This window comes from Balaenoptera acutorostrata, chromosome 1, assembly GCF_949987535.1.
Source record: "Balaenoptera acutorostrata chromosome 1, mBalAcu1.1, whole genome shotgun sequence".
Taxonomy (NCBI): domain Eukaryota; kingdom Metazoa; phylum Chordata; class Mammalia; order Artiodactyla; family Balaenopteridae; genus Balaenoptera; species Balaenoptera acutorostrata.
Window position 1 is genome coordinate 10,476,168 of NC_080064.1, and position 144,179 is coordinate 10,620,346.

At 43.9% G+C, this 144,179-nt stretch overlaps 1 protein-coding gene across 6 annotated transcripts; it reads left to right on the forward strand.

The window, feature by feature from the left end:
- The first annotated feature begins 2,740 nt into the window (after window positions 1-2,740).
- PRDM2 (PR/SET domain 2) lies at window positions 2,741-120,628 on the forward strand. 6 transcript variants are annotated; one of them, XM_057544706.1, is made up of 11 exons: window positions 2,741-2,869; window positions 16,681-16,754; window positions 18,716-18,774; window positions 32,554-32,664; window positions 34,325-34,428; window positions 46,356-46,508; window positions 52,558-52,684; window positions 77,365-77,475; window positions 82,035-86,424; window positions 114,870-115,013; window positions 120,502-120,628. In XM_057544706.1, the coding sequence occupies exons 5-10, from the start codon at window positions 34,420-34,422 to the stop codon at window positions 114,988-114,990; spliced, it is 4,911 nt and encodes a 1,636-aa protein (XP_057400689.1). In that variant the 5' UTR covers window positions 2,741-2,869; window positions 16,681-16,754; window positions 18,716-18,774; window positions 32,554-32,664; window positions 34,325-34,419; the 3' UTR covers window positions 114,991-115,013; window positions 120,502-120,628. The 6 variants fall into 6 exon arrangements, with proteins under 6 accessions (XP_057400689.1, XP_057400680.1, XP_057400683.1 ...); XM_057544697.1 differs by lacking the exon at window positions 18,716-18,774 and having other exon boundaries at window positions 32,554-32,668; XM_057544700.1 differs by lacking the exons at window positions 18,716-18,774; window positions 114,870-115,013; window positions 120,502-120,628 and adding an exon at window positions 89,728-91,326 and having other exon boundaries at window positions 32,554-32,668.
- The last annotated feature ends 23,551 nt before the right edge of the window (window positions 120,629-144,179 follow it).

A 144,179-nucleotide genomic window follows, 5' to 3' on the forward strand; every position in this document is an offset into this window, starting at 1 on the left:
CCCAGTTATCTTGGTTGAGGAATAACTAGTTGAGAGCGTGTAGTAGCAGAGTTGCCTGTAGCAGTTCTCAAGCTTTTTCTTGTTGGGGGGGTGTGGCGTGGGGAGTAGAGTTTACTTGTTAAGCCCGCAGTTAACCAGGGAGCTAAATTGTCTAGGTTTAAAACCCGGTTCTGCTGCTAACTAAGCTTTCCTGGCCTCCATTTCCTCATCTGTAAAGTGAGGATAGTGCTTATCACATAGTCTTTGGTCCACACATACTTGCTCAAATCCAGCCACATCAGAAGAGGGAGGGAGAAGACTTTTTTCCCACTAAAAATATCTATGTAGCGTTTGTTACATGCCAGACACTGTTCTGGGTACCGGGATGACGAATGGTGATGATTGTCCGCTGTAATGGTACATTATGCCAAGGTACAAAACTGGCCAGGACCTGTGCTAGATGTATCTGTGTAAAGTGGAGTTTCATCCCCGTTGTAGCTCCAGACAAAGAGTGCATTTTATATTTCCATCCCCCTAATACAGAAATGGCCCATGAGATGTGATGAATTGTCTCAAAATCCTTCCCTCATCCTTTAGCAATATCTTTCACCTTTTCAAAGAGACAAAAGAGTAATATTTAGCATATCAGATAATAAACATTCATGAAATCACATTGTATTATCAATCATTTGTATCTTTTTTGGATTAAGTTGACAAAATATATATAATTATTTATCCTGAGCAGTGGCACAAGTTGAAAAATATAAAATGTTCAAGAAACATATGCAGATGAAAAATAAACGATGGCTGATGAAGGGGGGAATTTAGGAGTGCTGAAGATATACTCAGTGCAGCAGGCTAAATAATGGCCCCTAAAGATATGTTCACGTCCTAGTCCCCTATGGAAAGAGGTTTTTGCAGATGTGATTAAGTGAAGGATCTTGAGATGAGGGGATGATCTTGGATTACCTGGGTGGTAATTGCATCCCAGATGCAATTACATGTTTCCCTAGAAGAGGAGGGTAGAGGGAAATCCAACCACACACAGAGGAGAAGGTGATGTGAAGATGGAGCAGAGAGTTAAAGATGCTGGCCTTGAAGACTGATGCAGCCACAAGCCTAGGAACGCTGGCAGCAACAACTAGCAGCTGGACGAGGCAAGTAAAGATTCTCCCTTAGAGCCTCCAGAGGGAGTGTGGTCCTGCTGATGCCTTGATTTTTGGCCCAGTGACACTGATTTCGGACTTTTGGCCTCTAGAACTGTGAGAGAATATATTGAGTTGGCCAAAAAGTTCATTCGGGTTTTTACGTAAGATGCTATGGAAAAACCCGAACGATCCTTTTGGCCGACCCAATATTTCTGGTGTTTTAAGCCACCCAGTTTGTGGTAATTTGCTGCAAGAGCTACGGAAAACTAAAACACCCAGTCATTTTAGATTAATGACAGGGAGGACAACCACTGACTACTCTGTCAACCATCTCTTGGCATGATGCTATGTAGTACATGTTCTGGTTCACTGTGTCACTTCTAGCTTAATGTTCCTTTATTTTCCTTTGCATTCTATTGAATGCCACGTGGCATACAGCTTTTTTAAAAAGGTTTTTGATTTGTACATTGGTGTTTTGATTGTGGATGGAACGGTCGAGTCTCCCTCACTTTCTTTTTTTTTTTTTCAGATACTCCAAGTAATTTCGATGCATGGATCACGTTGGGAGGCACTGATTTAGGTAAGGGATGGAAAAGTCTGATGTCTGCTCTGATCACAGCAGAGTACACACTTAGTGACATGCATGTAAGTATCTCTTAAATTTAGGGTCTCTTTCCCTTGAATATCAGTGGAAGAAATAAGTAAAAGCTTGAGGTCTGATTTTATTTTTTTCTTAGGCTCTGCGCTGACCCTGTCACTTTTTAAGACCTTGATAAAAATTTATCTGATGAGATTATCTTCATTTGTTCACTATACCTGACTAGGTCGTTGGCATCATCCCTCCACAATAAGATGATAATACGTCTTGACTCACCATGTCGCTCCTTGGATGTCGAGACAGTCATCTCCAACTCAACCCCGTTCATCTCCATGAGAGCAGTCATTCGTTGTCACCCAGGCTGTCTAATGGCTTCCTCGCTTGTAAATCATAAGTTCCGCAAGGACAAGGCCAATGTCATGTTTTGTGCTGTAGCCCCAGCACGTAGCACAGTGCTAGACACATTGCGGGCAGGCAAGAAACACTTGTTTGTAATGAATGAGCAAATAAACCCAGCTGCATCCACCCTCTGGGAGCTGGATCTTTTTGGGGGGAGGCTAGACTGGTCCTTTAGGGAAGAGCGAAAAATGGGGTCTGTGTTTACTCATTTGACAGGGACGTCGCGATGAACCCATTTCCCTTCGCCCTCCGCCTTTTATTAAAGGCTGTGGGTTCTTGCAGTAACTTTCGATCGCGCAGAATCCCAAGCCTTTGGCGCGGACAGACTGGTGGTGGCGAGCCCCGGCGCTGACCGCTGGGGTCCGCGGGGTCCCCGTGAGGATGGCGCGCGTCGCGGCGCGTGCGGCCCAGGTCGTCGAGCCCGCGAGAACAGAGGTCGGGGCCCCGGGGCGAACACGCCTCTGAACCACGGCGGCCCGGGTACGGGCCCTCGGGGTGTGTGCGGCCCGGGTCTGGGCCCTCCGGCAGCGGCGCGTCGGGGTCTGCTCAGCCGGGGTCGCGGCCCTAGGCTACGGCGCGGGTAGAGCGGGTCCCCGAGGCCGTGCGGCCGGCGCCAACCGACGTCACTTCCGACCGGAGCCAAGATGGCGGCGGCACGGCCGCGGGCTCCTGGGCCGGCGGAGGGGCGGCGGCGGCTTGGGCGGCGGCTCTCGGCGCTGTGAGGCGCGGGGCGCGGCGGGCGCAGGTAAGAGGCGGCCGGGGCGGGTGGCTTCCGGGACGGCGGCGGGCTCGGCGCCGGGACTCCCGTTCCTGCCCGCGAGGAGCGAGGCGGCAGGGGCGACACGCCGGGGACCCCGGCGCGCAGGGCCGGGCGGGCCGGCGGGCGCGCCCCTTCCGAGGTTCCGAGGTTCCGGTGTCCCGCGCCCGCGGGGGCCCCGGAACGAGGCGCGTCCCGCCGGCAGCCCGGTGGCGGTCCGGGGTCAGTCCGTCCCGCGACGAGCACCCCGGCCCGGCCTTGGGCCCCGGCGCCGGGAAGTAGTGGGGTCCGCTTTGTCGCTGTTGGTTTGCCGCGCGCCCCGCGGGGAGGACGCGTGTGGGCTGCGGGGCGGCGGCGCCGGGCGGGCGGCTGCGACTCCAGCGGGACCCCGGGCTCCCGCGGGTCCCAGGGCCGTTCCAATTTCAAGTCGTCTTGCTTCTCTTTTTTGTGTTGCAGCCGAACGTGTCTCTCACACTTGCGTTCTGAATTTGTTTTGTGTCTCGCGTCTTTGTGTTTCCTCAATCCACAAAGTGTGGTTTAAGCCTGGGGTGTTCTCCCTCGGTAATCCCATCGTAGACCCACCGGTGTTTTTATTTTTAACAGACGTGCAGTTCTCTCTTACTCATTTTGTTACCAAAGATACCCACGAACCTGTTTTTTGATGGTGGCAAGTGAGACACGAAGTAGACCAAACAGGTCAGCGTCTTTCCCACACCTCCGTGGTTGCTCCCGACCCACACGTGAACCGCTGAACCGGGAATAACCGCACATCGACCTGGGAAGCCCACGTTCCCTCAACTACGCAGCTGTAATTTCCCCAGAGAGGACACGCATGCTGGCCCCTCATCTTCCGTTCATCGTTGCGTTGGGGTTTTGGTTTTATTTCAGAGGTGGAACGCCCTTTGGTGAATCCCAGTTAAGTCTTTAAATCCCTCTAATCAAGACACTAAAATGGTCCTACCCAGAAGGCGATTAAAATGTTTCTTAAAGTTTTTGTTTACTCCAGAAAAGCAACCACCGTGTTTAACAAACGGAACCTTTCAGTGATTCTCTTAAGATGCCAGACTTCGTCTCCGTTTGATCAGTTGTGTGCAAGTATTGGGGAAATGTAGGCCTTTAAACGTTGGTTTTTTTTTTTTTTTAACATGTTATGAAATGTGCTGTACAAATATTAAGGAGGGGGAACTGAGAGACATATCGTATGTTCCTTTTTAGTAGGGTCTTGCTTTTGAGATGGCATGCAGCTTCCCCTTCATTCTCCAGAAGCTAACTTACACTCGTTTGCCCACATTCTTTTACATGTAGAATCTCAGTGTAGCCTTGAGAGGACCTTTAAAGATCGTCCAACTCCCTCATTTCAAGCGATGGAAACTGAGATTGAAATTCATAGTGGGACTAACGTTTGTTCACAGCTTCTGGTATTCCAGGGCTCTTTTTACACATCTTTTTTGGTTTGGTTTAAATAAGTTAATACATTTGAAGTGGTTAGAAAAGTGCCAGGCACGTAATCATAATGCTCAATAGAGGTTTGCTTTTGTTGATTCTGAAGGTGGTTTCTTTCATTGAAAAGTTGGCACATTCACATTGGTTTTTTCTCTTTTTGTGGCCAGTTCCTGAAACAATTCGGTATAAATTTGTAATAATGTATTGATATTCGTTTTGGAAGTACAAAATGTAACAAAAGATTCTCACTGTAGGACAATTTGAGAATGGAGAAAAACACAAAGAAGGAATAGAAATCAGCCATTCCCTTCCCGCTCCTCAGATAACCACTGTGAACATTTTGGGAGACGTCCTCCCCGTCCCTGTCTCTCTTGGTGTGCATGAGTGTATTTCTTTCCTTGTATATATTTATTCACTTCTATATATTTACGTTTTCTACAGTATTGATATCATATATACTGTTTGTCTTCCCTTATGATATTGTGAGCATATATCCAAGCCACTGAATCTTCTTCAATATGATTTTTAATTGCCATGTCATATATGCACTGGCCATAATTTATTTATCAATTCCGTATTGATCAGTAAGGTTTCTATAGCCTGAGATTTTCTTTTCGTTAAGATTTGTTTAAAATGTTTTTCTATTGTGAATTTTAAAGTTCTGTCATCTTTTAAGATACGTGAGAATGTAAATTCTGTTTTTTAGCCTCTAAACACGCATTCTTCCTGCCAATGCAGTTTTAAGAAATAGCACTCCATTTCAGCTCCCTTTTATTCTCCTCCTTCAGCCGGGTCTGTGCAGTTACATCTGCACGAATATTCTTTTGATGATTATTTTACGTTAGATGTTTATTTATTCATGGGACTGTTTCTTTAAGCTGCCCATCTCTTTTCAAGTTCCAGATCTGATTTACAAACCTTTTGAGTCCTGTGAAATCATAGACTTTCCGGGATGGAAAGCACCTAGGTTATTTACTATTTTCATGTCTTCTGACTTGCTTTTCATGCTATTTTTAATCCCCATGCAGAAGAAGAAAAGCCTGTGGGCTGCACTAGAAAACTCCACAGTGGGGACTGAAAAGGGAGTAGGTGGACAGCAGGGGAAAATTGTCAAGCTTGCGTGGCAGTGTGTAGATCCAGGGAGTTTCCAAATGATGGGGATGTTGCCCGACAGAGACTGCTGCTGATGCTGCTGACGTGTGTCCGGGGCTGTGCCCTTTGCCTGGAGCGCCTCAGTTACGCTGTGCTCCTCCCACCACTCGGTGAGAGGTCTGGGGTCCTGTGCCGGCTCTTTACTTTTGAAGTTAGTTGCTTATAGTTAGAGCCGATGAAATCATCTGAAGGCAGTACTTAGGTTCCACTAAAGCGGGGTTTCTTGGCCTCAACATGGTTGGCTTTGGGGTTGGGTAATTTGTGTGGGCTGACCTGTACCTTGTAGGCTGTTTGGCAGCACCCCTAACCTCTACCCCCCCAGATGCCAGTGGCACCTCCGCCAGGTGTGACAGTCGACAGAGTCTCTAGGCATTACCAGATGTCCGTCCCTTGGGGGGGCAAAATCGCCCCAGTTCGCAGCCACTGCATTAAAGGAAGGTCCATCAGACTGGGTGGTTAAATCATTGAAGCGGTTTATGGAATCTCTGTAGTCACAGAACTGGAAGAATATACTGTTCAATGCATGGTTAACCTCAAGTCCCCACTGAAGCCGGGGAATGAACCTACTGTGGAAGTTCTTTCCTGAGTTTGGTTTTATGACTTTGTTGAACGGTCACTTTCAGAAATTTTGCTTTGGCGTCCCTTTCGTGGCAAGAGGTAAAGCAACGTGAGGTAACCTGGAAACTACGGAGGAGTTTTCATGACATAGGATCAGTGTTCCCAGTATGCAGGTTAAATTATTAGGAATTTTAAATAAATTTGCATAGAGTTGATACCTGGTGAATAATTTAAGCTTGTGGTCTGTTATACTGAATAACACGGAAACAAGGGTCTTTTCTCCTAGAAAATGAGACTTAGTGAAGCAACCCCTTAAAAACTGATGATAGAAGTCTAGTTTTTCTAGAATCTTTTTTTTTTTTAAACCACCAGTTCAGGGTTATGCACTGAAAGTGATAAATTTGTCCTGAAGAAATAAAGTTTACTTTTGAAGTGCTTACTAACTTTATTACTTTATAATTTAGAGATAGGTTATTGATCTTTATGGCAAACATGCAACTTCCCTGGGGAAAAAAAGTATAAGTTGTCAAATCTTTGTTTGAATTATTTAAAAGAACAGATAGTATAGACTGAAATTTTATCATGGCATAAGTAATCTTTAATCAGTAGTAATAGTAATAATAATAATAATGAGTAATTTAGAACTTAACAGATAAATAAAGCAGAAAGAAAGAGATGTACTCTTGGACCACATTTGGTAATGGGGTGGTTTTCTGAATTACTGAATGTACAGAATCACATTCATGCACTGGGATGAATGCATGTGTCATTTAAATATTCTTTCTTAAAGAGAATGCCTTTCATTCCCCACCCTGGCTTCCCTGAAGCATGTATTAGAGTTATTGTATGTAATAAATCTGGTTCATTTGGAGTAAATTATACTTATAATATTTTTCTCAGTACTATATAATATTTATTCTTAGGGTCTTGGTTCACGTCATCTACTCTGTTTTCATTTATTAGTCCTTTGGAACATGCAATAAAGGAGGTTTCACTGAATACTTATATATTTGCCAGTCATTTTGGTGAAAAACGTATTTTGTAGCTCTTGCAATAAATCATATGATAGGCTTTGCTTTGGAAGAGCTAAATTACTTCTTGGCACAGTTTGCCTGAAATGTGGAAAGCTAAGTGCAACTGTTAGTTTGATTACGGTGGACAGCCTGTCTGGAAATTGGCGAAACTTACAGATTTTACATGTGCGTATGAGTAGTTCCACTAAGACTTCATTAAACTCTGGTGGGAAAATTCTGTGGCATTTTCAAATAATTTAAATGATGCCATCAATGTTTGAAAAGAATTGTGAGAATCACCAGACCCTTATATACCAGTATGAATTCTGCACATTTCATAAGACCTTATTAAGGCAGTGTAAATTAGGCATAAATTGGAGTATCAGTATAAAAACGAGATTCTAAATGTTTCCCATTCCGTGAGTCTTATTTTAGGGACTTTGCCGTAATTCTGAAAGGCCTAATTTTGAAGTACATCTAAAAGTAGGAATTTTAAAAAGAAGGACTCTTGGGATGAATTTAGATTCTTCATTGTGAAGCTCTGTTACCTCTGTTAGAGGTTATTGAGCAGGTCAGGTCACTTGTTGTGGGAGATAAATATTGTATCAGTGCAATTCCCTGGTAATTTATTTGAGCGCTACCTCGATATACAGGGTAAACCATCTCACGGATCAAGCGCAGGGACTTCGTTGTTTCTGGCAGTGGTAGGGGTAGGACAGTCATCCTCTCTCTCTTCTTCCTGTTTGAAAAGTGTGGACAGTGATTACTTCTGTCCTTTCCTGGGATGTTTTAAGAAGAATAGGTGAATATGTGAGCAATTTGAGATACTTTAGGTTCTTCAGAAACATTAATAGTGTTTTTCTTAGATACCTGTTTAATGTAATAGGTATTGAGGGATAACATGGCACAGTTATTTTCAAGAGAAACATTTCCAAGTTACCTCTGAGTCCTAAAGGTTTTTGGCCTATCCCACCCTCCCCCTGCTGAACGTGGTGGAGGGGCGACTCTTTTTCCTAGTTTTTCCCACGCCTTGCACCAAGCCCAGTCCTTCATCTTCTCTTCTCTCTGGATATTTTTTCTCTTGGCGATTTCCTCTGTCCCTAGGCACCCCCTTGTGGCTGAAGACTTCTCAATCTCTGTCCCCCACCTTGAAGGCAGTCTGTGGTGGGACTTATTTTCCCTGTTTGATGGATGCAGCTTCCCCTGAATGTCTGGCCTCTCCTCAGAGTCTCTAAAACGGAGCTCACCACCTTCCACTTAAATACCATCCCTACTGCTGGCTGCCCTGTCTTTAAAATATACACATTCTTCTTGTCAGTCACATTCCAGATTTTGAACTCATCTTCACCATCTCTTTTTAACTCCTGTTCAGTTAGAAAACACATTCTGTTCATTCTTCCTCTGCAGGGCTAGTCATATTTTTTGTTTCTTTTCAGCTATCATCTGTGTTTCAAACCTTTATCGCTCATCATCCAGATTCTTAACTGGCTTGCCTGGCCCCAGTCTTTCTGGCTGCCCTTTTGTCTCCTGCCTCCTCACTCTTTCCTATCAATTTAACCTTCCTAAACTGTTAGGCATTACTTTGTTTGTGGCCCTTCTCAGTCAGAAACTCCTCTGGGGCACGTTGCCCACCCCAGGTGGCCGAAGCTGCCTTGCTGATGGGCAGTTCTGAAAGCAGGCTCTTTCCCTGGCCGCCTGCCTGCATACGTTCACCGGCTCTGCTTTTAAGTAATCCCTCTTCTGTCTTTCTCTGAAGACCCTCAGGGTCTGTGGAGTGGGTCAGGTGGGAGGCTGGTGGATAATAACTCCTCCCTCACTACCTGGGGAACGTTACCCACAGGCCAAGTTTACTTTTAACCTGGCACTTAAACGCCCCTGGAACTATCCCATGTAGCCTATCACTGCTCTGCACACGCCCTCACTTGAGTGGCACTGGCTGGTTTACTATAGCGGGGGGCACCGAGGGCTTGTCTCTCATCCTCTGTATCGTACATGGGGGGCGGGCATTCCTCTTTACCTTGAAACGAGAACCACGAATAATTTATTCTGAGGAAGCATCCTTCCCTTTAAACAATAAAAATTCATGTGTGTGCAGAGCTTCTTAAACTGTAGAGCAGTACACAGACATTGCTCTGCAAACAGTAGGTGTTGCTGTTATTTTAAAATGCTCTTGAGAACAGGAATAGTTACATATTTAGAGGATAGGCTCCAAACCTCAGTTTTATTTAAAGTAGTAGAGTCACTCCCTACCAAAATAATAATAAACTCTTGGGAGAAGACCCCTAGAATCTTGTGGTGATTGTGAGCCCGGCATCTTAGTGAAATATAGTTTAAGTTGTCACTTTATCTGGTGTAACTTGTGATTTTGCTCTATGTTATTCACTTACGAATTTCGGAAGCCTCCTTGTCATTTATGTGTAGTTTGTGGAGGGTGAGTTTTCCTATGTATTTTATCGTGTAGGAAAAACCAAAAGAGCTCCGAGCAGCCACTTGTAAGGTGACTGTATTAATGCTCAGAAAGTGAGAAAGTGCATACTTGAGAGCCGGGACAAGAGCCTCACGTTACTGAAGCCTTCTTCCCTTTTAAAGGAGATTCAGAAGTATTTTGGGGGTTCTTGAAAATCTCTCAATTTTAAATGTTTAATCACATAAGTAACATCTGCTTTGGCAACTCCAGTAGAAGAAAAATAACTCAAAGGGGTCAGTTGAGAACTCATTTTATTTTGGGAATTGTGAAGTGAACTATCATGGGGCATCTTGCTTTTAGAAAATTTGTGTTTGATTTGGAAGCTTGGCATTTGAGTGTTAGGAAAGAATCGACTTAATTTTCCTTTTATAATAATTTAAAGTTTTTACACATCTAACATAGGGAAAATGTTAGAAAAGTATCATTTCATAGGAACTTCTTTGAGTTTAATGCTGTTTTGTAGATTATACAGTCAACAGTTGGTTCAGCTGTCCTTTTCTGGGGAGAGATGGGAGTTGTGATAATGATCTTGAATCTGTGCAGTTCTCATCAGACAGCAGGGACTGGCTGGAAAGATGGAAAAATGGAAAGCATTTGTAGAATTACTGTAGAAACCCTAAACAAAACCTGAAATTTTTGATGTAATAAATTAAACGTTCAGCGTAATATAATGACATAGATGTATACATTTAGTCAGAAGAATAGGGAGAGCGTATAATAGTAGCCATCCATAAGATCACCAGGTAAATGATAAATAATCAGCAATTACTATACATTTATTGCTAAGCTAGCTCTTTATTAGTGGATGCTTGGAGCAGTGTTTTTTTGAAAAATTTCCTTTTAATTTTTTTTTTTTTCAGGTGAAGGAGAGATATTCTAGGGGAAGAAAAAAACCCTAAAGTGCCATAATCTAAATTTGGATTTACAGTACTCTCCTAGTTTATCTGCTGGTCTCTTATTTAACATTCTGCTGTGGTGTTGTTTAACTTAGATGTTTCAAACAAAAACTCTAATCAACCTCGTCTCACTGGAGCTCTGTGGCTCTGAAGCCATTCAAAACAGCGAACCTTCTGGTTTTCCCCTCAGTTCTGTGGAAACTGTGTTGTCAATATCGAATTCTCTTACCTGGAGTAAATTCTCTAAACTCTGCTTCCTTATTTAGGTTGGTGTCAGGACACTGCTCTATGAATTTGGGGAATCAGGCTCTGGGATGTTTGTCTGTGGTATTCTGGGCCTCATTGAGGAAACCAGTTTATTGAAATGGGAGAAATCACTGGTTTATTTGTGAGCATCCTGTTGTCTCTGTATCTCTTAATATACACTTTAGGTGGGGAAATTCCTCTGTGTGATATGCTTTGTTATACCATTGCCTTTTGCCTTGGGTGGAAATCATTCTAGAGGGTAAGAAACACGAGCCGTTTAAAGCAGTAAGAGTTCATATTCTCTGATTTACCAAAGAATGACCAAATCTTTGCCGTATTCTCAGTCTCTTTACACACACACACACACACACACACACACACACAAACACACAGACTCCTTATGCTGAAAATGATAAACATACCAGTTTTGATTTTTTCCACTTTAGCTTATTTAATTTGGTGATATAGTCTGCTTTTTAAAAGGAAAGTTGGGGGTATATTTTTCAGTGTGAAACTGGATGTTCTGGATGATTATTCTTGTGAAATTTATATATTATTTCAGAAAAGGAAAATGAATGATTTTTTCATTTAGCAAATTCCTAGGCAGATTCAATATTTATGAATTATGTGCTTTTGCTTAATCCAACGAATCGATGCTAAAAGTTTTCATGTTGATAGCTAGAGTTTATAGATTGTAACTTGGTGATTCCATTCTTCTGGTAGGAATTATGAATGGTAGTTTTTTATAGTGAGTACATCAGCTGTGTTTGTTAATAAAAACTGCGTTTGAGAAGTTGGCGTAATTTAGATATTTTGATTATTTTTCTAGAAGTTTCTGGATTGCAAGAATCTTTTGGTTGAGAAAGCTGAGATCAGCATTAAACACTGTAAATCTACCAGTGTTAAGCACTGTAAATCTACTCCGCAAAAAGCTTAATCATCTCTGTGTTTACTACAATGATATTCATTTACCATGAGAGATCTACTTTATGTAGTGATTAGTTTTAGAATAATTTTTCTTCTGTAGGTCATAAACTTTCCAAGACTCCTTTTACAAAGTGATATTTTTAAAACTTTTTTTTGGCATCTAGTTCATTTTTCAGTGTATTTATGATTTTAAAAATTTTGATACAGTCATGCTAGTTCTCTTATTTCTGTTTTACTCTTTGTCCGTAAGCTATGTGTTGCTTCCTGAATCTTAAAAGTTAGTTTCTTCTGAGTCTTGATGTTACAATGTGGGATTTTTTTGTAATCTAAGAGAATAATTATAATATTAGTGACCTCTAAGTGAATGTTGCAAATTTGATTATCTTCCAAATAGCCCAAAAGATCTAAACTGATTCAAAAGAATAATTGTAAAGTAATTATCAGTAACTTATAAGTGAATATGCGAATCAAATAATTATTTTCCTAATTCTTTCCCTTTCCTCCCAGACTTAAACTAATCTTAAAGAATCTGCTATTGCTTTTTCTTTAAAGGCATTTCATATAGTTTTGTAGGCTTCACAAGTCTGCAAAGGACAGATACGACAGGTTGACGTGTTAGACGTATTGCATTAATGTTAGTTTGTGTCTATCTTTTTTTTAATCTGCCTTATCTCAGAGGATGGGTGATAGGGGTATGGCTGGGGCTGCAGAGCCGGTCTGACCCTGGGACTGCATATTTCTGTGGGGTTTCCTGCATATTTCTAGATTTTCTGGTCTCTGGCCTCCATGTCAGATGACAGCAGCTTAACAGTTGCTGAGGTTGTCTTGACTTTCTAAGGGACTGGCATTTGAATAAAGACCCTAATTATTTTATTGTTGCTGTATTCATACTGATCATGTATAATCAAATCATCTTTATGATATTATTAAGCTAAATATTTGTAATGAAGATTTGCCCTAGAAATTGAAAGCAGTATCTTGAAAAGTTAAGTACGTGTATATTATTAAAACCTTGGATCTGTAAAATCAAGATCAAGCTCTTAGTTTTGTAAGAGTGTATGCTGTTAGTAAAGTATAGTTGGTGATAGAAATTCACATGCTCTAAATTTGTATGTCTGTCTAATATACTTTATCTGAAAAACGTCAACAGGTAGAATAGAAGGGAAATGTAGACATACTAAAGAAGATTTGGTCAGGCATAGAAATCCAAAAAAGAAACTAAGACAGAATCCAGGGTCAGAGAAGTCCTAGGGATTTTAAGATTTTCGTTATTTACCATTGGAAAACTGAAGGCACTTAATTATTAACCATTTTTTAAAGTTTGATAGAATTATTAAGTTTTGGTGATAGGTGTGGAAAGATTTCTCTCTGCTTCTACACTGATAGGATTGATACTTCAAGTTCTCACATTTGATAAAACTTATACCTTGAGATATCTGAGTAAGATAAGGGGGTACATAAATCAATGCTATTGAAGTCAACACTGAATATGAAAGGTACGTAGAATTGCCACGCACTTCCACAGGGGTTTTGCAATCCTGGAGGAATCTTAAGGAAGTTATTCCAATGACAGTGTTTAGAATCTATAGTTGCTCTAAAATATATTACCATATTGTAGCTAGTACATGATTACTACAGTTCAGAGGTTCTCCACTGGGAGGGTATCTGGGAATGTGTGTAGGTATTTTTGGTTGTCAAAATGCTCGGAGGGACTGCTGGCATTGATTACACAGGGCAGTGCTGAGTGGCCTTAATGGAAGGGACGGTCCTGCACAAGAGCTCTCCAGCTCAAAATGCAGTGGTCCTCCGTTGAGAGAGACTGCTAAAATCTCAGTTCTTTTCTTGTAACATCCCTTGTTTTTAGTATAGTTTAATAAATCTAATTTAAAATATCATTTGAGAAGTCAGTGTCAGATTTGCATTGTTTTTGATTATTGTAAAATATTTTAGATATATAATTTGACAGTGTTGTGAGTCAAGAGGGAGAAAGAAAAAAAAATGAGGGTCTGGTTTTTAGCAATTAGGATTAGAAGTGATGGAGAGGAGGCTCTAAGCATACAGGCTCATTGTGAACCCTTAAAGGAAGAGGTGTTAAGATCCTCTAGTCTGGAAAGAAATGATGGGTGCATTCCTATTTGGACAGAGAGGGAACAGACAGTGTAGAAAGTCAGAGAGAAGATTATTAATGTCTGAATTATATTGTAACTTTTTTATTAAGAAAAAGATTCATTGAGATAAATGAAAGACTAAGATGTTTCCAGTACTTTAATATTTTAGTTATTCATTTTTAGATGTCACAGTATCTAAGTGGTTTGGTTTGTGCCTGTGAGCCAGCAACTACAAAACGGGAGGAAAAGGAAGGGAAGATGTTTTAAATAAAGAGGGAAAAACAGATGAAAAGCAGATGGAAAGAAGGAGGCAGCATCTCAGAAAATGGCAGCTCCATTCTTCCATGTCCTTAGGATAAAAACCCTGGTGTCATCCTTCACTTCCTTTTTTTCATACATAGTACCGAATCTGGCAGCAAATCCTGGGGACTCTATTTTAAAAATAGATACAGGATCCAATGACTTCTCATATCTCCTCTGCTACCTGGGCCAAGGCACTATCATCTCTTGCCTGTATTGGGGCATTAGCCTCCTAAGAGGTCTGCTTGCTTCCACCCTATCCCCTTACAGTCTCTTTTTAAATCTAAGTCACACTAGGTCACTTCTGCCACCTTAAGCCTCCCAGTGGCTTTCCATCTCTGGTTGGAAAAGCTATAGCCATTCTGGTGAACAGCGCCTACCTTGCAAAGTCTGTGCTTAAATCTGCCTCCCCTGTTCCCCTCTCCGCCCTGTACCATCACCTCCTGCACTAGGCCTCTCGTCTACTGTGTACAGTCTTACTCCCTTATGATGCTCCTCCCGCATCCCTTCCTGACTCTCAGCTCTTGTCCTTCCAGCTTTTAGCAGGTGTCCCTTCTCCGTGAGGCCTTCACTGACCATACTGATGGATTCACAGGCAATGAGATAGAGACAGTTTATAACCCCTGTCTCCCTGTCCTTCCTCTCCATGTGCCTCTCCGTTTTTCTCTAAAGCACTTTCATTATCTGACTTACTGCACATTTTACTTGCTTATTTGTTTCCTGTGGTCTCCTTCCTGAGAGGGCAGGGATCCGTGTGCTCACTGTTCAAAAGCAGAGCCTGGCACATAGTAGGTACAAGGTGAGGCAAGAGTAAGAAACTGGTGAAATATGGTTAAGAAGCCATAGCAGACACCAAAATTATGATACTGTGGCGGAGTTACCTTAAATTCCTTGAGTCTGTGTCGTTAGAGACTAACCTTGTGAAAATTGACAGAGCTGATTTATTTGACGGTAGCACAGTGCCTGCTAGTCTTAGAAGAAGCTTCAGAAATGATACCGATGATTCTTGTGAGAAGGAAAAGACAAACCAAAGGAAATGATAAAGCATCTTTCCAAAGATCTTTTTCATTAAAACATTTGCTTTTTACTGCAGGTTTTTTCTCAAAGCGAACTCTTCGTGGCCAACGTTAGTAAATCCACCTCTGAAAGTTTAGTGAGAGGGCAGATGAAACCCCTGCCATTTCATTCACTTCTGGGGCCCTAAGGTGTCACACAGGGTCCTCCTGGTGGAATTGTACGGCTGTCAGTAGGCATTTGGTAGAGGGGGTCGGGCGTGCATGCCTCAGGGGCCACTAATCTCATCGCTGTTTGACAAATACACATTTTAAACTTTATAATGATTTCAAGTCTCATAGAAAAGGATGGATTATATTCAATAAAGGATGTATATACTAAGGAAGGACATGTTAAAAATATGTGAGAAAGATGCTTAATGTTAAAATTTAAAGGAATGGACTTCATGGGTTAACCACCAGTTTTCTGAAATTGTATTCACTGAGTATTTACTTCATAAAAGTTTATATTTGTATAGCGCTGAGCTCTCTAACAAATTCCAAGTTATCAAATACATTCCCTGTGCCAGTTATGAATAAAAACCAGTTCAGGTGACCAGGCCCTAGCTTAAATCTAGTGCCTTTGTTAAAGGTGATCCAGGTGAGTGTGGTTAAAGAGCTCAAGGAAAAAAACCCAAAACGATCCATATTAATGAAATGGGGTGAAACGTCAAAGCACTATTCTTTAGGATAGTGGGCAGGCTATCTGCCCAGTGGCAGGTATATTCTCGGGCAAATAATGTCCCTGAATTATACTTTCTTTGGTTTATTAGCAGTTAGAACATGAAGTTACAATGTGAGCAGAGTCTTGTGGGTCTAGGAAGGAAACATAAATATAGGTAAATTCGTGAAGAAATAGAATTATGCTTAATGATGTGTAGGTATACATGCTGAAAACAAGAATATTACAGTGGAAGTGCTACTCTCATGATTTTCATATATTATGAATGACATCAAATGACTCCTAAGAGAGAACGTTGCAGAAAGGACCATCTTCATAAGTTATCTAGAGACAGGTACGTCATTTGCATTTCCAAGAAATGATTTTGTCTTCTTGTTACTATACTATGAATAAATTGAAGAAAAATTTTAAAGGAATAAATGTAGGTCTTTACAAACAGCTTTTATTAAAACATTTGCATTTTACTTCAAAGTTTTCATTCTTTTCCTGAAAGAGAACTCTCCATGGAAATGTTAGTAAATCCACCTTTCTACTTCAGGAACTTGAAAATAGGGGTCTAATTGTGTTTGTATTCAACACAGTATTGATATAAGTAAAAGAAGAACATTTACATTGCATAATAAGTTACTCAGCACTGCTTTGTGTTTCTGTTAACAAAGCTAATTTATTTCTTCTTAGGGATGATTCAGTTCCAAAGCAAAAATTTGATGTCATTCTAATGAGTCTGCTCTCAATTGTAGAGTACAATGAAGCCTCAGTAAAGAATAGTAAGACATCTATTTTATTGTAGATAATAAATCTGCAAAGTAAGTTCTCAGCATATATTGAAGTTGATCTGGCATGGAGCTGCTTTATGAATAGCCCTTTGAGCAAACTCTACAGTTCTGTATGTAGTTTTAAATCACTGTAAATTTGTAGGCAGGTACATATCACAATTGTCTGTTTTTCTTTTTAGGGCTCATGTAATCAAAGAAGTTTCTTTGTTGTGTGTATCTTTTCAGAACACAACAGGAATTGAAAATGAATCAGGTGAGTTTAAAAATAAGAATTTATACAAATACATTACCTAGATGTTAGACCAGTTCTTGATTTTTAAAAGATAATAACACACACCTTCATTCCTCCCAGATTTTCCTTTCTGTTTCTTAATACCATTCATTAGTTCATCATTTTCATAGTGTGTGTTTGTTCGTGGAGTGTGCATTGTTTTGGCGTGATTTGGCGTTTCTGTGGAACCCTGAGTAGAGGACTCATTCTTAAGGACCTTAGTTCAGACTTTCTTTTTTTACCTTCCCTGCCACACTCTAGTGTTATTTTTTTGTTTTTGTTTTGAAGCTTATTAAGCTTTCATTTTTAGTACTTTTTATTTTGTAATAACGCATTGGTTGCACAGGGAAAATTGGAAGTTATTTTTAGAGACCAAAACTGAATGGAAAACTTTAAGCATTCTGTCCTTGAAAAACCCGTTTAGAATAAAAACAAGAGAGCAGATATTGAAATGTAAGATGTATTTCTCCTTACAGGAGGGTGTGGGATTATCTGGAGATTAAACAATTCTGCTATGGGTATTTCTGTAGCCTCAAGGGTGTTCTGATGAGTAGAACCAGTTATGTAGATTTTATATGTTCTAAAGTAGGATTCTTATTTTCTGGTCTTAACATCATTTCACTTGCAGTTATAGAAATGTATGGATATCAGAAACATTCTCCTTTGAAATCTTTATAAAACTTTTTTTTTTAAATATGAAGGATAGAACTTAAAAGTGTGAAGTCTGTAATTTTTGGTGTTTAGCTTAAAACTATCAGGCTTGAAAACATTTTGTACTCTCAATCAACTGAAACTTCGGACATCTTTTTTACCATTTACAGGTGCGTCTAACTGTAGCTCACAACTCCAATTTCATTAAGTGACCAGGTTTAATAATTCAGTCCTGTGTTGGGGTTGAGAGGCGTGAAGTTTTTGGAATGGATTCTTTTGATTTCTTTTCATTACTTTCTTTATCAAAAATTCGTTGATTTTAATGCGGAGGACTATACGTCATAAAAAATGAATCTGGCAAACACATGGGGCACATGGTTGCTATTAGTTTAAAGCTTGCAGATTTACTGACATGCTTTTGAAGGCAAATTATTTTTGAAATGGTGAGATGGGGGAGGGAAAAGAGAACAGAATGGATTGTTCATAGCCATTGTCCATCAAAGTTACGTGCAGATATATGTCGTAGAGTTCATTTATTTTCCTTTTTTAAGATTGAGTTTTAACGCTGACCTGGTCTCCCCATGGACCTTGCTTTCCTACTGCCCCGGAGCTGTTGTTAGAGGAGTCTCGATTCTGGATTGGAACGATGGTGAATGCTTCCAAAGTGGAATCCAAATACTGACATCACTTAGGTTGCATCACTCTTCAACAGCCATTTATTTCAGGTGGCTAACGGTGCTAAGCTAATAGTATTTCATTTCGAATGTGTTTAGACCTGTTTGACACCTCACACTTTCGCTTTAATATTCCATTTATATCAAAAGGACTTGTGTTTGAAGAAAGTCCACATGCCATTCAAAAGAGTCATAGTAATAACCATTTCTTGTTTTGGATCTTTTACAATTTGGTTTTGCTCCTGACAAGTTTTAATATCAGATCTACAGAGGACTGCCTTTGATGCCAAATGCCAAGTATCAGTGGAAAAGTGTCCTCTTATGTTTCTAGTGGCTAGCACATTTCTGATTTGGGTGTCATTTAAATGGTCTGGTAGTAGTGAAACTTTTATTTGGATTATAAAAATTGTCCGCTTTTTATGAGTAAAATTTTCAGCATCATTAGTTATATTTTTATTATTTGAGGAGTATTGGTCCCATGATATTGAGGCCTGATTACTATAGCATGACATACAATCTATGAGTGTTTTTCAACAATTGTCCCAGTGATGTTTAAAAATTAAGAATTGTTTCAGGACACTTCATGTTTTTCCCTCTTGTGTTTATTCTTATTTTCAGCCAGTGAAATTGAGCAGTAAGTGCTTGAAAAGCTTCAAAACAACTACACAAAAATTCAGGTATTAAAAAAGTTTTAACTTGAACCATATTGATTTTTAATTAAAATCTTGATGGTGAGATTAGGGTTAGATTTTTCTCTCTAGGGACTGATCAGCATTGGTTTGGTGAATTTTAGCTGTCAGATCTGTCTCTTATGATTGGTGTAGTTTCTAAGACAATAGCACAGAATCTTTCATTCATACATGCCTGACAGCTGAGTTTTAGGAACCAAAGGATCCCAGGAGTGAGCATACCATATTGTTTACAAGTGAGTCCTTTAGAAGAAACAGCAGAGTCCAAAGCCTCCTGACATTTTAAACACTGACTGTTGAAGCAGCAGTTTGAACTGCTGTCTTATCAATATGTTCCAAGTCGTGCCTGGTGTGGCTAGCCGGGCTCTCCCTCCACCCTCAGCCCTGGGCTCCACAGAGCTCCAGACCCACATGCTTTTTGTCCTTCTTTCTCTTTCTGTCTGTTCTCAGCACTTACCCCTTTCTTACTATCTCTTATCTTTCTAATTTAGAATCCAGCCTTTGCAGCCACTGTATCTCCTCCCCTCACTCTTCATTTTCTTTTCTTTCCACTTTCAAATTACAGATATCCTTTACTTGCTTCATTGTCATTCCACACCCATCCCTTTTAACTTTGAGTTGTTCCACTATTCTTCTTATCTTTTCCTAGATTTATCTAGGAGAATCCAGAACTTTATAAATGGCTGTCTCATGGACAAAGAGTTTAGAATGCTTTACTTTATAGAACATCCAAGGTGAGCAAAGTTCCATAATGCAAATATGCTCTTAGTCGCTTAAAGTAGATGTTCTAGGGTTTAATGCCACTTGCTACGTAGTGAGTGCTTAACCAACATGCCAGGCACTGCAATGCGTATTACATATATATTCTTTCAATTCAGTCTTTTGCAACCACTCTATGAAGAGTAGGTATTATAACTATTTTATGGATGAAGACATTAAGGCCAGAGGCCCGTGATCACTCAAACAGTAAGTGATAGAGCTCTGATTCACTCAGATTCAATCTGAATCTGATTCTGATTCAGGCCAGTCAGATTCCAAAGCCCAGGGGTTCTTGGTCACCATGCTATACTGCTGTACCAGTCAGGATAAGCTGTGTTATGCTGCACTTACAGATAGGCAGCTCCAAAATCTCAGGGTCTTACACAGCAACCATTTATTTCTTGTTCTTGCTGCACATCCAGTGTGGATCTGCTATTTTAGTTGCTTAAGAACCAAGGATGATGGAGGCTTTGTCTCAGTACATGTGTCTTCTACTTCTGCTTAATTGGCTAGAGTTACTCCAATGGTTGCATTGAACTTAAAACTCAAGTGGGGAAAGCAGTGCAAACCCATCAGGTGCTTGGGAGGAGAAGAGAACTATAATATTTAGGTACAGCCCCAGTGATTTTTTTTTCCTGTTTTATTGAGATATAATTGACATATAACATTGTGTAAGTTTAAGCCCTAATGGTTTAATACTGCTGTCTTGATTATTAACTTATTGAATCACACTTAGTTTTTTTTAAAGAATCCTTATATAACTCAAATTGTTACTAATATATGAAACTTTCTATCAGTATAGTAGTTTTATGATTGCAGCATCTCTGTATACTGATCAGTCATCTATGTCAGGGGTCCCCAGCCCCTGGGCGGCAGACCGGAATTGGGCCGCACAGCAGGAGGTGAGCGGTGGGCGAGTGAGCGAAGCTTCATCTGCTGCTTCCCATCGCTCACGTTCCCGCCTGGACCGCTCCCCCCACCGCCCCCGTGGAAAAAATTGTCTTCCACGAAACTGGTCCCTGGTGCCAAAAAGGTTGGGGACCGCTGCTCTATGGTATCGCCAGTAATCAGTAGCAAAGCAATTTAGCGTTCCAAACCTGTTTTAAAGTTTTACTTACTAAAATAACAGAAGAAGCTTTTAATCACTGTTGCTGCAGACCCAACCCTGAGAATTGTGATAAGCCATCAGAATAATGGAAAGATCCATATTCCATTACTTCAGCTGTTCTGAATGTTCTCTCATCCCCTCATTCATCCTGCATAGACTGCATCCCAGTGTGTTGTGGATTCTGCCTGCAGGGAACTAGGTAGGCAAGGGCTCAGCTTTGTAACACATACTTTTAGAGGGAGACAGTTAAAAAGCAGGATGACAAACAAGATAATTTCAGATAGTGAAAAGTGCTGTGAGGACAGTGAAATAAGGTAATGTGATAAAGAATGATGAGTGGAGAGGTTCTCTGGATTACATGGTCAGGGAAGGCTGTTCTGAAGAAGTGATTAATAATAGAACAGAGACTCAAGTCATAACCCAGAACCAGATATATGAAGATCTGGGGAAAGAAATTCTAGGCAGAGTGAACAAACAGTGAGTGCAAAGGCTCTGAGGTGAGACTGAGCCTGCTGGTTCAAGGAGCGGAGAGCAGGCCAGGGGCTGGAGCTTGACGAGCATCAGGGACTCTGGACAGGATGAAGTTGGTGTGAGGGATGAGGGCCAGATTTATAGGGCCTTCAGGGCCGTGAGGAGAAGTTTATCTTCTATTCTTCTAAATGCAGTGGGAAGCCACTGGACAGAGACATCATCTGGTTTCCACTTTTTAGAATATCGTTCTTCCTGTGCTGCAGAGACTGGATTGTTAGAGGCAAGAATGTAGTAATATGTTTGTTCACTATTAACACCATATTCGAGGACAGTTTCTTTAGTTGGAAGCTTAATGGACCTGCCAGCTTTTTGAAAGAGGGTACTTTTGAAAGTGTTTTCAGAACTATTTGACTGCTGTTCTTTTGCAGAGATGGTGTATAAGATTTTCTTGTTCTGTGTCCCCATCTGCTTGTTGTTAATTGCAGTCGTACTCATTCCTTAACCAAATACAATTTAATGCTATTTTAGGAAACTGAAGCTTGTTTGCTTTTTTCCTCCATTGTTTGCCCCCAGAATAGTAACTAAGAGTATTGTTTGCGAGTCTAAACAAAGAAGAATTGTTCATGGAATTTGGGTGTTTTAATACTCTCTGATTCTTGGATGTCTTTTGCTGGTGACAACAATTGCTATGGTGATTAGTATTAGTCTGTTGTGGCAGGAATATGTATCTTAGTGTGAATATACAATGTTGCGTTCTTAATACTAAGGGATGTGGAATCTGATCTCTCTTGTCACCCACTGCTGTTGCTCCCCAGTGATGTAAGAAACGAGGTGCTTTAATTAAATAGGTTAAAACTGATGTAGTCATTTATGATCCGTCTTTGGATGAAGTGTATAAAAGGAGTTACTGATATAAATTTAAATGAAATACCAGTAAAGCTTGCTTATTCTTATATTTCTAAAAATAAAGACATTAGGGACTTCCCTGGTGGCACAGTGGTTAAGAATCCGCCTGCCAATGCAGGGGACATGGGTTCAAGCCCTGGTCCAGGAAGATCCCACATGCCGCGGAGCAACTAAGCCCGTGTGCCGCAACTACTGAGCCTGTGCTCTAGAGCCCGCGAGCCACAACTACTGAGCCCACGTGCCACAACTACTGAAGCCCGCGTGCCTAGAGCCTGTGCTCCCCAACACAGAGGAGCCACCACAATGAGAAGCCCGAGCATCACAACGAAGAGTAGCCCCCACTCGCCACAACTAGAGGAAGCCTGCACGCAGCAACAAAGACCCAACGCAGCCAAAAATAAATGAAATAAAATAATTTTTTAAAAAAAGGGACTCTATTTAGCATCTTTAAAAAAAAATAAATAAAGACATTAGTATGTGTTGCCTCTGTAAGATAGTACACGCAGCCTTATGTAATAGCAGTCAGTGCCAGTGTTCTGATACATATTAAACACGGTGACTGTTTATTTGAGAGTGTGAAGAGAGAGGTGTAGGGAGGAAGTGGAGCAGGCTGGTTCCAGAACACACATGCCTGAGCAGAGTGGATGGGGTCAGAGAGGTGTTGGGTCAGGCCTGTGGTCATTGTGAGGACCAGAGTGGACTTTGCTCAGGGAGATGGGACACCTTTGGAGGTTTTTGAGCAAAGGAATGCTTGACTTGGGTTAAAGAAAAATCTTGAAAAAAATTTTTTTCTATGGCATTGGTATTTTTGTTCTTTATTTTCTCAGAGCATTAAAGTCTCATTTTAGCACGATTTAAAGAGGAGAGTATAGGATTCATTTACTTATTTTACTTTAAAAATCAACTTTGAGGTATAATTTATGTGTAATGAAATATACTCATTCGAAGTGTTGAGTTTTGACAAATGTCTACACTCATGTAACCACCATCACTGTCAAGATATAGGACATTTCCATCACCCTTAAAAGTTCCTTCTTGCTGTTCTGGAGTTAGTCCTCCCCCGAGCCCCTACCCCAGGCAACCACTGATCTGCTCTCTGTCCCTATGGTTTGGTTTTTCCCATTCTAGAATTTCAGGTCAATGGAATCATATAGTATGTGCTTCTTTGTGTTTATCTCCTTTTGGTCATCGTATGTTTTTGAGAGTCATCCATTTGTTGTGCATATTAGTGGTTTATTCCTTTTACAGGAAATATTTTATGGGAGACCATCTGACCATCTAGATAAATCTGTTCATAATCATACTTCTAAAGATTTGGTGAAGCTGTGGGATGGCTACTATCTTTCGTTTTAGGTATCTCCCCTGCTTTTTTTCTAATCCTAAAAATATATATGGTGTAAAAAATCAAAACCACTTTTGCTGTTGTAGCATATTATTAATATAGAATTATATTTTTTGTAGGTAACTATAAATACAAATTTGACACTAAAGACATTTTTAAAAAAGCCTTCCAAGTAAGGTGATTCCAGTCTGTTGTTATTACTTAAAACTCAACTAGTGAGTGTATAGTTTAGGAAACTAATGCATTGAATAATGATGGCCCTTAAATCTCATTTTGAATCATGTATTTTACTAGGTAAATTAGCAATTTTTATAAAATCCAGGACATTGTCTTTCCGAATGAAAATATTAGATTATTTCTGAAATTTGAAAAAAGAAATTAGCAACTTGAATAGCATTTCCTTACGTAACTGTGGAAGGAACTGTGGCAGAAGTCTTACATTTTTTGTTGTTCTGATATTAATGCTTTGGTAGAGAAGGTTATAGGGTTGTTTAGCTCTGCCTCACCTTTGGTGTCTTGTGACTCACATTCCCCTCCAGCTGTGTAAACTTGGGCAAGTCACTTGCCTTCTTGGTATTTGTTTCTCACCTGTTAAATAGGGATAATAGCGGTGTCCATTCCATGCGATTGTGGGCAAGAGTAAATGAGTAATAAATGTAAAGCGCTAAGGCTAGTGCCCGGCATATAGGCAACACTGTAAGTATTGTTATTACCATCTTCAGCCAGTAACCAAGTCTTGATTCTGCCCTGTAAAATACCTTCTAATCAATGTTACTGCTTGAGTACAGACTGAGACTGGCACAAGGGTTTGTTTGTTTTTTTTAAGGTTTTTAATGTCTTCCTTGTTTACTAAACCTCCTAATTGATCGTCTCACCAACAGTCTGTCTCTCTTCATGGAATCGTTTTCCACGTGCCTTGAAGTACTATATTTATAGAGCATAAAGCTGACCATACAGGAAGCCAGAAAAGTGGACAATCCTGCATTGTTTGGAATGTCTTCATGGAGGAACTGGGATGTGAACTTGACCCGGAAGGATGCGGAGGATATTGACTGGTCAGAGGAATTGAGGGTCAGAAGGACCAGTGGTCTGGGTCATTGTAGGCTGTGAGAGCCCCAGAGGAGAAAGAGGACCTAGGCTGGTGAGGGCAGGAAGAGCCAGAGGGTTGTGCCTGTAGGGGCCAGGAAGGAACTTTTTTTTCTTTTAAATTTTTTATTTATTTATTTTTATTTATGGCTGTGCTGGGTCTTCGTTTCTGTGCGAGGGCTTTCTCTAGTTGTGGCAAGTGGGGGCCGCTCTTCATCGCGGTGCCCGGGCCTCTCACTGTCGCAGCCTCTCTTGTTGCGGAGCACAGGGTCCAGACGCGCAGGCTCAGTAATTGTGGCTCACGGGCCCAGTTGCTCTGCGGCACGTGGGATCCTCCCAGACCAGGGCTCGAACCCATGTCCCCTGCATTGGCAGGCAGATTCTCAACCACTGCGCCACCAGGGAAGCCCCAGGAAGGAACTTTTAAGAGTAAAATGGGGAGTTTTCTTCCAATAGAATTTTTTTTTTTTTTTTCAATCTGTGGGTATACCAAACAAACTCTCTGACTTGAAAGGCTGTAGGTCCACAGTTTGCTGCTTTGGATGAAGGTAGTTTGAGAAGTTGCAACTCGGTCTTGCCAGTATCAGACTCACTGGGAGGCAACAGAAAGCTCCTTTTCCTGCTCAGCCCCCACTCCATTCCCACCCTGCATCAGAACCTTCTGGACAAGGGGCACGGGTATGTCAGGGTGAGAAAGCTCTCAGGTACCTCATTTTCTTTGCTTCCCTTGAACTGTGAAAGTTTCTAAAAACCAGTAGAGGAACTACAGGATTTTACTTAGAATGTTTTTAAAAGAGTTTTGAACCAGATACTTTATAGGTTGATTAATAGAGAAGGCAGAGGGTTTGGAGAAGTTGATATGGAATAGACTAGAAGCCAGAAGACTTCGTCACATCTTGTCACTCCCCTGCCCCAAACCCTGCAGTGCCCCACCGCTCTCCAAAGGCCGTCTGGTCTCCGCGCCTTGGTCGTGAAGGTTCTGCAGGGTCTGGTGGCAACTGCCTCTGCTTTCTCCCTGGCTCACTCTGACCTGGCCACAGTGGCCTCTTTTTGTTCCTGAACTTGCCAAGCCCTTTGTCTCCTCAGGATGTTTCTTTGGAATGCTCAGTCCTTCACACATGGCTCCTTCTCATCTTTCAAGTCCAAGTCTCTGTGTCATTCTCTGAGATACACTTTCTCCACCCCCAGCTACCCTAACTAAAGCAGAGTCCCCTCCTTATCTCTGTTTATCACACCCTTTCTTTCAGTGGTCCCGGTGGGAACACCCCGCCGGTCTCCCACGTTAGGCTGTGGGCCGCAGGTGGGCAGGACCCCATGTCCTCCTTGTTGCTTTCCTAGGTTCCTAGAGTAGCGCTGTGGTGGCACGTGGGACAGAGACAGGACATTTGTTGGATGGGTGGGGATTGCTGTGCTATTTCAGCTTTAAAGGATGGCGGCGGCGGGCGCTGGAGGAAGGGATCAGATGCAGCAGATTTTGAAGCCTCACCAGCAGCGTTTGACTGTTGACCTCTCTCCCTTCCTTGAACCTTTTCCTGGCCTTTCTGATACCTCACTGCCTCTGGGCTGTCCTCTTCTAGACCTCCTCTGCTGCTTTCACTCTGAGATAGTGGCGTCCGGAGGGCTCGTCCTCACTCTTCTCTTGCTCTCGGCTCTCTAATCTCATCCACTCCCCTGGACTCCGTGACCAGTCGAGCCGTATCCACTTACAGCCGTCTCTGCGCCTGGACCTCTTGGCATTGACTGCCAGACACTTGTTTATTTGACTGTTCACTGCAACCACTGCTCTGAGCTACGCATCCTGTGCCGGGCTCCGGGGGCAGGGCGAGTGAAACAGACCTGCCCTGTGTGTCTGGGACCTCGGCTTTGCCTCTGGTGGAGAGACCATCAAACAGGCCAACCTGTCAGTGCGTCAGAGTGCAGCGTGCAGCGAGAGGCGAGAGCGTGGGAAGCAGGCCTGATGGGGACCCTTGCCCGGTAGGACAGTGGAGACAGGCTTCCTCTGGGTAGGGCAGGGGCCTGGAGCACCGACACACACTGGCTCCCTTAGGAGTCCTCAGGCCTTGATGGGGTCGCAGTCCCACCATCTGGGGCTTAAAGCAAAGGGTAGGAACTCTGTTCTCCTTGTCCATCCTTGCAGGAGCCCTAACAGGGGCATCAACGATAAGTTGTTGCCTTTAGTATTTTGAAGCCACTTAACTCAGTTTGTTCTAGTCTGTTTTACTTGTTCTCCTTTGGTGAGTAGCAATGAAACCTTAAAAAAACCAAACAAACCCTTGTGCCTATAGGGGAGCATGCCCTCCAGTTGTACTCAGGAAGCTTGGCACGGGGGGAGGCGGGGTGGCACAAATATGTAGATCCAGCCTCTTCCCTCGCGCCTCGCATCACCACCCTCTCCTGTTCTCTGCCTCTCAGTCCTGAGATGGGAGGTACCGGAAGGTCAGGGGTGGTCTTCCTTAGTCCAGCCATTCTCAAGCTTTTTGTTTACGTGGATTGTGTATTTGGATATTTACCATGAAATTGAAACAAATTTTAAAACTTTGGGGGGGAAATAATTCTAGATTCACAGGAAATTGCAAAAGTAGTAGAGTCCTGTATGGTCCTCTGCACTCAGCTTCCCCGATGGTAACGTCTTAACTCTAGTACAGTATCAATACCACGGAATCAACTTGGTACAGTGATGTTAGTCAGACTACAGGCCTTATTCACGACTCAGAAAATTTAAAACACAAGATTAAATAATTGCACGTTCCATTAGCCAGTGGAATGATGACATCATCACATGTCAGAGCCTCCAGAAAACTCCCCTGTACACATCTGAGAGTGAAAAAGGCAGATAACATCTTAATATTATTATAAAAATGGCTCTGACCTTGTGGACCCTCGAAAGGGCTTCCCAGGCACCACCGGATTATAGTGCGAGACCCCACTGGTTTAGTAGTTAAAATGTGGACTGCTGTCTGGAATTTACCTTGGCTCCACTACTTTATGTAATTTGAGAAAGTTACTTGACAGGGCTACTCTAAGGCATGGTATTTGGGATTCCTGCTCCTGAAGCGTGACTGTCTGGGTTTGAATCCTACCTCTGCCACTTATTGGCTGTGAGTATAGGCAGGTTTCAGTTTCATCTGTAAAATGGGGTTATAAAAGAACCCACAGCCAGCATGATAGTGTAAAGATTAAATGAGGTGCTGTAGAAAGAGCTTGGAATAGTGTCTGATTAGTATCCTGAATACTCCGTCAGCGTTAGCTCTGACTATGGAGAGGATTCGGCGAGGAGATGTGCAGAAAGTGCTTGTTAGCACAGAGCTTGGCCCAGAGGAAGGAGTGAGAGTCGTGTTCCCTGAGCTCCCCATTATCCAGCATGGGAAGGTCATCCTCGGCCAGAGGAGGAGTATTGCAGGAAAGCGTAGAAGGACCTTTAAGAGGCTCCGCAGCAAGGTCAAAGCTGGAGATTCCAAATACCTGTAAGGTTTCTTGTGTTAGGAAGCAGAATAAGAGTTCCGCTGCCGGTGAACCTCTTGAGAAGGGGGCCTGGGTCAGCTGTATTAACCGTAGTATCTTCACCGCCAGCACATGCCAGCCCGGAGCAGGCATGCGGGAAGTGTTTGTTAGTGATTGAATGGTGGACAACTTGTGGCCATTAGTTGGGGGAGAGAGGGGATATTGACTTTCTTTAACTTTGAGGTAGGAAGTTGGAGACATGGAATTAAGGAGGTCAATTAACAGTTAATAACTAACTTACTAACTTAAACTTACTACGTTAAATTTAATACATACCAATCCAGATCAGTTCACTGATACTTGTTTCATTAAGTAGGGAATTAAAGAGTTCTTATGTTTTCTATCACATAACAGGAAAGTAGAGAAGTCCTCGTAGCTTCCCCCGTGCTTATCACAGTGGTCAGTGTCAGGAACTCTTGAAATGGGAATGTGCCTTTATTCTGGGACGGCAGGGATGGGGTGCTGGGAGGCCGTTGGCCCCTCTGGAAAGAGGAGAGCCAGGATTCCCCCCTGGAGTGTGCAGCCTGGCCTCCGGCTGCTTACCTTCTACCCCTCTCATTCTGTGTGGTTCACGGTTCTCCAATGGCATCATCCCCCCCCCGCCCCCCCCCACACACACAGCACTGGCCGCTCTTCTCTTCCCCGCTCTGCTGTGGACACATTGGTCTCTTTGCCTGTCTGTTCTCTGAACACACCACGCTTATTCCTAACTCAGCAAGGTCCTTTCCTGGCCTGTTTTTCCTGCATATTGTCACACGATTCCCTTCCTACTGCTAGAGAGGTCTTCCTTCAGCCCTCTGTCTAAAATAGCACCCTGGCCCTTCTCCCATCACTGTGTTCCCTTCTTGTGCTTGATTTCTCTTCAGAGCATCGATACGTACCAAGCATTGTATACCTTTGATTTTGTCTGTCTTCTTCACTAGAGTAATAACATTGTTAAGGCATATGTGATGCTTAAAACGTTGCCTGGCCTACAGAAGGGACTCAGAAATCTTTTAATAAATTAACTAGACGTTACAGTTTCTTTTAGACAAAATCAACCTAAGAAGTATTCCCAGGATTGTGATTCTTTTGTGTAAGCACCAAGATGACCCTGTTTAGAGTAGGGTATTACATCTAATACTATCTATCTATCTATCTATCTGTCTGTCTATCTATCTAATACTATAGATATATAGTATTAGATGTGTGTGTGTATATATATATATATATATATATATATATATATATATATATATATAAAAGAGATGTGTGTGTGTGTGTGTATGAAAGAGATCCCAGTTTATGAGTGTGTTGGGAAGAGAAATTTTCTTTTAAATGTTCTTTTGTTCCAAAGGTTTACTTGTAAACTGGTTGCTTGGAATTGAGAGCATATCACATTTTCTAAAAAAAGGATCCTTACATTGACCCAGAAATACCTACCTCAAATTCAAGAAGTTCAGGCACTCGTAGAGAAAATGCTTTCAGATAGGTGACTCTGCTATTTAATTTTTTCCTAGCCTACTTTTTTCTAAAAAAGGTTTAAGTTAACTTGCAAGAATCATTTATTCATTCAAGTACTTAAGTGACAACAAACATTTCAAGTCTGTTGCTGAGCACCGGGAAAGCAACATCGAGTGAGATGGACACAATCTGTCTTCCCTGCAGTCTGACGGGGGAGGTGCATTAAACACATAATTATACAAGTAATTATTTAAAATTGTGGTAAGAGCTAGGAAGGAAAAACAAGGAAGGGGGAGAGGGTGGTCCTGTTTAGGCAAGCCATCCCACCTGCTTCTCCTTCTGATTTCCTAAAGATGTTCCATGCAGTCTGCAGCTACAGCCACTGCAGCGGAGATGCCAACGGCCGGAGCGGTGAGAGGAAGGCCCTGGAGCTGGCCAGTGTCTGGACTGAGGTCCTCCGGTTTTAGCTGAGTCCCTCTGTAGTGTGAAGGATACGGAAATAAACAGGAAAAAAAGGCTTTCCTTTCCTCTACTAACTAAAGGAACCCAAATTAAAAAGAATGGTTTTGCTGAAAGCAAGTAAATACGTGTATGGGAACTTTCCTTATTTCTTTTTTCCTGTGGCACTTCTGCTGAGGTCCTTTATATTCACAGGTGTCTCAGAAATTTTAATATCCATGATCTTCAACTTATCCTCAAGTTACAAATTTCCTGTGGGAATGACCAATCCTGCCTTAGGCGCCATCTCCCGTTGACATTTCTGGGGAAGTTTGGAGGTTTTAGGGCAGAGGTTCTCAGATTATATTCCAGCAGAATCTTTTCTTTTTTGAAATCTTTGCTTTATTGAGGTATAATTGACAAATAAAATTGTAAGATGTCTAAAGTGTGTGTACATCGTGGTGGTTTGATATACCTATACATTGTGAAAGAATTCCTACCATCTAGTTAATTCACATACCCATCACCTTGCATATTTATCTTTTTCTTTTCTTTTTTTTTGGTGAGAACATTTAAGTTCTACTGTCTTAGCAAGTTTCAGTTCTATAATACATGCTGTCAACCATAGTCACCATGTTTTATATTAGGGCCTCATACCCGATCCAGCAGAATTTTAACTGCGAATACCACAGTAGTTATGGGCTCGGGCTCTGGGGATAGACAGACGGAGTCTCAAATCCTGTCCTTGAGCAGCTTGGACCACTTCCCTAAGCCTCGGTTTCCTCATCTGTGTGTGTGGTGAGGGAGAAGGGAGCTGGGAGGGGGCATTGACAGTGCCTGCCTCTTGGGCTTTTTGGAGTAAGCTTGCACACAAGACGGTTAACACAGTGCCTTGCACTGAGGCCCGAGGAAGTTCCCGGTACACATATTAAGTCATTAATATTATTGTAATACTGCCTGGAAGTATCAGTTTGAGTTGGCTAACGCACTGTCTTTTCAAAGCTTCTGGGGAGGTTAAGTGCTGTCAGATCCTTTAAAATCTTCGCCTGGGTCCCGTCTGAGAAAGGGGAAGAAAATTCCCACTGACTGTGCTAACTGGCCATGTGCTAATAGGACTCTTCACTGCGGCGAGTACTTGTTAATATTGTGTAATTTATCCAAGTTAAAAATAATTATTATGTAGCCTAGGGTAGCAACTACCAATTTAATACCTTTTCCCTCTTTGGAAAAATTTATTCACGTTTCCAGAATTCCAGTTTATACGTTAAAATTTTTAAAATGAGGGCACTGTATTTAGAAGTGAGAAATTTGTGTGCTAAATCTGTTCACACTTTAGCTAATGAAAAATACCATAAGACCATTTTCTGGGGCAGTTTTGATATTCCCATGTCTGGGAAGGCGTTGAACTTGTGCTTGGTGATACTGTCAGGACCAAGGCATAAATCAAGCAGGATGGAAGTGTTCGTGCTTCTGGAGTGTATGTACCGTCACCCTTGCCCTGTCCAGGGAATGAACCCTAGTCCCTCGATGCCCACTTCTGCACATTTCAACTCAAAATAGCACAGTAGACCTTCATAATGACATGCTTGTTGCCGCGGGATTTATTCCTCTCGAAGCAGCCTATTGATATGTTTTTTTAAAAATTGAAATGCTAGGAGTACAAAAATTTGGATGATATTCTTTTCTTGGCACAAAACATTCTTAAAAACTACAAGATCTTCGTTGTTCTGGGAAAATTAATCTTTTTAGCCTGGGGTTTGCTTTTTGCCTCTGTTGGTTCTTTGAAAGTCCTTGAGAAATGTTTCCCTTTGCACTGAAATAAAAAACATTCAGACTACAAAACCCATCATTCTTGGCGGGGTCATGATCTGCACATCAGTTCTTCAGGGTATATGTGGTGCCAGTTAATAGCCACTTGATTTTCCTTTGATTTGAAAGTTATTGTTTGACTAACAGTCATGTTCTATGAGTTGGCTCAAATCTCCCCTTTCCGTTACCTTACGTACATATATCTAATGGTAATCTCATTTCTTAAGAATTTTGGCATATACTTAGTAATTTCTAAATTCTCTATTTCTTAGAGACTTTATGATATTGTGGGGACTTTGCTATTTAGTTACTTGGTATACAGTCGTATAGTATTGTTTCCTGGAAAGGTCTCACTTCCATGCAGGGCCCAGAATAAATTGTAGTGTTCTTGCTGGGAATCCTCAAGCCCGTCAAGGGGTTGTTGCTGGAGGGATGAAAGCATGGATGGGATGGGGGCGTCTGATTGGCTGGCATGGCCTTTACAGCATGCGCCAACAGTGTTCATTTAAGTAGGGAGTGCTGGTTTTTATTTTTTTAATGTCCTTAAATGCTGAGGGTAGCCTATGACTTAAAAGTAAGCTTGAGCTGTGTTTTGGTGCCAGATTCTGTGGGAGCTTAAGACAATATGGTGCCAGAGGTTTACATGGTTTTAAAGTGGCCACAGGTGGCTGGAACAAAATAGATTAACACAGACATGCTCGAAGGTTACAGTGGTTTCCTTTGGAGACTCACAGACAAGCATCAAAGCAACTCCTGAAACGCTTGACATCGTCATCTTAGTCTGGCTCGCCAGCTTCGGGTTTCAGTTACATTTTTGCTTATTTGCTTATTGGGCCAGAAAAAAATCAAAACGGAACTGGGTGTTCTTCCTTTTGCTATTATCCTTCTGCTTCTTAACTTGCAGAACGCTGAGCCTGTGGCAGCCGCCGAGACCCTGGCCGAGGTACCCGAACATGTGCTTCGAGGCCTTCCAGAGGAAGTGAGGCTTTTCCCATCTGCTGTTGACAAGACTCGGGTTGGTGAGCACTGGGGTCAGAGAAGGAGAGGGAAGGGAGGGCAGGCTGTGGCGAGGCTTCCTCTGGGGCTTCTCAGGTAGGGAGCTCACTCTAAAAGCCACACATCTGTACTCTGACTCAGAAGATTATGTTTTCCAGTTAAGAATCCAGGGTGGACATAGATTATAAAATTAAACCAGAAACACACATTCACCCATCCACCATCCTTCGTGATTCAGCCTGAGCAGCCCCCTTCCTCCGTGTCTCCCCGGGGCTCTTCTTCCCATAGTGTATTGCTCCCTCCTCTGATTTCACTGTGGTTTGAGTGTGATTATGCTATTATATTTATTTCATTATTTTGTATTTGTTTTCACATCTGTCCCTTTCACTGATTGTGAGTGCCTTCATTTCTTATTTAGCTTATGTCTCCAGTACCTGACGCTCAGTAGATATTTTAGTGAATGGTGACATGAGTGTATTCCAGTGCTTCTGGCTGGAATTTCTTGTTGAATGCAGCCAAGCTTTTTTGTATTTAGTCTTGTTTTTGTGTCCTAATCTTTAGACAGAAGGCTAAGGAAATAAGTTATAAAAATTAGTCAAAGTACAGTCTTGGAATATATCATGTTTTTGTCCTATTTTCTGTTTTTAAAAATGAACTTCTGATATTCCAGTTTATGTGTATATGTGTGTGAATAAATTTTTAATAAATGCTTTTCCTAATTCTCATTGAAAATTATTCAGTGAGTAATTTGAGCATTTATACTGTATTATTCATGAAAGTAGTTGATTTTATATCTCCACTAATTAATTATTAGCTGGGATAACAAATGGGATTCATAGCAGACTTACAGGCAGTGGAATTGGTTCATCGTAGCTGGGCAGGACTGGCTGAGACCGCAGCCTCCGTCTGTAGGTGAGGTACCTGAGGCCGGAAGGTGACGGAACCTGTTCACAGGAAGAGTCACCCTGGCGCTGGTTCCCTTGGCTCCAGGGCATCTCCTGCCACTTTACCCACTGCTTCTGCATCTCGTTTGTTTGCCTTATGGTCAGTTGGAGAAAATAGAAGTACCCCTGAGAATACCACAAAGCAGCATAAATCTTAGTTGCTTGAAACTCTGAAAAGTGAGTTGTTCAAGTTTTCAGGAAACAGAGAGAGGAGAGCATTTTCCACTTTGAGCAAACAAACTTGAAAAATATTCGAAACTATGTTTCTAACCCTTTATAAAAGCAACTTATGTTCATTGGGGACAACTTGAAATCTGTAGAAAAGTAGAAAGAAGAACTTAAAATTTATTTGTAGTTTTACTACATTCCAATATTTTTTTCTCTTTTAATTGTTGTGGTTTTGCTCTTCTCCAAGTGTTTGTGATTATGCTGTCTGGGTAATTTTACATGTAAAAATTAAAAACAAGCAAATATAAAATAATCTCTCCTACTTATAAAACAGTATAGGTTCTTTGCAGGCTATTAGGAAAATGCAGGAGAATATAAAGAAGAAAAATAAATATCCCCATTGAATACTTGATTTAATTTGATTTTGCGTGATCTCGATCAATTTAACATACTCTTGCTTTTAGGCTGTCAAGTCTTTTAAGTATTTTGTGAAACTGAATTGCTTTTAATGCTTTAGTCTTTAAAATAACCACAATACATTATGAAAATATTGGTTTTATTTTCTAGGTGTCTGGGCCACTAAGCCAATTTTAAAAGGCAAAAAGTTTGGGCCATTTGTTGGTGATAAGAAAAAAAGATCTCAGGTTAAGAATAATGTATACATGTGGGAGGTAAGAAATAATTCTGGTCCTTTTTTTATCAGAGTTCTGTACATTTTTTAAGATATCATTCTATTAGGATTTGACGTTCTGAAATTAAAATAATCATCTTAATATGTTCTTTAAAATCAAGAATATTTTTGTTAGAAAATGTGTTTCCTTAGATACAGACTGATTTTACATTTGTATTTTGAAAGTGCTTGGCTGTCCTCAACAGTAAATGTCAAATCGACTCTTTATTTGCCTTGTTCAGGACTTTGCAGCCAGGACTTTGGTCTGCCACTTTACAGGCTTGCAGACAGATACCATAAAAGACACTCCAAGGTGGCCGCCAATAAAGCGTTGTTAGGGTCTTCTCCGTATTTTAGAAACTAATCTCTGTGTTGCTGGAACATTCAGAGTTGGACATATTTAGCACACGGTATATTTATATAGTGCTTTGGACTTTTAGGAAGGCTTTCATTCTGTTCATTTCACGTTCTCACAACAGTCCTAGAAGAGAGGGAGCGTTCGCACACTCCGTACTCAGGGAAGCCATCCAGAGCAGAGAGGGCAACTGCTCCTTGTGGGGCCCACGTGTTGAGAGTGTTGTCAGTGCAGAACCAGAACCCACGTCTCCTGCCTGGCAGGGAGGCAGTTAAAAATGTTTCATTGCCTTGCCTGGGTTCACATCCTGCCTTTATAACTTTGGGCAGGGCACTTAACCTCTGGGCCCTAAAACCCTCAATTTAAAAAGTGGGGAGAATAAAAAATAATCTCATTAAGAAAGCTGTAAAGATAAAATATCTTGTTATTGTTTCCTGGAGAGTTGCATGTGAATTCAGCATTTCTGTTGAATTTAATTCAGATCAGGTGCCCTCGGGAAGCTCCCCATGTTCTTGTAGAACTCAGTGGTGTGACTCCTTTTTAAAGCAAGTGAAATTTTTTGATGGTAAGGAAAAGCATTTCTTTCAGATTGTCTTAGATTGAATCACATCTGTTTCATATGTAAACATATGAAAGTCTAAAAATAAAATACGCCTAGGAAATGTCTGGACACTTTCCATCAAGAAGTTCTGTGGCATTTGTCTGTTGGAGGTATGTTGCTCTTTTTCTCAGTGCTATGAACAATGTTTCTTGCCGTGAAAATTCTGACGGTTTCTCTAAGTAATTTTGAGAGTTTCTTTGAATCCCTTATAATAAATCTAGTGACAGTTAACCCAAGGGGACCTAGGAAATGACCATTTACCAAAGGAGTGATTACTTTGTGTTATTTCACAACTTTTGAGTGAAAAGAGTGCTGTATTTGTAGAAAAACTGCCCAGCCAAAAAAAAATTACTCAAGATAATGCCTGAACGCTTAAAATTGTCTTGACCACAAAATTATGTTCCAAAATAAATGGCATTTTTAACTTTAGAAGTTTCCCAAGTGAAACCAACAAATATGCTCTACCAGGTTAGCGTTAATCCTAGTTAGGATAATGTCAGGGAACCAGGAAATGCTTACTCTAGTTCTGTGTGTATCTAAGGTTGAACAAATGTCATTAATAGTAAACCTAAGTTTATGGTACTTGTTTTACTCGACATAACAATTTGATATTGTTGGGCATATTGTATAAATTATTAACAGTGCCTTTTGTAAATTAAGCTTCATTTGTATTGAAATTCATACAGAGTATGAATTCATAGTAGCTTGGTGAAAATTATAATTTGGTGCCATGATGTATTAGAGATTCAATTTTTCCTATAAACTTGTTAACATCCCACTGTTAATTTAAGATGCTTCTACTTATGTACTGCCACAGTTTGGGAATCCTTATGACACTGCCAGTTCTTGTTAGTCAGGTTTAAACATTTAGTTCTTGTCAAGGCTGGCTTTTCCTCCCTGCAATTAAAAAAAAAAATCTGGCTGTCATTCAGATAGTTTCAACTCTGAGGTATATATTCCATACAGAAACCTTTAAGCCTTTTGCTATGTTAAAATAAAAGTAGATATATATGACATACACATGTGGAGGTATGTATTTGGCAAAGTATAGGAAGTGTAAATGGACATATTTCTTATAAAGAAGAAAATAAAAATCCAGGTAAAATTTAGTGTTTCCCCATTAACTTATTCCAACCTTGGTCTTATCTTCAGAGTTGCAACAGAATGCCCCCAATTAATGTAACAGAAACTGCTTATCATTAAAATCTCATCTTGGCATTTGTTCTTCCCATTAAAGCCCCTTAAGGCCAGTTTATCTTTTAGCAGCCTGGTCTTTTGCCTCAGCTAGAACTCCATTTTAAAGCTAATCTGAGAGAAAGTGTTAAATTGCTTTTCTTGAGCCCTTTATTATCTAACGCAGTCTTAAGTCCTCTAAGTTTTCACTGAAAGCGTTCTATTAAATCAGAAATAACAGGAGAGAAACAGTAGAGTATCTTCAGGGTGAATGCACAAAACAGTCAGGTTCTGGAAAGAGGAGAGCACTCTTTGGTCAGTTCCTGGTGGGGAATTGCTGGCAGGCTAAAGGCTGGACTTCATGTAATACTTCTCTCAACTACCCCCCCCCCCAAAAAAAAAACAAAAACAAAAACGGGCACACACACACTGAGCAATGTGCAGTATTCTAAAGTCACTTCTGGTAAAAGCCTTTCACATTCACTTCCGTGGGGCTAAAATTACTTCTGATGAACAGAACTTTTGAATTGTTTGCATGTTTTTAATAAGTCTTTTTTAAAAAAAAATTAGTCTGTATTTTTTAGAGAGTTTAAGGTTCATAGGAAAATTGAGCAGAAAGTACAAAGAGTTTTGAAATCTCCCCCACGAGCCCTACACACACAACTTCCTCACTATCCACATTTCTACCAGAGTGGGACATTTGTTACAATTGACACACCATTATCACCCAGAGTCCATGGTTTATATTACGGTCCACTCTTGGTGTTGTACCTTCTAATAAGTCCTTTTTAAATTACAAAGGTAATACATGCTCAAGTGCAAAATAATATAAACAATACAGAAAACTATAAACAAGAAAGTAAAAATCACCAGTGAACATTATGGTGTGCATTCTTTTAGTTCTGCTTCTCTGTCCTCTCTGTTTTTTTTTTCTCTCACACACACTGGTACCTATACAAACACCATATATAGACATTTCATACAGTTGAGATCAAACAGTGTATGTATGCAATTTTGTAACGTGCTTTTTTCTCTTAATATGTTATGGATGTGTCCGTGTCAAATGCTTATCTACATCATTATTTCTTATATAGTACCTAGAATTCCATTGTATCCTTCCACTGTTTAACCAGTGGACATTTAAGTAGTTTTAATCTTTTCATGATATTAACAGTTCTTCGGGAGGGAAGGATTGGGAGTTTGGGATTAGCAGATGCTAGTATAGGATGGATAAACAACAAGGTCCTACTGTAAAGCACAGGGAACTATATTCAGTATACTGTGATAAACCATAAGAGAAAAGAATATGAAAAAGAATACATAGATATGTATAACTGAATCACTTTGCTGTACAGCAGAAATTAACACAGCATTGTAAATCAACTATACTTCAATAAAATTTTTAAAAAACCCCAATTCTTCGAAGTATGAAACTCACTGTATATACATTTTTTTGTTCACTTGTCTGGTTATCTTCTTAAGATAAATTCCTAGAAGTATAATTGTTAAGTCAAAAGTTATGTACATTTTAATTTTTGGTAAATTTTTGTAACAGACCTCCAAAAGGATTGTGCTAATTTACATAGCTACCAAGAGTAAATATTCCTTCCTAGTTATTTTTTGTTTTTTGGCCGTGCCAGGCGGCATGTGGGATTTTAGTTCTCCGACCAGGGATTGAACCTGTGCCCCCTGCAGTGGAAGTGTGGAGTCCTAACCACTGGACTACCGGGGAAGTCCCTTCCTAGCTCTTTAAAACCAGTACTGTTAATGTTTTTAATAGTTTCTTCCCCCCATTCTTATAGATGAAAACTGATAGTTCACTGCTTCCATTTGCATGTTATTCATTTAGACAAATTTTGAGTCAGGTGGATGGAGGGAAGAAGTAGAATTGCATTTCAACTAAAATTGATAGAGAAATTATTTCTCTATAATGAGAAGACTTTAATGTAATTTTTTTCAGAAGTGAAAACAAACTTTTTATCATTCAGCACTGTTACAATCAGATATTAACAAGTATATTTCATAAGCTTTGCTATCTCAATTCTTCTAATTTCAGATTATTTCTAATTTAAAAATGGAGGCAAGAAGATATGAGACTAGAGAAGTCAACCAGCTGATTCTACAGAACCTTTTTCAGAAAGTACCACTCAGCTCTTACTGCTTCTTTCCAACCTCTAAACCATGCACAGTATCCTAGCAAAAGACCTAGATCACTAGGGAAATCCAACCTGCCACCTGTTTTTTTACAGTCCGAGAGCTAAGAATGGATTTTACGTTTTTAAGTAGTTTTAAACAAAGATCAAATGTTTTGTGACATATGAAAATTATATGAAATTTAAACTTCAGTTCATTAATAAAGTTTTGTTGGAACACAGAACATTCATTTGTTTACATATTACCTGTGGCTGCTTTTGCCCTGCAGTGGCCAAGTTGAGCAGTTGTGACAGAGACCGTATGGCTTGTAAAACTGAAAATATTTTCTGGCCCTTTACAGAAAGTTTGCTGAGCCCTGGTCTCTGTGTGTGAGAAAGAGAAGCAGTGGGAGTGAGTGTGGTGATGTCTGGGGTCTTAGGTTTACTGTGAAGCTGTGTGGTTAATAGGAGTGCAAAGATTTGGAACTTGGTACTTAAAAGTGGGCTAGCCATAGATTTCGTTGTCATAGAAACTGCTATACCAATCATATTCTCTCAGGAACTTCAGGAGGGTGAGGACGTTGAAGTGCAGAGAATTAAGCAATCTTTTTGAATAAGTTAACTTGTACTTAGATTGGCAGCTTGGTATGGTGCAAGAAAAAAATTCTCTTTGAGAGTTTATTTATTTACTTATTTAACCCCTCTTTGTTAATAAGCTCTTACCATGTGCTGGGCACTGTCCTCAATTCTGGAGCACTGAGCTTGCCATATAACATTTGTGGTATTCTATAGACTACTGACAATACCCCATGGGGATTTTTGTTTGTGGAATAAAAGAATACTAGAAACACCCTAAATTTTCCACAGATGAGAAATCTGAGATGAGTGCAGGTGGCCTGCTGGATGTCTGAAACTGTCAGTTTTGGAGTTAGGTCTAGAGCCCAGGTTGCTCGGTTGCCTATTCAGTGCTCTTCCCACCAACAGAGCCTAGAGATTCTTACTCTTTTTTGTGTTGTGGACCCTTTTGAAAATCTCCCCAGAAAATATACAAATGCACATATATACACAAAATTTTTTATGTGATTTCTAGGGTTATATGGAATTTTTAAACATCCATGATCCAGAGTTAGAATTTCTAATTTAAGAATGAGTTATATTTCATTCATCCTATGGAGGTTGACTGGGGGCCTACTTTGAACCTGTCAACATTTATTGAGCATCTGTTGTTGTGCGGGTTTCCAGAAATATTTGTGTGGTCGTAGGTATGAAACTTACAGTAGTTTCAAATGAGGGTCAGGGGTCAGGCAGTGTGGGGTTTTGGTAATGATGGCTCTGGGACTGGGCTTTGCAGGCTTGAGAGGCCCAGCTGTTTAGTTTTTAAATTTGTTATTTTAGAATCACCTATAGGCTGGCTTATTGTAGTAAAATGTGCTACCACCTATTAGATTTTTTATTTCCCTTATTCTAGAATCTTCAGAATATTTCAGATACAGTGATGCCTTTGAATAGCTCTTAAAAGAAGCCCTGGTTTTCTAAAGCAATCTGAAGAGTGAAGTGGTTGATACCAAAGATCCATTTTTGTCTATAGCTCTTGGAAAGTTACTTCTGTAGGGTGGTGTCTTATGGTCCTTAACAAGCCCTCTGGGTGTCTAATTCTGGAACTCAAAAACAAATGGCATGTGAACAGACCAAGAAGGTGTAGTGTTTTCTAGGTAGCAGTGTTAATACAATTCTTTATAACTTATAAAGACATAATTTTTATTAAATGTTTTCCTTGAAATGCTCTTATTCCAAAAGCAGGTTATCCTTTTTTTTTTTCCTTTATCCTTACTTTTAAATGAGGATAACAAGCTCTTCATAGATTTGTTTGGCTACAAATGAGATCATATATATGAAAATACTTGATATGGATGACTCTGGCTAAGTAAATATTAGTTGAACCTGAACATCAAAGAGAAACTCTTGAATGATCATGTAGAGGATAAAGACACTTTTTAAAAAAAATGGTTGCATATTTAAAGATTACTGATCTTTATTTTTTGCTTAGAATTTCATTCTCTTCTAATGTTAGAGTATGGGCTGTAATTTGAACCAAGAAGTTAGAGTGCTATGTGGGGGGAAGTCCTGGAATTCACTTCTGAATGCACACTGAGTTATTATTTACTTATGGAAGTGCATTGGAGGTAAATGCCATGCAAGTTGGGCTAGTGGAGATGTGAGCCTCCTGTCTCCCCTTTACTCCTTTTGTCAGTCTAAACAATGGAAATATAATTAGATGTTGTCTGTCTTCCAGGGACAGACAGGGAAAGTGGAAAATGATCATAATGTTGGAAATTCAACAAGCTAGATGCCCAGAGAAAAGAGATGAAAAGGGACCTCAGACAATATGACAAACCAGAGCCACTGGAATGGAGCTCGGACCTCCAGGAGAGGTTCTGTGTCCGTCAACAGTGTGTTAGAGCTCTAGGCTACATACAGGTGGAGGGGCAAGTCCAGAGAACAGCCAACGGAAGGCTTTATTTCTGTAGACTCGAACTGTGGCGGGACTGGTTTGGATGAGTAAATGACTTACCTCAGCGTGAGGAGGTGTCTTCACTGCTCTGCCTTAATTCCTGGGAGTGATTTCTGTCGAAGAAGGTTGGTTACTGCAAGTTGAGAGTGGGTAAGGACCTCAGGCAAACAGTTGAGGGTTGGAATGATGATACATTCATGTTAACTGAATGAGGATTTTTTTTTAATTTGCAAATTTGAATTAATACATGTATATTATAACAAGTAAATGATAAGGTAGGCTATCAGTTAAAACCCTCACCCCCAACCCATGAGGTAATAATAACTATGTTTAACAGTTTGGTTCTTTACAGACCTTTCTCTCTCTGTCATGAGGATATAATTTTGAATGTGCTTTTAAATTGGAGTGTGTGCTAAAATGTGAATTTAGATTATTTTTAGGGCTTTTGAAATGATTGGATTAAATTGAATTGAAATTGGGTGGTGTGAAAGTTACATTCTGTTTGACAATGAGTTAATACCTAGTCTTTGTTTAGTGGTAGGGGCAGAAAGGAGGTTAGGCCTGGATGACCTAGGGGAGGTTAAGGATGGGAGGAGGGGGTTGGAAAGAGAAAAAAGTAGAAAGGGAGCAGTAAATGAGGGAACCAGGTTTGAATCCGGGCTCTGACTCTCAGTGACTTCAGAGTTCTAGTAAAGTTATCATCTTTCCCTAGTGTCCTCATGTATAAAAGGGACTTAATAATATTTCATAGGGTTCTTGTAAAGGTTAAATAAAATAACACGTAGAGCGTCTAGCCCAGTGCTTGGCATACAGGTGCTTCCCTTCCTTCAATTCTTTCTTTCCAAATAGGGAATTTCCATTTCAAAGTTAACTTGTAAAAATTATTTTATAATAGTACATAATCAGGTACCCTTGCTTTGTTAAAAGGGACTGTTTATAGAGGAAAAATTATTGATTATATGGAAGTATTTCTCCTTGGGATCAAGTCAGCTGAGTATTTCTTAGTCATTATCAAGATTTGGAAATAGACTTGTTATGTATCATTGTTGAGTTTGAGCTGGGCTGGGAGTTTTACCTATCTTTGCCTTGTCTTTGCCCGAAAGGAAGGGATTCTAATTCTCCCTGTCTTTCCACTGCCCGAGCCTCATGGTGGTACGGTGCATGTGCAGTCTAGTAATTTGTACTTACATTAAGCAAAATTCTGTCACATTTTAAAGGATAGGTTCTGTGTGTCAGTCACTGAAGTTAATTCTGATTGGAAACCTAAGTTTGACCAACTTCGGTTGGTAGGAATTGTATGAAAACACATTTTCATCCCAGTTCCTAATTACAAGGTTTGACTCTCAGTAAAAGTGAGAAAGCTACATATTTTTAAAAAACTGTATGTGTGATGATGGGAAGAGGATGGGGGGTGTGAGCCTAGCACTCAGCAGATCTTGGCTGCCTTCCTTCACACTTGGGTTTTCATTCATTCTCCCCACCCACTTCCCCTTTTTTACTTAGAGATTATACTAAATCAGTGGAGGAAAGGTAGAAAGTTCAGATAAGCAGAAGAAAATAAAAATTATGAATAATCCCACTTCTCCGAGAAAACCGTTATTAACATAGTCACATATTTAAGTTTCAGATTATTTTTCTCTTCATGTATTAATATGTTTAAAACAAAAATGGTATCATCTAACCCATACTTTATATAAATGGCTTTATTCAGTCATCAGTGTATTATGACTTTTATACTGATAAGTATATTTCCACAACTTCTGGTTATCTTTATTTTCTCCTAATTATAGAGATAATGTGTATTTACTGAAAAAATTCTTAAGGAATACAAAGGTAACAGAAAATACAGGTTTCCACGTGAGTCAGTCATTCATACAACAGTATTTTTTAAGGTCTGCTTAGTATTCCACTATATGCCTGGATTGTCATACTGAGCTAATCTGTGGTGGTCTCCATTTAGCAATGAATTAGAAACAGTCTGTAGTAAACCACGCTGCTGTGGACATCTTCGTACATACATCATGGTATGATTGCCCAGTTATCTCATGAGAATAAATTCCTACAAGTGTATATACTGGTTAAAGTGTGTGTACATTTTAAAGTTCTTTGGTCAATATTGCTTAATTCCATCCAGAAAAAATTAAACCAATTTATTCTCTGATTAGCGTTTTGGGGGGATGTCTGCTTTCTAATCCTGTTTTGGTTTTTTTTTCCCTTTAAAAAACAATTTTTACCAGTTTGACAGGTAAAAAAATTACTTAATTTGGAGTTATTTTTGATTATTAGGTAAATTTAATTTTTTTTCTGTGAGGTTTTGGCCATGTGTATTCCTTTGTGAATTACTTGTTTGCATATTGTAAAAAAATGGAATTGTTCATCTTTTTATATAAAACTAAGTATTTTAGTTTAAGCATGACTTAGTAGATGCCTTAGTCTCTTTTGTAACAAAACGAGCTGTACATAAATACTTCACTCAAGTGGAACACCTTGCTCTTTGCCAAGGTCTTCATTGACCTGGGAGCCAGGAAGTTTCGGCACAGCCTTATTATTATTCTCCAGTTGGCCTATAGACTCTCGATGCCTCTCTCCAGCTGCCTTTAATTGTGTGGGATTTTCCAGCACCATCTCTGCATTTGTCTGTAGCTGTGTCAGTATATGTGTGGGGAGTGAGTGGGACTCTGCTGTCTATGGTGATAAATCCAAACAAGACTTTTTATTCCTAAGTTAATAAAAAGTAACTAATATGGACTGACACTGTTCAAAGACCAACTGACTACTCCATTTTCCTTATTTTATCATGCTGGCAAATGGCAAAAATATCTCTTAAACATTTTACTATTTTATTTATTTTGTTTATGGCTGTGTTGGGTCTTCATTTCTGTGCGAGGGCTTTCTCTAGTTGTGGCAAGCGGGGGCCACTCTTCATCGCGGTGCGTGGGCCTCTCACTATCGCGGCCTCTCCCGTTGCAGAGCACAGGCTCCAGACGCGCAGGCTTAGTAGTTGTGGCTCACGGGCCTAGTTGCTCCGCGGCATGTGGGATCTTCCCAGACCAGGGCTCGAACCCGTGTGCCCTGCATTGGCAGGCAGATTCTCAACCACTGCACCACCAGGGAAGCCCTCTTAAACATTTTAATGTAAAGTAGCTTAAGTTATTTTGGTGTGTAAAGTTTAAATTTTGTGTTGTGATTCTGTCTCTTTCTAACATACCATTTGGGGCTGCACTTTCTCTTTGTTTTGAAGGGAGAGGAGCGTGTCTGCGCATGCTCGCATGTGCACAAGCTGAGGGTGAGTGTGACAGTGAGTTTGAAAAGGAGTCAAGTGTGACATGGAGAACCTCTTTTTAGAATGGTGCAGATGAGTGTTTTAGTAAACAACCAGTTTTTGAATAAACTCACTGTGGGTACTTACGGGATAGTGAAAATATTGACACTTCGTGGTGACTAAATAGAGTAACCGCGAAGCACTTTCTAGCATGGCACCTGTCACATAGTAGGTGCTCATTAAATGATGACAGTTATACATTCGTATATCATTTCATTAATTTCATAGTTATTTATTGAGAGCCTACTCTCTGCCAGGCACTGGTCAGGGTCTTGGAGGTACTGCAGTGAATGAAAAGACTGAAACGTCTTCTCATGGAGCTAATACTCTGGTGTGGGGAGACAGTCACTGAATAAGTAAGTAAGTAGATGATCCCACACTTTAAAAGAGCACAAGTACCATGAAGAAAAATAAGTCGGGGAAATGACTGGAGGCGCTGATGGGAAGCGAAGGATTCGCAGCTTTAGCTAGGGTGGTCAAGGAAGGCACTGATAAGTAGAGGTCAAGCAGAGCTGGGATTAAGCCCATCTTTACTACTGATTGAGTGACTTTGGGAAAGGTATTTAATCTTTGATCCTTAATTTCCACGTTACAAAAAGGGATAATAATGAACCTGATGCATAAGGTTAAATGAGATAATACAGAAAGCATGTAGCGTTATGTCAGATATCTAACTCGCAACAGGAAGAAAGTGTTGTTCGTGGCTAGGAAGGTGGGCACTGCCCTGGCAGTCACAGGCTGGGAGACACAGGCATGCCCAGAGGAGCTGAGAGTGGGGGCTTTGTTCCTGCAGGAAAGCTGCAGCAAACAACAGTGTTTAATGTGGGTAGGAGAGAAAAGAAGAAATCAGTGGTGGGAGTCTTGGCTGTGTATGTGTAGGGAAGAAACAGAAGCATCAAGATTCTCTCCTTTCTTCCAAAAGTGAAAGTAAAAGACTCATTCCTTTTGCTTTGTTTTTGACAGGACTGTCACCAATTGATTCTGCAGTTCTATTTCAGTGTCTAATCAAGTGTTTTACAGTAAAGTCTAATTTTGGGGAAGTAAAACCTAGATAAATGTATGTATGTATATACAAAGAAAGTTAAAAATAGCTGCTCAGTAGATTGTCTTTAGGATGAAGGAATGAATGCTGGAAGCATCTGGGAGGAGGAATTGACTGAGAGAGGATGATTGGGGGAAGCTTCTTGCAAGAGTAGAGTTGATCTGACTCCTCAAAGAGGGGTCGGGTTTTTGGTCTTGTTTCGGAAGGACACCGATATTTCCTGCTCTGGATAGAGAAGGTTGTAAGGTCAGCGGAGTCTGCAAACGCATCATACCCTGTCGTCCACATGGAGGTTCACACTGCATGTTCACTTACTGAAGTTCCTGTCAGCCCTGCAGTAAAGGCACCTGCTGAGCTGTGAACCCCAGCAGGACTGGGCCTCCACACTCGACTTGCGGAACAGCCCAGAAAGCTCAGGGCATCCGGGTGCTGTGGGGCACTGCTGCAGGCTCACTCTTCCTCTGTTACCCTGTAGCGAGTAGAGCTGTCACTTGTCTTTGTGTACGTATTTGCGAAGCATTTGGAGATCATCAAGCACGTTTACTTATAGCACTTGAAGTTTAGGAGAAAAAGATTGCGCCCAAATAGAAAAATAACTAATGAGGCTTATACAATTTTGGATCTCAGTTTTCATCTTTATTTTCCTTTTTTCTGTTGCTTATTTATTTTGTTTCCGTGAAATGCTTTATAGAGTATTTGCATATAATGAACAAGAACTGTCTCAGAAGTTGAAAATGGAAACCTTTAACTGATATTTTATTTTAACAAAATGTGTTTTCCCCCCTCCCAAGGTCTACTACCCAAATTTGGGATGGATGTGCATCGATGCCACCGACCCAGAGAAGGGGAACTGGCTGCGCTATGTGAATTGGGCTTGCTCAGGAGAAGAGCAAAATTTATTTCCACTGGAAATCAACAGGGCCATTTACTATAAAACTTTAAAGGTAAGAGTGTTAGAATTAGCCTGCTGGTAGTTACTCTGCATGCACTTCTGCAAACGCTGTCCTCAGTCGTGACTGTCAGGAGTGACTTTGCAGACCTTGAAAGGGTTCTATTTGAAAGTGTTTCATCAACACATTGAAAGGTTTTAAATATACAGTTGTTTTAAATATACAGTTTTATGTATACAGTCTGTGTTTTAAATATACAGTTGCCACTGCTTCGTGTGAGGAAGGGCACTAAAGCAGGAAGATCGTGTTAAGTAATTACATACGGCATCTTTATAGATACTGATGAGTTAAGCATGTGGCAGCTACTTCCCTCCTCTTAAGACACAGATGCATTGGAAACTGTCTGGCCAGTTTATCTAACTATAAGAAACTCTCAATAGCTCTGGCGGTTCTGTATTAACTGAAAACACATTCTTAGTCTTCAGTATAGTGTAGCTTTGGGTTAGCTTTTCTTTTCCCTAAATTTTATTCAGAATGGAAATTACACAGAACATGTTTCTTACTTCTGCCAAATTTTTATTTGGAGACATTAATTGTTGAGGAAAATCAACAATGAATGTAAAGAAGAGGAAAATCATTTTTTAGAGTTTGTGGTGAGGTCAGAGGTCACTTAGTACATTCAGGGAAGTTAGAATTAGGAAGCGTTGTTATATCTGCAACAAGCAAGCCCACATCTGTCTCCCTCGTTTTCATGTTCTCCTGGAAGGTAAATCTGCACACATCCCGCAGGGAAATGTTCTCTAAGGCAGAGTCTTGAGGCTCTACAGATAGGTGATTGTTGCTTTTTGCTTTTTGGAATAGGTATGTTTGCTAAAGTTGCTGTAAGGCAGATTTTTCCTTATTCACTTACTTCCATTAAAAATGTCATAGACTGGGGGACAGTCCATGAAAAAAATTATCTCCATGCAGGTGAAAACTCTTGATGAACAAACATTTAAGATGATGGTCAGCTTTGTAGCATGCTGAGTTTTCCTGTGTGTAGCACTAGGACTTTTGGAAGTTAACTTAACTTATAGCTGTTTAACTTTCCTTTGCTTTCCTTTGTATTTTTCCCTGTCATCTTTAGGCAGTTGGATTGCCCTTTACCTCGTATAAACCCACGTCCTTGCTTTCAATTCCCGTAGGAAATATTTTTTTTTGTGGTACTTCCTCATTTAAAACTTCTGTAACCTTCTTTCTGCTGGATTGTAATAGCATGGTTTTCTAGTAGGCATTACTGTACAATTTTGTTACACTGGAGTTTGGATTCAAAATTTGATTCAAGAATTCATTCTGTTCTCAAATTAATTTAAAGTGAGAGTTACATCTGGTTGAATCAGTGAGGCAGAATTCTGGTGGAGATGAAGTACCAGCGAGGGGATGCATATGAGACAATTGAGGGAGTAGGAATGAGGTTCCAGGGCAGAGGAAGCCCAGGGAGATACTGGGGCACTTGGCAGTTCTTTCATCAGACCTCAAGTTAAGATGTGTTCATCTCTGATAGCAAAGCCAAGAACCATTGAGCAGCAAGAGAGAACAGTGTTTGGGAGTGAACTCTGGAGCCAGACTCCTGGATTAAATCCTGGCTTGCTGTGTGACCCAGGGCAAGTCACTGTGATTTTACTAGCTGTGTAACCTTAGGCAAGTCACTTTCCTGTGCCTCAGTTTCCTTATTTGTAAGATACAGATAATTACAGTGTCGACCTCATATGGTTATCATGGGTGATTGTGGGTAGATTTCTAGCACCTAATAAGTGCTACATAAATGATAGCTGTTATTTTTGGCAAGGCAGTGTAGTGTCATGGTTAGGACTGGGGACTCTGGAGCAGACTGCCTTGTGAGCAAATTTTGGCTTCGAGATGTGTGACCATGAGAAGTTACTTAACACCATCTGTCTTAGTTTTCTCATCTGTAAAAATGGAGGTAATAGTAAAAATTAATAATACAGTCGTGAAAATTAAACAAACCAATATGTGTAAGATTCTGTGAAGAGTTCCTAGTTTAACCTAAGTACTCAAAGTGTTAACTAGCTATACTAGTACTATTATTTTTTACCTTTCTTTGTTGGAAGTAACATAGCTCTGATCTTTGCAGACCTCCCCCAATCCTGACCTTTGATGTTTGCTCAAGTATGCATAAGGCCTTTCAGATTCCTTACTTGTGATTGTATTCTTCTAGATTAAGCTTTCTGTGGGTTAGGTTTTGTAAATAAATTACATATGATGTTCTGTATCACCTTCTCACCTATAATCTAGGTAATCACCTGGTTTTGTTTGTAATATGATTAAGAACTGTTTTAAATTCCTGAAGGTTAATTGTTAGCTTGCTCTCCATTCATTCATCTATTTATGAGTTCAGCAAATACTGAGTGTCTACTATGTACCAGGTATTCGCCTATAGTAGTGAACAGAACAGACAAGGTCTCTGGTCTCATGGAGCTTCCAGTTTATGGGGGAGGTGGCAGATAATAAACAAGTGAACAAGTAAACAAAATAATTTCAGATAGTGATAAGTGCACTGAAGACAATAAAATGTGATAGACTGACTAGGTAGGGGGAGGGCTGCTTTAGCTCTGGTAGGTCAGGGAAGACAAGACATGAGGACACCTCCTCCCTTCCCCCACTGGCATGGGAAGGAGCCAGCCACTCGAAGATCTCTGCTGGAAGAGCAGTTCAGGAAGAGGGGCCCTGGTAGAAGCAAAGGTATTGAAGTGGGAATAAGCTAGATTTTTGGGTCTTTTTGATTTTTTTTTTCTTTTTTTTTAAAGGAATAGAACAAAGGCTGGTTTGGCTAGAGCAAGGAGAGGTGGGGAATGAGGCTGGTGAGGTGGGCAGGGGCCAGATCTGGGGGCCTACTGGCCTGTAGGGAAATGTATGAGTTTTAGTCTTCAGTTCATCCATTTGAGAATTGAAGCTGTCTGACCCGTGACTTTTAAAAGATCATGCTGGGGGATAGATGGTAGGTGGGTAAGCGTGGAATGCTTTGTGTGTTCTCGTAATTCTGGAGTATTTCTCTTAATTTGACCTAGTGTCAGAAATATTTCTGGCAACCCTTGCCTGTACCTAATTGGTCTGGTAAAATTTCAAGTTTATATTTACTGATATTTAGAGAAGAGAGAGTGCTTCATTCTGTAAGCCTGTCAGAACCCAAAGGAAGAGTTTAAAGTCTTCCTGTTGTTGTTTTTTTGTTAAATTTCAAAATATATTTTAAAAAAGGTTGTTTGGACTTTTGACTTTATTTTTTTAGATGTGGGTTTATATTTCCTGTGTTTAAGGACATAAATTTTCTTTTCTTCTGAAATTTGACTTACAAAATCTTAAATGCGCTAAGCAGTGCAGAAGAAAAAACTACAGTACAGAAGCAAGCAATCGTTGATTTTAAAAGATGTATTATTTTCCTCTTCATAAAGCCCTGTTATTTGTGTAGCTGTTATAATAGAAAGTTGGGAAGTACATAGCTCAATAATGTAATGATCATCTCAGTTGCTAACAATTTTGAAGGTTGTTCAGTAGCTAACAAATCAGGTTGCTCTTAATCTAGCTATTCAGTTCATTAACAACCATTTAGAAATTGTATATTAGATTTGAGGTAAAAACAGATACTGGGGTGTTTTGTGTTTTTTGCAACAACAAAATTGTACCCTCCTAAGTAGAGAGTTTGTGCTGATATTTAACTTCACCCAGTTGCTAGTACAGTTAGTCCTCTGCACAAGGTTGGAGTGGAATGAACGTAGACGCTGAGGCTGAGTTGGGGAGGAATCTCGAAGGTGTCCAGTAGGTTCTTCTAGCCAGTGTTCTGGTTATGCTGTTTGGTTTAGGAAGAAATGGGGAATATATTTTCCCTCACTCCTTTCCATGTTCTTTTTTACTTTTGTCCTTTTTTACTTTTATTTAAGACTTTACATATCTCTGCAAACCCTAATCGTTTCAAGTATTATATGATACCACCATTTCATAAATATGTGACTTGTCAGAAAAACATAGAGAAGAAGCATACTATACATTTGGAACTAGAAATAGTTTACTTAAATAAAGAAGCTCATTCCTTTAACAAAAACAGGTTAGCTCATAAGAGTGCCAAAAGGCATCTGTAATGGCTATTTTAACTCATTAAGATTTTATACATTAGATTAAGTTTTTTTGGTTTAGGTGTAACTGATTCAAGAAGGGAAATAATACATTGGTTTAAAGATTAAAAAATGGCAGGTTTTAGCCATCCTTGGAGGAACAAAGGAAACAGTGGCTTGTTCTTTTATCTTAAAGAATTTAGAATATTTTAAAATTTGGACTATATAAACATTGAGTTCTGCAGAGAATGAAACAAAATATTTACTTTCAAAGACTTTATCTAGACTAGAAGGTATGTTGAAGTGAAGAACTATGTTGTTTCTAAACGGACATCTTAGATGGAATTCCTCCTGCCCCTAAAACAAGGGTATCCTCTTCCATAACTATAGTGCAGTGATCAAAATCAAGAAGCTCACACTGGCACAGTGTTTTATTAGCTAATCTATACACTTTATTCAAATTTTGTCAGTTCCAATCATGTCCTTTTAGGCAAAGAAAACTCCGTTGCATTCAGTTGTGATGTCTCATCAGTCTCCTTAGTTTGTATAGCACCTCAGTCTTTGTCTTTTATAACATTTCAGTTTTGAGAGAACTGATCAGTAATTTTTGTAGAATGTCCCACAGTTTGGCCTTCTCTTAAGTTTCATCGTGATTGAATTACATTTATGCATTTTCAGCAGAAGTGACGCTTCACTTCATCTCCAGAAGTGATGCTATGTTCTTTTCTGTGCATCATATCAGGAGGCATATGATGTTGACTTGTCTAATTATAAAGGTACTGTTTTTCTCTTTGTCATTAATAAATGTTTTATGGGGAGATATTTTGAGACCATGCAAATATTTTATTATTTCTCAAACTTTAATCTATTAGTTTTAGCATCCATTGGTGATTCTTGCCTGAATCAATTATTAATCTGTGATGATTGTCCAGTTGTGATTTTCTAATTCCATAACTTCTTTTTCATTGATTAGTTGGGATCTACTATAGGAAGAGCTCTCCTTCTTATTTATTTACTTGTCCGTTCATTCATTCATTTCTTCATTCATTCATATCAGTATGGACTCATGGATTTTTATTTTATTCACTGGGTTTTAGGTGGAATTTTACTTGTGTTCCTAGTCTTGGAACTTTTTGAACAGATGAGTCATTGTGAGAGAAACCAATAAGCCATTTCCTTCAATGTTACTTTAGGAGTGTAATCTTTCCACTCAGTATATTTTTTCTTCACGATCTTGTTCGCTAGGTATAATCAGCATGGTGGTGGGGTACATGACTGTTAAGAATTCATGTTTTAGGAGCATGACACGTGAGGTATTTTTAGGCATTTCTTTCTAAATTTAAAAGTTGTCTTGTAGACTCGAGGTGTGGTACAGAGGGCAAGGCAGGGAATTCTCCAAGGACCGGAGCAGGTTGGCAGCAGCGCAGAGACAATACACTGCCAGTACGCTCTGGTCCTCAGCATCGCCTCTTCTTTTAGCATTTCCGTGATATAATTAGCGGTGCATTATAAATGTGCACTGGCATGTAGGTCTTATCATGCTTAACTTGCTCTTGGACCCTGAAACCTGCGCTGATAATTAGCTTTCATCACGTCTTCCAAACTGCCAGGATGTTTTAAATTATGCTTTAATTTTCTCATCAGCTTAGGTTTAGTGGACATTGTGGTTCCGTGGCTTATTTTTCCTTCTGCGTGTATAGTTGTGAGGCTTCCAACAGTAAGATTCCGGAACATATGGCAGTTTTAAGTTTAAAGCGATCCTATCAGATCCCGACATCCACCGGACGGACTCCGGGGAGGAGGCGGCCGGGAAGTGAGGTCCTCCCTCCAGCAGAGGGTCCCTTCCCGCGTCGCCCGGCCCGCGGCCGCCGAGGCGGAGGAGCTCTTCCTGCCGGGGTGGCCTGCGGCGGCCCGGCTGGGAGCACCGCCCGCCTGCCCCGCCCCGCCAACAACCGTCGCTCTGATTGGCCCGGCGCCTGTCTCTTCTCTCCCCGCAGCCAATCGCGCCGGGCGAGGAGCTCCTGGTCTGGTACAATGGGGAAGACAACCCCGAGATAGCAGCTGCGATTGAGGAAGAGCGAGCCAGCGCCCGGAGCAAGCGGAGCTCCCCGAAAAGCAGGAAAGGTAGGAGCCCGCCGCCGCCCCTGCTCCCCGCGGCTGCCCGGCTCGGGCCGAATCCGGGCTCGGGCGGCACCCGCAGCTCTCAGTGACCTTTTCCGGACCAGGTGCCAACCCCCACCCCCCCACACCCGTGCAGTCCCCCCCCTCCCCCCCGGCGCTGCTGAATCACGGCGCCGGACGCCGCGCTCGAGCTCTATTCTAACTTGGGGTGGAGGACCGGGCGCGGAAAAGTGAGCGGACGCGCACCGCGAGGGGCCCAAGGCCAGTTGTCACTTCCCTTGCCCACAGCGCAGGTCTCTGGACTTGCGGGTGGGAGCGGCGGTCGGTCTCTCCAGAGCCGTACACTGCACGCCCGGTATATTCTTAGCTTTTTGTGCTGTTCGCCAGCAACGCGTCATAAAATGTGTTCCGAGAGTGACATTTCCAGGTCCGCAGATTCGGCGGCCTCGTGTCCATCCGCCCGGACTGTGCGGGAGGGCCGGACGCGGCGCGGCCGATGCACTGGCCTCCCGGGGCAGGGAGAGCCGGCCGGGCCGTACACTGCCTCTCCGCCCGGGCCGGGCCCTGCCGTCCGGCCGCCCCACTCCGCCCCGGGCCGGGCCCTGGGCCACTCCACGCCACGCAAGACTGCGCTGCACACGATTGCAACACTCGCGGCTGGCGAAGGTTTTAGCGCAGATCTTTTTGAAATTAGGCCGTTAACAAAATGGAAGTTGAACGGTGTGCTGTTACTTTTGACTCAACTGCAACAGTTTGATTTTGTTTTATAATGTTTTCAAACAAAAGGTAAAGTGTAGTCACACTTATAGAAGGCAGGGGATAATTTCTGGGAGGAAAATAGTTTGGTTGGATATATCATATTTCCAGCTGGCATTCTCCACGTTGTTTGTTTTGCTTTTTTTCTTTTAATGAAGAATTTTAATATTAATTAGTGAATCTTTCGTAGAGCCCTGTTTGAATATATGCCAAGACGGGGGTATGGTAGTTTCTTACTAATACAAATCTCCTATTTTTTTTTTTTTGGCCCGCCCTAAGTCTTAAATAAATTTTTGTAGCCATCTGAACTTGAGTCCGGCCTTTACTTAGAACACTGCAGAGTGAATTGTGGAAGTCATACTGTAAATAAAATCATAATGTAAACTTGATTTTGGAAAAATGTAAAAGTAACGTTTAAAAATGTAGGCAAGAAGTTAAAAAAGTCTATTCTGATTTTTCCATTACATATTCTTTGTATTTTACGGTATAATCAATAACCCATCCAGGGGAGTTTGTTAGGCCTTTTACTGAATACATGTTCTCTGTTTATCTAACTCGATTTCATCAGTTTCAGGTCATTAAATGCTTTGATCATGAATCAGATGATCAGGGTCTAGAAAATTGCCAGGTGTTTTTTGTTTTTGTTGTTGTTTACTGTTTTGAGATTTTTGTTGCTGTTAGACTTAGCGCATAATTGTTCGCAAACTCGTCACATAATTCAAATTGTTTATTTAGTGTTCACTTTGTATATAACTAATGTCACCAGCCTTTCTAGGTAAGCTGTGATTTGCAGGGGCTGGAGTTTGGAGGGCAGCAGATCTTTACTCTGTTACTAAGCATAACTAACTCATGTATTTAAATATAGTCATAGGTTAATAGGTTAATAGCAACTTCATCCTAATGCTTTTCTCTGTTCAGCGTACTTCGGTGTGCATGTTTAGAACATTTCATAGATTTTTATTTATTCCTTAATTTTTTTTTTTATTTGAATGTGGAGGAAAAAACTGAAAATAAGTTTTATTAGCGTACATGAACTTACACATCTTCATTTTTATACCTGCCCATATTGCTGGGTTTTTGCATTGAGTTAAGTAGTTCATATTTCTTATTATCCTGTTATTTATAACCACTCTGAGCTGTGTATAACCGACTGAATCTTAAGTTTTAGTTAAAATACTTACGTGAGACTCCCTCTTGGAACTTAACAATCTGTTTTGAATAGCTTACTGGTAAGGAGCTGTGTTTGCTGTTTATGACCCAAAGTTTAAATAGTCAAACCTTTTTTGTTTTTAAATTAAATACGCTGTGAAAGCTAATTTATAGCTTACAAAGACCTGAAATGGAGAACTTTTTATGTTAACTAGGTTCTATTTAGGTCTTATGTGTGACCTCAGACACTTAAATATCTTTTCAGGCAGTGATGTCAGAGAATAAATCAACATAAATTTTATTCAGTAGCAATATTAACTTAGTATTTCTGAAAGCCAGATGTTGAAGACATGCAGCTGACAGGTAGATTGACAGTGGACCTAACTTCATTTTGGTTAGGAGGCAGGCAGAGAGAAACAAAGGGCTGAATTCTTCATAGTTCTGGGCCTCTGATCCTTTGCATGACAGCTGCTGTACCTACAGCTGTGCATTGCATGTGGTGCCTTTCAGAATTCATCAGATCGCTGGTGGATCATGCGGCGTGTTCTGGGCAGTGGAAAGCCCTGATTCCTTTGCATACAAAGTGGCCCCTCCTCTTCTCTCTCCCTCTCTGTCTCTATCTCTGTCTCTCTGCCTCTGTCTCTCAGTCATTCATTGCACTAATGTTTGTTAAGCCCCTGCCATGTGCCAGGCGCTCTGCTAGGGCGTGCAGGACAATGGTGAGCAGGAAAGCAGCAGGAACTTCTCTTCTGGCGCCTGTAGTCTAGTGGGGGCAACAAACATCAAATCGGTAAGTTACTGATCAGGGCCTAGATGGTTGGCATGGAACAGGCCCTCAATAAATAATTTGTTGATTGGCAAACAAAGACTCATGCAAACCTGCAATGAAGGAAGAGAACACAGTGCTGTGAGAACACAGTTCATATTGCCTCTGACCAGGGAGCATGCAGTTTTGCCAGTGGCCAAAGGTGTTCATGTGTTAGGCATTTTGAACTAGAATTCTGGATTCTCACCTTTGTAATTCAGCCTAACTTCTTACATGTCTGAGCAGCCCCTGTAATGAGATTGGGCATGAGAAGTTCCTTGGATGGGACAGATTAAACTTTTCAGGTAGAGAGGAAGGGAGGGTTTTCAGTGTTGGGTTTTCAATATTTCACTGAAATATTTGTATTTAATCCACGGGAAGATTGTGATCTGAACGTAGAAAGGCCAAATTTAGAAGTATTTATCGTCTTGATTTCTGTTCCTTGTCTGCTACTGAGAAATGAGGGATTAAATTTGCTTGTTAGCAGTGAATGACTGTTGGCAAATGTTCTTTTAAAATATAGACTGTAATAGAATGTCATTGCCCTGCTCTCTCTTGGCTACATAAGAACCTTACCCAGAGTTCTTTTTACTCTAAAGAAACAGCAGTGTCTTGATGCACATGGGCTTAGTGGAAGGAATGAAAAACATGGGACTCTTGGGCTTTTACCAGGTGTATGGCTGGGCAAATCATGTCACTTTTTCTGGGGGTGCAGTTTCCATAGCTTTGAAAGTACGTGTCATAACGTGGAATGGTCCTTGTGCCACCCAGCCTCACTGGGTTGCTGTCAGGAGGAGAGATAATAAAAAGGACCATCTCTGTGCAGCATGTGGGTCCGTGGTACCTGTAAGTGCCACTGACAGGACGTGGGTGACGGTTAGTCACTTACGTGATTCTTGCAGAGGAACTACTGAGCTTGTGAGTCATTTAATCAGTCAGTATTTATGGAGCAGCTGTATAAGCTCTAAGGAAGCAGTGGGTCCTCCCTCTCCCTTCCCATGGCAGGGCCTCACCGTAGGCTGCTTCACTCTTACTTTAGGCCTACTTCTAACCTGTTGACTTTCCTGTTCATAGCACATTAGAAGGAGGAAATTAGAAGAGGTATTTGTAGCAGCAAGTAGTTTTATAGCTAATAGCCAGACAGTTAAGAAGACAAAGTTTGTAACAAAAACAGTGATGAGCTATAAAGAGCACAGTGCCGTGAGATCGCTTAACAGGTTCACATAATCTTTTCTAAAAGCTGTAAATAGTCCCCGAGATCAACTAGTTTTTAGTTTTTATCTAAGTGACTTTTAGTCACCACAGAACAGTTAAATTATAACCAGCTTAAAAAGGAAATATTTCATCTGTTTCCGTAATTAAAATTGTTCACATAAAAAACCTGGAGATACCCCCCCCCCCATCCCCCCGCCTTGTTATTTGACAAGTGTGTTCTGTGTCAGACACTATGCTAGGTGCTGAAGCTACAGCAGAGAACTAACACAACCCAGGTTCCTGCTTTCATGGAATTTACATTCTGGAGAATGAGGGGACAACCAGCCAACAGATGAACAAGACAAGTGTTACCACGTTAATAAAGTGTGTGTGTGTTGCGGGTGGTTGCGTGTGGTGTGACTGTGGACGGGTAGCCAGGGACGGCCTTTCAGAGGCTGTGACTTGACTGACGCAGGGGTGGGCCCTGTCAAGTTCTCGGGGCTGAGAGCTCCAGGAAGAAGGACCGGACTGGGTGTTCTTTTAGCAGTGTTGGTTATTTATTGCTGGGGTGGTGTATAGGGAGAACCACCGAGAAACCCACATGAGTCTTTTTGTATGAAACTCCGTTGTGCAAATGGACATACTGGCCCCTTTCCCACCAGCACTGCACTTAGTGGCAGGACCGGTAGGGGAGATGAGAGAGATGAGTAAAACATCCAGGGAGGAGTTTATCGTCTGTTTTATTGCAGCTCAGTGTGGGTCAGGTTTACTAGGTGTTCTAGTTGATGTGTGTACAGGCTCTAGAATAGGGAAGGGGTTGGCAGGAGCCCTTTGGGAGAGGAGGTGATGCTGCTTTGTGGTCGGAAAGCAGAGCACAGTGGGGAGGACTCCTGTGAAGAACATTGAGGAGGGGAAGAAAGAAAGATTCGGGGAAAGAAACTCACAGGGACATGAGAGGTCACAGGACGCTGCTGGGCAACAAGTAGAACCAGAGATGCAGCAGGAGGCGCTGATGGAGATGTGGAGCCTCACGGGCTGTGCGGTGCTGCGGCCACGCGGAGCAGGGAGCCCTGGGGAGTGCTGAGCGGTACTGAGCGCTCTCGTGGGTATTCCCGTTTAGCCTCTACTTCTGCGTGGTTTGTACCAGCTCCAGATGAGGAAATGGACACGTAGCAAGGGTGGATAACTTGTCCAAGCCCTTGTCTGCCAGTGAGTGTCGGGAGTCAGAACTTGAGCCCAGGGTTTCCATGCCTTTTCCTCTGCATAATACTCTGCTTTCTGTCTACTTCTGCCCGTGGTGGACAACAGCAGAAGTGATGGCACTGGTTCCATTTAAGGTTAAAATTAGAGAGTACATTTAATAAAAGCGAACAGGTGGGCTTCAGTGGAGTTTGATGTCTTGACCTTCCCCAGCAGCCGACAGCTCTTTTCGAGGTTCCTTGGCCAAAGCTGAAGAGTGGAGGCCTGGCTGAATGACAGCGGCCTAGCCATGGTGCCTGAGGATGATTGCAGACGGGCCCTGAGCTTTCTGGCTGCCTGGTGGGCAGGTCCTGTGCCCACTTACAGGGCGCTCATCCCTAGTTCTTGCTGGCAAGTGTTGGAGCAGGGCGTGGGGCAGTTGCAAGTGGCTGCGATCCTGTGGAGATGGGGCCCCAGCGTTAGATGTTACATGGCTTGTGAGCTTGTCGCCTTGGGCCCAAGTGAGCAGTGTCCTAGTCGGTCCCCAGTGGAGCTCTCGCTGCCTCTAGCTGAGGGATGCCTTTGCTGAACATGGGGTGACCTGTCTCTGACGGTTGCCTGCCCAGTTGATCCTGCTGTTTTTGTGGTCTATTTTTAAAAGCTTAGTACAGCTTTAATGTTTTTTCAACAGTAAGAATCAAGGAATTTTTTTGATTTCTAATTCTACTTCTGCTGCTACTGAATTGCTCTAAATTTAGGTAAATAAGTTGGTTGATGTTTTTGTGCCTTTGATTCTTGCTATGTATAACGTTCATAGGGAAATTTATGGATTAACTAAAATTTTTCAAAGCATTTTGCAGAGTTTCAACTGTATTTTAGTGGATGAATTTGCAAAACTCTTAATTTATACCATAATTGAGTGTGTTAGGAAATATGCTGTGCTCTAAGGTTGTTATCCTGGTTCTTCTGTCCATGTGGAAACTGGAAGGTGAGACTTGCCTCGTACAGAAAAAAGGAATTAATTATGATTAAGTTTTCTAAAAGGTAAAAGGACCCTGAATGTAGGGAGTTCAAAATTGTTGAGTTTTAAAAATCCAATTGTAATTTGAAAGTAAAAAAAAAAAAATTTGCTGTGCTTTGCCTAGATAAGAATACTGGGTTCTTTTTCTACATTATGAATTCATTATTGTTTTTAAAACTTATCGAATATTTCCTTTTCTTAGGCAGTTTTACATTTCTCTTTACAGAGCTGTTACAGTATTGGGTTGGCCAAAAAGTTCGTTGGGTTTTTGCCGTAAGATGGCTCTAGTAAGCACTTAGTTGTCTTTAACTTCATTTGAAACAGTTTTGTTAGATTGCGTTGTGACAGCTGTCATATCAGCGTGCATGTAAAATGAATCTTATCAAAATTGGTGAATTTTTGTGTAGCCATTTTAATAGTGAAGATGGAAGAAAAACGGCAACATTTTTGGCATATTATGCTTTATTATTTCAAGAAAGGTTAAAAAGCAGCCTAAATGCAAAAAAAAAAAAAAAAAAGATTTGTGCAGTGTATGGAGAAGGTGCTGTGACTGATCAAATGTGTCAGAAGTGGTTTGCAAAGTTTTGTGCTGGAGATTTCTCGCTGGACGATGCTCCACAGTCACTAGACCAGTTGAAGTTGATAGCGATCAAATCGAGACATTAATTGAGAAGAATCAACGTTATGCCGCGTGAGAAATAGCCGACATACTCAAAACATCCAAGTCAAGCGCTGAAGGTCATTGGCACCAGCTTGGTTATGTTAATCGCTTTGATGTTTGGGTTCCACATAAGATAAGCGAAAAAACCTTCTTTTTTTTTTTTTTTTTTCCCACACACACACACTGTATTTTTATTTTTACAAGAGATAAATAGACTGACACCAAGCATTGTACATGGATGACCACAAGAAAAGCAACAATGATTGCAATTACCAAACATGAAACACACTCATACTATGTCATAATATTGACATTCAGTCCAGTAATCCTCCACTGTAACAGCTCCTTTACTTTGCAGTGAAAATTGATTTGTATATTCTCTGCCTCTGAGTCCTTGTGGGATTTTGAAAAAACCTTCTTGATTGTATTTCTGCATGTGATTCCCTACTAAAACATAACGAAAACGTTGCATTCTTAAAACAAATTGTGACAGGCGGTGAAAAGTGGATACTGTACAATAATGTGGAACGGAAGAGATTGTAGGGCAAGTGAAATGCACCACCACCAACCGCACCAAAGGCCGGTCTTCATCCAAAGAAGGTTATATAAGGTGTATATGGTGGGATTGGAAGGGAGTCCTCTATTATGAGCTCCTTCCGGAAAACCAAACGGTTAATTCCGGCAAGTACTGCTCCCAGTTAGACCAACTGAAAGCAGCACTTGACAAAAAGCATCCGGAATTAGTCAACAGAAAATGCATAATCTCCCATCAGGATAATGCAAGACTGCATGTTTCTTTGATGCCCAGGCAAAAAAGCTTGGCCTGGGAAGTTCTGATTTCTCTGTCATATTCACCAGACATTGCACCTTCGGATTTCCATTCATTTTGGTCTTTACAAAATTCTCTTAATGGAAAAAATGTTCAATTCCCTAGAAGACTGTAAAAGGCACCTGGAACAGTTCTTTGCTCAAAAAGATAAGAAGTTTTGGGAAGATGGAATTATGAAGTTGCCTGAAAAATGGCAGAGGGTAGTGGAACAGAACAGTGAATACGTTGCTCAAATAAAGTTCTTGGTGAAAATGAAAAATGTGTCGTTTTTTATTTTTACTCAAAAACTGAAGGAATTTTTTGGCCAACCCAATACATGAACTTCCATGTTCACAGTAGAATGACAGAGAGGAGAGTGTATATACTTGTACATTTGAAGTTGCCTCTGAAGAACTGAGGAATTGGATAAATACCCCCAGGATATCCTCAAGCTGGTTAAAAAGTAATAGACGTTTCTTAACAGTTAAAGGTTGTGTGGGGAACTAGGAGTTGCAGCTTCAGACAGGCTCACATGGTGCTCCTGTCGGCATTCACGTTACCTGCTTGTATTCTGCATGCTGCCAAGGACAGTTGCTTTTATTAATGTTAATAACTTGGTCGACATAGTTTAGGAAGTTGAATGACTTGGAGAAGCAGGAGTTATTTGAAAACATTACTATTGTTTCTCAAAGTGAAGAAGATAAATGTTGAAAGCAACCGTTTTTCTTTATTACTGCTCAGATAGAACCAGTGTCAGACGTTACAAGAGTTCTTGGCTGAATTCATTCATTACAGTGTATTTTGATAGGGACACATCTCATGATTTGACACTTAGACGCACATCATGTCATCAAGTGATGAACTGCGTTCTGTCGATGGTGACAGTGACGGCAGCTGCTCGTTTCTTGAGCACGTCTGTCTTGTGCCTAGCACTGCGCTTGGTGCTCTATGTACGTCATGGCGAATCCTCCCAGTAGCCCTGCAAAGAAGGGACTCCTTCTCCTCCTTTGTGGATGAGGACGCTGATGCTTGAGGGCTGCTGTGATTTGCCCAGGTTCGCCCAGCTACTACATTATTTGGCTCCACATTGCCTAAATCTAGTTTTTGTTTGTAATGTTTCTAAGCAGGACACTTATACTGAATAAGTAGCAGTGTTTTATACGGCTTTGCTAATTAGCCAAGATGAATTTTCACTACTCACTTTAGAATTGCCCACTTTAATCCTAAATAATAAGGCAGTGTGATTAAGTGAAATCTTTGGTATTGGAAAGCTAAGTTATGGTGAAAACTAATGCCTTGAGTTATTTTTGCTTTGGGGTTTATGGATTAAACAGATTTATTGTATTCCTTTGAGCACCTCAAATAGTTTTTTTTAAAAAATAACAGATTAGATTTTTATCCCTTTCCAGCTCTTGTCTATTAAGTGTTTTGGTTTTTTTTTAATGACATATTTGTTGGTTTGAGCTTCTTATAAATATTTCATTTCTCTTAAGTTGTGTATTATTTTTGAAATCCGTTTGGAAACCACAGGAACCGAGTGAGACATTGCCTTGGCCTAACTCCCTCGGCAGTGTGGATGGCAGAGGGATTGTGTCTGGGATTGTGGAGTTCTTCCATTTTGTGTTATTGACGATTTCAAGAAGCCGCTGATGTTGTGTCCTCCTCTGCACCAGGGTTCTTTTGTTGAGAATGACTGACTCTTCCACTGAATAAAATATAACTTTAAAAGTTTTTTTAAGCTGAATGTTAATATAGCTCGTGAACATGTTTTAATTAACATACACTCTAAAAATTAAATCTAGAAACTGATTTTAAGTGTAAGTCTGATTTGTTTGTGGTATAATTGAGTTAAATCATGCTTATTAGTTTCCTTCACTCTCATGATGTGACACCAACAAAAGATAGGGATTTTGTTTGTGTTGTCAAAATGTTTATGGGGGCGTGGCTTTTTATTTTTTTTACCTTTTCCTTTAAGAATTCATGAACTGTTTGAAGCAGTAGCTTCTTAAGAGGTTTTGTTTGCTGAGAAAGCTGTTCCTATTCTACCAACTTGACTCATTCTGGAGGAAAAGCAAGAAAGGAAACAAGAATGAGAAAGGAGTTGCCCTAACCTGTTTGTGTGCACTCCTGAATTCTCCTCATGTGGGGCAGGGGTGATTCTTAATTGTGTTTATCCCACAATAGAGTCTTTAGAATATGTGTGCATGTATAAAACTTAAAACTTCTTGGATTTGTAACAAAATGTAATACGGCTTTTTCCACCTGAAACTTTTACTGAGAGTTCTTTATTCAGTTGTTCCTTAAAGGTTTAGTTAAGTCCTTAACACGCTTACCCACACTGTAGGCTGGACGGAACTGCTGCTTAGTAATCTGTGCTTTCATTTTTCAAATTTCTTAAGCATTTTTCTTTCTGTTCTGTTTAAATTTTCTCTGAAAATTAACGGGAAGTAACTTTGTTTAAAAGGTTGAAACTTGGCACATATATTAAGAAAAAGTCCTGAGGGATTATGGGTAAGAGACTAGAAAATCCTCAGTATTCTGAAGCACTTATTGTAGCTATTTATTTCCTCTTCTCATTTTTGTGGTCATGACTCTGAAATTTAAAAATATTTTTTGATAGAAGTTTTCATTATATGATGGTGTAGTTATTTTAATTGTTATATATTAAATTTAATATACTTTAATATTACGAAGACTATTTGAATAGTTTCAGAGGTAAGAGATTTATTCTAATGTTAAAATAATGATATTGTATGTGTGTGTATATAAAAATACCAGTTTCTAAGATAAGATTATGACATCTGAAATCCTTGCTATTTTGATACTTTCAGAACTTTAAATTTTATATGCTCTTATTAGTTTAAATCAGTATCTGAATGACCAAAACCTAATCTCACCCTTAATGAAAGAGCTGTATGTTACCCGTTATGTAGAGCTGCAGAGGATTACCTTTGCTTTGGTTAAAAAGAAAAGCAGTAAATAATACTTAGGCTAAAATTCCTCTTCCCCCTTATTTCTATTAAAGCTACAGTGATAAACAGTCTTTTCCTCTTGTACTTATAATCCTACCTCTTGGTGCAGTCTTTTGTAGGTTTCCTGAGCCACCATATGCCACAAAAATGAGGGCAAACTGGTTTGTTCACCCGTGTTTAGAACCCACAAACAGAATTATGTGTGGTGTTTGAAGTTGTGGGACAGTTTAGAATGGGCAACACTGAAATTTCTGTGCCTTCTGTTATATTTCTACCATTTGGTTTCTTAGGTTCAGTTTTCCTTCTCTTGCCAGTTTGAGGTATAGAATATGCCTTTCTAGTTCTGTTGGCTGTATTTTTGTTTTTAACCTATGAGGTTTTCAGAACCTGTTTTTCTGTGAAGTAAAGCAGAAAGTCTCAGGTCCCTGTGAGGAATGGGAGGTCACTGCGCTCCACCTCCCGCCTTGGTCCCTTCGCCGTGAAGATGTTAGTGCTGGCATCAGTAGAAACCCGTGTTCATTTCGACCAGATTTATGCTGCCGGCAGCACAGTGCTCGTTAGTTGCAGTTTTGATCTTTGTTTGTTTACACATATGGATTGTAATTTTTGTAGGATTAACTCTGGAGTTGAAATTACAGTTTTCCCTCTCACTGTCATCCAAACAGATAAAAAGGAATAATTACCAGTAGTCTCAATCTTGGTTGGATTTTTGAACGAGGGGTTTAAGATTACAGATTTGCTTGCTTTTAGGAGTTTTGTTAGTTGCTAAATATATTATTCATCAAGTATCTTTTCCTTGCTAGGTGTGATCATAGGAGTGTTCGATAACAAGATCAGATTTGAGTGTTAAGCTTAATAACATCTATTTGTGGTTTTTTTTTTTTTTTAAAGAGAAAGGTAATTTTTTAAAATTTATTTATTTATTATTTATTTATTTTTGGCTGTGTCGGGTCTTCGTTTCTGTGCGAGGGCTTTCTCTAGTTGCGGCAAGTGGGGGCCACGCTTCATCGCGATGTGCGGGCCTCTCACTGTCGCGGCCTCTCTTGTTGCGGAGCACAGGCTCCAGGCGCGCAGGCGCAGGCGCAGGCTCAGTAGTTGTGGCTCACGGGCCCAGTTGCTCCGTGGCATGTGGGATCTTCCCAGACCAGGGCTCGAACCCGTGTCCGCTGCATTGGCAGGCGGACTCTCAACCACTGCGCCACCAGGGAAGCCCTATTTGTGGTTTTGATTCCATCAAAATTATAAATTCAGGAATTGGCTGGAAAATAAATTACTGTCTGTATGCTAAAGCAAATTAAATTCATGGTTGAATCAGAGCGTGGAAAGTATTGACTCAAGAAAAAGTGACCCTTAACTAACACTATTTCTGACCCCTTTCAGTTTTAGAGAGGTGGAGTCTTCTAAATCTCATGGGCAATTGTCAAAAAGTACCTGGAATTGGTAAACTTTGTTTTCATAGTAAATGACTGTTAGGTTCCCCTCCAACTTCTTCCTGTGTTAAAGCACATTAAGTATGTTGCTCAGGCTTCACTGTTGCTTCTGTATTAAATACAACTGGATCAGTACCTCGCAAATGATACCTTGTTTAAACGAGCCTGATGTGTGTATGTTGAGGGGAGGAGAGAAGGGAAAAATTGCTGACCCAGCTAAACCTTTGAGTGCTGGGAGATGTGGATTTCATTGTGGCATGCTAGAACATAGCCTTGGAGTTAACAAGGCCAGATCCAAATCCTAGCTCCACCAGTTAACGGCATGTGACTTTGGATGGATTACTCTGCACGTTTTGATCTTCAGTTTACCTGTCTGTAAAATGAGGGTAACCCCTACAGTGTAGGGTTGCCGTGAGCATTAGGCGAGAGCCTCACAGGAGCATGTGTGGCTCACCGACCTTGGTCCACTTCGTTGTAATTGGTGGCCGCCGGCAAAATCAGCTCTGTGGTAACTCTGCCTATTCTTTGGCCTATCGTGGCACTTCTGGATTTAAAAAAAAACAAAGAAATGAACAGTTTCAATATCTTCTTTAAAAAATCCATATATTTTGCTTTGGCAACATGGAATGAATTAAGTATAGATTACAAATTAGGTAAGAGTAAAGAGCCTCTTTGGATCTGTAACTAGATACACATCGGGACACTAGAGAATTCCTCAGTTGCTGGAGATCTGCTTCTATCTTAAAAGCTGTCTTGCTTCACTAGTTACCCCAACTAGGACACCTGTGGTCACACAGGTTGGTGGATTAGAGAACTCTTGGAATTTGATTTATTGCATAGGCGGAAGTAAACGTTTCGCTATTTGCTTGCTGCCCAAATGAAGGGCTTACTATCTTCCGGTTTCTCTGTGTTACCTTTATGTGATCCAAATCACTCGTGACTCTACTGTTACAACGAAATTTTATGCAGGTGAGATTTTGGATGAATTTTGGATACATTTTCTTAGATAGTAAATTATCAGACATCCTTGAAGGTAACTGTGTGGGAGCTATTTCAGTGCTGTTTATGACAGATCAGGAAATCTTGTCATTTTACATCTTTCTGGATATGAATTCAGGGAAAAACTAAAGTGGGAAAGAGCCATTCTCTTAGGAGAAGTTACTATTTAAGTTGACAATGTCAGATTTATTTATTATGTATTATACTTACTAAATGTCCTGATTATCTGTGTAGTATTTTTATTGAGCAGTCTGAGGAGTCGGGGTTCTTTTTCAGGGTCACACAGGAGTACTCCTGTCAAGATGCATATTTACATGAACTCACAACTTGACTTCATAGTAACACAGGTATCCTTGAGCCCCAGATGATGTGTTTACGGCTCTTCGTGACTGTGTGGGGAGAGGAGCCTTAGGTGCTATCTGATTTTCAAAGAGGTCTAAGATTCCTTCCCGAAAAGATTAGGAACCAGTAAGGTGAACTAGTATGCTTAATTTAAAAAATTAAGCACAGAGTGTTCTTTAGAAGCAATAAAATCAGTGCGTTACAGACTTTAAAAATTGACGTATACTCGCAACTTCTGCTGTTAGAGCATTTATATATATTAATAGAGATGTTAGTGAGTGTTTGACATAATTCTCTCTTATCTCAATTAAACGTCTGTCCTCATTGGACTTGTACATTTCTGTAATGATATCTGGGTGGGATCCTGTGAATCGATGTAGAACAAAGGAGTAAAACAAATGGATGAATTCGGATTTGTTAGGGAAGCAGAATGTCATTGTCTTCATAAGAAGGAACATATGCTGACAATTTAGACTTGTAGGCGTGGGATTTCTGTAATTTGTTTAGTAGAATCTACTGTGCATAATCCGTACAGTTGATTCCATTATTGAGTCTGTGTCAGCCACTGTGCAAAGTTAGTTCTTTGTGCACATTATCTCAGGTTCCCTTCCCTAGGACAGTATCAGGTAGTTATCACCAGTGTGTATCATAGTTAGTTCCCCTCTGCTCTGAACCAGGATTACTTCTCCTTAATCATGTCTTGGCCCATGGCTGAGCAATATAATTTCAGTTCTGTGAATTTCCGTTTTGTGGGCTGTTGTCCTTTGGGGACCTATTTTATTCAGAATGCCACCCCAACACCAGGGAGGGAGACGGGGGAGAGCCCAGTCCGAGTCTCACTTTAGTTGGGGTCAGCTCTTTGCAGGGAAGATGTGTGACGTTGGTGACACAGGAACCTTGGGGGCAGGTGAAATGAGTGACTGGATTGAGAGTGAGACCCCTTCTCCCAGCGTGGACACTGGCCTAGGAGGCAGCTGTGTTTCAAATCCTCATCCTTTTGTGAGCTCTTCCTCCTGGACATCTTTGTTGCCTGAGGGCATTATTTTACCTCTACGCTGGCAAAAGAGAGAAGCAGCATCCACTCGGGACCCTGTGGGATAATCCTACGAGAGCGGCACGGAGTAAGATGTAGTGTTTCTAAAAGGCTGTGATCTCAGTGCTGGAGCCTGTTAGCAGAGCTGGAGCCCCGTGGCTGTGTTCCTACCAAGGGAGGGCTGTGGCTTGTAGCTTGGTTCTTAGCAATTCCCTGAGCCTCCTCACTGTACCTGGCTGGATGGTATTTACATCACCCCGCCCCCAATCTCTCTCTCTCTCTGTCTCTCTCCCCCTCTCCCGCTGTCCCCCTCTTCGCACCCCCCCCCACCCTCCCCATCCTTCCTGCCAGCTTCCTCCCTCCTTCATTCCCTTCTATTTTTAATGAAATACACATTTTCTGGAACATTTTTTTCCACTCAAGATTTGCTTCTTGTTGACATTAGTAGGGCCTTTTTTGCAAAGGGGATTGCTTTTCACAAAGTTAGATGTATAACTTCCATTTTAAGTATCTTTGGGGCAGACATCTTTGAGTAATATATATGTGTTCCCTTAGGGCTCTTAACAAAGTGCCTTGTAGGTAATAAGCACCCAAGAAAATGATCAAAAATACTTCTACTTCACTGTTATTTCAGAAACTTCACAAAGTATGTAGCAGAAAAATTTTTTTTATCTAGCAAGAATAATGAGCTTGGGGTAAAGTTTAATAGTAGTCTGACATAGGCTAATACATGTGAGGGTGAGACGAGTTGTTAAGTAGGCTAGTAGGGTTTTGCTTTCAGGTGGAGGTCTGTAAGAGAGAAAATCTGGAATTGAATTTATATGTAACTTGTGATTTTAAAAAGTAATTGCTTTGTGAAGAGAATACATTTTAGTTCCTTCTCTGCTTCTTGAATCTGAAAGACAACCTCGGCAGTTTTGAGTTTGTCAGAGGGGTGAACTTGTGCTACCCCGGGTGCATGCCTAAGCCCTGGAGAGTTCCAGCCTCTTTTCCGATGGGAGCAGAGATGTGTCATTTCGTACGCTCTGATGGAGGCACATCTGCAGGCGTGAAAGGGGCTGGAGGACAGTTGAGGTCTTGAACGGAAGGGAACGAGCTCATTTAGCAATAGTGATGAAGAGTCTTAAAAATTATATTGGAATAAAAGCGTCTCATTTCATGGTAGATCCCAGTGATCTGGTAGTGTAGTAGCTATAAATTCTTCTGTGTTTATAAATGAATTGCTTAAACCTCTACCAAAATGTGTCATATTCAAATGCCATTGCCAAATTTTTACATTTTAGGAGAAGCAAAATAAAAGCTAGTGAGCAAGACTCTCATGATTATCATAGTTGACTGCCAAGACATTGACCCTCAGCTTGTACCTGGGAGGTACTCAGGGTGATTGTTTAAATTAGATTTTTCACTTAAATAATTATGGGTATGATAACCAAATACATTGAAACAAGAAAAAGAATAGGGGGTGTGTGGCTTTTCAAAAGGAGGAGACAAATCAATTTTTTGTTTGAAGTAATGTGGTGCATGGCAAAGAGAATTGAAGGATATATAGCAAAAGGCTCACAGTGGTAATGTGAATGCTTAAGCAGTTAGGGCTATTTAGTAATGTCTGTCATGAATACAGTTGACCCTGAACAACACGGGTTTGAACTACAGGGTTCCACTTATATGCATATTTTTTTCAATAATGAATAGTACAGCACTCAGTGATCTGAGGTTGGTTGAATCCAAGGATGCAGAAACCCAGCTAGGGAGGAACCGTGTATATGGGGGGCTGACTACAAGTTATACACAAATTTTCGACTTCGTAGAGGGTCAGTGTCCTGAACCCCTGCGCTGTTCAAGGGTCAAATGTATTTTAAATCCCAAATGTCACTGTATCTCTGTTGGTGGATTTGGTGTTTCTGGGGAGAGTGCATTCTGGACACTATGCTGTGGTGTACAGGTAGGAGATGGAAAAGAGAAACACTTCAGTACTTTTTGCTGAGGAAAGTTGAGGCCTTTTCCAAATTGTACTGATGTAAAATTGCATACGTTAATCTCAACCAAAAGAAACGTTTTCTCTTGTCTCATTAATTTTGATTTTGTAGGTATTTCTTTAAAAAAAATCGTTTATTTTTTGCAGCATGTAACCAAATGTTCATCTAGAAAAATTAGAAAATACAAACAGATGGAGAAACAGGTATCATACCCTCATCAATAATCTTGTCACCAGGAGCCACCTGCCATCTTAATGCAGGTCCTTTTGGTTTACATCTGTGGATAAATTTTAGCCTGATTTTATTAATTGGTGACATGGCTTGACCATTGTTCCTGTGGGCATTTCTGTATACAAATGTAAAGGATGAATTTTACATGTTGCAATTGTGTTAACTCAGATTTATATCTAGATTTTACTTCCTGAAAGTATTTTTAAACTAAGTTTTGTAATTAATTCATCAGGATGTAGCATTGTAAAACTTATCACGGGCTTTGGGAGGAGAAAATAGACTTTCCTTTTGCTGAGACTGACCAATTCTCGAGGGTGTGGCTCTCCCCTCTGTTTCAGGGTTGCAGGCACTTGTAACACACCACCTCCTTGCACAGCTCCCAGGCCTGATTTGTTTGGCCACAGGGGACTGACACCTGAACTTTGAATTAAGTTCTTTACTTTGCAGTTGCCAATTCACTTTTTATATGTAAGGTTTTCAGACTTTAGATACATTTTTTTTTTCCTGTAAAATAAAGGCTACTGAAAATCCATGAGAAGAACTTGAGAAATTAAAATGATTGTAAAACAGAACAGGCTAGCAGCTTGTTTAAGTTTCAGAGGTATTTAATTAGTCTCTAACATTTTGTTTATGCCACAAGACTTTTTGAGGTTCCCAAGAGTGTAAGGAAATTTAAAGCTTTCTTAATTTGAATTTACTGAAGTTTATTTGGGGAACCATTTCTAGTGTTTGGAATTATTCAGTCAAAGCCACTAAAAGCCTTTTTTTCAAAAAGAAATTAAAAGCTCCCTTCAGATGTGATCTTCCCTGTTCTTCCATCAGCCTGACATTTGGAAGAGGCGGGGAGCCAGAGCCTCCACAGCAGCAAAGACTGTGCCCCGCTCCGCCCCCCCCCCCCAATCCCTCGCTCGGGCTGCAGGCATTCCAGGAATTTATACTGTGATCTGCAGCGCTGAAAAATCCAGAACTTTGTTCCATTGTTTCTGTTGAAGCAAAGCCTAGAGTCCTGTTTTAATACCATGAGCAACTTAAAACCAGAGAGGTTTTATTTTTATAATTTGCCTCCAGGATTGCAGACAGCTCTTGGTGAGGCGTTTAACTACAGAAAAAGATTTGAAATTTTGCCCAAGCAGCGTAACAGAATTTTTTACTACCAGGTCCATTTCAAGGTTATTTTCTGTGTGAAAGAAATCTGTAGAAAATGTATAGCATATCACTTTTGTAAAAACCAACTGTTGCAGCATCTTACTGCTTTAAATTTCTCTCTTTGAAACACAGTGGACTGATGGGGCTAAGGCCACAAGTGGTTTGTTTACCCACTGGTCTCACCTTGGCCAGTTGTAGCGGCCACTTCTGATCATCTGATAAACACGTTCTTGCGTGTGCGGTGACATTGTCAACCTTTACACAGGGAAGCCTTTCTGGTTGCAGTTTCTCACGTCGGGCCTGCTGCCACAGGTTTTCTTCTGATGACTTCCGGGGTAGTAAACTCAGTATCTTTTTTTTTTTTTTTCTTTAAAGAATACGTGAAAGGACTCCCCTGGTGATCCAGTGGTTGAGACTCCGTGCTTCCACTGCAGGGGGCACGGGTTCGATCCCTGGTCGGGGAACTGAGATCCCACGTGCTGCGCGGCACAGCCTAAAAAAAAAAAAATGAAGATTATTGAAATGACCTGTAATTCTTTGTGGAAAACCTAGTTTTGTATATCTGTTTCCAGCTTCTCTTCTCTCTACTCATCACACCCAGTGCAGAATGTTACCACTGCCAGATGTGAAACAGTGCTGAGGTCTAACTCTGACCACCCTCAGGGAGCTCACACAGCATCATTTTGGCCATTCTTTCAGCTAACAGTTTTGCTGTTGTCCATTGGTTCCCCTTTACTACCTGATCTGCTAGAGATCTTGTTTGTTTGTGGGGTTTTTTCTTAATCCTATAAAGAAGTCATTTAACATGAACTTTATGCTTTTTCCCCAGTTAAGCTTTTCATTTTGTTTTGGGCCTGCTGTCATGAAAACCACTCCCTTGCCTTTCAGAAATTGAAAAAGATGCATAATGACTTTGTATGTTCATGATGAATTTCTCAAACTTGCCTGAAATGCAAATGGCACTGTTAATTCTTTTCAAGGGTGAAATTGGAACCCACAAAGTGTCACTAACAAGGCTGTTAGAACACGGTGGATAGAATGGTGAGTTGGATGGGAATAAAAGTCCCAGTTTTACTACAAACTTGCTGTGAGATTTTAGGCAGTTCTTGTAATGAGAGAAAGCTCAGAGAAGTGTGTTTGTGAAGTTTGGTTAAACCATCTTCAAGGCTCTTTCTACTCCAAATCTTAGGGTTCTTCTCTCTCTTAACCTTTTAATACAGCCCATTAATTCCATTATTCTATGTCTGTTCTCATCTCTAAGATCTGTATCCTCTGCTTAGCTGAATACTTTGTTTAAGCCTTTCTTCAACCTTGTGTGAAAGCATGCTTCCAGTCTTCAGATTTCCTATGTGGGGGCCTCTCATTTCAAGATAGAAAGAAGAGAAAGATTTTTGCCACAGAATGGTCACAGAAGGAGGACAGTCTAGATGGTAATGTCATAAGGCTCGGGAGAAGGATTTTAAGATGTGAAGCCCATCAAACTGATCAGACTGTCAAATGCCAAAGAGAGACTTGGGGGCAGATAAAGAAATTTGGGGTTTTGTGATTACAAGATCAGAGGTAACTGTCCGAGTGGAGTTCCGGTAGGGTAAAGAGGATGAAAGTTCCGTTGCAGGGATGAAGGGCTGAGTGAGTGAGGAACTGGAGGCAGCAGGCACACCCACCCTCTGGGGGGGGTCAGCGTTGGTCCCTGTTCAGTTCAGCCCATTTCCTTGATGACCTTTCATGGTGTGATTGTGGGTCTTGCCTGGTTTGGAATCATCTGTGCGTCTGAGTAAGATGGTAAGCTCCCCAGACAAAGATGGGCTGGACCTGCTTCGGTGCACTGATGCTGAATTCTGATTTTAAGCTTCAGAGTTGGGCAGCTCCCCAGTGAGGAGGCAGGCAGTGCACGTAGAGTTACATATGGTTCTAAATTTAATTCATTTCAATCACCAAATGCATGAGCCTTCACTGTTGTGATGAATTTTTAATGTAACTTGAGCAGGCCTTCTAGAATTTTGCATTCTCTCTGATGCCTGAACATTTTTAACTGAAACATTATTCTTTAGAATTTCCTGGTGTCTGTCTAGCTCATCAGAAGAGTAGAAGATAGTCCGGAACTTAAATTATTCATGTGATGCTTTAGGCAGTTTTGGTTTTGCACCTTGCATTGCAGGCACCAGCAGCATAATGCCACATGTTGTCTTTAAAATGTAGTCATTGTGGCTGTCGGATTTCTCTATATGGTAGCTATTTCTCTAGAAAATCCAATTTTATTGATAATATTTAACATATTTGCTCAGATTGGGGTTCCTTGCTGTTGACTGATAACTTGCTTCTGGCATAAGATAAAATTGAACTGGAAAAAATCTCCATTGCAATTTGATCATTCCTTTTCTATAAAGGTGTAGTGTAAGTCTTTATATCACTTTTCTTTCATTTGCTGTTGAAAACAAGTGAAATAATGGATATAAAGTGCTTTGTAAAGAATGTTTATATTATGCATTATTGTTCTTAAGAATTGAATGTCGTAGAGCACTTTTGGTATCGTAGTCCTTGGGTTTTAATTCTGACTCCTCTAGAGATAATTTAGTTGTGTGACCTCTGGCAGATGACTTCATGTCTGTGGTCCTTGGGCGTGTATGTGAAATGAGAGGCATGGATTGGGACTTTCAGGCTGTCTAGCGGAATGGCACCTAAGGGCATCAGTAAGGGCTGATAAGGGCATCAGTTTTACAACATGGGCATGGGATAGGCCTGAGAGTAAGTATACCACATCCGATCCCCAACTAAGAACCAAAGATTATTATTTGGGGGAGGGTGGTGGGGGGAGAACCTTGATGCAGTGGATAACTGCTGTTTTCCTTCTGTTTCATTCAGTTTTCTTTATCTTTATGTGTGTATTTCTTTTCCTTGTATACATGAAGTTTTGTCCTGTCCTGCATTATGTTCTTCGTCATTGTCTGCATTCCACTTTCCTTGTGTTTCATTCCTGTATCTTTCTTGTTTAGACCAACTGGAGCACGCAGCTGGCAGAGCCTCTATGTAGGACCCTTCAGGAACCTGAGGGTAAGTGCACACGTGTACTTACCAGGCTCCCAGCGGCTCTGCCGGACCAGTTCTCCAGGCACCTCCTGCCTCACAGACAGGAACTAACACATCTCCCTCCCTTTGTAAAAGTCCTTACAGGTTGTTTTTGGTTATAAGTTGTTTTTGTTTTTGTTTTCTTTTAATTTGATTGCATATAGAACAAAAACCAAGTATCAGGGGGAGAAACGTATTGATTTAAGGGAATATAGCAGGTGCCACCAGGTGTTATTACAATATTTGGCTTTGTGAGTGACACTAGGCATACCTAAGTGTGAGTCAGGGTACCCGGGTTCAGACTTCTGTCGTAGATTGATTAGTCCCCTTGGGACCCTGGTCTTCAGTTTCTCTCAGAAAAAATAGCAGGTAGGACAGGTGACTTCAGTAGCCCCTTCATCTCTAGTCTACGGTCCTAATGGGAAGTAATTCAGGTATTAGATGATTCTGATAAAGATTGAGAAAATCACTTTATGTATCAGATAATCTCAATTCCATGAATGAGTAATGATTAGATTCATGATAGACTCATTTTCATCGTAAACTAAGTCTATCACTGTTCACCAAAGGCACTCAGGAGGTAAATTTAATTGTTCCATTTCTTAGTTTTTAGAATTGGTTTATTAATGTTACTCGAATACTTAAAAAATTTTTATAAATAACGTAGACTGTGGAGCCCCATGCTGGTTTAGCCCAGTGGTTCTTAATGTAGAGAGACAACCCCTCCCTCCTTTCGGGTGAGACTTGGGCCATGTCTGGAGACTTTTTTGCTTGTCACAGATAGAAGGAGGGGCATGCTATTGGCACCTAGGGGGTGGGGGTCAGTGATGCTTCTGAACGTCCTCTCATGCTTCAGACAGCCCCACAGCAGAGAGTGATCTCCCCAAATGTCAGTCGTGCTGTGGTCGAGACGCTCGTAGCAGCCTGTGGTGGGTACTCGTTTGTCCTCTGAGTAGAATGCACATGTCCCTACCTCAAGTGGTGTCTCTTCCCAGGGCAGATCAGGCTTTCCTGGTCCTGGTTTTTAAAAAGGATACCAGGGGTGGCAAGGGGGTGGGGGGATCTGAGGATGGTGCAGCTTCTCACTGATGAGGTTTGGAGAGTCCAAAAATAAGACATTTGACATTCAGTATCAGCTAGGTGTTCTAATATTCTTTTATGTAGGGAATAAAACTAAAAATAGCACTTTTACCTTTTAGTTATATGATTTCATTCTTAGTACATATTAATGAATGGTACTGTTAAAGTTGTGCTTTGCTTTATGTAAATCTAGAAATTTTACTTATTTAATAGTCTATTTATACATATAGGCCAGTTTACTTTTTTTGTACAACCTGCTACTAGCTTCATATAGCACTTGATAGGTTTCAGGAAATGTTTTGAATTGCTTTTGCAAGGGATTGTATTACAACAAATTGACATCTGTTTTTCTATTATATTTTACAGTGTGACTTAAAAAAAAAATGTATGTAAGGTTTATGCGTAAGAGGTAGGGTTTACACCTCCAGTTTTACTTATTTCGAAAGTTTATACCTGTACAAAGTAGAAGGTAAGAGGTTAGTTAAAAAAAAGAAAAGGGTCACATTCTTTTGCCCTGTTTGGGGTACATGAGGTGGTACTGATATAAAAATTAGGGGGTTTTGATCCAGGGAAAAAACTGTCTGAATATAACTTTTGAATCAGGTGTCTGTGGCACTAGGAGCCCTTCATGTGACCCTCATCAGACATGAACTGCACTTACTAGAGCAATTATGTTAATAGCCAGGTCATCGGGCTTCCCTGGTGGCGCAGTGGTTGAGAATCTGCCTGCCAATGCAGGGGACACGGGTTCGAGCCCTGGTCTGGGAAGATCCCACATGCTGCGGAGCAACTGGGCCCGTGAGCCACAACTACTGAGCCTGCGCGTCTGGAGCCTGTGCTCTGCAACGAGAGGCCGCGATAGTGAGAGGCCCGCGCACCGCGATGAAGAGTGGGTGGCCCCCGCCTGCCGCAACTAGAGAAAGCCCTCGCACAGAAACGAAGACCCAACACAGCCAAAAATAAATTAAATAAAAAAAAAAAATTTAAAAAATAGCCAGGTCATCATTTATATCTGCATCGTTTGCTACCAGTAGTCTGATATGGGCCGGGCATCACAGACAAGGAAGGGCATATATCATAATGAGGATAAGAAAACTGGTTCAATCCAAATTCCCTTAAAACACAGCTGTATTTTTCAAGAGCCTGTGTCATCATCAGATTTAGGCTAAGTGCTATGAAGTTGACAAAGGGAGAAAGACTTGAAAGAGGAGGTTACTTCTTACAATATGAAAAGGTGTATTCGTGTCCTTGCCCCTTGCAGAGGGGATTGGTTTATAACCCTTCCACCTGGAGACTTGAATGGGCCATCTCCAGGCAGACTCTCCGCTTCTGTTTCCACCAGAGTGTGGGTTCCAGTGAAGTATATGCTTGTGTCCTGGGTTCCACTTAAGCTGCCTTTAGAAGTGAACGGATTGGTGTGTTGTTATCAGGAATTTGAGTGAAGGTTTTATATAATTGCAAAGAACAGCTTTGTTTTTTTTTTTTTACAGGCTGAAGAATTAGGGATTTAAAATGGTATTTTAGAATTTGTTTTTTAAGACTAACAAATTAAATGGCTGATTATTAAGTATTTTATACTTCTTTTTTCTTGTTTGCATCTCAAATATTTATCAAAATCTGGGGATGTTTTTTAGGGTTAGTATTTGCTTTGTATTGTAATTGATGTTTCTGTTTTTAATCCTGATCTTTGCAGTGGTGATATTTTGTGTCTCTGACCTCATTTTCATCTGTTGTCTGTATTTTAGTTAATTATTCTCCTCTCTGGTGATTATCTGTTAAGGAGAATACCGTTTTCCAGAAGCTCTGAGTGGTTTCTAGTTTGTCGTTTTACTAGACCAGAGATAAAGGTGTCAGGAGGCTTGTTCTGAAAGGGAAAGGACAGCTCCGGGAGCTATTTGGGGCCTGGCTGGGGAGAGCGTTGCAGAAAGAGAAGGAAGGTTTGGGGAGATGGAAAGGGACTTATTCTGAATCTGAAACTGAAAACCAAAAGCCACCAGGAGTAAGAAACGTAGAATGGAAAAAATGGAACAAGGTCACAGGTTCTGACTAAATCCCAAAGAGACTGAGCTTCCAAACCTCCAGTATTAGCACTTCCACAGAGAAGAATTGTCCTTCCATGTTGGATATCTCGGTGACTTTAGTTCATTGTTCCAGCTCGTCAGATACGTGTTGCATTTCAGTCTCATCTTCCGAACTGTGTTGTCACTTGGAATGCAGTTAGTGTTTCCTGACTTCCATTCTGCGAGTTGTTAATGAAATGCTGAATTGTGCTGGACCTGGGACCCTCAGAGTGCCATGCGGGCTGACAGTGAATTATCCAGAATTACTCTGCATTTGGTATTTGAGCTGTGGTGCATGGGAGTATGCCTTGCCATTCAGCAACGTCTCTGCTTCTGTTGCTTTACTTTGACAAGTCTGGATAATGTCTTAACTAAAAGGGCCCCAAGTTATAACATGTTACTTTTCTCTAATGTGCTTCTTACAAATATCTAGACTTCTGCCAGTTCCTATTATTTGTGTGGCATTGAAATCAGTGCTCTTATCTAATTTTCCTTTTACATCAGTGTTGTTAACTTTTTTAGAGTATATTACATATTAGTTTGGTTATAGCTAGGAGGGGAACTGTTACTCAAGATTCTCAAAAATATAGGATTTATGGGTTTCTTTTCTTTGACATGACTTAAAAGTATTCATATTCTTTCTTCAGGAATCTGAGTTGATAATTGCCTAGAAATATACAGTTTGCTGTGTTTGAATTAGTAATTGTCTCCAAGAATTCAGGATAATAATGAGTGACTGAACGAACAAAACAAATAAATAAATATTGTGTTTCAGGGAAGAAAAAATCCCAAGAAAATAAAAACAAAGCAAGCAAAACTGAAGACATACAGCTGAAGACAAGTGAGCCAGATTCCACCTCTGCAAATATGAGAGATTCTGTGGAAGGTAAGCCTGGGTATTGGACCTGTATGATTCGGGTATACATTGCCACCAGTTACTCTGACTTTGTATCTCCTTGGAATGCCCTTCTGAGAATCATCCAAGAACCATAAACGGTTAAACAGCAAAAAGGTCGCCTGAATTTAATGTGGGAAGTTGAGCCTTACACGTCTAACCTCCCCTTCAAAAAAATCATTGAAAACCTTCCTTGTGAAGAATGAAGTTATTCCCTGGTTAAAATAAAGTGAAACATCCTGTGTGATTGTATTTACTGGCAGGGACAGAAGGGGGGCTTCTGGGGTGCCAGAACTAGTCCGTCGCTGGTTTGGGATGAGCACACCAGTGTATTTACTGTGTAGACGCCTCACCTTGCTATACTTTTCTTTCTGTTTTTTTTTACTTCAATTAAAAACTCACTAAAACATATCAAGCACCTTTGATTTTATATATCAGAATGAAAAGTTTCTGTCTTTGTTCTTAGAATTTAAATTCCTACTTTATCTCTTCATGTTTCTCCCCACAAAATTTTCTTCCTTAGAGCCCCTTCTGAGAATTAATATTCTAGGCCCTCCACGATGTAAGAATTCCCAGAGACGGGGATTGAATGTTACTTGGGAAGGCAGATTGCCCTGTGCCGGTGCCGTTGAGACACCATGTCGAGACTCTTGCCAGTAGAAGTGAAGGGGGCGGTGTGTGTCTTAATTTGTTATGTGGCAAATTCATGCAACAGACCGGGCTTGCTCAAGAGTTCATAGTGACCCAAACAGGCAGATTTCAAAATACAGGCTGTGACTCTTTCAAAAAACATTTGCAGAAAAAAAAAAACCAACAAAATATTGTGGATGCCTTTTATAATCATTTTATTAGCACTGTTTGTGGGGATGACATTCGTAAAGGATTGTAATTTTCTGTGGCATCTTACGAAGCAAGAAATAGACAAATTTATTTCCCAGAGCCCTACCTATAAAAAAAAAAGTTCTGCCTGCTGATAGCAGGTTTGCTAAGACGTTTGTTTGGACAATAGCAAAAATACTAAAGAACCTTACTACCTATTAGTGGCAGAATTAAAAAACAATCCAACAGTCCCGTCTCCCATTCAATAATTCAGAACAGTAATTTTTTCCTGATATAACATCAGGTCCTGTGAAAAAAAGATACTTAATGTTTTGCTTGCTTGTGGTACAGCTGGTCAGTATTTGATTGGTTCTCTACGTTGTGGCTGTCAGCTTCTGCTGCATGTTCCGTTTGGTCCTCAGAAGGTAGTCTCTATACTGAGCAGGCAGTTCAGACTCTTCCTTGTGTTTCCCAAACCATCCTTTATGTTTAAAACTCACCAGACCTCGAGTGTGGACACACTTTGGTTCATAGAGCCGTGCACATTTTGGTTCATATTACTTTGGGCAGTTTTAAATCTGGGATTGTTTACCAATCATAGAAAAAATATTTCCATTAAAAGAAGCCATGGATTTTGGCTAAAAATGAACTGTATAAAGACATTTTTGAGCCCTAGAGATGTTATTTTCATTTCTTTTGTCTCATTTTGATTTTTTTTAGCAATGTGCTGGGTCTTTGTTGAAAATGTATTTGGAAAGGGAGTTAGCTCCTAATTTGAAATACATTACTACCATCAAATGACTGGTTTCCCAGTTTGTGGAAAACTCATGCAATTTAAGAAATATGTCTGGAGGAAAGAAGGCTGGTGTCCATTTAGAGGCAGAAACCTTATTGCTAGTGGATGTAGTGGTAGATGGGGAAAAAGGAAGACCGATATTCCTAGGAAACAGCAGGAGGACTAGGACGGAATCATTGAGCTTATAGTAATACCTTGCATGTGCAGGGTTTGAAAAGGTGGACTTTTAAAACCCTTCCTTGTCCCCTGTATCCAGGCAGTCACCAAGTTTGTTTACAGGACTCTGGTAGCGTATCTCCATGATCTGACCGCTTTTTTTTCTGCCTCTTCTGCTTCTTTCCGTTTCCATCTCTCAGTGTAGGTAGCCAACCTCTCCCTTCTAATGCCACTGCATCAGTATTGGTTTTCTGCCTCTTCCCAACCCCTTAATACACACTGCAGCCAAATCTCCCAACTGGCACTCTCCTGCTGTAAAATATCTTAATGGCTCCCCATTGCCTCCAGCTAAGTCCACACTGATTTACAGTGAGCTGCATGTTTTGATTGCTCCTGCTTGATTTTCCTCTTCTTGTCCTTCAGGTTCTTCCTGCTTAGTACTTTCTCTAAGAAGCCTCCCCTGAACAATTAACCAAGCCACTGGATGTTCCTCCCGTGGGCTTCTGTCCTGTGCCTTGTTAACCGTGTACTTCCATAAGCTTGACCATTAATTCATTGTAGTAGTGTTGCCTGCTTGCCTCGCTCCTGTTAAAGTGGAGCTCTATAAGGATAAGGATCTTGGTGGCCTTATTCACCTAGTACTGATGTACAGTAAATACTTGTCCAGTGAATAGGGGGAGAGCCAGTTAATAGAACCAGGAGAAGTCAGAGTAGCTCTGCTTCTTCTACAGACCCATTCTTAACTCTTCAGGTATCTGCAGTAAAAGGGGTGTAATTCAACAGAGAGTTAGGTGGTCCTGTAGAGAAAGCAGCATCGTGGGCCATCCCCATCAGCATTAAATGCTCTATAACAGCGCCTGTCTCAGAGGCCCTTGCTGTCCCTGTGTTTCCTTCTAGCCGCTACCCCCATTTTTCTGCTTTCCTTTACAGCTGAACTTGAGAGAGTTGCTTATAGTCTCCCTGTCTCTCCTTCCTTGTGTTCTCTTCTGAACTCCTTTAGGCCTTTGCCCCCACTACTCCACCAAAACTGTTGTTGTCACCATTACCACACCTCCACCGTAGCAAATGGAATGTTCAATTCTCATTCCCATCTTACCCAGCCCATTAGCAGTTCTGGACACAGCTGATCACTCCCTCCTTAGTTTAAGGGCTGCCACTCTCTTGGCTCTCCAGATACCTCCCTGGCCATTCCTCTGAACCCTGGGTACTGGAGTCATCTGGGGGATACAGCCATCCCCCCTCTTCTGTCTGCATTCGCTCTCCAAGTGACCTCGTCCAGACCCATGCTCCAAGTGCCATTTCTAGTCTGAGGACTTAGCCATTTCTAGGCTTAGCCTCTTTTCGACCGTGAGTCATATATAACTACTTAATATCTTTACTTGGATATTTATGAGGTACCTGAAACTTCAGCACATCCAGAGTAAACTCTAGTTTCCCCCCAACACACACAAACGCACACAGACCAGACTTGCTTTTCTCTCCGTCTAATACAGTTTAGTGAGCAGGGTAATGGCAATTGCTGTGGAATCCTCCTTGACCCTTCCTCCTCCACCACCACCCACCGTAGTCAGTCAACAAGCACATCTTGTCAGCTTCATCTCCAAAAGAATCCAGAGTCTGACCACTCCCTACGACCTCCCCAAGCCACTCTCGTCTCTTCTCCTGGAAGATACAGTAGGGTTGCCTCCACCCTTGTCCACCTACAGTTTACTGTCTTCCTCGTAGCACCTGGAGTGATTCTCTTGTATTTCATTCGATCATATATTTCTCTGTTAGAACTTTCCGGTAGCTCCCTGTTTTACTCAGAGTAAAGGCCAACAGCCTACAAGTCTCTGCATGAGCTGATCTCATCTCCTGCTCTCCTTTCTCCCCCCGTATGGACCGCCCCTCCTCGCCCTACGGCCTCTACGACTTCTGGCCGTTCCTTGACCACATCTAACATGCTCTTGACTCAGAGCTTATGCATTTACTGTTTCCTCTGTCCAGAGGGCTTCCGTCCCCCAGATGTTTGCATGACTCATTTTCTTTAGGTCTCTGCTCGCCTGTCACCTTGCTGGCTAGTCCACCTGTGCACCAGTCACCTCACGTTGGGCTGGGCTGGATTCCTCCTGGGCGTAGAGACTCAGAAGTGACTTCAGATTTCTTTTTCCTTCTCTGAGGTACTCCTGAGTCCTCCCTAATTTAATCAGCCTTGGAAGAAGTGAGCTCCGAAGTTCCTTTTACATGAAAAATTATGATCGCATGATTTTGGAAAATGTTCTAGCTCTCAGTATATAGTTTTAGTCAGGAAGGAGGGAGAGAATCGTTGCATTCAAGACAGACCAGTAAGAATCTAACCTGGTAATATGTTTAGCAATTTTCTTGTTTCCGTTTGGAATCATGAAAAATTGGAATTCATGACCATCGTATCTTGAATTTCAGTATCAACTACTCCAACACAGTTTTAAGCACTACAGTTGCTGTAAACAAAAATGTGTTTATATGTATGCGACGAAGCACAGAAGAACCTAAGCTCCTTTAGGCATTTATTGTTCACATTGTATCCTCACTGCCCACTGAGCTGCCTGGTGCAGAGCAGGTGCTCTGTAAACATGTGTTGACTGAGCGAAGTGGAATTTCATGCAGTACAACTTTATAACCGAGAAAGTAGAGCTGTGTTTTGTTACTACCTCCCTTACACATTTAGGGGATAAGAGAAATAACGTGAATAATGGAAACTGATGACAAGTGGCTGGTGTGTGCCCTCACTTCCGTGCTTCTGCCTCCCTGTGCTTTCCAGGCCCCAGAGACGCAGACGAGAAGCCTTCCGCGTCCGCCGCCGAGCAGACGGCCGCCCTTCAGGAGGTGGTGAGTCAGGATGTGCCTCCCGAGCTCGCCCTCCCGCCCCCTGCCCAGGACCCCCAGGCGGGACCAGCCGCGGAGCTGGAAGCAGCACGTCGTGAGGCGAACGACATGGAGGAGGAAGAGGAGGAGGAGGAGGAGGGGGAGGAGGAGGAGGAGGAGGAGGAGGAGCTGGACGAAGAGGAGGAGGAAGCAGCTGACGTGCCAGATGAAAGCTCCGCGAAAGAGCCGGAGATACGATGCGACGAGAAGCCAGAGGATTTATTAGAAGAACCAAAAACTGTTCCGAAGGACACTCTTGAAGACTCTCCAGAGGTAGCACCTGCTATCAGAATTCCCAAAGCTAAAGAAGAGGCCAATGGTGACGTGTTTGAAACGTTTCTGTTTCCGTGTCAGCATTGCGAGAGGAAGTTCACGACCAAACAGGGGCTGGAACGGCACATGCACATCCACATATCCACGGTAAACCACGCCTTCAAGTGCAAGTACTGCGGGAAGGCGTTCGGCACGCAGATCAACAGGCGGCGGCACGAGCGGCGGCACGAGGCGGGGCTGAAGCGGAAGCCCAGCCTGACGCTCCGGCCGCCGGAGGCCCCAGCCGATGGCCAGGCGCCCGGGGACGCCGCTCCTGCGAAGGATGACGCGCAGCCCCCCGCTCTTGGGCAAGACTCCCTGACCTTGAATTCAGAGAAGGCTTCCCAAGACACAGTGAATTCTTCTGTTGCAGAAGAGAACGGAGAAGTGAAAGAGCTTCATCCGTGCCAATACTGTAAAAAGGTTTTTGGAACTCACACTAACATGAGGCGGCATCAGCGCAGGGTTCACGAGCGTCACCTGATTCCCAAAGGTGTGCGGCGGAAAGGGGGCCTCCTCGAAGAGCAGCAGCCCCCAGCAGAGCAGGCCGCGCCTGCCCAGAGTGTCTACGTACCCAGCACAGAGCCAGAGGAGGAGGGGGAGGCAGACGACGTGTACATCATGGACATTTCTAGCAATATCTCTGAAAATTTAAATTACTATATTGATGGGAAAATTCAGACCAGCTGCAGCACCAGTAACTGTGACGTTATTGAGATGGAATCCAGTTCGGCAGACTTGTATGGTATCAACTGTCTGCTCGCTCCGGTTACAGTGGAAATAACTCAAAATATAAAGACCACACAGGTCCCTGTAACAGATGATCTTCCTAAAGAGCCTTCCAGCAGCACACACAGCGAGCCCAAGAAACGGAGGACTGCCAGTCCTCCTGTGTTGCCCAGAATTAAAGCTGAGACTGAGTCTGAGCCCGTAGCGCCTTCGTGTTCCTTGAGTCTGCCTCTCAGCATATCAACCACGGAGGCCGTATCGTTCCACAAAGAGAAAAATGTGTATTTGTCATCAAAGCTCAAACAACTTCTTCAAACCCAGGATAAACTGACTCCTCCTGCAGGGATTTCAGCCACTGAAATACCTAAATTAGGTCCCGTCTGTGTGTCCACTCCTGCGTCGATGCTGCCTGTGACCTCGAGCAGGTTTAAGAGGCGGACCAGCTCTCCCCCCAGCTCTCCACAACACAGTCCTGCCCTTCGAGACTTCGGAAAGCCAGGCGATGGGAAAGCCATGTGGACTGAGGCAGTTCTAAGTTCCAAAAAGCCCAAATTAGAAAGTCATAGCAACTCACCAGCATGGAGTTTGTCTGGGAGAGATGAGAGAGAAACTGGGAGCCCTCCAGGCTTTGATGAATATAAAGTATCTAAAGAGTGGGCAGCTAGTTCTACTTTTAGCAATGTATGCAACCAACAGCCACTGGATTTATCCAGTGGGGTAAAACAGAAGGCTGAGGGTACGGGCAAGGCTCCAGTCCAGTGGGAATCTGTGTTAGATCTCAGTGTGCATAAAAAGCCTAGTAGTGACTCTGAAGGCAAGGAATTCAAAGAAAATCATTTGGTGCAGCCAGCCTGCAGTGCTGTAAAGAAAAAGAAACCAACCACCTGCATGCTACAGAAGGTCCTTCTCAATGAATACAATGGCGTCGACTTACCTGTAGAAAATGCTCCAGATGTGACCAGGAGCCCCAGTCCTTGTAAACCCCTAGGTCCTCAGCCGGACCCTGACCTTGGTCCCGACTCTAGCTTATCTGCCCCTCCTGGCGAGTCTTCTCCTTCGTCACCTGCCCTGCAGACATCTTCCCTTTCTTCCGGGCAGCTGCCGCCTCTCTTGACCCCAACCAATCCCTCTTCCCCCCAACCCTGTCCTCCTGTGTTAACTGTTGCCACCCCACCCCCTCCACTGCTTCCTACTGTACCTCTTCCAGCCCCCGCTTCCGGGGCATCCCCTCATCCGTGTCCCTCTCCACTCTCGAATGCCACCGCACAGTCCCCACTTCCAGTTCTTTCCCCAACGGTGTCTCCCTCGCCATCTCCCATTCCTTCCGTGGAGCCCCTTATGTCTGCTGCTTCACCGGGGCCTCCGACACTCTCTTCATCATCCTCCTCATCTTCTTCGCCTTCATTCTCTTCTTCATCCTCCTCCTCTTCTCCTTCGCCACCTCCTCTCTCAGCAGTATCGTCTGTGGTTTCCTCGGGGGATAATCTGGAAGCCTGTCTCCCCATGATATCTTTTAAACAGGAGGAATTAGAGAATGAAGGTCTGAAAGCGAGGGAAGAATCCCAGTCTGCCACTGCGCGGGATATCGTTCAGGAGACATTCAACAAAAATTTTGTCTGCAACGTCTGTGAATCACCTTTTCTTTCCATTAAAGATCTAACCAAACATTTATCCATTCATGCCGAGGAATGGCCCTTCAAATGTGAATTTTGTGTGCAGCTCTTTAAGGCTAAAACTGATTTGTCAGAACATCGCTTTTTGCTTCATGGAGTTGGGAATATCTTTGTGTGTTCGGTTTGTAAAAAAGAATTTGCGTTTTTGTGCAATCTGCAGCAGCACCAGCGAGATCTCCACCCCGATAAAGTGTGCACACACCATGAGTTTGAAAGTGGCACCCTGAGACCCCAGAACTTTACGGATCCCAGCAAGGCCCACGTAGAGCATATGCAGAGTTTGCCAGAAGATCCTTTAGAAACGTCTAAAGAAGAAGAGGAGCTGAACGATTCCTCAGAAGAGCTTTACACGACCATAAAAATAATGGCTTCTGGAATAAAGACGAAAGATCCAGATGTTCGATTGGGTCTCAATCAACATTACCCAAGCTTTAAACCTCCTCCATTTCAGTACCATCACCGCAACCCCCTGGGCATTGGTGTGACGGCCACGAATTTCACTACACACAATATCCCACAGACGTTTACTACCGCCATTCGCTGCACCAAGTGTGGGAAAGGTGTGGACAACATGCCTGAGCTGCACAGACACATCCTGGCGTGTGCTTCCGCTAGTGACAAGAAGAGGTATACCCCGAAGAAAAATCCAGTCCCACTGAAACAGACTGTGCAGCCCAGAAACGGTGTGGTGGTTTTGGACAACTCTGGGAAGAATGCCTTCAGACGCATGGGACAGCCCAAAAGACTGAACTTCAGCGTTGAGCTCAGCAAAATGTCCTCCAATAAGCTCAAGTTAAATGCGTTGAAGAAAAAAAACCAGCTTGTCCAGAAAGCCATCCTTCAAAAAAACAAATCTGCAAAGCAGAAAGCCGACCTAAAAAACGCTCCTGAGTCGTCCTCGCACATCTGCCCGTACTGCAACAGGGAGTTCACGTACATCGGGAGCCTGAACAAGCACGCCGCTTTCAGCTGCCCCAAGAAACCTCTTTCTCCTTCCAAAAAAAAAGTTTCCCATTCATCCAAGAAAGGAGGACACCCGTCACCTGCAGGTAGTGACAAAACCAACAGCAGCGGCCACCGCAGACGGACAGCGGATGCAGAGATCAAAATGCAGAGCATGCAGGCGCCTTTGGGCAAGACCAGAGCTCGCAGCTCGGGCCCTGCACAGGTCCCACCGCCCTCCTCGTCCTTCAGGTCCAAGCAGAATGTTAAATTTGCAGCTTCGGTTAAGTCCAAAAAACCAAGCTCCTCCTTAAGGAACTCAAGCCCGATACGAATGGCCAAAATGACTCACAGCGAGAGCAAGAAACCCAAAGCTGCAGCCAAGAATCATGCAGCTCAGCTCTCGGGCAAGACGTGTCGGAGCCTGCACGTGAGGGCACAGAAAAGCAGAGCCGTCCTACAGAGCAAATCGGCCTCGGCCAGTAGGAAACGGACGGACAGGTTCAATGTAAAATCTAGAGAACGAAGTGGGGGGCCAATCACCCGAAGCCTGCAGCTGGCAGCTGCTGCCGACCCAAGTGAGAACAGGAGGGAGGACGGCAGTGGCAAGCAGGAGCTGAAGGACTTCAGGTAAGCGAGGCTCCAGGGCCGGAGGAATTCAGAGCTCAAGAGCGAGGGGGGAAAGACGGTTGGAAGAAAACACTGTCTTTGCCCAATGGCTTCTTTTCCTTTTTCCTGCACGATTTTGACATAAGCATTTAAAGGAAATCGCTGTTGCTTAAGGTGTAGGCCGGAGTGAAGGAGGGTCAGTGCTTTGGCTGTTGTAGAGATGGATACATACAGCTTTTATTTCAGGCGTAGGACTCACAAAGTGGTACAGTTTCTTTAATAGGGCCAGTTATGAATTGGATTCGAAGCCATGAAAAGCTCCCCAAAGCACCCTACTATGAAAAGGTGAAATTCTCTCAAACTTCCTTTATATCTTGGGTGGTATCCCAGTGTCACTTGTATTATTTCCTGATCATAGCTTACTTCTTACGTTAAGATGGATCACGGAGTTCATTAAAACCACGTTACAACCTGGTTTAATATTTCTGTGACTTAAGTGCAGTTCTAGCAACTGAGACTGCTTTTTACTATTCATGCTTTCTTTTATTGTGTTTTAATTTTAAAAACTTGCCTCTTGGTTAAAATAAATCAAAACACAGCACCCTATTCCTTTTAAAATGCCGTATGTCCTCCCACTCGCTCCTGTTCTCAGGCATAGGGTGATAAACAGCCAGATTCCCACGGGCGGGAGGAGGAGAGAGTGCCTGCTGAGGCCAGGCCATGGTTCTTTCCGGTGCGGGTGGGGACAGAGGGCAGGTCACCCCACTTGTCAGTGCCTTTGTTTCCCCAGCGTGATGCCAGAGCCCATCTTAGGTCTGAGGTGATTTCACTGTTCATCCTGTGTTCTTCTGATATTAAGAACTGTTCTTGGAGACAGGTAAAAACATAGGGCAGGAGTTAAGTTTGTTCCATTGACTTCTCAGACTTTCTAAGTTAGTTCAAACATGAGTGGAGTGCACTCTTGGTATTCCTGTGGTTTCCTGAATAATGCCTACAGGTTCATCTCAGGTGAAGTTATTCATCATCAGCTAGAATTTCTGCAAAGTATTGTAAAATCCGGTCCTTTCAGAGCGAGCTGCAGGACTCTAGGCTCTTGGCTGTAACTTCCAGTGTCTGAAAATTCTTTGGTGTTTTAAGTGAACAGAATCAGAGTTAACTGGGAGGTGACTGCCGTTTGGAAAGGTCACCAGGGCTCAGAGATGCTGGTATCACTGCACATTCGACGAGGCAGAGTTCTTGGTGCTGGTGCGCCGTAAGTCATGGCTGAAGATGGAGAGAAGAATCATTAGCCAAGGGTTGATTGGAATGATTGACTGTAGGAATAAAGGATCAGATGTTTTTTAAAGCTACTTCATAAAAATACTAAATAACCAGTTACGGTAGATCTTACTGACATAACGTGTATGCAGCGTCTTGGAGCTTAGTTAGTCCTGGTGAAAGTAAACACCTGTTTATCAGCTGTCCAGACTTCCTGCCTGTAGCAGCTTCACTGTGTACCTCCTTGTACTCAGTCTGTGTTCAGGAAGTTCCACAACAACAGGACATTCTTGAACTGTCCTTTTCAAGGTTAAAGAACCCAGAACATGCCGTCATTTTCACAGACTGTACTAAAAAACATTTCCCAGGTGGTTGATGCTTTAGAATGTATATGTGTATTCTCCTTTGTTTCCAATAGTATCTGAAAGAATCAGTTATTTTGTACTGGATCCCATTTATACAGTTCAAGGGTAAAGTTGATAAGAAAAAAGTAATGTACTATAAAGGGAAACTCTCTGAGTGAAGTTCATCCAGTGCTTTTGAAGAACCCTTAAGACTGCAAAGGACTGAAGTGCCTAATAAAATTGTGTGTCTGTTCTTTGCCCCAGTTAGTTTTAATTGTTTTGCTTTGTTTGAAAGTTAACATTGCTGGAGTGAAATTTGGCCTAAAAGGAAACAAGGAACAATCAGTTAAGAAGACACGGGTATTATTCTGACTGTAGATGGTAGCAGCAGGCTTCCATGACCATAAACTTGGGAAGTATTTTTGGGAATTACAAAATGAGCGTTCAGGGGGCATCATATTTTGATCATCTGGGCAGAAGAGTGGGCGATTCTTCAGAGAGTTGTGGTCGTCTTAGTACCTTGTAGTGAATTTGGTGTAAAGCCGGGATCCTAGGCGCAGGCCTGGGGATGTGATGGTCCGTCGGTGTCAGCCCAGGGCTCTTAGTGGAGGCTTCGTCCTTTTCCATGTTTGTTGTACTACACTGGCAAGGAGTTGTTTTAACTAGTCTTCTTCCCTTTTCAGTATATTTCTATTTGTAAATTTTATTCAGGGGTGATTTTATAGCACAGGTTTGGAAATATCCACTTTCACTCTGGTTTTCAGTGATTTCGCTGTCCTTGCTCCACTGCATGTTCGAGAACTTACCCCGGACCTGGCAGCACACCCTTTTCCTGTGTGTTTCATCATAACTGTGATTAAGGGCTAGTCCTCAGCACTCAGACGCTTTACATTCAAATGCCCGTTTAGGATTCCACAGATTTTCAAGTATACACTTGCAGTCAGCCGTGAGAACGACGTCAGTTTTCCATTCTACGCTGAGAGCTCAGCAGAATTTGCCATTTGGTCATTTCCTGTAGCACAAGCCATTGTGCCAATCCGGGTGTGAAAAAGGCATGTGCTCCAAATCCTTTTCTTAGGACAAAGCCACAGAGACATAACACCGACTAGATTCTCCTGTTACAGCTCTTAATCCAGCGAACGCTGTGTTGGGCTCACCTTCCGCGGGTCGGGTTGGAGCCCACCTGTGGCTTGTCGGTGGGACTGCATTTAGAGCTGGTGCTGAGGGCTCATTTCCACGGACTGTAAGACAGAAAGATAAGGAAAGAGGTACATTTTCTACTCCCTTCTTACCCATCTTTGATCTTTGTGAATCCCAAGGCATTTTTACATTCTTCAGTGCTGCTTTTAGAGCAGCTTTTGTTGTTGTTATTGTTTAATACTATGTTCCCATTGCAGCCAGTTAAGGACACGTAAATAAGTGATGGAGAAGCAAAACGAAATTCCAGACCAAGCTTTTCCATTTACCGTGAAATGGGTTAAAAAACCAAAATGGTGCTGATTTCTCACATACCATCTGGGCCACATCACTCCAAGGAGACCGTCTGTGTCCCTCCCAGCATGTCTCTTGCGCGTGGGACACCCACGTTCCCCCACACCTTCCGAGCCATCCTGTTGCTGTCTTAACATTTGTCCCATGGTCTTCCCACCTTTTCTTTAACATGGTCAGTTCATAATAAGGTTGTGTTATGTTGTCATTTATCTTCAGTTTTCTTATTTTCTAGGAACTTCCTGTAGAAAAGCCCCCCAAACAAAACAAACCTTAATTGACTAAATAAAGATAATGCATGCTCAACTTAGGATAAGCACTACGGCAAAGGATATGAAATCTACCAAGCTTGCAAGACCAGTTGAAGCTGACTCAGAAACCCTAACACACAGCTGATTGCCAGCGGGCTTCTGGTTGCCCTGGTTAGAGTCAGGCGTCCGCTTCTTCGCTGACGCCCAACACACGTGCTGGGCTCATAGGTGATTGAGATGCACAGAGGAGGGCGCTATAGGACGGGCTAGCTGACCTGGCTCCTCGTCACGGGACTGGTAACTCAGACCTGAGCGTGGCCCTGGCTTTTGGCACAGAGCAGAGAAAGGCATGAGTTGAACCTAATCTTGCAAAGCAAGTTCTCTGTTTTATCAGTAGTTTGTTGTAGATTTCAGGGATGATGGATTCTGATGCACTCGTTTTATAATGTTTTGGTCACACCAGCTCTTGATGCCTTTCCTTTAAATGAATTGTAGACAGAGGCATTTAGCTTCTTTCTTAGCCTGTTTTTTGTTGTTGTTGTTTGTTTGCTTGTTGTTTTTTATCACAAGCCGATTGCCAGCATAATGGAGAGGAAACCAGATTGGATATGGACTCTTTTTTATGCCTCTTCCAGTGTCATGTTTATATATCCAAATGGACATTATCCTCTCAGATTATTATCTGGCACTAATTTATAACTGTTGTATTATCGGAGACGGTAGCAATAGATCAGTGCCCAGGATACATCACAGGCCTGTATAGATGTATGTCTACACCTAAGTGTAAGTGAATTTACTTATCAGGTTTCACACATCAGTCTCTAATAGAGATTTAAAAAACCCAACGAATTGGCCTATTTCTGAGTATACAAGTATCATTTCTCCATGCATTATTATATGCCTTCCCTCTAATTAATGACAGAGTTGGTGGAAAATGGCTAAGTTTTATTCGTGTTTTTTTGTTGTTGTTGTTGTTCTCAACTTTAAAAGTAATCTACCTCTTAAAATTTGTAGTTTAATGCTTGTTTGGTGAATTTGTGCCACTTTAACCCTTTCACTATCATTCCCATTTTGTTACATTTCTGTTATGGGGACTTTATGTTGAAATATTGTATAAAGCGTTTGTAGCAGTTTAAAAATAAAATATTTAAAATTATTTAAATTGTTTTGGACGCTTCAATTGTATTATATGTGATTTACATTTTACATTTTGTTTGAGTTGTTAATCTGGAGAGTGTTCTTGTATTGAAGTTTGCTGTTAGTAATTTTATTGTTTCTTGTTGGAGAGTGATATAAAAGACTATTCTAATGAAAACATTAAAATTTACAAATTGACATACAAAAGGGGTTGTCCGTTGATTTTAACCAACGTAGCCTTGAGAGAGAGAGAGAGAGAGGTTAATTATAGACAGACAAGTTAAGAGTGGTGTTTGCTATTTTTCCCCTTCCAGCATGAAATAAATCATTTGAGCTTGTCGGATGTACAGAAAGTTTTCTTATGCTGTTGCTAGCAAGCACTTACTGACGGGGGAATTCAAATGATGCATTTTATATCATTGTAACCAATAAAAAACTTTCTAAAAGCTGTGAAAGGACTGTATTTTGTACATCACTGGGAGCAGTGAAGGGGGAAAATGCAGGTGCATGTGGGAGGGGTGCTCACAGGCTGCATCTCTAAAGTGCAGTTGTCGAGCCCCACGGCCGACCTCTCCCCACTTGTTTCTGTTTGGCATTGATTGAATATTTGTGAATTCACATCGTTTCCATACCACCTAGAGAGTAGACGTGCAGTTGGACGGTGGTGCTGAGAAGTGCGTGGAGAACTTACTTTGGTAAGAGTGAAATAATTTCCTGCGTGGGGTGTCAGTGTCCTCTGTGCTTGGCGAACAGTTCACTCTAGTCTGGAGATTTTTATATTTATGGATCCCCCGAAGAATGAAACAAAGAAGTTGTAACATTTGTATTAGGTTGATATGGAATTGCTGTTTGTTTGTTTGTTTGTTTTTTAAAGATTAAAAATGGCTGAGACAAGCAGTTTCATAAAGTCCTACATGGGAGCACTTGTCCTCATTTTTTTTTCTCCGCCCGTGTCCTTCCTGCCCAGGGAACGGTGTCGAAGCTGAAGGTGCGGTCGGCGTCCCTCAGCGAGATGTTCACACTTGTGGCTTACGGAGTCCTACCTTAGGAAACCCCAGAAGGGCTGGGGGCAGGTGTATGGGAGGAAGAGGCAGAGAGAGGTACGGAGCGGCTTTCAGCGTTAGCGGTGTAAATGTTCTGGAAACTGGGCGCTGAGCACGCACAGCACCCGGGGAGGAGCTGGACGCTGTGAGCTGGAAAGAGCGCTGCTCTGGGAACAGGGAGTGGGTGTCCACCTCGCCCACCTGTTCCTCCAGGGCTCTGACAAGCTCCTTCTCGGTCGCTGCCTCGGTGGTTTAGCCTTGGGCACGTATTTTGCCTCAAGGTTGGTAGTTCCTGGTCTGCCCGAAGTGGGGGATGGACGAGGTGGTCCCGAGTTTTCCTTCTAGCCAGAAGCCTTCTTCCCAGGCTGTGGACGCTGACATTTCCTCGGGTCTGAAAGAGCAGCGTGAGGTCTGTTGTGTCACCCGTTCTTACAGCAGCGCCTGGACGTGGCAGCACCCACATACTCAGCTGAGGAGTCCCCAAGCAGGTGGTCAGCTCCCTCTCGACAAGAATGAGCTTGCCCCAGTTTGGTTGCTTTACTCTTCGTGGAGTTAAACACTTTGAAAAATTTAAAAAGCTAATAACTAAAGCCTTGTGTCGCTGCAGCTAATATTTTGAAAGATCTGTCCGTGTCTCTAGGCTGGCTATTTTCGTTTGGATGTTACAGGTACTTTCTAGCAAAATGTTTTACAAAATCACATTAATTTATCGAGCACTTACTGAGGTAATTAGGTTACATCAGTGGACCAAAGTTCCAGCCTTTGTGAAGCTTATATTTGCGTGGTGCATTTCTTTTTTTTTTTTTTTTTTTAAACACTTCATATCCAAAACCTCCCTCACTGTGTCACAGTTCTCCCAAGGCTGGGTGGTCAAGAAGATGCTTCTACCTTAATATTTGAGGGCAGATATCTAGATAACTGCTGACTTTTAATACTTACGTTAATGCGACTCTTCTAAAATTATATCTCAATGCATTCGATATTTTATTTCTGTCGATTTTGATTTGATATCAGGCCTCACTTTGAATCGATTGACTTACATCCTTTAAGTACAGGTGGGTGAGGAAAAGGTTAACTCGGATATAAAGGCCACATTTAAAGTAGTCCAAAAACCAGGCCGATGGTTAAGGAAAGCGGTTTGCCATTTCTGTCATTTTTTTTGGACACCTAAAGTATCCCCACACCCACCCCAGGTAATTTCATTGCACACTGAAGAACTTCAGAATTTATGTGGGATAAATCATAACACATGTGTGTAGCTCTTAATTGCTAAAGTACTTGACTGTTCTCATTTGAGCCTCAAGTGCCTCGACATTTACAGTCACCCTGCTGTAGGATTAAAAAAAAAAAAAAATCCAGATTGGTGAGAAGGATGACATCCATATTACCATTGAAATTCTTTATAGACTAAAATATCGAAAAAAAAAAAAAAGTTGAGAGGAACAGAACTTGAGGTTCGAGTGGGTGTGATGTAGGGAAAATGTGAAGCTGCTCATTGGCCGATCCCTTCAGGCAAATGCCTGGAGTCCTGTTTGGTAACGCCCAAGGGCCCATCTGTACCCCTGCGCCACCCCGCCCAGGCCACACCGGGCCCTTCGGTTCTCCCACCGCCCTCCCTCGTGCTGCTGCTTCTCCAAGAGGTGCTGGAAACGATCTGTTAAGCTCGGGGGTGAATCTGACATAGCTCTCAGGTGCTTTCTGTGTGCGAGGTACTGTGCAAAGCGTTTTTCAAACTTGACGATAACCCCGAGGCCGGTATCGTTTACAGATGGGGAAACAGACCCAGGGGGAAACGATTTTTGTGCAGAGGTCACACGGTTCTCAAGTGGAAGGCTGGGATTTGAACTGCCTCCAAGCTGTACCATCCTATTGATCATTTTTGTAGTTTCTTTTTTGAAAGCTTCATTTTCTCTAGATGTGTAGGATACAGACCTTGATATCTTCTCTAGTGAGGGCTTTCCCGGCATTGGTGAACAAGTAGAATCATCCCTTCTCGGTAAGGCTTCTTCCTGGTGCAGCAGGACTGTTGATTAGTATGGAGCTGCCTGGGAACATTCACATCTAGTTCACTCTTTTAACTGTGGGACATGCTTCTACCTCCATCATAGACCTTTCAGGTTCAACTGGCTTTGTAGATCAGTCTGATTAGTCAACAAAACTCTGTTTAATAGAAATCAAGCACATGATAATAATATGCTTTGATTCTGGAAGTGTTGGTCACCAGGAGGATCCTCAGATGTGACTTCAGAACCTTGACCTGTTGGGCCAAAACCAAAGTCTGTCGGGGCTTGCCCTGCCACCTCAGCACATAGTCTGTTGCGTGCAGAATGAAAGGTTAAGTTTCTGCCAAAAGTAAGTTACTTTTAAAGTATAGGATTAGAGCCTGGAGGGTGCGTGTAGGTTTTATTTACTTTCTGGATGAAGAATAAGAATTGGAAAAAGCATCGTGATGCTGCGTTAAATTATTAGCCGTTGCAAAAGTTACATTCAGTCATGAGCCATTAAAAGGGGCTTGGATACACTTACTAGAGTAAACTTGCCGAACCATTGGGGTGATAGGATTTGTATGAGCTTCTGTTTTCTGCCTCACTTGGACCAGCTGGATTCCTTTTCCACTGTCTCTTACAGAAAACGAGCTGAAATTCAGGTGGGTGGTTCAGAGAACATAAACCTTTAATGGGAGAAGTTTGTGCCTAAGTGTGCCTTCCTGTGTCCAGCTTATAATCCACAGCAGGAAGCCAGACAACAGACAGTTTTGAAAATTCCTTGATAGGTGCTCCCCGAGTTACTCAGTGGGGTGTTATTTCAGTAATGACAGAAAGCTACAGGTAGATGTTAAAGTATCGGTTTATGTCCTGAATCAGAATGTATTTAAGCTGAGAACATTTCCATATCAGTGTTTAGATGGGAGCCTACTGCATAATACAGAGCTCTGCTTGGATAACTGCTGAGTCTTAGCATGAAATCTAGATATAAATTTTAAGTAGAAAACATTTTTTAAAAGACCTACAATTTGTTTCACAGGTAAGTTAATAATAGAAGGGGATTTAGGCCTTAGGATACAATTGTGGCAGTTTTAACTTTTTAAGTTAAAGTAGAATTTCAATTTAAAATTGCATTTGTTTTAGTATTTAATACTTGCCAAAAATACAACATTTTAATACTCTCTGTTGGAATGAAGTTATTTAAAACTCATATGGATTTAATTTTCCTTGCAGTAACATTCTCTTCTCACTTGCTTTTTATAATCACATCCAATCCTTGCCAACCCAGCTCGAGTTTAGGCACATTTTCAGATGGCTTCTATTTCCAAGCTATTATTGGACCTGTGAATTCAGGCGCATTCTCCTGTAGTGATTCAGTCGGTCAGCCATTCAGAAAACATCTTTAATGATCAGTCTGGGTCGTGAAGGTGTTGGTCCGTAGATCTGAGGGACTCTGTCCTGTGTACGAGGGTTTTCAGAGGACGCTGGGGTGCAGCTGGCCACCGTGGAGGAGCTGAGGCTGCCCTTGACTGTCCCTGCCCGCTGGGCACTAACTCCTCGGAGGCCCTCCCACCGCTTGAGGGAGAGCAGTTGTCCCCATGTACAGACAAACTGACCGAGTCTGAAAGAGGCCACGGCACCTGCATTATGTCCCACAGCTGTAAATCGGGACCCCAAACCCAGCCACCTGACTCCAGAGCCATGCTCTTTGCTGCCATGTGAAACAACCTAATTCACCGTGCCCTTGGGTTTGACGTAGTGACCGTGTCCCCCAGGTGATCAGTGCTGATGTCATCACCCACAACGGGGTTCTGCTGTAGAGAGGTTGGGTAGCATACTGGGAATAAACCCTGGTCTTGAACTCCCAGCCACCTGAGTGTTAATTCCCTGGGTTCCGTTTGTCACTGAGGTGGGGCGCGCTGCTGGCTGAGCCCCAGGCTCCTGGTTATGGGAGCGGTCGGGCTAGAGGAGGGGACGTGTGTTCCCAGTGAGGACTCAGGAGCTGATGACTGATTCTGGTGGCGGTGGTGGGGACGATCAGTGACCACTGTCTAGTGACCGGGGCTCGAGTTTCACAGTGATAGCGCCGGGGAGGCCCCGCTGAGGAAACCGACAGGGTGTAGTAACCGTCCTCGGTGGAAAGAGCCAGAACGTGGACGGTGATGATCGCTGAGGAACTTCAGGAAGAGGCTGCAGAAGAAAACTGCTCATGCGTTCAGAGGCCCAGAAGGAAAAAAAAAGATTCCTTCATGGAAAATGACAAACCTCAGTTTATGTTAGTTTCAGAGAATGGTGGCTACTGTCTTTGGGGAGGATAGAACTTTTTTCAGAATCTTAGAAACACTCCCAAAGGCTTCCAGGATGGTCTTAGCCCTCTGTCTGGGCCCAGGCAAAGTGAATGAGCCTGGGGCACCTCAGGGTTTTGCTGTGACTTCATTTCAGGCATTGGGATGTAGGTAAGGGCACCGATTGGCCCCACACCCGGCGCTGCTGATCACCCATCTATCCCAACCATCCGATCTGAAGGACTGCCCTTGTTCGTCCCTCTGCATCTCCTCCTCCCTGTGCTCTCCTGTTCTAGGAGGGACTTCACTCATCCATACGTTTTGTTCTCGACTTGTCAGGGAGGTTTATTAAATGTCCCCCCTCCTAGAATGAAAGTTCTCCCTGGGCAGGAACTTCGTTTTGTTCACTGCTGCATTTCCAACATCTCCCACAGTGCCTGCCGCGTAGTAGCCGCTCAATAAATAACTTGCTGAATAAAATATTTGAATCCTGGCTTTACCACTTATTAGCTTTGTAATATGGGGCAAGTTACTTAACCTTTCTGAGCCCCGGCTTTCCTTTCTGTAAATGACAGTAACAACCTATCTGACTAGGAAGGACGGTGGTGAAGACTGCAGATGTACCTGCCCTGGTATGTGCTGCTGTGACTTTGGAGAGGCGTCCTCTTGAGTCTCAGTGTGAAGCTGATTCACAGTTACGTCGGCTGCTCAGAGCTGACTTTCGCCACGTATGAGATTTTGTGGTCGCACAGATGACGGTGGCCGGAACCTTCCTTCATCGTCTCTTGCCTCCGCCCAGAGAGGAGGAGCTCGAGCGTCCACAAGCCCTGGTTCTGCTGCCAGTGACCCACAGGGCCCTTTGCTGTGTTTCAGCCGGGCCTGTGCTGTTCATATGCTGACCATAGCGCTCCCTTTTCCCCATCAGATAAGGAGAATGAGCCATAAAACAGGAAATCATTTTTCAAATCACAACAAGAAAAAGAGATGATTAATTCTTATTCTGTCATCTTTCCATATAACTTTATTTCTCTTGGTTTTGAATTTCAAAGTCAAAATGTAAATTTTTTAAGCTAGGTTCAGAAGAAGACACTTCCTTAGCTCTGTGAAACCATGACCACTTAAACAAGGGACCCCGGTTCATTGAAATAATAATATAAGAATGGTCACTGATGTTTTAAAGCTCTTACTAGCCACTGTTTTCAGGGCTTTACACATACTGCCCCATTTAATCATTGCAACAGCGCTATGAAATACAATACTTTTATGTTCTCCCATTTTACAGATGGGGAAAGTCCAGCACAGAGGTTAAGGAATTTGCTTGAGGTCATAGCTAGTAAAAGGGGAGCCCGGAAACAAGTCCAGCAGCCTGGCTTCATTTCTGAATTGGGAGTCTCTTCTGCCCCTCACCCACAGGTCGGGGAGTGAGTTCGTGCCTGGTTCACCACCTTTAAGAAGCGGGGAGACGTGGCCTGTTAGTATGTAGTTGCCCGGGGAAGCCCAGCTGATCCGAAGGAATTAAAACGTATGCTGGAGGTGAACACAGGTCTTGGTCCTTCCTGGTCGAGTCCAATTTGTGTGTTCTTGGGAGACCACACTGAATGGTTTCAGCCAGGCCAGTGTGACGAGCCATCTCACCTACCAGCTTCGTTAGGAAGGGAGCAGATCCAGATACTGACTCATCCAGAGCATTAAAAACCTTGTTCCCTGGTGTGAACTTTTTTGTTCTTTTTTTTTTTTTTTTTTTTTTTTTCTGTTTTCATAGTCTTTCCAAGCCATGGTTGGTTGGCAAGTCGGTTTCCATTTGTGCAAGGGGAGCAGCTGCCTGGGGCTGCTGTGAGCTGGATTCCCAGGCGGGGTCCCCTTCGGGGATACAGGCCGGGCCGAGTGCCCGGTGTCCGCCTTGGACGCAGGAAGGGCAATGGCTGTGTTGCACAGGCGTTTGCTGTCTGAGGTCTAACGTATCTGCTACTTCCCTTTTAAAAGGTACACGGGACATAATTTCACCTTTCCTGGAAGGCTCAAGGTGACCATCAATTTCATACTTTGTTGTGGCGAAGTGACACCCTCGGAGTTCAGGCATACTGGATCCAGAAGCTTGAGATGAGGCTTAAGTAGTTTTGGAGAAGGATGTGCTTTTCACCATCTCCTTTTTCATCTATTATTTATGGATACTGTCTGTACTCCCTGGCAGCCTTCTGATAGGCTTCTGATAATCGTCTGTGAGCTAGGAAGCCAGGGAGGGGTCCTATTGATACGATACATAAGTAAAGAAGCGCTAGGGCCTGAGAATACCCAGGGACCTCCCTTGTAAGCAAAGTGCACTGCAGAGAGGGGCGAGTTCAGTGTAACACACATGTATAGACTGCTCGCTTGCTTTTAAGCTCCCAAAGCACATGTTCTACATGTGGAGAGAATAAAAGGAAAGTTTGGGTCATGATGCACACGGTTACTTCCTCAGCAAAGGTTTGTCGCCCGGGGAGGCACCTTAATTCTGAAACAGAATAGTCTGCTTCGCTTTCCCCAATACCTCTGCCCTGTAATCTGTATTTGGGATAAATATTTCATTCGGTGCCAAGTGCTTGAAAGTGGTTGAATCTGTAAGGAAATGCCTGGAGGTTGGTTCCGTCCCAGTACGTGCCTCCCAGGCTGCTGGACCTGCTCGTGGATTGGATTTTCCTCTTTCATTCACAGTATTCCTCCAGAAGTTTTTTAGAATTTCTCTTAGACCCAATGCATAGGCTTATAGGTGTTTTATCCTCCTATCTTCTTCATTCACGTTTAGGCTCCTTTGAATTTTACGAGTGAGTCTGGTGAGAAGAAGTCTACGTTAACTTTGCCTTCACGCAGGAGCCGACTCTTTTGATGCACCTAAATAAATTGGTGTCAGATACTATAATTGACATGTAGACTCCGATATGTTTTTATGTCCTTAAAACTAAAAAATTACAGATACAGCCCATTGGTGCCAGCCAGCAGCAGGTGTTGTATTAAGGTGATGTCCTGAATCATGTTGGGCGGGTGCTTAGAGGGGAGACTAGTTTGCTGGTCTAGTAGGTATTGTTAATTTCAGCCTGAGGAAGTGCATTTCCTGTCTGTGTTCCCAGGTGTGTGAAGGGACCCTAGTTTGGATTATCTCACCAGGATGTTAGTGGACCACCTGCATCAAAAAACCACCTGGGGAGGCTTCTTAAGAATTTCAGACCGACTAAACCATCACCTCTGGGAGTGGGTCTTTGAAATCTTCATTTTTATCAGCTTCTCCAATGAGTCTTACCCAGACTTCAGAGTTCCCTTTTGGTTCTTATAAAGGGGAAAAAAAAAATGACATGGTGTGTCACCACATACCATCATTTTTATTTGCTTCCGGTCTTCATTTTAAATTATTTTCCTTTGCTTATTAACAATCTCTTTCATATATTCATAACATTTTTCAACTCTCAGAACACTTCGCTTGTATATAACCATGCTGTGACAGATGAGCCAGGGTCGCTCAAGAGTTAGGGTCACTTCTGAGTGTCAGTCAGAGCCAAGGTGGACTTGAGGATTCCCTGCCTTGTCCATTGTTGCTCTTTGTGCATCTTTTTGAGGGGAATATATGATCATAGGTCATTCACTAGGACACGCCTGGTATCGCACAGTGCCCTGTTGGTGTGCGTTCACTCTACCCCAGCACCTACTGCAGCACCCAGCACACAGTAGGTACTTAGTATCTGTGGAATAAAAAGAAAGGAAGAAACCTCCGGGAATAACGGAGCCAAAGCTACCACTCCACTTCAGTGACCTCTGATCTGACCCCACTTTATGACTTTAGGGCTTAAAATGTGTATTTGGGGGGCAATTCATTGTTAGCAGCTGAATAGAGAGCATCAATTTGGATAAGTAAATGATCAATTAAAATCAGGTTGAAAGAAAAACTCGGTTATTTGGTGGATAGTTAATTACAATTGGTCTTTAAGGGTTGCTGCCTGGGGGCATGGTCCTCAAGGTAAAGAATGTGTAGTGAAAGCCCGTCAGTAAACCAATAGAGACCAGAAGGGAATTGCGCGCTACAGCTCGTTAACCAAAGGTATTGGTGAAATTATATCTCCTCACCTCCCGCCCCCTGCCCCAGTCTACACCCGTGCACACACAGCCTGTCTGCGATTATAACCGAGCATCCTGAACTTCGTGAGGTAGGACAATCCAAATACTCCTTCACATTTTTAAATCCTTTCCCCCAGCTTTTGGCTCTGAAAATAGGGTCATCCCCCCTCTGTCTCCAGCTTTACTTCCTGACATCTACCAAGGAGTCCTCTCTCGTAGAGCCTCCCAAATACATGGCCGTGGATGGCTTCCCTTCCGTGTTTTCTTATTTTTGCTCAGAATGAGGAACGCCTCCCTCTTAGAGCCTAAACGCTGATTGATTTCACGATGCCACACGCACTTGACTGGGCTGCGCCGAACACGGCTGTTGCCCAAACCGGACTCGTGGCTCATCTCACTCACCTGGGCGGTTTCTCCATCGCGCCCGTGAGTCAGAGCTGCTGCGTAATGGGATCCAGCCAACGACGGAGTCAAAGGGCCGCATACAAGCATTTGACGAAGGAAACACAGAGGTCTCCCATTTACACATTCACCCAACCGTCAAGTCCGCGTGTTCACCATGGCCTAAGGAATAATTGGCGTGAGAGCATTTTGCAGAGGACGGGGCCTGGGAGGGTGGGGTGGTACCAGAAATGTTTCTGAACTGTTGTTAGAATACCCACTGTGGATAAAATGAAATACAGTCGAGGCTCAGTTGGTTTTCGTTTAACCAACCTGCCATGTTCATGGATGACCCTCACCCCCCCAGTGACACAGGGAATACCCACGCCCTTGGTGCCCTGCAGTCAAGTTAAATGCAGCCAACAGTCAGTTGTATTTGTTCCCAAACCTGTTTATGACACTATTTTGATAACGTTTAATAATAATATTAACGTAACCATGTTTATAATAAACATAACAAATATGCCAGTACTTATTATTGTACTTATATGAGTTAATTGAATATCCAAACCGATGAAATATGAACAGAGTTGTTTATGAAAAACAAGTTGAATGCGTAGAAAGGCTCATAGTATTTTGCTTAAAAACTGCTGTCCAGTTAGGTATGGGTGAGAAACAAAGAAAAATTCACATAAAGACATAGAAACATGTTGCACTTAAACTGCTCTTAAAACTTTCTTAAGTTCTTGCCCCACTTGAAACAGTAAGTGGAAAACAATAACTAGATGATGCATTCTGGGTGTGATTTAGTCAAGAAAGACTGTAGATCTTGACCCTTCCTTCATTCATTTATTCATTCATACACTCAACGTGGGACCAGCGCCTGCTGTCACGTGCCAGGCACTGTTCGGGAGGGTGTAACAGTGAGCAAAACCGACACAATTCCCCACCCTCATGGAACTCACATCCTAGTGGGGGGAGACTGACAATGAACAAGCAAGTAACTAACTATATAGAATGTCAGATGGTGAATGCTGTGGAGAGAAGTAAAACGGGGAAGGGGGAGTAGAGACTACGAATGTGAAAATGGGGGCTACCATGTAAATGTAGCCTGACTGTAAAGGGACTATATATAGAGAGAGAGAGAGAGAAATGAGGGTGGTGGGGGAGGGAGAGGGGAAGCAACCCTGTGGACACAGGGGATGAAAACACTTAGAGGGAATGGCAAGTGCAAAGGTCCTGAGATGGAAGCATCCCTGGTGTGCTCAGGGCAGCCAGGCCGGGGCGAGGACTAGGAGATGAGGTCAGGGAGGTAACGAGGGGCCAATTTATATTGGCTCTTGCAGCCCTTGGGAAGACTTTGCTTTTATCCTGAGTGAGTGCGATTCATTGCAGGGTTTTGAGGGGAGGAATAATATGGTATGACTTGCCTTTTAAAAGAATCAGTCTGGCTGATGTGTTAAGAATAGGCTGAACGGGCCCAAGAATAGAAATACAGACTAGGAGGTGAACACAGTAACCCAGGTGAGACATGATGGTAGTTGGACTGGAGTGTAGCAGTGGGGTTGGCGAGTAGCAGTGGAATTCTGGATGTCTTTTGAGGGTAGAGCCACAAGATTTGCTGAGGATTGGATGAAAGAGAGGAATCAAGGATGATGACATGTTTCTGCCTCCTCACCCAGATGGATGGAGTTACCATTCAGTGATGAGGTGATGGAGCCAGTTTGTGGGGTACGTGTGTGCTGGAAATTCAGTTTGGGGTGTGTTAAGTTGGAGCTGCCATTAGACACTCATGGGGAGGGTAGCTGAATACACAGGTTTGAGTTTCAGAGGAAGGGACCCAGGTGGAAATGTAAACGTGGGAGTCTTCAGAGTGCACATGATACTGAACACCATGAGGTTGGCCTCCCCAAGGGAGTGAGTACAGCTAAAGAGAAGCAGCCCAAGAATTGAGGCTGGGGGAGCTCTAGTGTGAGAGGCTGGAGAGATTTGGAAGAGCCCTGGCAGTGTCCTGGGCTGAGGTGTGAATGGGACAGCTGTGACATCGGATGGAGGGGACCTTCGTGGGCTGAAGGCTCCTCCCCTGGACTTGAGTAGGCACTCTGTGCTTTGCACTTCTAAGTAGCTTTCCTCTTCACCATCATAGAATGTTTTGGGGCCTGCAGCGCTGCTGGAAATGGCCGCCTTGACTTATCCAGGTAGACACACCACAATCATCCCCGACTTTGCTGCCACTCCTCCAGGTGGTGGGCTGTTTCCACCTGAAAAACCATCTGCAGCAAGCCAAGGAGACCCCGTGAAAATGCAAGGCTGGTCCTCAAATGCTCACAAACTCTCCGACCAGCTTCCTGTAACAAGTACGAGACCCCGTGTAACCAGATCTGTTGTTCACGGTTCAGAAAAAGGCCTGAGGAAGAGAATCGATGAACTCTTACCCCAGTCCTGTTCCCATTTGCAAACTCCCCAAATCCCCTTGTGTATAACTTGCCTTGAGACTCAGGCACAACAAAGAGGGCGGGAGAGATTTGGGGGTGAGGATAGGTGGTTAACAATGCCCTCTCCATCCCCGAGGAGTGGCCTTCAGAGACAGAAATGACCCCTTCTAGAAATCCTGTCTCTTTTCTTTCTGGGGGTAAAGTAAGTTACACGTTCTGTGCTTTCTTTTCCTTCCCGTCCCTCCCACCCCCAAATGAAGTAAAGCAAAGGACAACATGGTAAAGTGAAGCCAAAACCAAAATGTGTTCCATACGTTCCACAGAACACGAAGACACACACACACACACACACACACACACACTGTTTACATGGTGTTTCTGCGGTCAAGTCCCTTGTTCTGAGCTCTGGTAGCCTGTTTTTCTTCCTTCCTGCTAATCACACTTTGGAATTTTGTATTATGTATTATGCAAGTAACTACCTTCCCCTTCTAGAATACACGCCCCAGTGTTCTAGAGACCAGATCTGTTTGCTTTACTGCTATATATCCCCAGTGCCTAGCACGGGGTCAGGTGTATAACAGGTGCTTGATGATCAGTACTGATAATCACGGGAATGCCCGGTCTTGTTTAGCATGTGGGCAAGAAGGCTGACCCACCTTAATAGGCCGGAGGACACCTCTCCCTGTCGGCACATGACGCCACGTGTACGTGTGCAGAGTTGGAAATCTGGCTCCCAAAAAGAACGCTAAATCAGATTCAGGACATGTTGCTTCATATGGCTGATCTTAGAAATTTTCTGTCCAAAAAGACTAAATTAAAAAAAAAATTTTTTTTGAGTGCTTAAAGGGTACCCCCTGAGGCTCAGCGTAGCCCACGCAATCCCCTTGCAGAATTGTCATTGTGCCTTCAGAGATCACGTCTGCTCGGCACGCCACTGTGCCCCACGGTACCTGGTACAGAGCAGTCGGTCAATACATAGTTATCAGATAAATGGGGTAAATGACAGCCTGTGTCCTCTTCTTGGGAATTTACACTGCCTGTAGGCACGTGAAACTCTCAGAAATCCTGCAGAGACATGTCTCACTGCATGAGCCCGTGCTCTGGAGTAAATAAATGGCTCTGGCTTCCACCCTCCCTCTGCTTCTTGCCAGCTGTGTGTTGTTGCGCAAGCTGCCGAACCTCTGTGCCTTTGTTCCTCGTGCGTCCCCTGCAGCAGTACCCATCTCACAGAGGTCTTGTGGAGACGCTGTTTGTTACTCCATGTCAGGCAGTGGGGACCGTGCTCCACGTGTGGTCAGCACGGAAACGCTAGCTGCTGTGACGCGCATGGTAATGAGGACGACCCATGCAACATATGGGCAAACCTTCCACCAAACCCGGTTTGGGAAATGCTGGTAACAAGGAAGGAAAATTAGGAGGGGTTTCATTCCACGCCTGCCACCGCCTGGCTGTGAGTCAGTGGGTTCCCCAGGAGTGTCTGGCTGGGTGCTGTCTGTCCCCTGCAGGGAGGGAGCCTGTTTGAGAGGCCTCTGCAAGTGAACGGTTTCCAAACCAAAAGGACTGCAAGATCCTGGTGAGGCCCGAGCAGCCCAGGGTGGAATCAGGCGACCCGGGGCCGAGTCATTTAGCATCTATAGGCCGCCTCTGTCTCCCGCTCTGTAAAAAAAGGGTGAACTGTCCCAGCCATGGCCACCCGACAACCTGTTTGAGCTCAGCTGGGATTCAGGGTGAGGGCTTTGGGGATCTCGGGGAAGGGATGGGGAGAAGGTACAGGGGCAGCCTCTGTATCCAATCCCCTGCACCCTGGAGGAGGAGGCCTCCAGGCCCACAGCCCACGGCGCCCCTGCCCTTTGGTCAGCCTTGTCACCCGCTGACTCACACCCGGTTCAGGCGCATAGCAAGTGTGTCTTTCGTGTAGCTGTGCCAGCCCTGCGTCTGGGATGCCCTGCCAGCCAGGCACGCCCAGGCCTCCCAGGACGGACTGGTCTAGACGCCTTGGGTAGCAAAGAGCCCCCTGAGCTCCCACAAGGCTTTCCATCAAGGCGGCCACCTCTTCTCGCTGGCATCCTTGGAGGGGCACCAGACATCAAGTTCTAGAAATCCTGTCATCAGGGCAGATGCCCCATAGGGCTTCTGAGACTCTCAGGCCCAGCAACTCCCTGGAGCTTAACTTCTTTGGCCTAAGACAACTTTAAAAGATGGAGTGTTTGTAATAATTAAATCTTAGTGTCCTTATAGAATTTTGTCATTTAAAAGAGCTTTCCCATCTGGACTTCGTGGGAGGCCCATCAATCCCTTTCTGTCCCAAGCTGGGAATCTGTTTTCTATGCATCCATCAGTCTTGTCACGCTTGTATTTGTTTCTGTTTTCTTTTTGGTTTCCCCCCTGTTCTTAGAAGTTTCCTTTTGAAGAAAGCAGACCGTTTCGGCTCAGTTGGAGGGAAAGAGAAGGGCCAGCATCTGGGCTAGAACCAAGTGGGTCCTAGGGAGAAGGGCAGTGAGGGGCAGAGACACAGCCAAGGGCAAAGCTGGGTCTGCCCGAGGGGGTCACTCCTCCCTCCAGCCAGGGCTCCTCACCCCCAGTTTGTACCTCACAGGCTGTGACTTCTCCTGCAGGTGTGACGTCCTCCAGACGTGACCCAGTGCACCAATTGCAATGGGGAGAGTCTGTTGGGGACCCTGGTTTGAGTGGGGCCTTGGTGGTGAGAGTAACCTTCCGGGAAGCTGCTGCTTTGGATGATTTGGTCTTGGAGAGACACAGCCGGGCACGGTTGGGCTCGGGCTGCATTGGGAGCCCGGCTCCTGGTTTGCCACTTATTGTTCAGGGAACCTTCTCTGAGCATCTCCTGGTGTCAGGCCTGGTGACAGGTGGGCAGGTGGGTGAGAAGTGAATAGAGTCACCCTGTGCTCTCCAAGGTCGAGTCCCCAGTGAGAGACAGGCAGGTGGAGGCAGGGACAGAGCTGGAAGTGCCCTCACCTGGGTCATGCAGAGAAGGGCACCTGCCTCCCAGGGTTGCTTTTGCCCAAGTCCATGGGGGCCCCAGACTGCCCTTCCTCTCCATCATCAGTGTCCCCCAAAAAGCAGTGCGACGAGGCATGTCCCCCCCACTCCTTCCCAAGAACAACTTGTTGTGTGACCTTGAGCAGGTGACCACCTCGCTCTGGTTCGTTGTCCTCGTCTGAGAGTGAAGGGTTTCTTGCTTGGCCTCTGGGGTCCCCTGCCCCTCGCTTGTCCTGGCAGGGCTGGAAGCAGCCCCGGCTGGGATCTCCCTGCTGGGAAACTTCCTTTGGCCAAGGTCATTGTGAGCCAGGCCAGCCTTCCTGTTGACCGGCTTGTGTCACGAGCTGTCACATGCTTGGTGTTTGGAGTTCAAGCCGAACAGGTTTGGGGAACTCATGAAGACCTGAGAACCTGGCGTAAAAGCCCCAGGAGGAAGGGATGTGACTGGTCTTCTGGATGCACGGAGGCCAACCAGGAGCCTCCCTCAGGGCTGATGAGAGGGAAGGAAACTGCCTGCTGAGCGGAATTCAGCTCTGGGGTCAGATCCCTGTGAATCCTGCCTTCCTTTCTTCCTTTCCCTCTTTCCTTTCTATTCACGCCTCTTTGTGACCTAAAAGGAGTTACTTCACCTCCCTGTGCAACTGTCCCCTCAGCCATAGGAGGGCACAATAAGCCATCTCACGTGGTTAAGGGAACATTAAATGGAAAAACCACCTAAGCTACCAGGGCCCGCGATGCCAACCCTTCATGCGTTAGCCGAGGAACCACGGCGACTGCCCAGGCCAGTGGTTTCGAACCTCTGCCCCATCCCTCAAGGACCACTTTCATTCCCCTCCCCTCAGCCCTCACATTGCCAAGGCTTTTTCGCTATAAAACTTCACTAGGCACGGGGTCCTGCCCCAGACTTCAGAACCAGGCCACCACCTAGCACGCTGCCTGCACCTGACTCTCTGCTGAAGGTTTCTCCCAGCCCCACGCTCCCCCAATTTCAGTGCACAGGTGCCTCTCCAGGGGTCTTGTTAAAATGCAGATTCTGACTCAGGAGGTCAGGTGGGGGCTGAGTAGCTGTATTGCTAACAAGCCCCCAGGGACTGCCCATGCTGGTCCGCGGACCACACTTTGAGTAGGTGGATCCAGACCAGTGGCTCTCAAAGTTGGCTTTTAAAATTCCCAGTGCCTGGGGCTTCCCTGGTGGCGCAGTGGTTGAGAATCTGCCTGCTAATGCAGGGGACACGGGTTCGAGCCCTGGTCTGGGAGGGTCCCACATGCCACGGAGCGGCTGGGTCCGTGAGCCACAGCTGCTGAGCCTGCGCGTCTGGAGCCTGTGCCCCGCAACGGGAGGGGCCGCGATAGTGAAAGGCCCGCGCACCGCGATGAAGAGCGGTCCCCGTACCGCGATGAAGAGTGGCCCCCACTTGCCGTAACCAGAGAAAGCCCTCGCACGAACTGAAGACCCAACACAGCCAAAAATAAATAAATAAATAAATAAAGTAGCTATAAAATTAAAAAAAAAAAAAAAAAAAGAACACAACACAACTGTAATTTAAAAAAAAAAAAAAAAAAAAAATTCCCAGTGCCTGGACCCCAAACCAGCTAAATCAGAATCTGTAGGGCTGAGGAGTGGAGCGGGCACAGGGATTGTTTTCATGTCTCCAGGGGATGCCAGTGAGCGGCAGGGTTTGAGACCCCCTGCCAGGGCTCCTCTGAGCTGATGTGGGCCCACCCAGAACTGCTTCCTGGCTTCGTGGGTGGCTTGTGCGGCTGTTCTGCGGGCAGAGGTCACCCCATCAGGCTTTATGGACTATTGAAAAGAGCTTTTTGATCCCCGTCACTACAGGGACTGTGTCTGGGAGGGGGCCCAGGCTTTGGTGTCAGGTGGTCTTGGATTCAGATCTCGGCTGCACCCTGTTGGCTGATGGAGTGTGGACGTGGGCCTCCTCACCTCTCTGAGCCCCCGTCTCCTCCTCTGTGAGATGCAGGATATCACTGTCCCGCTTCTGGGAGTCAAGCACCTGCAGTAACTCCCGGTGTATAGTAGGCACCTATGTAAATGATGCTATTCCCTTTTTTTCCTTGTTTGACATCCTCATTTTGCAAGCAAGACTACCCTGGCTCAGAGAGGTGGTGGCATTTTCCGGAGGCCACACAGCACGTTATTGGTGGTTCAAGGGCTGAAGTTCGGGCTCCTGCATCCCAGGGCTGTATCACTACTCCCACCCCTGACTCCCAGCCCGGGGGTCCTATTTGAGTGCAGGGAGCCTCCCTGGAGCAGAAGGTGGAGGCTGCTTGGGTGCCGACCGTTCCTGGAAGCGGCAGGTGCCAGGAAGCAGGAGGTGGTTCCTGCGAGCTCCCACCTGGGGCTTCACCCACCTCCAGGGAGCGTCAGTTTCATCTCAGCTTGTCTCGCCTTGACATCGGCTCGCACGCCCTTTGCCTCTCCCTTGCCTCCTGCAAAAGTGCTGAACATCAGACACCAACTTCAAATGATTTGCTGTCTCAGAATTTGTGGAGAGTTTTGCAAGACACCGTGGCGGCCGTGTGGCCCAACCAGCTCTGGGGGTTGCATCCCACGAGGCCCCTCCTGACTTATGCAGGGGAAGAGGTGGAAGGCGGGGACGCAGGCAGGGTCTCCGCTCAACGCTGGGGCAGCCTGGCAAGGAGCATGGTGGGGAGGGACCCCGGAGCCCCGGAGAGCGCGCCCTGGAGAGTGTGTCCCGGAGCTGGCAGCCCCTCCCCTTGACCTAAAAACTCCTCGGTGGGGTTCTCTGAGCCCCTGCTGCAGTTCCTCTCCTCCCCATCTCTCTTGAACTCACTTCTCTCAGGCGTTTGTCTCCACCATGTCCTGGAAGCTGCTGTTACTAAAGTTACCAGCAGCCTCTAGGCAGCTAAATACCGTGGCTGGTTCTTTCTGTCTTCCTGGACGCGTTGTCAGCGTCGGACACTGTTAATTCTCCCTCTTCCTTGAAATACGTGTCACCGTGGACACCACTCTCACATCACCCCCTGCCCCTCTGCATCCCATCCTCAGTCCCTGGACCCGCCCCCGTCTCCCCTCCCCTGGGTGAGCCTGTCCAGCCCCCCTAAATGCTGACCCGTCCCAAATTCATCAGGTTCATTTAACCCGCCCTCTTGATTTCTCCCTTGGGTGTATAATGAACATTTCAAATGTAATCTTTTCAAAATGGTGCTCCCCACGAAGTCTTCTCCTGCCGTCTTCCCCTTCTCGGTCAAACAAACTATCCCACCCTGGACTCCATCTAGACTGTCTCAGCCCTGCCCCAACCCTGACACCCAGCTCCAAAATGTGTCCTGATTCCACTTCTCACTTCTCTGCCTCCTCCGCCTCCATCATCTCTTGCTTGACGAACTGGTCTCCCCATTTCCGTTCTTTGCTATCCTGCAATCCGTGCCCAACACAGCAGCCGCATGGGGTCATGTCACCTTGCTGCCCAGAAGGATAGCCCGGCTCCCACCTCACTCAGCCCGTGAGACCCTCCCCTCTGCCCCCTCTTACGTCCCTGACATTCCAGGCAAGTGAGAAGATGCTCTCAGGAGGTGGGGGCAGGTGGGCGCGGCCTGCCCAAGTGTCGGGGAACCGGGGGTGTCCCCATCCCACTCACATCCCCTCACCTGCGGGTAACACGCATACGGCACCTGTCCCCCATCTGCCCTGTGACAGCGGCCTCTTGTGTTAACTGCTCTTCTCGGACAGTCGTAGGGCAGCCAGGCATCTTTGCATATTCCTCAGCTTTGGATTTCTCTGTGAATTGCGTTTTCGTGTCATTAAATGATCTATTCAGTGATCGGCAGCCTTTGCTCATTTTTATTAGGCACTCCTTAGTTTTTGTTGTTACTACTTCATCTCCCTGGCCCCAGCATCCCCTGTCCCCAGGACGACCCCGAGATGAGAGGCCAGGTGTGGGCCCTGATCCGTGACGTCACCTTCTCCCCAGCTGCCCAGAGCCCAGTGAGGGCGAGCTCCAGGTGAGGTGATGACCTCCTTCCCCTGTGACTCATTAGCTCGTGCAGACGCCCCTCGCAGACAGACCAACCCTGTTAGATCCTCACCAGGTCCTTGCGTCACTCTCTCTGCTCGGGACCCACACTGGGACCTTCCCCACATCACCTTTCCCCATCTCCTCCCCGACCCTGGCCTTCCCTCCTGCTCCTTCAGTTTTGTTTGTCGTGTGTAGTTCAGTGTATCGGTTGCCTTCTTTACCAGAAACCACGGGGGGCTGAGCGAGAACGTGGCTGGCCTGGGAGCCCAGAGGCCCCAGTCTCAGCCTCGCACTGGCATCTGAAAATGAGAGTTTTTCCCTCTAGGCATCACTGAGTCACACGCAGACTGCGAAAGGTAACGACCTCTGTGAGTGTCATTCACCAAAGCTTCCTTGGCAAAGCACCTGGCAGGTAGTGGACACGCCATCCATCCAGCAAATAATGAAAGGCTCCCTACTGTGTGTCAGCCACGGGTCTAGGTGCGGGGGACGTCAGGGACAAAACACCTCCAATGGAGCCAGGAAACAAGCAGCCAGGAGTGTGTTGGTGCAGTAACAAACAAACAAACAGGAGTGTGTTGGTGCAGTAAATACAAGAACGACAGAAAAATGGACTAGAGGCTGGAGTTTCAGGGCAGGGTGTTTGCAATGTCAAATAGGGCAGGTGGGAGGGAGGCTTGCTGAGAGGAGGCCCTGGAGCAAGAACTTGGAGGCGGGGGGCGCCCCGTGACTATGGTGGGGAGCCTTCAGCGCAGGGTCCGCAGGAAGGGACCGGAGGAAACGTAAGTGACACCCTCAAGGGTCAGGAATGGAACAGCCCTGCCTTTCAGTGCCTTCAGACCATGGAGGGTTTCTGACAGTGAAGAAGTGACTGTCCAGCCCCTTCTCGATGCCTTGGATTCGGGATCATGAGTGTTATCCATTTTACCGGGCTGTGAGGAAGGATGCTCGAGGGGGCCCACTCAGCCCGTGTTCTGGCCCCTGCCCTGAATGGGCGCAGATTTCCGTGACTGAGAAGCCTGTGCAGCGGGGGTGTCTGGAATCTAGGATCACTCACCTCTTCATTCATTGCATTTTGGGAGTTTGCTGTCCACGCCTTCAAAATTAGGTGTTAAGGCTGCTGTGACGAGCAGACCCAGCTCGGTTCCTTGGCCTCACATGCACCGTGCAATCACGTAGATAACGTGGAACCGCCCGTGGAGGGGGCAGGGGTGTGTGCTGAGAGGTCAGTGGGGCGGCCCCGGGAGCATCTGCAAGGCACTGGTTCCCAGCCCTGGTCCCACGTTGGAACCGCTGCGGAGCTTAAAGATGCTGATGCCCGACGCCACCCCAGAGGTTCTGATGTCACAGGTCCGGCAGCAGCCTGGGCCTCCCCAGCGGACTCTAGTGAGTAGCCGGGGCTGGAGGCCACGAGGAGGAGAGCTCCACGTGCATGTGCTGAAGGAAGCCCTGCGGAGCTGGGGAGACAGGAGCTGAAGGAGCGAGAGGGCTGGGAGGTCGGCGGGGCCAGGCCATGTGTGGAAGAGCTCGGTCCCCACCAGGAGCCTGGGGTTGAGTTTCAGCAGGGACATGTCACACCCCGCTGTACCTTAGGGAAGGGGAACAGGTGGGAGGGGAGCCAGCGGGGGGGTGGGGAGGGGGCCTTGCAGGAGACCAGACCGGGCGGCAGAAGAGAGGGAGGAAGGCGGACGGAGCCAGCAGGGCGCTGGTGGGTCCCCTGCGCCGGTGGCCCCTGCCCTCACACCTCCAGAAATATCCCCCTTGTGCCGAATTCTTCTCAGAAGGCAAAGGGCCCTCGTATCCTGGTCCCCCGGGGCTCTTCTTAGCCCCACTCTGCATCAGCAGGCTGCAGGGATTGTGTCCATTTTACAGATGAGGAGGCTGAGGTTTGGAGGCCGGGAGGCAGGGAGGACCTTCCGGGGGTCACACAGCCAGTGAACATGAGGATGGGAACTCGCACTCAGGTCTCCGACGGCTGTGCTGCCTCCTCGGGGGTTATGACTGCTGCCCATCCCCACAGCGGCCACAATCAAAACACCGTGCGAGTTGAAGTTGGACTTGATCGTCATAATAACCCTATGAAATAAAATTGCTCTTCCCGTTTTGTGGGTGGTGAAACTGTAGCTCAGAGAGGGTCCATGGCTTGCCAAGGTCACACAGCCAGTGAGTGGGAACCAAGAATCACAAGGTGCTCGTGGGTTAAGCGTAACTGTGCTGAGGATCGGAGAATATCTGGTTTCTTAGCACCTCACCTCTCAGCCTCAGACAGCTGCTGGGCTCTCAAAGTCCTCCGACCAGAGAAAGGTTTTCACAATCGGGAAGGAGACTGTCCTGCTTTACATCACCACCCTAGTCCCTAAAGGAAACACCCAGGTGGTGACTTGGGGTCTCCTCCAAAATTGTGGCCCATGGAGCTGAAAGACCTGGGCTCTGCTCCCCCAGGAAAGTCTCCATCTGTCTGAGCCCCAGTTTCCTCATCCGTGAAATGGGTATAAAAGCGCTTGTTCCTCCTACCTCCTGGACTGCTGGTAGACTCCGGAGATAACAGCAGACAGAGCACTTGGGAATCACAGCGGCTGTTGTGTTGTCCTCCGTGGGGCCAGGCAGTGTGTGAGGGGTGGCGAGAGGCACCTGCCTTCGGGGGCCTTGCCCCTGACCATTAGCGCTCTACCCAGGTGGATGACTAAGACTGGGGAGAAAGCCTGCTCCCGAGTAGAGATGGCTGTGCAGCCCCAGGAGCCGGAGGGTGGAACAGAGTAGAGGGGAACAGAGATGCCTGGCAGCTGGAGAGCACTGGGAGGTCCACAGTGTTGTCTTTGTTTGATTGATTAGGTTTTTGAATGTTTAATAGTGTGTGATGATGGTGAGAGGAATGAACTGGAAATTGAGGATGCCAGCCCGTTCGTCCCCAAAGCTGGTACATCCTGCTGGAGACATTGTCCCAGAGAGGGGACAGTGTAGGGGGACCTGCCACGTGCCAGGACTGTCCCTTATTCCTCAGCCGGACAAGGTGTGCAGGTCGTCCGTGTTTCCAGGCAGCCTGGCAGCTGACTGTCCCCTCCCAGCGAGGGGTCGTCGTCGTGCTCACCCTGAGGTGCCCCCTGCAGGCCACCTCATGGGTCTTCTGGTCCATCTGGGGCACAAGCTTGCTGCTGAGCTTTGGGTCTCAGTTTTCCGCGTTGAATCTCGCTCAGGACTGATCGCACAGTGTAGGGGAGGAATTCAAGCAGGGGCAGTCCTGAGCCATGACTGAGAGCCACGACCTCAGAGGGGATCTCATCTGTGGAGAGAACAGAAATCTTCCCTCTGGCACCTTCTTTGTTGTTCTGTTTATACATTCGTCTATTCTCGTAGGTATGTGTGAGAGCTACCTTGTCAGCTGTGGCACTGTTAACATCTGGGCGGATCAGTCGTCATGGGGGCGTCCTGTGCATTTTAAGATGTTTAGTAGCATCCCTGGCCCTGTCCACCAGGTGCCGGGTAGCGGCATCCCTCCCCTCAGATGTGACAACCCCACATGTCTCCAGATATTGTCAAATCCATGCCCTGGTTGAGAGCCACTAATTGAAACCCTGATGTTTCAGCTTTGAGACAGACCCCGTTCCCAGCTCTTGCTTCCTCCCTGGAGCAGGCGAGGTTCCCAGAAGGGGTTGCCCTTCCTGCTTTCCCGCCCACCTCACTTCCATTCTTCTACCTAGAGAGGCAGACTTGGGACCCGGGACAAGTTACTTGACCACTCTGTGTCTCTGTTTCCCCGTCTGTAAATTAGGGCTAACAGAGAACCCATCTTGTAGGAAGAGTAAGATAGTTGATACACGTAAAATATTTAGCACAGTTCTGGGCACCACATGTGTTGTTTTTATTCAACAAATATTTATTTTTGTGATGCTAAGCCGGGGATGCAGCAGTGAACAAGACAAGGGCCCTGACCTTGAGATCTCACAGCTCCTGAGGGAGGCAGATGCACGATTCTGTTGATTGTGATTCAATATAACAAGGGCTGTGATGGGCAAGCATGGGGGGCCGTGGGAGCCCACAGGAGGGACACCTCATCCAGGAGTTAGAGAAGGAAGTCTTCCTGGAGGAGGTGATATTCCAGCTGGGATCTGGAAGGTGAGTAACGACTTAGCTGGATGCAGGAAGGGGAGGAATAATGGTCTGGGTTGTCTATCTTTAAAAAAAATTTAATGCTTTCCTGAAAAAGAAATCCAGTTTAATGGGCTATAGTAGCAAATAGGACCGAACCAGGTCAAGGGATCCAGATTTATACCCCCTCTGAGATCCCTGACACAAAAGTTCTCCACACAGTGAGGCCGGAACAGGTGCCAGGTGCAGAGTTCCGGCCTGGAGGGGACCCGGACCTACTTCCTCTTCCTTCTGTAGGCGATGGTTGTTACCTGGTACCAGAACCTCCCCAGATGTTTTGCGGGGAGCATAGTGCCCGGGGAGGCAGGTGGGGAAACGGTGAAGCTGCCGTCCGCGCAGCAGTGTCCATTCCTGGCTCCCCTGCCCATCCAGTGGGGGTCCTCAGGGTGGGCCTGCCCGGTGCAGTGTCTCAGAACCCCGCTTGTGGACGCTTCTGCCGGCCCATCGCCTCCGAGTGGAGGGAAGGGGGTGGGCGGAGCATGGCGGCGCTCACTCCGGTCGTTAAAGCTCGAGTCCCATTGTCTTCAAGGTGCCTGGAGAGGCAGTGCCAGCACGAGACCTCCCAGGTGCTGTCTGGGCACCCACCGGGCTGGGCTCCTGGTGACGCTGTGTGTTATTCCTCTCCCCGCGCAGCTACAGTCTCCGCCTGGCATCTCGATGTCCTCCGCCAGCTGCCCCGTACATCACCAGGCAGTGTAGGAATGTCAAGGCCACAGCTGCAGCCCAGCTCCAGGGATCCCTCTTCAAAGAGTAGATGCTTCGCCTGCTCCTTGACAGGTACGCGGAGGGTGGAGCAGCCTCCGGAGGCTCTGGGGGCCGAGGGGCAGGGCTTGGGTTTGGGGGTGGGCTGGCAGGAGAGAAGGGGGTGGGCATGATGGCTTGTGGAGCACCCCCGGTGTGCTAGGTGGGGCGGGGGGGGGGCCTTCCTGCAGGGAGGGTATATAGTGGCTGAGAGTGTGGACCCTGGACCATCTGGTTCAAATCCCAGCTCCGCCTCTTACGGGCTGGGGGACCTCAGCCAGTTACTCTGTCTCTCTGAGTCTCAGTTTTCTCATCTATAAAATGGGGATGACAGTAGTATCTACTTCATAGGATTGTGAGAATTACAAGTGTCAAACGTATGAAAGCACTTACAACAGTGCTTGGCACAGATAAGCACCAGGTAAGTCTAAGTATTAGTGATCGTTATTGTAATAATAATAATGATAATAATACTCAGCACTTAATTGAGACCTTCAGTGGCTTTAAGACCAGATAAGGTTATGGAGTCCCTATTCCCACAGTGTATTTGAAAGTGGAAGTAATACTAATTCATAAAGTATAAAAACTTAGATTTATGTTGAACTAGAAGTCTCCTTCCAGATTTTCTGATGGTGAAACCTGAATTCATTCATGGATGCTGGACTTTTCCTCTTGCGGGGCCGGGCTTTGCCAGTGACCTTGAGCAGGCTTGGGTTTCCCTGCTGGTGACATGGCATGTCTTTTTTCATTGTGTCCCTGAGACCAGCATCTCAAGCATGATTGGGGCACCGGTTAAAAATACAGACCCCAGGATCCACTCCAATTCACTAAACGAGCATGCTGGTGGGCAGGGCCTGAGAATCTGCATTAGCAGGTGGCCCCATGGCTCTGGGACACACTCAGATTCGGGGATGGATGCCTGCTTAACACGGCCAAGGTCACTTGGAATAAGAACGCAGCTGTTTAAGGCAAGGTGGGCTGAATTCCGAAGCTCTGGGGTCTTTTGTGCTGTGCCTTCCTCCCTCCCACCTCTCCTCTCCCTGATGGCTCGCTCACTCCTCTCTCCCCGCAGCAGGCGGAGTTTCTGGGATTGGCCTTATTTCTCTAGGGGTTCGTTCAGGAGGGGAGTGGAAATAAAACCCACTTTCCCCAGAGAGTTTGTGCTGTGCAGCTGGCACTGAGCCCACCTCTTGGGCACCAGGTCCTGAGGGGGGAGGTAAGCCCAAGTCCCGGGTGCAGTGGAGCAACGTTGCCATGGATGCGGCAGTACTCAGGACTGGACGGCCCAGGAGACCATCCCCCCTCCCACTTTACAGCTGGAAGAATTGGGCCCCGGAGAGGAGGCTTGGCTAGGGTCTTCTGGAGAGTGGCAGGCAGAGCCAGGATGTGCAGTTCCCCACTCTGGGTCCCGTGCATGTCCTGGGATCATCCCTTTGGCAGCTGCGTGGACTTTCATGCTGATGGGCTGGCAGGGTGTGGCTTCCAGCTCAGAGCAGGTGTTCTTTGCAGCCTGAGGGAGAGGCGGGTGCAGCTGGACTGATTCCTGCCCAGACCGGGGTGTTTCTGTCGGCCACTGCAGTCTCAGCCGTAAGCATGCCTTGCAGATTCAGGCCCTCCCCTGGGGCCCGTGCTCGACCCTAGATGAATTCTTTTCCCTTAGTTTCAAATGTGCGCAGCTTCCCAAGTTGGGTGCTCAGATGAGTGGAGGCCCAATTTCATTTGTATCTGCAGCTCACAGCTTCTGTTCACTCACCAACAGTGAATGTTCAGAACTCAACAGTTTACTTTCAAAGTGACTGAAAATTGCTCCTTAAAATTTTATTTAACTTTTTCCCTAATTTTTAAATTCGTATGTATAATAAGTATGTGCTACTTATTATTGTAAAAAATGACTTTTTTTCTTTTTTTAAAAAATGCCTTATACTATTTGTCTTAGTCTGCTTGGGCTGCCGTAGTAACATACCACAGACTGGGGGGTTTAAGCAACAGACATTTACTTCTTATGGTTCTGGAGGCTGGAAGGCCAAGATCGGCATGCCAGCATTGTGGGGTTCTGGTGAGAGCTCTCTTCCTGGCTTGCGGATGCTGCCTTCTAGCTGTGTCCTCACATGGCAAAGGGAGGAGGCTCTGGTGTCTTTTCTTATAAGGGCACTAATCCCATCATGAGGGCCCCACCCGCATGACCTCATTTAAGCCCAATCACTTCCCAAAGGCCCTATCTCCAAACACTATCATTTTGGGGGTTAGAGTACAATTGTGGTGGGGAGCACAATTCAGTCCACAGCACTGTTTAACACAGTTCCAAAATGATGTTTTGAGATGCCACGGCAAAGGATTTTAGCACGGGAAGGGATGTGTAGGTGGATACCCTCACTTTACAGAGAAGGAAACTGAGACACAGAGGGGCAAGTGACAGCCCTGGGATCAGCTTTTTGACGCCCAGATGGATGATGGATTTTAAGTGGTCTGTGCCCACTGTACATGCTCTGGGGTTTGTTCTGAGGAAAGGATGACATCCTCAAAACACCCAGGACTGCTGTTCATCCTGCTGCCCTTGCCGGGGTAGAGGCTCTGTGACCAGCTTACTGGACAGTATGACCCAAGGGAGGGACCAACACAGAGGAGCTTGGCTTTTCTCCAGCACCTGCCTTCCACTGCCTCCCTTTTCTGTGCTCTCATGACGTCTCAGGCAAAGCCCAGAGCTCTCTGTTCACTTTTAGGTACAACAAAGTGCCACGTTGCCTAGTCCAGCCTGAGACTCCCATTGTATATCCTATTTTGCTTCTGTCTCTTTCCCATCCTAAGAGGCCAGCTGGACTTTTGCCCTAGGGTCTCGGAGGGGAGGTCCAGGGCAGGGACTGGCACCTCTCACTTGTCTGGCCGCTGCCATGTTCCTCCTCTTGGCTGTCACTGCTCCTTTGGCTAAGACTGGCCGGCCTTGGGGCAGGCTTCCCGGTGCTGGCCCTCCCACAGGGTCCCAGGAGTGGGGTGGGTGGAGGGTCTCCGAGATAGGAGAGCTCCCCTCTGGCTCAGCCTCTGCCAACCTCCCCTCAGCTCCGGTCCCAGTGGTCCAGCCACAGCGCCTGCTGCTGGGGTCTCCTCCCTGGAGGGCTGCCTCTCGGGTGGGGGGCTGGCAAGATGGCTTCTTTTTTGGATCTCACCCAGTGACCCATAGGAAACTCACATATATTGGCCACACCAAACCAGGGGAATGCAGCACGCTCCACGCTGGGCCCTGTCTCTACGTTCTTCTCCTCTGGCTGCTCCTGCTCAGGTGGGCGGGGCACATGCAGGCCTCGCTCTCTCAAAGGCACCCTGCTCCACGGCAAGCAGCTCTTTCCAGCCCCATCAAGAGGTCCTGGGGGGGTTGGAACTGACATAGTGTAGTGGTTAAGAGCACACTTTCTAGAGTTGAATCCCGGCTCCAGTAATCCTGGCGGGTACTTCACTTCTCTGTGTTTCAATTCGTCCATCTGTAAAGTGGGTTAATAATAATAATAATACCGTACTATACCATTTTATATAAAGGACTTGAGCATCTGTGGATTTTGGTATCCATGGGGGTCCTGAAACCAGTCCCCCTGTGGATAGTGAGGGATGACTGTACCTCTCTCACGGGAATATTGTCAAGATTGCGTAGGTTAGTACATACAGGAAGTCCCCTACATGTGAACCTTCAAGTTTCGAACTTTCAAAGATGGGAACGTGCGTTCGCATGTCCAATCACGTAAGTTAGTTCACGTGTCTGGCATACATTGTCACATGCGTGCATCCTCTACAAGTGGCTGTGCTTTTGTGTACTTTACGGTACAGTACCTTATAGAGTACAGTAGTACTTCTATTGCTGACGATCTTTCAGCTCTACCATCTCCCACCTCCTCTCCCTCCTCCAATCAGTAACTCTTGCCTGTTCACTTGATGCCAGCCCCTGTAATGCCAGCTGTTGTACTGTACTATTGTACTTTCCAAGGTACTGTACTGTGAGATTAAAAATGTTTTATTTTTTGTGTGTGTTTGCTTTTTATGTATTATTTGTGTGAAAAGTATTATCAACCTATTACAGTACAGTACTATATAGCCGATTGTGTTAATTGGGTACCGAGGCTAACTTTGTCGGACTTACGAACAAATTGGACTTACGGACTCGCTCTTGGAACGGAACTCGTTTGTATGTAGGGGACTTACTGTACATGAGCAGCACTTAGGAAAGTGTCTGGTATGTGGTATTGAATAACTCTTCCGTAGATCAGCTCTGCTATTATTATTATTCTCACTGAATTATTATATTAGTAGTAGTTGTAGTAATAATAATAGTAGATGGTAGTAGTAGTAGTAGTAATAGGAATAGCAGGTGTTAGTGGTAGTAGTAATAGTAATGATGACCAGGTCCAGTGGGTGAGAGATCTGAGCCCCTGAACTTGGCCCAGCGCAATTCCAGGCTCATATTCAACCCAGTGCAGCAAATGTCATTAAACAGTCACTCATGTGCCTGGCTGTGTGCCAGCTACTGTGACTGGGGTTTCCTTGGAGGAAGCATGAGAGCTAAGCCCCTCGCTCGGAACAGAGAGCACACACGGGCTCTGGAGGGGGCTTGACCTGGGTTCAAGTCCCACCTCTACTGCTGGTCATCAGCCTGACCTTGTAAAAGTTACTTCTCCTCTCTGGGCCTCTGTCTCTTCCATTTGAAATGGGGATCTGTGTCACCTGCCACAAGGGTCATTTGGAGTATTAGCATGAAACGAAGTGATAGTGTAATTACTTTGGAAAACTGTCTGGCAGTATCTACTGAAGCTGCACCTATGCATTCCCCAGGGCCCAACAGTTACGGTGCTAGGGATACACTCAGCAGAAATGCATACACGTGTGCACCACATGTTCATATGTTATATATGCATACCCTACTGCCTAGAGTTTCCACTCGGCATAAATACGTACACGTGGGCACTGTGTGCGTCTTCTAGACATACATAAGAACATTCTAGCGGCATTACTCATGATGGCCCCAAACTAGAAACTACCCAACTGTGCACGGGCAGGGGACTAGGCAGATGGAAGCTGCCTGACCATGCGCTAGAATCCTGTAACAGAGAAACAGAAAGAACTACAACTACATGCTCGAAATGGGTGCATCTCACAAACACATTATGCAGAAGAAGCCAGACACAAAAGGATATGTATTGATTGATTCCATTTATGTAAGTCCAAAAATGGGTAAAATCAATCTATGGTGATAGAGGTTGGCAGAGTGGTTATCCTGGCAGGGGGGCGCGGTGAGGGTTGGTGGGTATCCTAGAAGGGGGCCTGGGTGGGGCTGACAATTGGTCGAATTGTTTCTCCATCTGGGTGTTGGTTACACAGGTGTGTTCACTAACAGTTCATCAAGCCGTACTCTTCCGTACGTGTGGTATACTTCCAAAAATAGTTTAACTAGAAAAATTAAGTAGAGGGATCATGGTTGAAGAGCCCAGGGTAGGCCCTGAATATGTAGCCTTCATTATTATTTTTCTTTTCTTTTTCTCCTCAGCACCTGAAGTGACCTGGAATCAGTGAAGCCAAAGGGACTGGCCTTCTGGCCTCCAGGGAGTACCGACCTATTCCAGATCCATGAGCCTGCAAGAGAGAGAGAGAGAGTGCGTGTGTGTGTGTGCGTGCGCCTGTGGTCTTCAGATGAGGGTCCCGAACCCCAGGGAGGCAGGAAGGCAGCTGATTGCACGCCGTGGATGACACCTGGGTGCGGCCCCCGGCCTGTGTTCTGCAGCCCAGCTTTCCTGTTGGGTTGGGGCCCCTCCTACTATGCAATTTTCCGAGAGCTCCTTGATCCTGCTTTTTGCTTCTCCAGTTGTCTTTTGCCACGGCGGGGACTTGGGTCTGGCCCAGGGGTCAGCTCCAGCCCCGTCCAGGGCAGGCCTTCAGGAAGAGGCCAAGTTCCCCTTCCAGCCAGCCCCGCCTCTGCCTTCCCTTGCCCCCAATGTCTCTGGGAATCCGTAGTGTGTAGACACTTCGGAGCCTTGCTGATCATCCCCCTTGGCCCTCGCACTTGGAAGACTTCCTTCTTTGCCTGAGCAATCTGAGCCGCTGGCTCTCGCGTTGTTTCCAGATTTGTCATTCTCATCAGTCAGGCCCTGTGCGTCCAGGAGAAGGTCCTCGTCTCCGTTTATAGATCGGCTCCTCCCGTGGGAGAGGCAGGGGACAGGATGCTGTGAGGGCAGTGCCGGGAGCTCTCCCGTGTGTGCTTCTCTGCCTCCCTTGGTGGGACCATCAACACCTTTAGGGTCTGAGCTTCTCAAATTGGCTGAAAAGGGAAACAAAGAAACAGAAATTGGGAAATGAAAAATAAGCTGGAGGATTAAAAAGCCTAGGGGGGAAGAAAAGAGATTTCCGGAGGTCATCCATCGCCTGCCAGGGAACGATGGAGCTGCCTCCATCTCTGATGGAACAGTCCATGTCTTGGAGAAACGGGTGAGCTGGGCTAGGAGTTTGGACCCAGTTCAGTGAGGGTCTTGGGTTTTGTGCCTTTGGGGCAGACTCTGAGACAGGATGTCTGAGACCACTTTGGCGCTGTCTTCTCAGCCCCATGTTGGATGGTGATAATACATCAAACCCAAAGCGGAAGGAGGGAACTCTTCAGAGTACTCACGAGTGGTCATGCAAAAAAAAAAAAAAAAAAAAAAAAAAAGGGACTTTTTTTCAGGGCTACTATGGTTGATCTTGCAACTCTGTAAATATGTACGTAGACACTTTTAAAAAGCATGTATTTATGTCCCTGACTGTAAATGCCCCATTTTTAAAGTTTTATAACTTGTGTTATTTAATGAATCGGTCGACTGGCTGCAGTGTGGGATCTGATAACGGTCCAGGAGGAAGGTCTCACGAGAGCCTCACGTGGGCAGAAAAACGCTGATCGTTGCCCTACGTCACAGTTTTCCTATTTCCCACCCAGCTACAAACCATGGTTTGTTTTAAATTCTCACAAACTGGAATCCTTTGGCCCGCTCCTAAAATTAACCCTCACAAGCATGAAAATCTGTGGCTGTTCCTTATCCTAACACGACGATTTTTGTCCCCTCAATGTTGACACTCGTGAACTGTACCCCAGCCTCTCAGTTCTGGAGGGTGTTTTTCCTTTCAGCAGCGAGGGAGGTCCACGAACCCCAAGCTTGGAAAGTCACCTTCAGCCAGTGGCGAGTTCTGGAAAACGTTGTGAGGCCTGGGGAACACTCATGTTTTGCACGTGTGAATGTGCTGGTCAGCCTCCAGCACTCAGGCTGTCAGGAAAACTGTCACGAATGTTCCAATCATGAAAACGGGGGGGGGGGGGGGTGGTTTTTTTTAAAAAAGCTGTGTTTCCTGGTCAGTGATGGTCTCCGAGCGTGGGTTTGGGCTGCAGAAGAGGACACGTGAAGAAAATTAACAATAAAAGTGTGACGCGCGATTGCGAGGAACAGGCGTGGGAGTGATCATTTTGGTTCCTGTGTTTCGTGTCTTGGGTTTTGGTGACTTCTGTGTCTGCGGGCTGGGGGTCCTTAAAGGCTCCATTCCAACGATGAGGGAAACCTCAGGTTCCCAGGAAGCCCCCTGTGGAAATACCCCACCTGGTGAGCAAGCTTACCCTGCCTTCACATCCCCTCCCTCCCCCGCCAGCCCGTGAGTTAAGCCATTTGGCTGAGACTAGAAAGGCCTCCCATGATTGCAAACATATTCTTTGCTTTAAACAGCTTCACTGAGATGGAATTCACATACCAGACAATTTACCCATTTAGGTGTACAAATCATTGGTTTTTAGAATATTCACAGAGTTGTGCAACCATCACCGCAGCAGTCAACTTTAGAACATTTTCAATCACCCCCAAAAGAAACCCCAAACCCATTAGCAGTCACTTCTTATTTCTGCCCAAGCCCTTAGCCCTCGGCAACCACAAATCTGCTTTCTCTCCCTGCAGATTGACCTATTCTGGATATTTCATATAAATAGAATCATACAAAATGTGGTCTTTTGTGACTAGCTTCTTTCACTTTGCATAATGTTTTCAAGGTTCATCCAGGTTGTGGCATGTCTCGGGACTTCATTCCTGTTTACGACCAAATATCCCATTGTATTGGATATGCCACATTTTATTCATTCTTCAGTTGATGGATTTTTTGGTTTTTTCCACTTTTTGGATATTAAGAAGAATGCTGCCATGAACATTCCTGTAAAAGGTTTTGTGTGGATATACTTTTTTTTTTTTTTTTTTTTTTTAGTATATTGCTGGGAGGGAATTGGTGGGTCACATGGTAAATCTATATTTAACATTCTGAGGAACTGCCAAAATTTTCCAAAGTGGCTGCACTATTTTACATTCCCACCAGCAGTATCCGAGGTTTCCAATTTCTCCACATTCTCCCCAGCACTCGTCATTGTCTATTTAATTTTTGCCATCTTCGTGGGTGTGAGTACAGATGAATTCTTTTGAAGAGCTAACCCTCCTTCTGGTCACACATCCTAGCAGAGTTAGATAAAGGCCCTTGAGAGGATGAGGGCCCTTGAGGATGGGATGAGGACAGGTGAATTATGATGGAAGGTGAGAGATAAGCATTTTCTTGGGTTTGGGGTGGGTAGACGGTAGGAGGTCCCCAAGTGGTCTTTGCCCATTTCCAAATATTTCAGAGGGGTAGGAGGAAGAGCACAAAGTTTTGCCTTTTCACTTAAACACTTTCTCTAAAAACGTGATAAGATGTCATATTAGAATTCTCTAGAGAAACAGAATGGGAGATATATAGATATAGATATATTAATTAATTATAGGAATTGGCTCACAAGATTAGGGGGGCTGAGAAGTCCCGTGATCTGCCATCTGCAAGCAGGAGACCCAGGAAAGTTGGTGGTGTAATTTATTCTGAGTCCAAAAGCCTGAGAACCAGGGGAAGCTGACGGTGTGAATCCCAATCCAAGGGCAGGGGATGAGATACCCCAGTTCAAGCAGCATCAGGACAGAAGGGTGAATTTCTCTTTCCTCTGCTGCTTTTTGTCCTATTCAGGCCCTCGATGGATTGCGTAAACCCACTTACACGGTGGAGGGTGACCTACTTAATGCTAATCTCACCCGGAAACACCCTCACAGACACACCCAGAAACAGTGTTTAATCCGGGCTTGCCATGGTGTGCTCAAGTTGACACAAAGTAACCCTCACGCAGGACTTTTCCCCTCTCTGGAGGAAATTTACCTAGAAAGCAAACATTGTGGAACCTCCCAGTGAGGTGAAATCCAAACATCAGGCTCTTCCACCTTGGCTGACCCCTGGTCTGGGCCTGCAGAGATGAATTTCCCACAGGCCTGGCTATGGAGGGAATGGTAGTGGGGGAGGGGCGGGAAAGTAGAGAAGGAAGGAGGCCGTTCCGGGAAATGAAAGGGGCTGGTACAGAGCTCAGCCTTGGGTGATTTGATGGCATAGAGGTGGGACCCCTCACCAACCTGGGGCATTAGGGAGGGCTTCCTGGAGGAGGAGGCCTGTTGCAGACCCTGACAGTTCTCACCTGATCTCCACATTGGGCTTTAGAAAGATTCATGAAGTTTTCTTAGTTATTGCAAGTAGCCTGGAATTAAAATAACAGTGTCCATTAATGGACTACTTTTCAGCTCCATCAGATACCCTCACACACATAATTCCATCTCATTCTTCTAATAAGCCTTGAGGTGGACTGGGCAGGTCTACTGTCTCTTCTACCAGGTGGCGCTCTGAGAGCAGGCAACTCACCCAGGTCACACCTGTTCAGTGTCAGCTGGGACCTGAGCCAGCCTCCGAATCCAGGCGCAGGGCTGTCACCCACAGGCACCGTTTACTGAGCACTGCCACGTGCCACACATGCCCTGCACTATCCCTCTCCTGTCACAGCAGCCCAACCACATGGTACCTCGATAGCCAGTTCACAGATGAAGAAACGGAGGCTCAGACACGTTAAGCTATTTGTCCAGGGTCACACAGCTGGCAGATGTGGGTCAGGAACTGGACGCAGGCCTTTCAGGCTCAAGGTTCACTATTTCCCAGTCTCCCACCCCAGTCCCTCAGTGCTCCTTCCACCACTGTCCTATTGTTCTCCCAGCACTTCGAGCCACCTGCAGGTGCAAAGTCACTAGAGAGGTCAGTCCCCAGCCCCGAGAACACAGCAATGAGCTGTTGGACTTTCGCTCCACCCCCAATGCGTGGCCATAGGAAGTATGGGTTTAGAAGCACAGGCTCAGAGGTCCCCAGGCCTGGGTTAAATCTCAGCTCTGTTCTGTACCAGCCATGTGGCCTTGGGCTGGTCACTGAACTCAGCTTGGTTCCTCGTTTGTTGTACGAGGGGACGATCACTGTACCCGCCTTCCTGTGTTCTAATGGGTATAAATCAGCTACCACTGTGTCTCCTTAAGGTAAATTAACATACCTCCGGGATCACCTGGCTGATGGTTAAACAAGAGACTCTCTGCCTCCACCCACACATCCGCTGAATCAGAATCCCCAGAGGAGGGGGGGGGGTGGTCTGGACCTCCTGCATTGGCAACAAGTTCTGCATGCCCCACCAAGTTGAATGCCGCAGATGCTGAGAACGATGGTCACGGCAGGGACTGAAAATAAGCATCCCCAGCCTCAGCCAGACCCCCGAGTCAGGGGGGCGGCCCTGGGGTCTCGAGTTCGCATTAAGCAGCATCTCTGGTGATTTCTTTGAGCATCAGCCTGCGCCTGGCCCTTGGTCACTGCTGGGAGAGGGGAGGCCCGCTCCGGAAATGGACTCCTTCCAGGAGCTTCGCAGATCCTGTTGGAACTGGCAGGCCACCTGTGCCCGGTGAGAGACAAGAGCAGAGCGCTGCTGGGGACGGGGATCAGGAAACGGAATCCCGCGGCCGCCTGTGGCAGCCGCACGAGGAAAGAGAACTGTCTCGAATTCCCAGGGAGGGTTAGACCGAGCCCCGCGGGGACGGCGGGCGGTCTGGACTCTGGCGGGGGCTGGAGTCAGCACGCCGCGGAGCGAGCAGGCCTGGAAGTGGGTCGGCCCAGGAACCAGGCTGCGGTGTCACTACCCACCAAACCCAAAATCTGCGCGCGCCGCCGCAGAGGTGGGAGCCGGCGAGGGGGGATCCCGAGCGCCCCCGAGGCTGCGATGCTGACAGCCGCCAGCAGAGGGGGCCCTCCTCGCGCCGCGGCTCCAAGGCCGGGGCGGGGGGGTGGCCAGGTGCTCCTCTTTACCGCTGATGAAGGTCAAAAGGAGCCCCGAGGCCACAGAGCTGCTCGGTCGAGGGTGTGGAAGGCAGGTTCTTGGGCTCCCTGCTCCAACAGGGAAGCTTGGCACCCTCCTCGGTGTGAGGCGAAGGCAGAGAAGCAGTGGTCTGGGTGGGACGTCCAGTTCCCTCTCACCCGCTGGGTCCTGGGGGGGCGGAGGTCCATGAGGCCGGGGGTCTAGGGGCTTCAGAATGCCCCAGCAGCTTTGCCTCCCCACGGCGCAGCTGAGACGCTGACCCCCAGCTCCCGGTGACCGGTGCCCCAGCAGGCGCCCTGGCCCCTGTCTGCCCCAACTTATCCCCCCACCCCCGCTGGTGGTGGTGGTGGGGGCAGGACGCGCCCAGCCAAGTGGGAAATGGACCCTGCAGCCTGTCCCAGATGGATGGAGCGCAAAGTAAGTTTGTCTCTTCTCTTCCTGATCTGCCCCCTGCTCCAGCTGCTGGTCAGATAATGGGCAGGTTTGCTGTAGGGTGAAGCAGGGGATGGTCACTCCTGGTCATGTGCCTCCTGGAGTCCCTGCAGGGTCTGGGGGAAGGGTGCTGGTGGGCACTGAGAGTCAGCACTTGCACAAATCTAAGAATGAGGGTCTCCTTAAATTTTGCACCCTAAACGCCTTACCTGTCTCCTCCTAGCCCTGCCCTGGCAGCCTGTGATCCTGTGTGTACATCTCTGAATCCCATCACGTCACTCTAAAAACCCTCCAAGGATTTTTTTTGCGCACCAACTCCCTTTTCTGGTTCAGAAACCCCTCTGGCCCCAGGCTCCCCCTGCACACCACTCTCCCCCTCCCTGCCCTCTCTATTCCAGCCATAGCAATTGTCTTTCTGCTCTCTTCTGCCACAGGGCCTTTGCATGTACAAATCCTTCTGCCTGCAATGATTTTCCCTCCAATAGCCACATGGCTCTCAGCCTAAATGTTGTCCCCTTAGCTTCCTTTCCCGACTACTCAGTCACCTGGTTTTGTTGACTGTTTTCCACTACCTGAGATGCTGTAGTTTCTCAGCTTCCCTAGAATGTCAGCCCCACGGGAGCAGAGGAACCTTATCTGTCTATCTTCTTGTTGGCCACGACGTCCAACACCCAGAAGGGCCTTTAGGGTTCACTGTGGGATCCGTTGAGAGGTATCCCTGGGGTAAGGTGTTCTCATCAAGAGGAGCCCTTGATGAGCTGGGAATCTAATGCAGGTGTGTGAAAATGCTGGTTTGCAGCCTCCAAGCTGGGTGGAACATTCTGCCCGATTCTCAACCATGGCCTGCTTCTGTGGCCAGAGGGGGAAATGAAGTGGGGTTTTCTTTTAAATGTCACTGCTTCAGAGGTAGGGTTGCCAGATAAGATCCAGCATGCCCGGTTAAGTTTGAATTTCAGATAAATAAAGAGTGACTTTTTAAAGTATAACCATGTCCCAAATATAGTAGGGGGCATACTTATACTAAAAAATTTTTTGTTGTTAATTTGAAATGAAAATGTAGAACTGAGCGTCCTCTATTTACATTTGCTAAAACTGACAAGCTTATTCATCGGGCTAAGGCCCTCCGCGATGCCCTTCTCTTCTGGGACATCTTGCCAGGGGTTCCAGCTGGTCACTGCACACTCGTCAGCCAGCCGTGGCCCTCAGCCCAGCCCCCGCTCTTAATTACAGCTCGAGCCTTGGATGCGAAGGTCACCAAATGTCAAGTGGGGCCCTGAGGACTGTAGAGTGTTTAAGTGGCTCTTGACGCCTGCCTACATCGTGGGGTTGTGGCTCTGACCTTTGCTTGATGTGTAAGGTTTTTTTTTTTTTTTAAAGCCACCTTACCTTTCTTGCCATCTGATGCGAAAGATTCTTTGACAGAGGGGCAAGCGAGTGGAGCAGTTTGGGCATCGGCTGGCAGGATGTTGCCAAATGCCATCATTCTTGGGCAAGGAAGGAAGGAAGGGCTCCTACAGCTGTGGGCCCCCCTGCCCCTCCACAGACAAGGCTGGGTGAGCCCTTCCAAACCAGCTGTTGCGTGGTCCACATCTACTCCATCTTACCTAAGTGCTGCTGTCAGGTGCTGCTGGCAGGGTTAAGGTGCAGAGAGAGGGAAGGCAGGGGCGTGGAGCTCACAAATGCTCACGCTGGGGCCCAGGAAAGGACAGCCTGTACTGTGGGCCATCCATCCCTCTGGGACTTCTTAGGCCTGGGTTGTGCCCAGCTGCTAGTGAATGCTTAATCTGCGTGTGCTACCTCAGCACTGAGGCATGGCGTCAATGCTTGTGTGTTTCCTTAAACAGCGAATTTTTATTTTTATTTTATTTTTTTGGCCGCACCAAGCAGCATGCAGGATCTTAGTTCCCCAACAGGGATCAAACCCACACCCCCTACAGTGGAGGTGCAGAGTTTTAACCACTGGACTGCCAGGGAAGTCCTGAATTTTTAATTTTTTAACTAGAAAACATTATAATAACTTGAGAAAAATAGAGAAAATCCCAAGAAATCCCCAGTCACCAATGGACTTTTTTAGTACCTAATCCTTCAGATTTTTATGTAAACAAATGTTAGCTAACCGGCTGTGCCACCAACCTGCTGTGTGACCTTGAAAACTTATTGAACCTCTCTGTGTCTCAGTTTCCTCTGTACAGTAGACATGATTGTAGTTCATGGAAGAGACAGTTGAGTCTAGAGTAGGTGTGGGCCTCAGGGCATATGCAGGACATTGATCTGAGGCTTTGCTTTATTAACCTCATCAAACAGCCCCTCCCGGCTCTCCCCAAGGGTGCATCGCTTGTTCCTTGCCAGGTTTGCTGTAACCCATTTCTAAGTCCTGGAGTCCAGATAACTTTTACTTGTGCACTCTCCCACTATGGATGCATCAGTCAGGGCTGTTTATGCTGTGGTAACAAACAAACCCTTAGTGGCTGATAAGTGCTTATTTCTTGTTCCCATTGCATGTTGATTGTGGATTGGCTAGCGACTGCTTCCAAGTTTGCTAACTCCTGGATCAGTAACGAGGCAGACAGAGCAGCTGTCATCTTTTATTATTTTTTTAAACTTACTGTAAAACAAAACACAGATGCAAAAAAAAAACACACAAAACAAATGTATAGTTTGGTGAATTATATAAATTCCCTCCGAACTACCATCCAGGACAGGAATGGAACTTTGCCAGTCACCCGGTCCCAATCCCAGCTGCCCTCTTTCCCTCCAAAAGTAACTGCTGACTTTCATAATGATGACTTCCTTGTATTTTGGAGTTAAACTTTTAGTTAAACTTTTAACTTTTAGTTAAACTTTTTTATTTTGAGGTTAATTGTAGATTCATGTGTAGTTGTAGGAAAATAATACAATGATCCCGGGTATCCCTTGTCCAATATCCCCCAATGGTAATTATGGTATAACAGTTACACAGCCCGGAGATTGACGCTGATACCGTCAAGATACAGAGCATTTCCATCACTACAGAGAGCCCTCTCGTGGCCCTTTTATGTCCACTGCAACCTCCCTCCCTCCCCGTGCCTCCTCTTTAACTCCTGACAACCACTAATCTGTTCTCCATCTCTATCTTTGTCATTTCAAGAATGTTCTATAAATGGAGTCATACAGGGATTGACTTCTTTCACTCAGCCTAATTCTCTGGAGATTCATCCAGGTTATTGGGTGTTTCAATACTTTGCTCCTTTTTATTGCGGAGTAGGGTTCCATGGTATGGATATATCACTGTTTGTTGAACCATTCATACACTGAAAGGCATCTGGGTTGGTTCTAGTTTTGGACTATGATGAATAATGCTGTTAGAAACTCTTGTGTACAGATATTTATGTGAATGTGGTTTTCATTTCTCTGGGATAAATTCTTGGGAGTGCGACTGTACAGTTGTAGCCTTACTTTTGTTTTGAAGAAATTGCCAAACTGTTTTCCAAAGTGGCTGGACTATCTTATGTTTTCCAGTGTGTGAGTGATCCACTTTCCCTGCATCCTTGACAGTATTTGGTGTTGTCACTATTTATTTTAGCCATTGTGATTTTAATTTGTATTTCCCTGATGGCTTTTTTTTTTTTTTTTTTTTGATGGTAAATTTATTTTTTATTTTTTATTTATTTATTTATTTTTTTAATAGCTACTTTATTTATTTATTTATTTTTGGCTGTGTTGGGTCTTCGGTTCGTGCGAGGGCTTTCTCTAGTTGCGGCAAGTGGGGGCCACTCTTCATCGCGGTGCGGGGACCGCTCTTCATCGCGGTGCGCGGGCCTTTCACTATCGCGGCCCCTCCCGTTGCGGGGCACAGGCTCCAGACGCGCAGGCTCAGTAGTTGTGGCTCACGGGCCCAGCTGCTCCGCGGCATGTGGGATCTTCCCAGACCAGGGCTCGAACCCGTGTCCCCTGCATTAGCAGGCAGACTCTCAACCACTGCGCCACCAGGGAAGCCCTCCCTGATGGCTTTTGATGCAGATCTTTTCATGTGCTTATTTACCATCTGTATATCCTCTTTGGTGAAATGTCTGCTCGTGTCTTTTGCCCAGGTTCTAATTGGATTGTTTGGTTTTTGCTATTGAGTTTTGAGGGTTCTTTATATACTCTAGGCTGTAGTCCTAGAATTTGAATTCAATTCTAGAATTTGAATTTGTATTTGCAAATATTTTCTTCTAGTCTGAAGCTTGTCTTTTTGTCCCTTTATTTATTTACTTAATTTATTTATTTTTGGCTGCATTGGATCTTCGTTGCTACGCACAGGCTTTTCTCTAGTTGCGGCGAGCCGGGGCTACTCTTGGTTGCAGTGTGCAGGCTTCTCATTGAGGTGACTTCTCTTGTTGCAGAGCACGGGTTCTAGGCGCGCAGACTTCAGTAGTTGTGGCTCATGGGCTCTAGGGCACAGTCTCAGTAGTTGTGGCGCACAGGCTTAGTTGCTCTGTGACATGTGGGATCTTCCTGGACCAGGGCTCGAACCTGTGTCCCCTGCATTGGCAGGTGGATTCTTAACCACTGCACCACCAGGGAAGCCCATTTTTGTCCCTTTAACAGGGGTTTTCGCAAAGCAAAAGTTTCTAATTTTGATGAAGTCCAATTTACCAATTTATCCTTTTATGAATCATGCCTTTGGTGTCAAATCTAACAACTCTTTGCCCTAGCTCCCCAAGAATTTCTCCTATGTTTTCTTTTTCTTAATTTTTATTTTTTCTTCCAGTTTTATTGAGATAAATTAAAATACAACACTGTGTAAGTTTAAGGTGTACAGCATAATGATTTGACTTACATACATTATGAAAGGATCATCACAATAAGTTTAGCAAGCGTCTGTCATCTCAGATAGAAGCAAAATTAAAGAGAGAGGAAAAAGTTTTTCTTGTGATGAGAACTCTTTGGATCTACTCTCTTAACAACTTTCATACATAACATACAGCCGTGTTCATTATATTAATCACGTTGTACATGATATCCCTACTACTTATTTATCTTATAACTGAAACTCTGTACCTTTGGGCCACCTTCACCCAATTCCTCCTCTCCTCACCCCCTGCCACTGGTAACCACAAATCTGAGCTCTTTTTCTATGAGTTTGTTTGTTTGTTTTTGAAGTATAGTTGACCTGCACCTCTATGTTATTTTCTGGCACACGACATAGTGATTCAATATTTCTGTACATTACAAAATGATCATCACAATAAGCCTAGTTACCGTCTGTCACCATCCAAAGATGTTACATTATTATTGACTATATTAAAACATTATTATATTTTCTTTACTAAAAGTTTCATAGTTTCATGTTTTGCACTTAAGCTGGTTATCCATTTTGAATTAATTTTTATATAATGTGTGAGACTTAGGTCAAGGGTCTTCCCCTCCCCCTCCTTTGAATATCCACTTACCTCAGCACCTTTGTTAAAGAGGCTATGATTTACTCCACTGAATGACTTTTGCATCTTACCAAAAATCAGTTGGGCATATTTGTGAGAGTGAGCCTATTTCTGGATTCTCCATCCTGTTCCATCGATCTATGTGTTATCTTTTTCCTGCCTTCCTATGGCAATTGACTTTGTGTCAATATCACACAGTTTTGATTAACTGTAACTATACAATAAGTCCTGAAATCAGGTAGACTAATTCCTCCAGCTTTATTTTTTTCCCCCCAAATTGTTTATCTGTTATAGTTTCTTTGCCTTTTCATATAATTTTTGAATTTGAGAATAATCTTGTCTATATCTACCAAAAAATCTTGCTGGAACTTTAATAGGAATTGTGTTAAACCTGTATATCAATCTGGGGAGGACTGACATTTTTACTATGTTGAATCTTCCAATCATGAACGTATGTCTCTCCATTTATTTAGATATTCTTTGAATGCTTGCATCTGTGTTGTGTAGTTTTCAGCATAAAAGCGGTGTACAAGCATTGTTAGATTTTACCTAAATATTTGTTTGGAATGATTGTATATGGTACTGTATATTTTAACTTTAATGTTCATGTGTTCCTTGCAAGTATAAGAAATATAATTGATTTGTGTGCAGATCTTGTATCTTGTGATTGATAAACTCACTATTAGTTCTAAGAGTTTTTGGTAGAGTCCTTGGGATTTTCTATATAGACAATCATGTCATCTGCAGATAGAGACCATTTTATTTCTTCTTTTCTTATCTGTATACTTTTTACTCCTTGTGTAATGTTGGTATTCATTCTTCTTTAAATACTTGGTATAATTCTCAAGTGAAACCATCTGGACCTGGAGATTTCTTTTTTCAGGAGTTGTTTTTTTTTTAAAATTAATTAATTAATTCTATTTTTGGCTGAGTTGGATCTTCGTTGCTGCACGTGGGCTTTCTCTAGTTGCAGGGAGTGGGGGCTACTTTTCGTTGCGATGTATGGGCTTCTCATTGCGGTGGCTTCTCTTGTTGCGGACCATGGGCGGGCTCTAGGTGCGCGGGCTTCAGTAGTTGTAGCACACGGGCTTTAGTAGTTGTGGCTCGCTGGCTCTAGAGCGCAGGCTCACTAGTTGTAGCGCACGGGCCTAGTTGCTCCGGGGCATGTGGAATCTTCCCGGACCAGGGCTTGAACCTGTGTGCCCTGCATTGGCAGGCGGACTCTTAACCGCTGCGCCACCAGGGAAGCCCCCTTTTTCAGGAGTTTTTGCATTATGAATTCAATTTCCTTAATAGTTGCAGGGTTATTCAAATTATCTCTTTCATATTGGGTGATTTGTTGTAATTTGTGTTTTTAGATGAAATGAATCAATTTCTTAAAGTTGTCAAGTTTATGGTGTACAGTTGTTCCTGGTCCCTTATTATTGTTTTGATCCCCCATCTTATTCCTGATATTGTTTCTATTTTTTCTTTGTCTGTCTTGCTGGAAGTTTATCAATCTTTTCAAAGAACCAGCTCTTCATTGCATCGGTTTTCTGTATCGTTTTTCTCTTTTCAGTTTCATGGATTTCTGGTCTGTGGTATCTCCTTCCCTCTGCTTTTGCTCTTGGCTTATTTTGCTTTTCTTTTTCTAGATTCTTGAGCTGGGAACTTAGATTACTGATTTGAGACTTTTCCTCTTTTCTAATGTATGCATTTAGTGCTATAAATTTCCCTCTCAGTGATAGCTGTGCCCCAGAAATTTTGCTATGCTGTATTTTCATTTTCTTTCAGTTCATTGTATTTTTGATTTCTCTTGAGACTTCCTCCTTGACCCATGAGTTATTTAGAAATATGTTGCTTAGTTTCCAAGTCCTTGCAATTCTCCTGTTGTCTCCTGTTACTGATTTCTAGTTTGAATCCATTTGGTCAGAGAATACACTCCATATGATTTCAGTTCTTTTACATGTGTTGAGGTTTATTTTTTTCCAGTTTTACTGGCATACAACATTGTATTAGTTTTAGGTGTACAACATGATGATTATATGTGTGTTATATTTATTTATTTATTTATTTCTGGCTGTGCTGCACAGCTTGCAGGATCTTAGTTCCTCGATCAGGGATTGAACCCAGGCCCCAGCAGTGAAAGCGCTGAGTCCTAACCACTGGACCACCAGGGAGTTCCCTATGTATATGATTTTTTATATATACACACACACACATATATGTATGTATGTGTGTATATATATATCTGGCAAATATATATATTGCAAAATGATTACCACAGTTTGGTTAACATTATCACCTCATATAATGATAAAAAATTTTTTCTTGTGATGAGACCTTTTAAGATTTACTTTCTCAGCAGCTTTCAAATATGATACAATATTATCAGCTGTAGTCACCGTGCTGTACATTATATCCTCAGAACTTATTTATCTTATAACTGGAGGTTTGAACCTCTTGACCATCTTCAGCCATTTTGCTCACCCATCACCCCCCACCTCTGGCATCGTCAGTCTGTTCTCTGTATCTATGAGTTTGGCTTTATTCAGATTCTACATACAAGTGAGATCATACGGTATTTGTCTGGCTTTGTCTGACTTGTTTCACTTAGCATAATGTCTTCAGGGTCCATCCATGTGGTCACAAATGACAGAGTTTCCTTCTTTTTTATGGCTAAGTATATTGCATTGTGTATCTAATACATTTAATTGTGTACGTATACCACATTTTCTTTATTCATCCTCCAGTGGATGCCTAGGTTGTTTCCATGTTTTGGCTAATGTGAATAATGCTGCAGTGAACTTGGGGGGTGCAGATATCTTTTCAAGATAGTAACTTTATTTCCTTTGGATATATGCCCAGAAGTGGAATTGTTGGATCATATGGTAGTTCTGGTTTTAATTTTTAGAGGAACCTCCATACTATTTTCCATAGCGTCTGCACCAATTTATATTCCCAATAATGCACAAGGGTTCCCCTTTCATCACATCTTTGCCAGCATTTGTTGTCTCTTGTCTTTTTGGTAATAGTCATTCTAACAGGCGTGAGGTGATACCTCCTTGTGGTTTCGATTTTCATTTTGCTGATGATTAGTGATTTGAGCACGTTTTCATGTACCTGATGCTTGATCATGTGTCATGTTGCTTGATGCTATTCTGATTTTTATATCTGTTTTTTGTTTTCAGAAGTTTATCAGATCTTTATCCCTAATATTCAGAAACTACACAGTGCTACTAGGCCTGGCTCCCTTTTTTCTCTGTTATACTTGGTGGGTACTCTGTTGGGAGCTTGAAACTTTCCTATTATTTTTTAAATTATAAAAGTAAATATTTATTGGGTTTGGTTCAAGATGGCGGAGTAGACGGACATGCTCTCACTCCCTCTTGCGAGAACACCAGAATCACAACTACCTACTGAACAATCATCGACAGGAAGACACTGGAACTCACCAAAAAAGATACCCCACATCCAAAGACAAAGGAGAAGCCACAATGAGACGGTAGGAGGGGCACAATCACAATAAAATCAAATCCCATAACTGCTGGGTGGGTGACTCACTGACTGGAGAACACTTATACCACAGAAGTCCACCCACTGGAGCGAAGGTTCTGAGCCCCACGTCAGGCTTCCCAACCTGGGGGTCCGGCAACAGGAGGAGGAATTCCTAGAGAATCAGACTTTGAAGCTTAGCGGGATTTGATTGCAGGTCTTCGACAGGACTGGGGGAAACAGAGTCTCCACTCTTGGAGGGAACACACAAAGTAGTGTGCGCATCGGGACCCAGGGGAAGGAGCAGTGACCCCAGGGGAGACTGAACCAGACGTACCTGCTAGTGTTGGAGGGTCTCCTGCAGAGACGGGGGGCAGCTGTGGCTCACCAAGGGACAAGGACACTGGCAGCAGAAGTTCTGGGAAGTACTCCTTGGCGTGAGCCCTCCCAGGATCCACCATTAGCCCCACCAAAAAGCCCGGGTAGGCTCCAGGGTTGGGTCGCCTCAGGCCAAACAACCAACAGGGAGGGAATCCAGCCCCACCCATCAGCAAACAAGCAGATTAAAGTTTTCCTGAGCTCTGCCCACCAGAGCAACACCCAGCTCTACCCACCACCAGTCCCTCCCATCAGGAAACTTGCACAAGCTTCTTACATAGCCTCATCCACCAAAGGGCAGACAGCAGAAGCAAGAACTACAATCCTACAGCCTGTGGAACAAAAACCACCTTCACAGAAAGATAGACAAGATGAAAAGGCAGAGGGCTTTGTACCAGATGAAGGAACAAGATAAAACCCCAGAAAAACAACTAAATGAAGCGGAGATAGGCAACCTGCCAGAAAAAGAATTCAGAATAATGCTAGTGAAGATGATCCAGGACCTCGGAAAAAGAACGGAGGCAAAGATCGAGAAGATGCAAGAAATGTTTAACAAAGACCTAGAAGATTTAAAGAACGAACAAACAGAGAAGAACAATACAATAACTGAAATGAAAACTACACTAGAAGGAATCAATAGCAGAATAACTGAGGCAGAAGAACGGATAAGTGACCTGGAAGACAGAATGGTAGAATTCGCTGCCGCAGAACAGACTAAAGAAAAAAGAAAGAAAAGAAATGAAGACAGCCTAAGAGACCTCTGGGACAACATTAAACACAACAACATTTGCATGATAGGGGTCCCAGAAGGAGAAGAGAGAGAGAAAGGACCAGAGAAAATATTTGAAAAGATTATAGTCGAAAACTTCCCTAACATGGGAAAGGAAATAGCCACCCAAGTCCAGGAAGCACAGACAGTCCCATACAGGATAAACCCAAGGAGAAACACACTGAGACACATAGTAATCACATTGGCAAAAATTAAAGACAAAGAAAAATTACTGAAAGCAGCAAGGGAAAAGCGACAAATAACATACAAGGGAACTCCCATAAGGTTAACAGCTGATTTCTCAGCAGAAACTCTACAAGCCAGAAGGGAGTGGCATGATATACTTAAAGTGATGAAAGGGAAGAACCTACAACCAAGATTACTCTGCCCAGCAAGGATCTCATTTAGATTTGATGGAGAAATCAAAAGCTTTACAGACAAGCAAAAGCTGAGAGAATTCAGCACCACCAAACCAGCTCTACAACAAATGCTAAAGGAACTGCTCTAAGTGGGAAACACAAGAGAAGAAAAGGACCTACAAAAACAAACCCAAAACAATTAAGAAAATGGTCGGGCTTCCCTGGTGGCGCAGTGGTTGAGAATCTGCCTGCTAATGCAGGGGACACGGGTTCGAGCCCTGGTCTGGGAAGATCCCACATGCCACGGAGCGGCTGGGCCCGTGAGCCACAACTGCTGAGCCTGCGCGCCTGGAGCCTGTGCCCCGCAACGGGAGGGGCCGTGAGAGTGAAAGGCCCGCGCACCGCGATGAAGAGCGGTCCCCGCACCGCGATGAAGAGTGGCCCCCACTTGCCGCAACTAGAGAAAGCCCTCGCACGAACCGAAGACCCAACACAGCCAAAAATAAATAAATAAATAAATAAAGTAGCTATAAAAAAAAAAAAAAAAAATTAAAAAAAAAAAAAAAAAAAAAAAAAAGAAAATGGTCATAGGAACATACATAACGATAATTACCTTAAACGTGAATGGATTAAATGCTCCAACCAAAAGAAACAGGCTTACTGAATGGATACAAAAACAAGACCCATATATATGCTGTCTACAAGAGACCCACTTTAGACCTAGGGACACATACAGACTGAAAGTGAGGGGATGGAAAAAGATATTCCATGCAAATGGAAATCAAAAGAAAGCTGGAGTAGCAATACTCATATCAGATAAAATAGACTTTAAAATAAAGAAGGTTACAAGAGACAAGGAAGGACACTACTTAATGATCAAGGGATCAATCCAAGAAGAAGATATAACAATTATAAATATATATGCACCCAACATAGGAGCACCTCAACACATAAGGCAACTGCTAACAGCTCTAAAAGAGGAAATCGACAGTAACACAATAATAGTGGGGGAAATTAACACCTCACTTACACCAATGGACAGATCATCCAAACAGAAAATAAATAAGGAAACACAAGTTTTAAATGACACAATAGACCAGATAGATTTAATTGATATTTATAGGACATTCCATCCAAAATCAGCAGATTACACTTTCTTCTCAAGTGCACACGGAACATTCTCCAGGATAGATCACATCTTGGGTCACAAATCAAGCCTCAGTAAATTTAAGAAAATTGAAATCATATCAAGGATCTTTTCTGACCACAATGCTATGAGATTAGAAATCAATTACAGGGAAAAAACCATAAAAAACACAAACACATGTAAGCTAAACAATACGTTACTAAATAACCAAGAAATCACTGAAGAAATCAAACAGGAAATAAAAAAAATACCTAGAGACAAATGACAATGAAAACACGACAATCCAAAACCTATGGGATGCAGCAAAAAGCAGTTCTAAGAGGGAAGTTTATAGCTATACAAGCCTACCTCAAGAAACAAGAAAAATCTCAAATAAACAATCTAACGTTACACTTAAAGGAACTAGAGAAAGAAGAACAAACAAAACCCAAAGTTAGCAGAAGGAAAGAAATCATAAAGATCAGAGCAGAAATAAATGAAATAGAAACAAAGAAAACAATAGCAAAGATCAATAAAACTAAAAGCTGGTTCTTTGAGAAGATAAACAAAATTGATAAACCATTAGCCAGACTCATCAAGAAAAAGAGGGAGAGGACTCAAATCAATAAAATCAGAAATGAAAAAGGAGAAGTTACAACAGACACCGCAGAAATACAAAGCATCCTAAGAGACTACTACAAGCAACTCTATGCCAATAAAATGGACAACCTGGAAGAAATGGACAAATTCTTAGAGAGGTATAATCTTCCAAGCCTGAACCAGGAAGAAATAGATAATATGAACAGACCAATCACAAGTAATGAAATTGAAACTGTGATTAAAAATCTTCCAACAAACAAAAGTCCAAGACCAGATGGCTTCACAGGTGAATTCTATCAAACATTTAGAGAAGAGCTAACACCCATCCTTCTCAAACTCTTCCAAAAAATTGCAGAGGAAGGAACACACTCAAACTCCTTCTGTGAGACCACCATCACCCTGATACCAAAACCAGACAAAGATACTACAAAAAAAGAAAATTACAGACCAATATCACTGATGAATATAGATGCAAAAATCCTCAACAAAATACTAGCAAACAGAATCCAACAACACATTAAAAGGATCATACACCATGATCATGTGGGATTTATCCCAGGGATGCAAGGATTCATCCCAGGGATGCAAGGATTCTTCAATATATGCAAATCAATCAATGTGATACACCATATTAACAAATTGAAGAATAAAAACCATATGATCATCTCAATAGATGCAGAAAAACTTTTGACAAAATTCAACACCCATTTATGATAAAAACTCTCCAGAAAGTGGGCATAGAGGGAACCTACCTCAACATATTAAAGGCCATATATGACAAACCCACAACAAACATCATTCTCAGTGGTGAAAAACTGAAAGCATTTCCTCTAAGATCAGGAACAAGATAAGGATGTCCGCTCTCACTACTGTTATTCAACATAGTTTTGGAAGTCCTAGCCATGGCAATCAGAGAAGAAAAAGAAATAAAAGGAATACAAATTGGAAAAGAAGAAGTAAAACTGTCACTGTTTGCAGATGACAAGATACTATACATAGGGAATCCTAAAGATGCCACCAGAAAACTACTAGATCTAATCAATGAATTCGGTAAAGTTGCAGGATACAAAATTAATGCACAGAAATCTCTTACATTCCTATACACTAATGATGAAAAATCTGAAAGAGAAATTAAGAAAACACTCCCATTTACCATTGCAACAAAAAGAATAAAATACCTAGGAATAAACCTACCTAGGGAGACAAAAGACCTGTATGCAGAAAACTATAAGACATTGATGAAAGAAATTAAAGCTGATACCAACAGATGGAGAGATATACCATGTTCTTGGATTGGAAGAATCAATATTGTGAAAATGACTATACTACCCAAAGCAATCTACAGATTCAGTGCAATCCCTATCAAATTACCAATGGCATTTTTTACAGAAGTAGAACAAAAAATCTTAAAATTTGTATGGAGACAAAAAAGACCCCGAATAGCCAAAGCAGTCTTGAGGGAAAAAAACAGAGCTGGAGGAATCAGACTCCCTGACTTCAGACTATACTACAAAGCTGCAGTAATGAAGACAATATGGTACTGGCACAAAAACAGAAATATAGATTAATGGAACAAGATAGAAAGCCCAGAGGTAAACCCACGCACCTATGGTCAACTAATCTATGACAAAGGAGGCAAGGATATACAATGGAGAAAAGACAGTCTCTTCAATAAGTGGTGCTGGGAAAACTGGACAGCTACATGTACAAGAATGAAATTAGAATACTCCCTAACACCATACACAAAAATAAACTCAAAATGGATTAGAGACCTAAATGTAAGACTGGACACTTTAAAACTCTTAGAGGAAAATATAGGAAGAACACTCTTTGACATAAATCACAGCAAGATCTTTCTTGATCCACCTCCTAGGGTAATGGAAATAAAAACAAAAATAAACAAATGGGACGTAATGAAACTTCAAAGCTTTTGCACAGCCAAGGAAACCATAAACAAGATGAAAAGACAACCCTCAGAATGGGAGAAAATATTTGCAAAGGAATCAATGGACAAAGGATTCATCTCCAAAATATATGAACAGCTGATGCAGCTCAATATTAAAAAAACAAACAACCCAATCCAAAAATGGGCAGAAGACCTAAATAGACACTTCTCCAAGGAAGACATACAGATGGCCAAGAAGCACAAGAAAAGCTGCTCAACATCACTAATTATTAGAGAAATGCAAATCAAAACTACAGTGAGGTATCACCTCACACCAGTTAGAATGGACTTCATCAGAAAATCTACAAATAACAAATGCTGGAGAGGATGTGGAGAAAAGGGAACCCTCTTGCACTGTTGGTGGGAATGTAAATTGATACAGCCACTATGGAGAACAGTATGCAGGTTCCTTAAAAAACTAAAAATAGAATTACCATATGACCCAGCAATCCCACTACTGGGCATATACTCACAGAAAACCATAATTCAAAAAGACACATGCACCCGAATGTTCATTGCAGCACTATTTACAATAGCGAGGACATGGAAGCAACCTAAATGCCCATCGACAGATAAATGGATACAGAAGATGTGGTACATATATACAGTGGAATATTACTCAGCCCTTAAAAGGAACGAAATTGGGTCATTTGTAGAGATGTGGATGGATCTAGAGAGTGTCATACAGAGTGAAGTAAGTCAGAAAGAGAAAAACAAATATTGTATATTAATGCATATATGTGGAACCTAGAAAAATGGTACAGATGAACTGGTTTGCAGGGCAGAAATAGAGACACAGATGTAGAGGACAAACGTATGGACACCAAGGGGGGAAAGTGGGGTGAGGATGGTGGTGTGATGAATTGGGAGATTGGGATTGACATATATTCACTAATATGTATAAAATAGATAACTAATAAGAACTTGCTGTATAAAAAAATAAATTAATTAATTTAAAAAAATATTTCTTTTCTCTTTCAAGAACTTCTGTTGTTTCGATGTTTAGCACCTGCATTGAACGTCTAGTTTTCTTTTTATAAAAATTTTGATCTTGATTCTTTTGTTTTATATTTCGTGAGACTTTATTAGTACTGCTGCTCCTCTATTTTTTTTTTTTTTTTTGGCTGTGTTGCGTCTTAGTTGTGGCACACGGGATCTTTCGATGCGGCGTGTGGGCTTCTCTCTAGTTGTGGTGTGAGGGTTTTCTCTTCTCTAGTTGTGGCTCTCAGGCTCCAGGGCGCATGGGCTCTGTAGTTTGCAGCACTTGGGCTCTCTCCATCGAAGCGTACGAGCTCAGTAGTTGTGGCACGGGGGCTTGGTTGCCCCGCAGAACGTGGGATCTTAGTTTCCCGACCAGGGATCGAACCTGCGTCCCCTGCATTGGTAGGTGGATTCTTTACCACTGAACCACCAGGGAAGTCCCTTCTATTTTTTTTTTTTTTCTTTAGTCATTTTAAATTCTTAAGAGCTCTACACTTTTTCTATTCCTAAGTGCCCCATCATTTCATGGGTACAAAATTATTTCTAATTCACATTTTTTTTGCAGTCATGCATAATGCACTGTTTCTGCAGAACTGCTATCTGGAGTTTATTTAGACATTATGTAGTTCTTTCATATTACGCATTGTTCTAAATAGTTGTACAAGTGTTTTCTTACTTAATCCTTCACCCAGAAGGTAGCTATTGTGAAGTGACCTGAAGTCATTTGTCTAAGTCTCACAGCTGGCAAGGGGCAGGGCTGGGATTAGAACCCAGGGCTTTCGCTCCATAGCCCACTATGGTTGGGGACTAGATGCTTCCCTCAGGGATCAGCTGCTTCTGAGCTGTCTTGGGTGATGCTTTACAGCTGGCTGGAAGCTCTGCGTGCCTGTGGGACGCCTGTCTACTTGTTGGGCTTTCACATGGTTTTTGGAAGGGGTTCAGCCAGGACTCTTCAGTGTTTTCGTCTATAGGTTTTTCCTTTGTGATGATTAGTTTCCTAAGGAGAATCCCAGGAAGAAGATGTGTCAGGGTGATCAAAGACTGGCTCCAGCATTGAGAGCTGAATAGAGAAATGTCATGTTCAGATTTTCTCTTTTTTTTTTTAAACATACAGAATTGATTTTATTTATTTATTTTATTTTTGGCTGTGTTGGGTCTTCGTTTCTGTGCGAGGGCTTTCTCTAGTTGCAGCAAGTGGGGGCCACTCTTCATCGCGGTGCGCGGGCCTCTCACTATCGTGGCCTCTCTTGTTGCGGAGCACAGGCTCCAGACGCGCAGGCTCAGTAATTGTGGCTCATGGGCCCAGCCGCTCCGCGGCATGTGGGATCTTCCCAGACCAGGGCTCGAACCCGTGTCCCCTGCATTAGCAGGCAGATTCTCAACCACTGCGCCACCACGGAAGCCCCCAGATTTTCTCTTAATCTCCCTGTTTTCATTACAGCCCTTGTTCTTGCCTTTAGCTGTGATTGGCACTCAGGGATCCAGGGGCTTTCTGGTTCAGCTGCTCCTTGGAATGTACTTGCCACTTTCTGCCACGTAACAGGAAGGAACTGGGGGCGAGCTAAGTCTACAGACTTTCCACCCACCTTCCTGTTTTCCAGCCCTACCTTCAGAGACGCCTTGTACCTCCAGTACCTGAGGCTTCCTGCATTTCCGTGGCATGGACCACAGCTTTCCACTCCTGCCTGCTGCCTGTGCTGCAGGCACTGCATTTTCAGCTTGCCCTGCCTTAAGACAGTTAGTTATCATTGGACGTCACTCTTCCTGCTTCTAAAGTGTCTTGACATTTTCATCTTCTGTCATGTCCCTCCTCTGCCACTGTGGGTTTCTACATTAAAAATAAATTACTTTATAATTCTATTAGAGTTTTGGGAAGGAACTGATATAAGTGCATGTTTAATCTGTCATGTTTAAACTACTACTTTAAAAAGAAGGAAACAGGGCTTCCCTGGTGGCACAGTGGTTGAGAATCTGCCTGCTAATGCAGGGGACATGGGTTCGAGCCCTGGTCTGGGAGGATCCCACATGCCGCGGAGCAACTAGGCCTGTGAGCCACAACTACTGAGCCTGCGCGTCTGGAGCCTGTGCTCCGCAGCAAGAGAGGCCGCAGTAGTGAGAGGCCTGCGCACCGCGATGAAGAGTGGCCCCCGCTTGCCGCAACTAGAGAAAGCCCTCGCACAGAAACGAAGACCCAACACAGCCAAAAATGAATAAATAAATAAATAAAAATTAAAAAAAAAAAAGGAAATGCCTCATCCTTGTAATTCCAAGCTAAGCGTGTAAGTGAAGATGTCTTGAAAAAGAAGGCACAGAAATGACAGGCATTTAGGAAAAGCTGCTTTGCACAGTGCCCGGTGTGTGGTAGCAAGTCATATGTCATCTCTATGTAGAAGGCATCACTCCATGTTAGAGAATAGTAAAAGGAGGATAAGGATTGATTCTGATCTGGGAGAAGAAAAAGATGAGGCAGGTGTGGCTTAAGGAATTCCACCTCTTCCAGGTTTTGCATTTTCTAACCAAG

Bases quoted from the DNA above. Each gene is read 5' to 3' on its own strand.
- PRDM2 (XM_057544697.1), top strand. The intron at 46,509-52,557 runs GTAAGAGTGTTA...CTCTCCCCGCAG, and splicing joins TTTACTATAAAACTTTAAAG to CCAATCGCGCCGGGCGAGGA. The intron at 77,476-82,034 runs GTAAGCCTGGGT...TGTGCTTTCCAG, and splicing joins TATGAGAGATTCTGTGGAAG to GCCCCAGAGACGCAGACGAG.